Below are 107,045 nucleotides of genomic sequence, written 5' to 3' on the forward strand. Positions count from 1 at the left end.
CCCCGACAATCACCTTCACCTCTGGGTGTCTGGTCCTGGGAGCCGAAACCAACTGGACTATCTGCCCCATCTCCTAAACTGCCCTGTCTTTCCCTCCTAGGGCCTTGTCCTTAGTGCTCAGCCTGGCCCCTTCCCAGCTTGTCCCTGACCTTTAAAGGACGCTCCAAGCCCCTCCCATGCCTGCTTCCCTTGGGGTCTCTCTCCTGGCTGAGTACAGGCTGCCCTTCTATCTCTCAGCAGGCCTGGTGTGACAATGCGGTTCTGGCGGAACCCAACTGAGCGTGCCAACTCAGGACAAATTGCTCAAATAGGGCAGTTACAGCCCAAGGCTGGGGTTTTTTCCACCTCTAAGGCAAACCAAACCAGCCAGACTAAGAGGACTTCGGTCTCACCCCACTGGCTAACCGCAAGTCTCACAAGCAATCTCCTTAGACACTCCAGTTTCCCAGTATTACCACCAGTGCCACTCGTTATGGGGACAAATGGTTATGAAAACCAATACCCCAGTAAAAGAAAAAGGTTCTCCTGATCCCAAAGGACCAAGCCCCAAACCCAGGTCAATATACAAATCACATCTTACCCACAAATCACGCTGTTGCCAATCCTTCAGAATCTAAAATCTAAAGGTTTATTCATAAAAGGAAAAAGATAGAGATGAGCGTTAGAATTGGTTAAATGGAATCAATTACATACAGTAATGGCAAAGTTCTTGGTTCAGGCTTGCAGCAGCAATGGAATAAACTGCAGGTTCAAATCAAGTCTCTGGAATACATCCCCCGCTGGGATGGGTCCTCAGTCCTTTGTTCAAAGCTTCAGCTTGTAGCAAAGTTCCTCCAGAGGTATGAAGCAGGATTGAAGACAAGATGGAGATGAGGCATCAGCCTTATATAGTCTTTTCCAGGTGTAAGAACACCTCTTTGTTCTTACTGTGGAAAATTACAGCAAAATGGAGTCTGGAGTCACATGGGCAAGTTCCTGCATACTTTGCTGAGTCTCAAGGCATATTTGCCTTCTCTCAATGGGTCCATTGTATAGCTGATGGTCCTTAATGGGCCATCAAGCAGGCTCGGCAGAGCTAACACCAGTTTGTCTGGGATGTCACCCAGCAGCATAGCATAAGTTTGAAATACAGACAGTATAGAGCCAATATTCATAACTTCAACTACAAAAGTAATACACACATATAGACAGCATAATCATAACCAGTAAACCATAATCTTGTCTTAGACACCCCATTTGACCCCCTTTATACAAGATTTGCGTGCCACTACAGGACCTCGGTTGCAACAATGATCTATATGGTCCCAGATTATATCAATAACGTCACACCTGGGTCCTAGTCACAGGCTGAGTCTTGTCACGTGACCCCCACACTTATTCCCTTCACCCTAGGGACCTGCATCACCTCGGCCAGGTGCAGTTGAGCTCCAACCCCTTTCCTGGCCATCTCACCCTGGGACAGGTTGAAACTGGTAACCTGTGGGTAACAGTAACTGGTTGCTCCCAAAGGTGCTGAAGACACAATGGAAGAGGAAATCCTTTGGCCTGGATTGAAATTATTCCGACTGAAAGTGAATGAGAGAAAATAGGTCCAGAGTTCTCTTCCTAGCAGCAGAAAATGTAGCGATTGATAGAGGTTCAGGTCAGAAAGGACCATTATGTGCATCTAGTCGCCCCTCCTGTATAACTCAGGGCTAGAATGTGACCACGTGGTTCCTTCAGCCAACCATAGCATGGGACTGAGTCAGAGCACGTCTTTTGGAACGACATCCACATGCAGGAGAGCCAGCTGGCTACCAGAAAATCTCTCTTCTGCAGTGACGTGGGCTTAAGGGACACGGGGGAAAAGACATGGCGGCTGTGACTAAACTTAGAGCAGCAAGGCCAGGAAAACCAGGGTTAGGTCCCAGGCCTGGCTATCAGATCTGCTGTTTTCTATTCCTGGCTTTGGGACCATGAGCGAGTCTCTGCACCGCTGGGTGCCTCGGTTTCCCCAGCTATCAAATGGAGCTAATCAAGGTTTTGTTTCTTCTCCCCATTTTACAGGGTGGGAAACCGAGACACAGTTGGGACCTGTCTACACTACAGGTCTGTCGTGCGTTTGTAATCTGCTGACCCCCACATGTTGTTCAGAGCCTATGGACAACACAGCTCCTAAAGGTACGTTTGTTCTGTGCTTATCCCCTCTGTACCAGCAGGGCTGGACAGCATTTCTCACTGTGATGTGGGGAGCAGGTCCTGGGTACTAAGGGTCTGAAGAAGCTCTCAAGGACTTATTTTTTAAAATAATTGTTATCAATGAATTGGGAGAAAACATACAATCACTGCGGATAAGATTGAGGGGTGACAAAATACAGGCAGAGTGGTAATTCCTGATGGGGAGAGGGCAGTGATACAGAGTGATCTGGCTCATTCGGCCAGCTGGACACATTCAAAGAAAACAAGTTTGAGCAGAGCCCAATGCAAGGTCCTATACGTGGCAACAAGGCACGCCGGCCACACCTCCAGAATGGGGACGTGGATCCAGGAAAGCAGTGACTCTGAAAAGGATTTAGGGGCCAGAGTGGAGAAGCCACTCAACATGAGCTCCCAGTGTGATGCTGTGGTGAACAGGGCTAAAGCCATCATTAGACGTAGGAGCAGAGCCGTGAGTAGGATAGGGAGGTGACACAGCAGCAGTGAGACTGCTATTGGAATACTGCCTCCAGTCTTGGTGTCCTCCTTTGAAAAAGATGGTCCTAGAAATTGGAGCTGGGGCAGCAAAGAGCCATGAAATGTTCTGAGGGCTGGAGAAAAATGCCTTCTAGTGAGCTATGGAAAGAGCTCAACCTGTTTAGCTTATCAAAAGAAGATTGAAGGGGACTTCATTGAAGTGTTGAAGTGCCTTAATGGAGAGAAAATACTGGGTATTAAAGGGCTCTCTAGTCTAGCAGAGAAAGGCAGAACAAGACCCAATGGCTGGAAGGTGAAAAGAGACAAATTCCTATGACAAATAAGGCACAAATATTCAACAGCGAGGATGATTGACCACAGGAAGAAGCTACCAAGGAAAGTGGTGGATTCTCCATCTCTTGATGTCATTAATAAAGACTAGATGCCTTTCCGGAATGTGTTTGCCCCAAAAGTAGCTATTGTGGTAGACAGGAGGCCTGTGATATGCAGGGGGTCAGATTAGATGCTCTAACGGTCTCTGCTGCCCATAAAATCTACTCATTTCTGAGAAACCGAGTGTAGCATTGGGAGCAGCTTGTGATGTTTTACTGTCTAGCCGGCTTGCTTTCTAGAATGAACACTCATTGAGTGGGATGATCCACAGGGAGTAGCTCAAACCTCCAAAGTGTCAGCCCTGTGGCAGGACATTAGCACTGCAGGGGAGGGGTGGGTGTGGCAGTGACATCACAAAGGCCTTTTGCAGAACCTCAGCCTATTGGCCAAAGGTGCAGGGGAGGTGGTGACCTCACAGAGGGATGCTGACATCAGCCAGGCAGGACAGGGGTGCAGGGCCAGGGAAACCTCAAAGTCCCCTGTAGCTTTGCTTCAGCAAGTCCCCTTCTCGAGATCTCTCTTTGAGGTCTGAGAGAGTATTTGGGTTCATGTATGTGAGCACCAGGAGGAACCTCTTTTGAGTTTTCTCCTTTCTTTTTCCTGATTTCACTAGAAAACTGACGTCCCTGTTTAGACGGTAAGAGCCTCCGAGAGGTTTGGGACCTGTTGAGTCTGATGCATCTGGCGCCAGCTGAATTTTAGGCATGGAAAACACTAGCTTAAGGTGGCCAAATTTTATTCCCCACCTGGGATTTTGTCCCTTAGAATCTCTGGGGACATTAAGGTTTGTCCTTTTTGTTTTACCTTTTCCTCCATCCCTCCCTCCTTTCTCTTCATCTCTTACTTCTTTTGTCCTTTCCCCGTTCCCCTCCCACCACCAGGAGGGGTGTGTGTGTGTCGTGGGGGGTGCTCTACAACTCCCATTGTGGGAGGTCCACCGAAAAATGTGGCGTTGAAATAGTGCTCAGACAGTGATCCCCAGCGGTGACCTGGGCCATCCTTTGGGCTCTCTGGTGAGAACCCTCATCCCCCCGCCCCTCGGTCTCTACCCTGATTGGCTGAGCAGGGGGTTATTGACAGGGAGGAGACTCAGGTCCCAGTTGTTTTCTTTTAAGACCAAGTAAATAGTCATAACCAGTCATATGTTCAACAAATTTTGCTGCTTCTCTGCAGTTCATTATTTTCTCTACCATTCCAGTTCTCCTAAAATACTTGCTGAATAATTACTATGAACTCTTGCTGGTCTGGAACTCACTTGAGAACACTTTATTCAGGTCATTCAATGTCTGAAATTCAAGATCCGATGGTTAGTTTGAAAATCAGGGCTCTTGGGTCCTATTCCCAACTCTGCCACGGACTGGCTGTGTGACCTAAGACAAGTCAATTCTCCTTTCTCAGCCTTAGCTTCTCCCTCTTTCAAGTAGGGATAACAATCCGCTCCTACCTACCTCCCGACAGGTGGAGGATGGGGATCTATTGGAGAGTGTCACTAGGAGCAGTGCATAAGATGAGGTGTCCTATCACATTTACTCAGATCAGATTAGGACATAATAGAATGGCTGAAATAGTCTATTTTATTTGTATTTTATTATGTTGAAATTGTTAAGAGCAGCAACTACTTAGCTCAGACTGAAACATCTTATCTAATTTTTGAGATCTAAGTGTCTCCTCTTTGTGTGCGACGAGACAAACACGTACTCCTGTTCTTTTTGTGACGCAGAAGATGCTTTTGTTTTGCAACAAAATATTTTTGCAAAGAATTTTCATGCCACTTGATATGATTTCAAGAAACAAACTGGTTTAGTTTGAATGGGATTTTCGGACAGAAACGGTTTCAATGAAATTTCCCCACCATCTCGATTTCTGGGCTCTATCCCTGTCTTTGGGGGGTTTGCTGTCTGTTAGAACAGGAGTCTGATTTGGATAGGGATAGAGACCTCTTTAATGTTTTTAATGAAGTAAATACTAATGGGAATTGTGTGATCATGGGAGACTTTAACTTCCCAGATATAGACTGGAGGACAAGTGCTAGTAATATAATAGGGCTCAGATTTTCCTAGCTGTGATAGCTGATGGATTCCTTCACCAAGTAGTTGAAGAACCAACAGGAGGGGATTGCATTTTAGATTTGGTGTGGGTAGTGAGGATCTCTTAGAAGAAATGGTTGTAGGGGACAGCCTTGGTTTGAGCGATCATGAGCTAATTCAGTTTAAACTAAATGGAAGGGTAAACAAAAATAGATCTGTGACTAGGGTTTTTGATTTCAAAAGGGCTAACTTTAAAAAATTAAGGAAATTAGATAGGGAAGTGGATTGGACTGAAGAACTTGTGGATCTAAAGGTGGAGAAGGCCTGGAATTACTTCAAGTCAAAGTTGCAGAAACTATCAGAAGCCTGCATCCCAAGAAAGGGGGGAAAATTCATAGGCAGGAGTTGTAGACCAAGTTGGATGAGCAAGCATCTCAGAGAGATGATTAAGAAAAAGCAGAAAGCCTACAAGGTGTGGAAGATGGGAGTGATCAGCAAGGAAAGCTACCTTACTGAGGTCAGAAAATGTAGGGACAAAGTGAGAAAGGCCGAAAGCCATGTAGAGTTGGACCTTGCAAAGGGAATTCAAACCAATAGTAAAAGGTGTAAAAGGTTCTATAGCCATATAAATAAGAAGAAAACAAAGAAAGAAGTGGGACCGCTAAACACTGAGGATGGAGTGGAGGTTAAGGATAATCTAGGCATGGCCCAATATCTAAACAAATACTTTGCCTCAGTCTTTAAGAGGCTAATGAGGAGCTTAGAGATAATGGTAGGATGACAAATGGGAATGAGGATATGGAGGTAGATATTACCACATCTGAGTTAGAAGCCAAACTCGAACAGTTTAATGGGACTAAATCGGGGGTCCCAGATAATCTTCATCCAAGAATATTAAAGGAACTGGCATATGAAATTGCAAGCCCATTAGCAAAAAATGTTAATGAATCAGTAAACTCAGGGGTTGTTCCGTATGACTGGAGAATTGCTAACATAGTTCCTAGCTTTAAGAAAGGGGAAAAAAGTGATCCGGGTAACTACAGGCCTGTTAATTTGACATCTGTAGTATGCAAGGTCTCAGAAAATGTTTTGAAGGAGAAAGTAGTTAAGGACATTGAGGTCAATGGTAATTGGGACAAAATACAACATGGCTTTACAAAAGGTAGAGCGTGCCAAACCAACCTGATCTCCTTCTTTGAGAAGGTCACAGATTTTTTAGACAAAGGAAACGCAGTGGATCTAATTTCCCTCGATTTCAGTAAGGCATTTGATACGGTTCCACATGGGGAATTATTAGCTAAATTGGAAAAGATGAGGATCAATATGAAAATTGAAAGGTGGATAAGGAATTGGTTAAAGGGGAGACTACAACGGGTCGTACTGAAAGGTGAACTGTCAGGCTGGAGGGAGGTTACTAGTGGAGTTCTTATATTATGGGAACAAGTAAATAACTTTTCCTTATTCACTTTCTTCACATCACTCATGATTTCATATACCTCTATCATATCCCCCCATAGTCTCCTCTTTTCCAAGCTGAAAAGTCCTAGCCTCTTTAATCTCTCCTCATATGGGACCCCTTCCAAACCTCTAATCATTTTAATTACCCTTCTCTGAACCTTTTCTAATGCCAGTATATCTTTTTTGAGATGAGGAGACCACATCTGTACACAGTATTCAAGATGTGGGTGTACCATGGATTTATATAAGGGCAATAAGATATTCTCCGTCTTATTCTCTATCCCCTTTTTAATGATTCCTAACATCCTGTTTGCTTTTTTGACTGCCACTGCACACTGCGTGGAAGTCTTCAGAGAACTATCCACGATGACTCCAAGATCTTTTTCCTGATTCGTTGTAGCTAAATTAGCCCCCATCATATTGTATGTATAGTTGGGGTTATTTTTCCCAATGTGCATTACTTTACGTTGTCCACAATAAATTTCATTTGCCATTTTGTTGCCCAATCACTTAGTTTTGGGAGATATTTTTGAAGTTCTTCACAGTCTGCTTTGGTCTTAACTATCTTGAGCACTTTAGTATCATCTGCAAACTTTGCCACCTCACTTTTTACCCCTTTCTCCAGATCATTTATGAATAAGTTGAATAGCATTGGTCCTAGGACTGACCCTTGGGGAACACCACTAGTTACCCCTCTCCATTCTGAAAATTTACCATTTATTCCTACCCTTTGTTCCCTGTCTTTTAACCAGTTCTCAATCCATGAAAGGATCTTCCCTCTTATCCCATGACAACTTAATTTACATAAGACCCTTTGGTGAGGGACCTTGTCAAAGGCTTTCTGGAAATCTAAGTACACTATGTCCACTGGATCCCCCTTGTCCACATGTTTGTTGACCCCTTCAAAGAACTCTAATAGATTAGTAAGACATGATTTCCCTTTACCTAAACTATGTTGACTTTTGCCCAACAATTTATGTTCTTCTATGTGTCTGACAATTTTATTCTTTACAATTGTTTCAACTAATTTGCCCGTTACTGACATTAGACTTACTGGTCTGTAATTGCCGGGATCACCAATAGTGCCCTTTTAAATATTGGTGTTACATTAGCTATCTTCCAGTCATGGATACAGAAGCTGATTTAAAGGACAGGTTACAAACCATAATTAGTAGTTCCGCAATTTCACATCTGAGTTCTTTCAGAACTCTTGGGTCAATGCCATCTGGTCCCAGTGACTTATCAGTTAATTCCAAAACCTTCTCTAGTAACACCGCAATCTGTGACAATTCGTGAGATTTGTCAGCTACAAATGCTGGCTGAGGTTTGGGAATGGCTGGAAGGTGAAAAGAGACAAATTCCTATGACAAATAAGGCACAAATATTCAACAGCGAGGATGACTGACCACAGGAAGAAGCTACCAAGGAAAGTGGTGGATTCTCCGTCTCTTGATGTCATTTAATAAAGACTAGATGCCTTTCTGGAATGTGTTTACCCCAAAAGTAGCTATTGTGGTAGACAGGAGGCCTGTGATATGCAGGGGGTCAGATTAGATGCTCTAACTGTCTCTTCTGGCCATAAAGTCTACTCATTTCTGAGAAACCGAGTGTAGTATTGGGAGCAGCATCTGATGTTTTACTGTCTAGCCGGCTTGCTTCCTAGAATGAACACTCATTGAGTGAGGTGATCCACAGGGAGTAGCTCAAACCTGCAAAGTGTCTGGCCTGCGGCAGGACATTAGCACTGCAGGGGAGGGGTGTGTGTGGGAGTGACATCACAAAGGCCTTTTGCAGGACCTCAGGCTATTGGTCAAAGGTGCTGGGGAGGTGGTGACCTCACAGAGAGATGCTGACATCAGCCAGGCAGGACAGGGGCGCAGGGCCAGGGAAACCTCAGAGTCCCCTGTAGCTTCCCTTCAGCAAGTCTCCTTCTCGAGGTCTCTCTTTGAGGACTGAGAGAGTATTAGGGGTCACGTACATGAGCGCCAGGAGGAACCTCTTTTGAGTTTTCTCCTTTCTTTTTCCTGATTTTACTAGAAAACAGACGTCCCTGTTTAGAAGGTAAGAGCCTCCGAGAGGTTTGGAACCTGTTCAGTCTGATGCATCTGGCACCAGCTGAATTCTAGGCATGGAAAACACTAGCTTAAGGTGGCCGAATTTTATTCCCCACCTGGGATTTTGTCCCTTAGAATCACTGGGGACATTAGGGTTTGTCCTTTTTGTTTTACCTTTTCCTCCATCCCTCCCTCCTTTCTCTTCATCTCTTACTTCTTTTGTCCTTTCCTCTGTTCCCCTCCCACCACCAGGAGGACTCTGTGTGTGTGTCGTGGGGAGTGCTCTGCAATGGGAACAGGGACAATTCTCCAACTTTGGGCAGTCGAGAGCCTGGGTGAGATAAGGGGCGTTAAAGCCCTTTGTAAAGGAGAAAGGGGAGTTTCATGGTGTTGAGCACCAAGGAATTCTAAACTTTGCTAAAACATCTAGTCTGCAGAAACCAGAAATGGTTGGGGCCACATTGTAACCATTGTCTTTTTTAAAGCCCATTGAGGGATGTGAGTCCCACCCTTTTAGGTATCTGGGGTGCTGGGAGAAGAGAAGAGGTGCCTGTCTCCATTTTATGGCCTCAACAAACTAAGTGCTGTGCCCCAGTTCTCGTCAGAGATCCCTGAAAAAGAACGTCTTCCCATCCATTAACATACCTGGAAAGATACTGGAACCTACAGGACAATTTGGTTCTTAGGACTAGTGAGCATGGACTTGTCAAGAACAAATCATTCCAAACCAATCCTAGCTCCTTCTTTGGCAGGGTTACGGGCCTAGTGGAGGTGGGTAAACAGTAGATGTGATCCATCTTGGTGTTAATAAGGACATTCTCACAAGCAAACTAGGGAGATGTGGTCTAGATGCAATTAGTATAATATGTGTGCACAGATGGTTGAAAGCCCGTACTCCAACAGCCCAGAACCAAACACTCCTCCTCCTGGGCAGTGCGCTCTGACCTCTAATGGTCAGATGCTGCTTAGCACTGTCAGAGCAGCTTTTGCTGGGGGATTCTCCCAGCACTTTCCAATAGTGGGAAAGTATGAAATCCCCATTTGACTGCTGGGGACAGAGCCTAGAGCGGGGAGCAACTTACCCAAAGTCCCACAGGTCAATAGGAAACCAGCAATGGAACCCAGGAGTCCTGACTCCCAGTTCCCTGCTCCAGTCACTCCAGCGGAGCACACTCCCTCTCAAAGCAGGGGGACCGGACATGAAGGCCTGGTTGTAATTGCCAGCTATGGGAGGGAGTGTGCAGCAGTGGTTAGTGAAGGGGCCTGGAAATAAGGACTGCTGGGTCCCATCCCTGGCTCTGACACTTGGTGTGACCCTGAGCCAGTAGCTTCCCCACCCCAGGCCTGTTTCCCATCAGTAGGGTTGGGGTAGCAGCCCCTACAGACCAGGGGGGTTGGGAGGCTCCAGGAAGGTGTGTAAAGTGCCGGGATGTCAGGATCCCGGAGGTGCTGTCACCCCCGCATTAGGCCAGTGTTCTGCACCCCCTGCTGCTGGCCGAGTTTCTCTGTCCCTTGGCAATAAGATAGACTCTTGTTTTCACAGCCAGTCGATCGCCCAGTGCTATCCCCCTGCCTGCTGGCTGGGCAGGGTAACTCCTCAGGTCACCACCACCCTCTCCAGCCTGCCTTGGCTTTGGGGAGTGAGGAGGAGGGCGAGGGACGATACTGAACATCCTCCATCCATCGCTCCGTCAGCAGAGCAAGTGAGTGGCATTAGGGTTCCCCGTTGGCGTCCCCTGTCTGTCTGGGGAGAGGCAGAAAGAGGGGGAAAGAATCTCTCCCAAAGGAGATTGGATTTGCAAACCGCCCCCAGGAACCCCTCGCTCTCAGACCGGGGAGGGGCTTCTCCAGAGCCGTCTCCAGTGTGTTTGGAAAGGTCCCAGCAATGGGGCTCCCAACGCTTCCCTTGTGGGAGACCATTCCCCAGGCTGAGCGTCTCTGAGCTGGGCCAGACCCTGTGAGCTGCTGAGCATGGAAATCAATGGGAAAGGCGGGGGTCCTGGCCTTGCTCTGCCTCGGGACTTTGACCTGGGGAATGGTTTCCCAGGAGAAGTCCAGACTCCTGGGTTCTGTTCCTTCTCTAGCCTGGGGGGGAAGTGTGGCCTGGGACGGCAGGAGGGAGCTGCTTGTCCAAAGTGACTGAGCCCAGTGATGGAAAAGGAGGAGACTCCCCGGGCATTGCAGCCCCAGAGGTGACGAGGGGGAACGCTGGGAGCAGATCATGCAATGAACTCCTGCCAGTGCGTGTAGATTGCATTAGATGCACCCCTGTGGGGGGAGGAGGAGCTGCTCTGGCTGGGGCAGGGATGGGGAGGGACCAAACAGGCTGGTTAGTGAGAGGCTGCCTTGACCCCAGACTCACGCCCGCTCCCCACTCGGTTCCAGGGTGGCCAGGCTCCTGAGGATGTTCAGGAAGAAGGGTGGCCCCAGAGCCTGAGGGAAGCAGCTGCCATCTTCCCCGGGAGCAGAGCGGCCCCTCCGTCCCCACTGGCGGGGAAGGAGCTCCCGGCCAGGCCAGGAGGTGGAAGTGCCCAGTCTTCTGGCGGAGAAAACCCGCTCCCAGCGCAGGCGCCGAGGTGGGAGAGGCCAGGTCGAAATGGAGCTGGGCCAGGCTGCGGCTGGGCAGGCAGGACCCAGCGCAGGACGGGAGCTGGGCAGAGTGACTCTGGGACATGTTGTATGGGCAGCAGCAGCCCCAGGAGCCCAGCCCTGATTCCCAGCAGGAGGCATCGCCCGGCCCGGTCAGTGAGGACCTTCCAGCCTCCCCAGGGCAGGAGGTGGAGGATCCCTGTCCCACCACCAGCAGCTCGGCCCGCTCCCCATGGGACAGCAGCAGTGCCTGGGACTCGGGCAGCAGCGAGGCTGATGGGCGCCGCAGCTTTGTTCCAGGTGAGGAGTCAGGCTGGGCTCAGGGAGAGGTGAGGGCGGGGCTGTGAACACCCTGGGCCCAGGCCCTCGATCAGTGCTATGGGGACGGATCCCCAGCCCAGGGGTCTGGCCTGAGCCACATGAACCCCACCGACACTAGATGCTGCCACTTTGGTCCTCGGTGCTCCAGTTGGGGGGAGGCACCTCCCAGGGAGTCCAGGACAGCGTGGGGGGGGTCTCTTTGCTATGGGCTCCTGAAGGAGTTGGGGGCTGAAGGCATCACTGAGACGGGGGAGTGTGGGGCCCGATCTGCCCTGGGTCCCGGAGGTGGGAAGGGGACACATTGCCCCACCGTGCCCCTGTCCTTCCCCCGAGTGGCAAAAGGCGTCATCCTGTCCCCTTCTCTCCCTGGTGCAGGGACCGCCAGGGACTCAGGGGACGAGGAGGAGGAATGGGTGGACGTGGCCACAGAGGAGGCTGCTCTCAATAACAGCCGAGAGCAGCTCCAAGACGGAGAAAAGGTACAAACGTTCCCCAGCTGTGCTGGAACCGAGACTGTCCTGCCCCTTCCCAGCACCTGACCCCCTGCAGAGGGTCTTGTCCCTGATGATCCACCAGCCCTAATGGGGACCTTTCTCCTCCATGATCTGGGACCCCAGAGGTGGGGGTGTCTGTCACACACCAGCCGGGTCTCCTCCCCCCACAGGCACTGTCCCAGTTCCTGACCCTGCTTGTGGTGGAGTGGTGGGTGATTTGGACAATGGGTGGGTCCCCACTATCCCCCATTCAGGCCTGAGTCCTGCAGCTGCTGTGTGGGGGCAGGGAGGTCCCTGGCTAACTGGCTCTCTCTCCCCTAACCCCACTCCTGGTGGGTGCAGGAGGGGGCCCAGCAGCTCGTGGTCCTGCAGAGGAAATTAAGGGTCTGGCTCTAGCTCTTATCCTCTAGCATCTCCTGCAGAGGGGCTGAGGGGAAGGAGAGTCCTGGCCCGGGGGGGACTGGGAGCTAACAGGAAAATGCTGATGGAGTCCCCTCTCCCTCTCCCGTCCATTAGAACTCAGCGGAATTCCCCAGGATGGGTCACCACATGGCACAGCTGGCTCTGTCCGTCAGTGACCCAGCCAAGGACATCAGCCGGCAGGCCAGGGAGGGGGTTTACCGGCTCTACCAGCTGCTGCTGCACCAGAGGGGTAAGGAACCCAGCTGGGAAATGGCACCCGCTAGAAGAGTGAGACTGGGACCCCAGCCAATTTCTCCGAGACTGACCCCGGCTGGAGGATGAGTCTCTCTATCTCTTTCTGTGTTCCACACCACGCCCTGCAATTCTGTTGGGCCGGGCACGCAGCGAGGACTCTGCCCACTGTGCAGCCACCAATGGGATTGGAAGGACACAAGCCCTGCAACCAGAAGGACAAATATGTGTGTCTCTCTCCCTGTCACCTACTCCCTCCTTGGGGAAACCCAGCAGCTGATGGGGGACAAGGTGAGCAGCTGCATTAGACTCAGGAGATTGGGGCGGGGCCCAGGCCTCATTCCCATCCTGTGGCCATTCGCTGGCCTGGCACAAGGAGCCTGGTGGGGAATGAAAGGGAGAGCAGGTGCTCCTGGGAAGGGAGATGAATTCACCTCCATGAGCAGGAGCGAGCCAGCTTGTCCCTGGAGCAGCTCCACCCAGCTCTTTAGCCAGGCTAATTAATGACAAGCTTTGCCTCATCCCAGACTTACGTTCTTAGGACAGGGTGCTATCGCTCTTGGGAAGGGCAGGAGAGTCCCCCAAGTGCCCTCTGCGAGACTCTCCTGTCCCACAGGGCCGCACCCAATTCCTAGTGGTCTGGTGTCTGTGTCACCCGAGCCACCACCCAGAGTTGCTCCCATCACTGGCAGCCTGGGAGGCCAAGGACTGACGGGTGATGGCGTCTGACCAGGCAGGGCTGAGGCACATGGGCAGGGGACGCTTGTCCTGCTGCTGGCAAGGCTGGACCCATTCTGGAGAGAACAGGAGGATTCAGTCAGCAGTAGGGTTACCATGTCTAATAAATAAAAAAAGAGGACCCTCCATGGGTCCTGACCCCGCCCATTTCCCCACCCCCTAGCCCCGCCCCAACTCCGCCCCTTCCCCGCCCTAACTCAGCCCCCTCCTCCCTCCCACTCCCAGCCATGGGGAAAGGGCTGCCCCAGTGCTACCGGCTTCACGGTTTGCCGGGCAGCCCCCAGACCCTGCGCCCCCGGCTGGCGCTTCCCCAGCGCAGCTGGAGCCCGGGAAGGGAAGTGCCTGGCCCGTGGCTGGGGGTCCGGAGGCAGGGGGGGCTGCCCGAAGCCGGTAGCGCTGGCTCGGGCAGCTCGGCTCTTAAAGTCTGAGCGGGGAGGAGCGGAGCAGAGCAGCCGCGGGAGGGGAAGTGCCCGGCCGGCATTTTCCCGGACATGTTTGGCTTTTCGGCAATTCCCCCCGGACGGGCGTTTGATTGCCGAAAAGCAGGACATGTCCGGGAAAAACCGGACGTATGGTAACCGTAGTCAGCAGGGACTGCCGATCCGTCCCATTCACCAGGGCTGCCATCCTGCGGCTTCAGCATTAGTGGCTGGGGTGACTTGGGGAAAGGTCTCAACCTCCCCACATCCCACTTCACTGCTGCCAGAATCCCTCCTGACCCCCCGCTACAGTCCCCTCCCTACCCAACCTGGGTGAGGCTGGAGGAGAGGGGTCTGAGAACTTGAGCTGTGGATTGGAGGTGGAACAGCTGTCAGGGGCACTGAAGGGGAAGTGGCAGGAGCTCACCGTACAAGGAGGGGGGTTGCCACTGGAGGTCACTAGGAAGGACAACAAGACTCCATCCTGGGAGTCAGGAGGGGGAATCCATCCCTCAGAGGTGGGCAGGGGCTGGGTGGAAATGATGCTGGTTCCAGGGACCGTTAATCTCCCCTGGTTCCTCGGAGACGTCTGAGTCTCAGACAGGTTCTCGTTCCCTTGCAGCAGGAGGACGTCACGGCCAATGTGATGTGCCAGCTCCGTATCATGCGGCACTTGCGCCAGGTGCCCGAGGCGCTGCAGGGCCTGTGCCTCTGAGGCCACCAGCAACTCCCGCTCTCTGCTGCAGGTACTGCTCTGGCTCTCTGTAAATGGGGAGCTAGTGGAAGGGGAAATGGAGCCCCCTGGCACTCACAGAAACCCTCTCCCCTCTCTGTGGAGCAGGGTCCTTTCCTCTGCCCCCAAATTCCTTCATCTGGGACAGGAGCTCTTTCCCCCACACACATTCCCCTCCCCCCTTTCCTTGATCTACCCCCATCCCATTCCCCCTGCGCCCAGGCAGAGTTCTGCCTGCCCCATATGGTGCAGAAAGGCCTGTGATATGCAGGGGGTCAGATTAGATGCTCTAACGGTCTCTTCTGCCCATAAAATCTACTCATTTCTGAGAAACCGAGTGTAGCATTGGGAGCAGCCTCTGCTGTTTTACTGTCTAGCCGGCTTGCTTCCTAGAATGAACACTCATTGAGCGGGGTGATCTACAGAGAGTAGCTCAAACCTCCAAAGGGTCTGGCCTGCGGCAGGATATTAACACTGCAGGGGAGGGGTGGGTGTGACAGTGAAATCACAAAGGCCTTTTGCAGGACCTGAGCCTATTGGTCAAAGGTGCTGGGGAGGTGGTGACCTCACAGAGAGATGCTGACATCAGCCAGGCAGGACAGGGCCGCAGGGCCAGGGAAACCTCTGAGTCCCCTGTAGCTTTCCTTCAGCAAGTCTCCTTCTCGAGGTCTCTCTTTGAGGGCTGAGAGAGTATTAGGGGTCATGTACGTGAGCGCCAGGAGGAACCTCTTTTGAGTTTTCTCCTTTCTTTTTCCTGATTTTACTAGAAAACAGACGTCCCTGTTTAGAAGGTCAGAGCCTCCGAGAGGTTTGGAACCTGTTCAGTCTGACCATCTGTTCCACAAGTTCTTCAGTCCAATCCACTTCCCTATCTAATTTCCTTAATTTTTTAAAGTTAGCCCTTTTGAAAAAAAAAACCCTAGACACAGATCTATTTTTGTTTACCCTTCCATTTAGTTTAAACTGAATTAGCTCATGATCGGTCAAACCAAGGCTGTCCCCTACAACCATTTCTTCTAAGAGATCCTCACTACTCACCAAAACCAAATCTAAAATGCAATCCCCTCCTGTTGGTTCTTCAACTACTTGGTGAAGGAATCCATCAGCTATCACATCTAGGAAAATCTGAGCCCTATTATATTACTAGCACTTGTCCTCCAGTCTATATCTGGGAAGTTAAAGTCTCCCATGATCACACAATTCCCATTAGTATTTACTTCATTAAAAACATTAAAGAGGTCTCTATCCCTATCCAAATCAGACTCCTGTTCTAACAGACAGCAAACCCCCCAAAGACAGGGATAGAGCCCAGGAATCGAGATGGTGGGGAAATTTCATTGAAACCGTTTCTGACCGAAAATCCTATTCAAACTAAACCAGTTTGTTTCTTGAAATCATAACAAGTGGCAAGTAAATTCTTTGTCACAATGTGTTAACTTGTCTCGTGGCACTCAAAGAGGAGACACTTAGATCTCAAAAATTAGATAAGATGCTTCAGTCTGAGCTGAGTAGTTGCTGCTCTTAACAATTGCAAAATAATAGAATACAAATAAAATAAACTATTTCAGCCATTCTATTATGTCCTAATCTGATCTGAGTAAACATGATAGGACACCTCATCTTATGCACTGCTCCTAGTGACACTCTCCAATAGACCCAGCAGTCCTTATTTCCAGGCCCCTTCACTAACCACTGCTGCACACTCCCTCCCACAGCTGGCAATTACAACCAGGCCCTCATGTCCGGTCCCCCTGCTTTGAGAGGGAGTGTGCTCCGCTGGAGTGATTGGAGCAGGGAACTGGGAGTCAGGACTCCTGGGTTCCATTGCTGGTTTCCTATTGACCTGTGGGACTTGGGGTAAGTTGCTGCCCCCTCTAGGCTCTGTCCCCAGCAGTCAAATGGGGATTTCATACTTTCCCACTATTGGAAAGTGCTGGGAGAATCCCCCAGCAAAAGCTGCTCTGACAGTGCTAAGCAGCATCTGTTTGCTTGTGAGAATGTCCTATGGGAGTGTGTCAAAAGCCTTATTAACACCAAGATAGATCACATCTACTGTTTACCCACCTCCACTAGGCCCCTAACCCTGCCAAAGAAGGAGCTAGGATTGGTCTGGAATGATTTGTTCTTGACAAGTCCATGCTCACTAGTCCTAAGAACCAAATTGTCCTGCAGGTGCTGACAAACTGATTGTTTAATAAGCAGAGGCTGCTCCCAATGCTACACTCGGTTTCTCAGAAATAAGTAGACTTTATGGGCAGCAGAGACCGTTAGAGCATCTAATCTGACCCCCTGCATATCACAGGCCTCCTGTCTACCACAATAGCTACTTTGGAGGCAAACACATTCCGGAAAGGCATCTAGTCTTTATTAAATGACATCAAGAGATGGAGAATCCACTACTTTCCATGGTAGCTTCTTCCTGTGGTCAATCATCCTCGCTGTTGAATATTTGTGCCTTATTTGTCATAGGAATTTGTCTCTTTTCACCTTCCAGCCATTGGGTCTTGTTCTGCCTTTCTCTGCTCGATTAAAGAGCCCTTTAATACCCAATATTTTCTCTCCATTAAGGCATTTCAACACTTCCGTGAAGTCCCCTTCAATCTTCTTTTCATAAGCTAAACAGGTTGAGCTCTTTCAATAGCTCACTAGAAGGCATTTTTCTCCAGCCCTCAGAATATTTGGTGGCTCTCTGCTGCCCCAGCTCCAATTTCTAGGACCATCTTTTTCAAAGGAGGACACCAAGACTGGAGGCAGTATTCCAATAGCAGTCTCACTGCTGCTGTGTCACCTCCCTATCCTACTCACGGCTCTGCTCCTACGTCTAATGATGGCTTTAGCCCTGTTCACCACAGCATCACACTGGGAGCTCATGTTGAGTGGCTTCTCCACTCTGGCCCCTAAATCCTTTTCAGAGTCACTGCTTTCCTGGATACACGTCCCCATTCTGGAGGTGTGGCCGGCGTGCCTTGTTGCCACGTATAGGACCTTGCATTGGGCTCTGCTCAAACTTGTTTTCTTTGAATGGGTCCAGCTGGCCGAATGAGCCAGATCGCTGTATATCACTGCCCTCTCGCCATCAGGAATTACCACTCTGCCTGTATTTTGTCACCCCCCAATCTTATCCGCAGTGATTGTATGTTTTCTCCCAATTCATTGATAACAATTATTTTAAAAAATTAGTCCTTGAGAGCTTCTTCAGACCCTTAGTACCCAGGACCTGCTCCCCACAGCACCGTGAGAAAGGCCGTCCAGCCCTGCTGGTACATAGGGGATAAGCACAGAACAAAGGTACCTTTAGGAGCTGTGTTGTCCATAGGCTCTGAACAACATGTGGGGGTCAGCAGATTACAAATGCATGACAGACCTGTAGTGTAGACTGGTCCCAACTGTGTCTCGGTTTCCCACCCTGCTCTAAGTTTAGTCACAGCCGCCATGTCTTTTCCCCCCTGTCCCTTAACCCCACGTCACTGCAGAAGAGAGATTTTCTGGTAGCCAGCTGGCTCTCCTGCATGTGGATGTCGTTCCAAAAGATGTGCTCTGGCTCAGTCCCATGCTATGGTTGGCTGAAGGAATCACTTGGTGACGTTCTAGGCCCTGAGTTATACAGGAGGGGCGACTAGATGCACATAATGGTCCTTTCTGACCTGAACCTCTATCGCTACATTTTCTGCTGCTAGGAAGAGAACTCTGAACCTATTTTCTCTCATTCACTTTCAGTCGGAATAATTTCAATCCAGGCCAAAGGATTTCCTCTTCCATTGCTTCTTCAGCTCCTTTGCGAGCAACCAGTGACTGTTACCCACAGGTTACCAGTTTCAACCTGTCCCTGGGTGAGATGGCCAGGAAAGGGGTTGGAGCTCAACTGCACCTGGCCCAGGTGATGCAGCTCCCTAGGGTGAAGGGAATAAGTGTGGGGGTCACGTGACAAGACGCAGCCTGTGACTAGGACCCAGGCCTGCTGAGAGATAGAAGGGCAGCCTGTGCTCAGCCAGGAGAGAGACCCCAAGGGAAGCAGGCATGGGAGGGGCTTGGAGAGTCCTTTAAAGGTCAGGGACAAGCTGGGAAGGGGCCAGGCTGAGCACTAAGGACAAGGCCCTAGGAGGGAAAGACAGGGCAGTTTAGGAGATGGGGCAGATAGTCCAGTTGGTTTCGGCTCCCAGGATCAGGCACCCAGAGGTGAAGGTGGTTGTCGGGGCTTCTGTCCTTCTTCCCCAGTGTAGATTTGATAGTGGAGAAGACTGATGCCGTAAGGGGGAAGTGAGTTACCCCAAGATCACCCAGTGAGTTTATATCACAAATGCATACTCGGAGGGATCCAATAGAAACATGGATTTTCCAGTCTCTTCTTTCTAGGAGTCCCCAGGGCTAAGGTAAAACCCCTGCGGCCCCTCCCCATTCTGCTCACCTCCAAGATGTGCTGGAGTTTGTCTGTGCTGGGGGGTGCTGTCAGCAGGATCGAGAGCTCGTCATCCATGTTCTCTGGGCAGGCCTTGCTCAGAGCCTGCCAGCAGAGGGAGACCAGGGGTCAGGATTATGGAACCTGGGGTGACACCTGCCAGGATGACAGCAGGCTCTGTAGTCCTTGCCCAGAGCAGCTCTCTGCAGAGGGCCTGGTGCACAGCAGTGTAGGGAACAGCCAAGCTGCTAGGGATGGGAGCTGGGCTTCCTGGCAGAGTCCAGCACCCAAAGCCCAGCATCTGCAAGGAAGGGATTCCCCACAGAGGGGCAACATCATCTCCCACACACAGGGAGTCTCCCCCTGACACTTGATTCATCCTATGGCCTGTTCCCATCTCTACCCACCACACTCCCAACTCAGCAGCTCCAGCTACCGAAGGGAGCACGAACCACAGGCCTTCCTGCTCCTGGGACAGAGGAGTAGGTTGATGATCTACCTGGATGTGAGCGTTGGCCTTCCCCATGCCCAGGGTCTAGACTCCATTCAGGGCAGCGCACAGGAACTGCGATTCCTATTCTGGATCTAGTGGCAGCTTCAGTTTGCTGGCAGGAGACTGTACATGAGACCTTGCAGTTGCGGGGGTGACACAGGCACTAACATGTGCATGGGAGTTTGAGCAACAGGGCAGAGACCTGTGTGGGGCAAGGAGGGCAGGGATTTGGGAAGCAAGAACAGAGGATCAAACCCTTTCTTAATGTGGGTCGGTATGATCCCCATTTCAAAGATAGAGAAAGTGAGGCACCAGGTGGGAGAGTGACCTCGCCAGGATCACGTTACCGCTCAGTGGCAGGACTGCAAACAACCCATTCCCTGATCTCCTCACTGGACGCTGCTGCCCCTCCTGTATGACCCCTCCAGCCATCCTCTCCCACAGGCCATCCCCACCACTCTCCAATACCAGGCTGTTTCCACAATGGAAGCAGGCTTGTAACAGAGGTCACTCACCGATAGGTGCCCCTTCCTTCAAGGCCTGGGGTCACAGATTTCTTGGGCTAGCACGCCCGCCAGCAGGTTTCTGGCTGGGAACTCAGCCCTTCGGCCAGGCGACCATCTTTTAGTCCCACTCCTTCCTGGGTCACGCTGATCCCAAACGAAAAGTCAAAAAATGTCTTTAACTGAAACAAGATCCTCTGTCCCTTGGGGGCTTTTCCTCAGCCAGACTTTGGCTCGGCCTGCCCTTGCTGGCCTTGGTAGCCCTTTCTATGGCCCTGTACATCCCCTTCCTTAGAGACCGTGGGAGAACCAGTCCTACCCTGGATTCTAGGTTCTGCCCCAAGGCCCTGTACCGAACAGCTAGGCCTGCTCCTGTACCTTTGTTGCGGTTTCCCCTGGTTTCCCCTCAGCTGGAGCTCACTCTGTAATCCATTTGGCCTAGCTCCAGGCTTTATAGCCCACAGGCCAAGCCCCCCGTTATATACCCTCCTCCTTAGAACCTGGCCCACGCGGGGGCAAGTTCTATTCTTCTCCAAGCTTCATCCCTCCTCATCTCATCGCCGTCACGGGCTGCGCGCTTGTACAGCCTGTGCGCAGTGTCTGCAGCTCCACTGCCAGCTCACTCGGGGCAAACCTTCTCTTCTGCAGTATCCCGACGCTCTTCCTGCAGCCACTCAGTCTCATGAACAGCTGCTTGCAGAGCCTGTTCTGAAGCCTTTAGCGTCTTCTGTTGCCTTTTTGCTACTGCCGCTGCATATGCCAAAGCCTTTTCGGTCAGGGTCTGAGAACCCACCATGGACTGCTCCACCCTTGTGTTTGTCCCTCGTCCAGTCTGCTTCATCTCTGGGCCAATCATTTCGTCCTTCATCTCCCTGCAGCACCCGACAGGGTGTGTTGGTGGAGGGTCTGCAAGGTCCATGGCCACCCCAGCCACCTCCACCTTGCCTGCCTCATGGGGGTTTGTGTCAGAGGACACCTTCTCCTTTCTTTCTAACTTCTTAGGGCCCTGGCCCCTCGTTCAGCCACTCAGCAATTTCCTAAGCAGGCCGTGTCTTTTGATATGGCCTGCTTCTCTGCCCCCAAAACAAAGAACTCTTGCTCCCATCTTGGCATTAGGCCACGTTTGTACACTTTCTCATGCCCTTCTCCCTGGGCTAAGCTTCTCAGCACAGCCCAGGCATGCTCTCCTTCTCTGCTCTTTTTGTCCATGGGCATAGCAGACCCTGGGTTGATTTCCCTTTGCAGGATCTCTCACAGGTATTGCTGCTGCTGCGTCTGTAGCTCCACCTGCACTTCCTTCTGCGTCTGTTGGTTTTCTAGGAGCTGCTGGAGAAACCCCTAGATCTGCTTTGGCTGCTTAGCCAGTCCCTGGAACTGAAGTGGGAAATCCAGCGACCAGCTTGGTCCCTTGATACACCTGCTTGGGGGAGGGATAGCTCAGTGGTTTGAGCATTGGCCTGCTACACCCGGGGTTGTGAGCTCAATCCTTGAGGGGGCCATTTAGGGATCAGGGCAAAAAACTGTCTGGGGATTGGTCCTGCTTTGAGCAGGGGGTTGGACTAGATGACCTCCGGAGGTCCCTTCCAACCCTGATATTCTATGATTCCTTCAGCAACCAAGACTTCCCTCACGGATCACAGGGGGAACTCAATCCTGCCAACTATGCTAATCATAAATGAATCTACTCATCGTTAGGTGCCCCCCGGCGGCCAGGCATGGCATCACAGCCCTCTCGCTGGGCTAGCATCCCCCATCCATGGTCGCTCCAGCACCACGGCAGTTTCTCTGCCTGGTAACTCCGGCCAGGTCACCACCTTTAGTCCACCCTTCTGGGGCCCAGCTTGCCTCACACTAAAAGTCCAAAGAGGTCTTTCCACAGACAGAAGTCCTTCTGCCATCGCTGGGGCACTTGCTCAGCCTGTAGCCCCCTTGCTGGGCTTGGGAACCCTCTCCAGGTGCGTGTACGCCGCCTCCTCTGGGGCCGGTAGGGGAACCCAGTCCCACCCTGACATTGATAGCAGCTCAGGGCCCTGGACCCAACAGCTAGGTCTGCTCCTTTCTCTTTGCTGCACTTTTCCAACCTCTCTTCTCAAGTTTCCCTCCAGGCTTTCCTTGCTGCTTTGAACTTCCTACCTCGTTCTCAATTCTGTTGCTACCCCAGCTGGGCTGTATCACCACTGAAGTCTGGCTCTTTAGGGGGGCGGATATGGTGCCTCTCAGTTCGGGCTCATTCTGTAATCAGCTTTCTGTGAGTGCCAGGGGGCTCCATTTCCCCTTCCACTAGCTCCCCATTTACAGAGAGCCAGAGCAGTACCTGCAGCAGAGAGCGGGAGTTGCTGGTGGCCTCAGAGGCACAGGCCCTGCAGCGCCTCAGGCACCTGGCGCAAGTGCCGCATGATACGGAGCTGGCGCATCACATTGGCCGTGACGTCCTCCTGCTGCAAGGGAACGAGAACCTGTCTGAGACTCAGACGCCTCCGAGGAATCAGGGGGGATTAACGGCCCCTGGAACCAGCAGCATTTCCACCCAGCCCCTGCCCACCTCTGAGGGATGGATTCCCCCTCCTGACCCCCAGGATGGAGTCTTGTTGTCCTTCCTAGTGACCTCCAGTTGCAACCCCCCTCCTTGTACGGGGAGCTCCTGCCACTTCCCCGTCAGTGCCCCTGACAGCTGTTCCACCTCCAATCCACAGCTCAAGTTCTCAGACCCCTCTCCTACAGCCCCACCCAGGTTGGGTAGGGAGGGGACTGTAGCGGGGGGTCAGGAGGGATTCTGGCAGCAGTGAAGTGGGATGTGGGGAGGTTGAGACCTTTCCCCAAGTCACCCCAGCCACTAATGCTGAAGCCGCAGGATGGCAGCCCTGGTGAATGGGACGGATCGGCAGCCCCTGCTGACTGAATCCTCCTGTTCTCTGTGACCTACTTTCAAATGGACATGGGAGGCTCAGAGCATTGCTGCCTGCAGAGTGCTTGGAAATCCACTGGGGAGGCCTGCTTCCCCTCTCTGCGAGACCAGATTCGCTTTGCTGTAACTGTATTGATTTCAATGGGTTTACACTGGCATAAAACTCGAGTGAAATAGAGGTGACTCAGGGCATCTGCTGCCCATGGAGCTGATGTCATGTGAGCTCTGGCTGGGGAATGAGAGCAGAATCTGCAATGTAAGGAGGCCTGGAGGGCAGAAAAGACTGGAGTTAAATTTAGCCCTTGGAGTGGAATTTCCATGAGTGCGCTGGGACTTTCCAGTCCCCTCGGGTCACCTCCTTACCTGACTGCACAGGAGGCACTCAACCGCCTGGGATTCTCCTCTTGGCTGCTCTGCCACGGGTCTGGGTCCTCAGCTGTACCCGTCCTGGGCCTGGGTCCTCAGCCGAACCCACCCCGGGCCTGGGTCCTCGGCCGAACCCGCCCCGGGCCTGGGTCCTCGGCCGAACCTGCCCCGGGCCTGGGTCCTCGGCCGAACCCGCCCCGGGCCTGGGTCCTCGGCCGAACCCGCCCTGGATCTGGGCATTTGGCTGTACCTGCCTTTGGTCCTGGGCATTTGGCTGTACCTGCCCTGGGCCTGGTCCTCGGCCATACCCGCCCTGGGCCTGGGTCCTCGGCTGTACCCGCCCGGGGCCTGGATCCTCGGTTGTATCTGCCTTGGCCCTGGGTCCTCAGTTGTACCAGCCATAGCCCCGCTCCACACCTCCCCCCCCAAGCACCTCCTGCCCGCTGGCGGCTCCGCTGATCAACTCCTCATCCTCCCTCCCAGTCCTGCCCACCTACCACAGATCAGCTGTTCTATGGCATGCAGGAGGCACTGGGGGGAGGAGGAGCGGGGATGAGGCACGCTCAGGGGAGGGGTGGAACTGGGTGGGAAGAGGTGGGACAGGGGCAGAGCAGGTGTGGGAAGAGGCGGGGTGAGGGTGGGGGTTAGGGGGAAGGGGTGGAGTTGGGGGGCAGAGGCGGGGCGGGGTGGGGGCTTGGAGAAAGGGGTGGAAGGGGGCGGGGCCAGGGATTGAGCACCCCCGGGGAAAGGAGGAAGCTGGCGCCTGTGGTGGGGGGAGCTGGCTGCTGGTGGGTGCTAAGCACCCGCTAATTTTTTTCCGTGGGTACTCCAGCCCGGGACCACCCATGGAGTCAGCACCTGTGTTGGGAATAATTAAGAAAGGGATAGATAATAAGGCAGAAAATATCATATTGCCCCTATATAAATCCATGGTATACCCACATCTTGAATACTGTGTGCAGAGGAGGTCGCCCCATCACAAAAAAGATATATTGGAATTGGAAACGGTTCAGAAAAGGGCAACAAAAATGACTAGGGGTATGGAATGGCTTCTGTATGAGGAGAGATTAATAAAACTGGGACTTTTCAGCTTGGAAAAGAGACGAGTAAGGGGGGATATGATAGAGGTCTGTAAAATCACGACTGGTGTGGAGACAGTAAATAAGGAAGTGTTATTTACTCCCCATAACACAAGAACTAGGGGTCACCCAATGAAATTAAGAGGGAGTAGGTTTAAAACAAACATAAGAAAGTCTTCTTCATCCAACGCACAGTCAACCTGTGGAACTCCCTGCCAGAGGATGTTGTGAAGACCAAGACTATAACAGGGTTCAAAAAAGAACTAGCTAAGTTCATGGAGGATAGGTCCATCAATGGCTATTAGCCAGGATGGGCAGGGATGGTGTCCCTAGTCTCTGTTTGCCAGAAGCTGGGAATGAGTGACAGGGGACAGATCACTTGATGATTCCCTGTTCTGTTCATTCTGTCTGGGGCATCTGGCATTGGCCACTGTCGGAAGACTGGAGGCCGTTCTTATGTTCTTATTTTATGTGGAGGTTTACTGTGAACACAACAGAATAGTCAGCAGCTGGTCTAACCAAAATGTTTGTTATACTGGGTGGGGAGGAACGGGAGACAGAGGAATGAGTGTGTTGAGTAGTCCAGGAAGGGGGGACAGGGACAGGGGCTGTGACTGCAGAGAGGGGAGGAAATGAGGATGGGTGGTAGGCAACACAGGCACCGGCTTCCAACTTTCCCCAGGGTGCTCAACCCTAAGCACCCACTAATTTTTTTCCATGGGCTGGAGCACCCACGGAGTCAGCGCCTATGGTAGTCAAACCTTGGATTGGTTGTTTGCGAAAATGTGTATTTTACTAGTCCCTGGAGGAGAGAACGCAAGTTGCTACTTCCTGATCTGAGGGCAGATGAATGTGGTGTCTCCCAAGACGCACAGCATGGGGGTTTGGAACGGACGTGTAGATAAATCTCTGATAATTTTCATATGACTTTACATTGTACCTCTTCATATAACCTTGTGGTGGGTCTACCCACGTGTGACCTCTGTTTTCATGGGACTTTGTATCAAAGCCTCATTTAGAAACTTTGCATTGCCCTTGGTATAATATTATAGCCCCTAAGGATAGAATAAGATAGAAGAAAAATTTCTTTTTGCTAGCAGTAGAACAAGAGCTCCCCCCCGCCCCCCTTAATCAATTGCCCTGCCACACGTGTGCGGAATGCATTTTGTTATGTGCACCAATATGGAGATGATGTGTGGGGGTTCTGGCTGGGGGGGCAGGCTCCGGGTGGGGCCAGGGATGAGGGGCTTAGGGCTGGGGTAGAGGGTTGGGGTGTGGGAGGGGTTGAGGGCTCCAGCTGGGGGTGAGGGCTCTGGGGTGGGGCCGGGGAGGAGGGATTTGGAGTGCAGGCTGCCCCGGGGCTACGGCAGGGAGAGAGGACTCCCCCCAGCTCTCTCTCCCTGCAGCAGCACATGGGCTGGGGCACCGGGATAGGCGCCTCTACCCCAACCGCAGCAGGTCCGGGCCGGGGGTTGGGTTGGGGCCAGCGGGGAGAGGCACATCTTCCCTGGCCGTGGCAGGTCCAGGGCTGGGGGAGAGGCATCTCTCCCCGCCGCAGCCTGAGTGCCTGTGCGGCGCTTGATAGGCTGCTGCGTGGCTGCACAGCCGTGCAGCTTAGAAGGAATTTAGCTCCCCGCACACAGCTCTGCTGATGCCCTACAGTCCGGACTCTTAGCCCACTGCTATTCCAGTGTTGGGATCCCCAGCTCTGACAATGTCCCCAAGCCCAACCTGCAGCCCCTCTGCTAATCCAGTCCTGGGCTCCCCACACAGCTCTGCTGATGGATCTCTTAAAATGAGCAACGGCCAAAATGAGGATTATTTCTCCTGGGGAGGGGATAAACTGGCATTTAGGGTCACAAAGAGCATAACGAGAACTGACCAGCTCCTTCTTGTATTGCTGTAGCAGAACCCAGGTCATCTCATACAATTAAAGGGCAGCACATTCAGAGTTGTTCAAAGGAAATACTACTTCTTGCAGCCCGAAGCCAGGCAATGCAATTCACAGCAGCAGGCGGTCAGAGAGTCAGACACCACCGGTGGAGTTTAAATCAAAAGGGCTGGGTAATTTTCTAGCTGCTAATCTCATTTGTGGCTATGCCGGTTAAGACAATGAATCAAAGCTCTCCACACATGATATCAGTTGACCCTCACAGGGGTCAGAAGGAATTTACTGCTCCGTTTGCAGCACTGCACAAGGTATTCTGGGTACCAACCACTGGGCGCAGCAGGGCAGAATAGAAAATCTGATCCATGGGATAAATCCTCTGTACCTAATAAGGACTGAGGCTATGAACCGGTTCCTGTACCGATGACAGCTTCAATCCTTCTGCAAGGACACTTCACGGGGATTTCACAACCGAGCTGGAACTCAACCAAGAGATGCAGGGAGCAAGCAGGACACTCTATTCTTAACGGCGCAAGGTGAGCTCCTTGGAAGGGTTGGCTAGAGGGGACTGGGAGAGCTGCTCTGTGGGAAGACACAGCACAGGTGTCTATATTTGGTAGAGTCCTTCAGAGTGTCAAGGAACAGAGAGTGAGAGGGATTTCGATGTCAGGAGAGAGCTAGATTCCAGCCTCAGTTTCTGCTCTTCATGGTGCTCATGAAAAGGGTTTCTGTTCCACACTCTCTTGTTTCTATACCTCTCCCATCACTTTAGGGCCTGAGCACTTCAGATCTTCAGTATCTGGGTTTGGTGCCAATAAAACATTAGCAGTTTGGAGGCTTTGGCCAGGAATCTAGGGTCTTCGCTCCCTGTTGATGCACACCTGCAAGTGAAAACCAATGATCACAAAATTGACCTCACTCGAGTCCATTCAGGTTCTGGAGGCTGCATCTTGTGAAAACACGATGGAGAGGAAATGAGAAACATACTGGCCTCTTCTCTTCCATTTAAATTGCCTAATGATCAAGCCAGTAGAGTATCATGCCTCACCTTGGTTTCAGCTCTCCCATTCCCAGAGAAGGGCTTTGCTGTGGCAGTGTGCTAAATAACATGGCATTGGGTTACGGACTCATTAGCACCTGCAGAGTTCTTCTGAAAACCTGACTGGAACAAGCAGATTTCTACAAGGAGGAGTGAGTGGGGGGAAATCAGACATTGGAATTTGTCTTTTAAACTGCTTTTGCAGTTGCCAGGCATGGTTCTGCTCCAGGCCCACCCTCCCTACATCCAGGAAAACGGAAGGCCCTGTCAGAATGAGCTTCCAAGGCCAAGGGCCACTGATCTGTAGCAACAGGGAGGCAGAGTTGACTTCTGGGTTCTCTTCACAGGCAGACTAGCTGCCCTGGGAGACTGGGACATAAAAGGTACATGCCCCAAACGTGTTATGGAATGGTCCAATTTCCCTAGGCAGATGTGTCCTTAGAAGAGGTTGAGCCGGACCTTGCTGCAATTGAATGAGAATTTCACAGTGGAGAGAGGTAAATAGCGTGTCCCCCAATGGTCTGCACTGGGAGCAGTGCTGTTCAACACATTCATAAATAATCTGGAAAAAGGGGTAAATAGTGAGATAGCAAAGTTTGTAGATGATACAAAATTATTCAAGATAGTTAAGTCCAAAGCAGACTGCGAAGAGTGACAAAGGGATCTCACAAAACTAGGTGACCGGGTAAGAAAATGGCAGATGAAATTCAATGTTGATAAATGTAAATTAACGCACATTGGAAAACATAATCCCAACTATACATATCAAATGATGAGGTCTAAATTAGCTATTGCCACTCAAGAAAGATCTTGGAGTCATTGTGGAGAGTTCTCTGAAAACATCCACTCAATGTGCAGCAGCAGTCAAAAAAGCGAACAGAATGTTAGGAACCGTTAGGAAAGGGATAGCTAATGGAACAGAAAATATAATGCCACTATACAAATCCATGGTAGGCTCACACCTTGAATACTGTGTGCAGTTCTGGTTGCCCCATCTCAAAAAAGATATATTAGAGTTGGAAAAAGGACAGAGAAGGGCAACAAAAATTATTTGGGGTATGGAACAGCTTCCATATGAGGAAAGATTAAAAAGACTAGTACTGTTCATCTTAGAAAAGAGATGACTAAGGGGGTTATGATAGCGGTTTATAAAATCATGACTGGTGCAGAGAAAGTGAATAAGGAAGTGTTATTTATCTCTTCGCATAACACACAAACCTGGGGTCACCCAATGAAATTAATAGGCAGCAGGTTTAAAACAAACATATGGAAGTACTTCTTCACACAAGGCAGAAGTCAACCTGTGGAAGGGGATGTTGCAAAGGCCAAAAGTAGAACTGAGTTCAAATAGGGTTACCATACATCCGGATTTTCCCGGACATGTCCGGCTTTTGGGGGCTCAAATCCCCGTCCGGGGGGAAATCCCCAAAAGCCGGGCATGTCCGGGAAAATCGGGAGGGAGGGAGGGCTCGGCCGGGGCCTCTTTGGCTGGGGTCAGCGGTGCGGAGCTGGTGCAGGGCCGGGCCGGGGTCGCGGGGCCGGGGGCATGGTGCCGGGCCGGGGTCCAGGGGCGCAGTGCTGGGCCGGGCTGGGCGCGGGGCCGGGCCGGGAGCCGCTCCGGGGTCGCGGAGCCGGGAACCGGTCGCGGGGCCGGGAGCCGGTCCGGGGTCGTGGGGCCGGGAGCCGCTCCGGGGTCGCGGGGCCGGGAGCCGCTCCGGGGTCGCAGAGCCGGGAACCGGTCGCGGGGCCGGGAGCCGGTCCGGGGTCGCGGGGCCGGGAGCCGGTCGCGGGGCCGGGAGCCGGGCCGGGGTCGCGGGGCCGGGGTCGCCAGGCCGGGCCGGGGTCCGGGAGCCGGGGTCGCAGGGCCGGGAGCCGGGGGGTGCGCCGGGCCGCCGGGGGGGGCGCCGGGCCGCCGGGGGCCGGCAGTGCTGGGCGGGCCGGGGGTGGTCGGCCGGGGCCGGCACCCCAGGGCCCGAGCCGACCCAGGCTGGAGCCGCCGGGGGGCCAGCCTGGGCCGGGCCTCCTCCCCCCACACTCCCCCTTACCTGCTTCAGGCTTCCCGCGAATCAAATGTTCGCGGGAAGCAGGGGAGGGGGCGGAGACTTTGGGGCGGGGGCGGAGTTGGGGCGGGGGCGGGGCTGGGGCCGGGGCCCCGTGGAGTGTCCTCCATTTGGAGGCACAAAATATGGTAACCCTAGTTCAAAAAAGAATTAGATAAGTTCATGGATGACAGGTCCATCAATGGCTATTAGCCAGGATGGCCAGGGACACAACCCCATGTTCTGGGTGTCCTTAAATCTCTGCCAGAAGCTGGGACTAGATGACAGGATGGATCACTTGATAAATTGCCCTGTTCTGTTCATTCCCTCTGCAGCATCTTGCACTAGCCACTATTGGAAGACAGGACACTGGGCTAGGTGGATCATTGATCTGACTCAGCATGGCCATTCTTATGTTCCAACTTTCCTCACATTTCTCTCATTCCCAGTGCACCCAAATCTTGCTCTGCCTTGGTAAGTAAGAGGGGAATTCGTTGTCTGCTCATTCAGTCTTGCTGTCACACTGCTCGGACGATGGATCTTCACCAGTCAGGGTGAGTATTCCCAAATCACAGGTTGAATTCATCTTGGTGTAATGCTACTTCAGTCAAAACGGTCATACCAGGGATCAAGATGCCCCACTATGTTGTCAGACTCTGTTCACTGTCACCAGGAGGTAACTGAGGTCAACAAAGAATCAGATCAGATCAAATGGAATCTGGAAATGGATGGCTCCTGAACATGTGACCTACATGTGGATTGCCACGGGCACGCAGGGGCGAAAGAAAATGCAGGCCTGTTATTTACCAGGCTGCACGTGGCAATAGACTATATTGGTAAGGGATGCAAGGAGAGTATGGGTCACAATGCAAACTGCAGACACACACACACACACACACACACAACTAAAATTAATCAATTTAAAGTTTTACTGGGGATAATTACAAGGAGTAAGGGAGCAGCGTTTGATTAGCTAATAGAGTTAACGAAACTTAAAACACACAATGACTAAAATATCTACTAACAATATTTATAAACAAAGATGCAACATTTAGTAATAACTGATACTTACAAATACAAACCAACGCATAACGACCGGCAAACGTAGAAACTCTGTTTGAAACACGTGAGCTGAGAGAGAGGCTTCGAGGTGATCAGGCTCGGTTACGGGAGTATACAGGATACACAGGATTCGTTTTTCTTTCTCCTCTCCCTGCCTGCACATGGCAGGCCCATAAAGTACCAACTATGACATCATAGAAGTGTCATAGGGGACGGGGCCCAAAACCTGTTTGTGTTCGTTTCTGATTGGCACAAGCAAAGTTTACACCAAGTAGGGGAGCAGGTGCCTCAAAGTCTGGCTTCGCCCCCAAAAGGTGTGGAAATGCATATTGTTTTAGAATGCGTGCAACACTGAATGACAAAAGAAGAGGCCAGGGCAATACCGGTATGGGTAAGTTTTACAGGATGCAGACAGGAACTTATCTCAACACTACACATATCCCACCCAGGCAAATGTACCTAGTTACCCGAATCATTGGAAGACCCAATGACAGAAAAAAGATTATTTCCTACTTATTTTAGGCTGAGTGCCTCTGACAATCTGGGTAGTGCTATGACTTTTCTGTGTAGCTTCATGCAACATGAACAGTCCACTGTATTGGTGATGGTAGCAACTGTCTTACATATGTATGCTCTGTAGAAAAACAACTTAACAAAGAGTTTGTTGTGACCTATAGCTGGTGTGTTCTTGTGTTTACCTAAGAGTCTGTTGAAGATCCAAAGTGCACGTGGAAATAAGGTGGCATTACTGTTAGCTTTGCTACATAAATAGTCGGATATCAGCCTGACACTAGACTCTGAAATCAAGACAAGACACTTGAGTTGACCTGACTCCATCCTGGAGAATTTCCAAGTGGGATGAGGCTGTGGGCTCCCACCCATGTAAAGGGGACTCTTACATTATGCCTGGGGCACCAGAAGTCCCCTAGGCTGACCCTGCCTTTCCTTCCATGTCACAGCTTATTCCATTTCTCTAGGAAGGTTTAACCCTCCACAACAGTTTCCAGAGCAGAGATCTCTGAATCTCTCTGTGTGGGGCAGGGAGACCCAGAAAACTGACTTCTGATTTGCAATAAAGGCCACTGTGTCCAGTAATCAGGCCTGGGCTTAAGCACAGACAATGCTGGTGAGGCTCCTCCAGGTAGTCAGTTGCAGGCTGGCTGTATCTCCCCATCTAGCTGCGGGATGCAGAAAGGCAACTCACAGCCCAGTCAACACTTCTAGCTCCTGGGTGCCTACTTCTTGTGCAGGTCATCCATGCCAGGATTCAACAGTAGTTTAACTCCCCAGTGCAGAGTCCATGTGGCCCAGGCTATTTATTCTTTGCTGGTAATGGCCATCATCAGTGCCTGGAGGGAAAGACAAAATTAGATGAGGACCATTGCCTTGGGCAGGAATAAACAGAGGTAAACAAAACGTGTACCTAGGCCTCATCAAGCAGCATCAGGATAAAGATAGGGAGCAAACCTGGGATATCAGTGGCCCAGCTGTTGCCTGGAGCTGAGATTGTGAGGGGCCGAGAGGGAGGTGAAAGGACTTGGGCTGTGTGCCACCATCAGTCCCGTGCCAGCTAATCCTGAGCACTATTCAGACTGCTTCAGTCTGAACTGCTACCCGCACTGTCCCTGGCGTTAGCCCACGACAAGGCTTTTCATTTCGCTGTTGCGCTTCATTCACCAACTTCCTCTTATTTGGAAAGAAAAAAAATCCACAAAGAAGCAGAAGAGGTGGGGTGCACTCCACTCCTACTCCAGTTCCTGCCAAAGCGCCAGACCCTACAGCCAGAGCTCCTAGCTCTGCACTACGGAGAGCGACTCACAATCCTGGACAATGCTCCAAGCCTGAAGTGACCACAACAGAGAAAGCGCCCCACCCTTTGGGAGAGAGATTGGAGCAAAACATAACTCTGATGCTTCATACAATGGTGTGGGTCAGGCTCATGCCAGCTTGGAGCCCCGCTCCCTGGGCCCGCAGGATGGGAGGGAGCCCCGCCCCCCGGGCTATACTGGCTGGAAGGGAGCCCCGCGCCCCTAGGTCACGGGCTAGGACCCAGCCAGCTGGGAAAGGCCGGGGCAGATTTTTGACACATCCCCGCCCCCAGGCGCAGGCCGGCCCGTCGCTAGGCAACTCCGCTGCGCGCTCACGCGGCCAGGGGGCGGGGCTGACGTCTGGGCGCGAGGGGACCGAACGCGGCAGGGTCAGTGGCTCTACGGGGAGAAGCAGCAGTAGGACGACATCCGGCGGCTGGCTCGCGGCAGGGCACTTCCGGTGTGCCCCGGAAGGACTTGCCGGCCGGACGTGCGTGCTGCGCCGCGCTCCGTTTCAGTTTTGGCCTGATCCGCTGCACGGGGCGGGGGGAAGCGGCTCGACTCTAGCACCGGGGTCCGGGCCGGGCGGGTGAGGCGGCGCCATGGCGGATGTGACTGCGCGGAGCCTGCAGTACGAGTACAAGGCGGTGAGTGGGAGCGGCGGCCCGGGTGCGGGGCCGGGGGAGCTGGGGAGGGAGGGAGGGAGGGGAGCAGGAGGACGGGGGGCCCCGGGTGCGTGGACGGGGGGCGGGGCGCAGGAGCCGGGGGGGGTGGGAAGTGGCCCTCTTCTGGGCCTGTGTGTGAGCGAGCAGTTCTGCTCCCACCACCACACACCCTTGCACCCCCCACACTTTTCCTTGCAGGAAGGAAACACTAACTCGAACCTGGGTAAGCTTTATACAGGCCGTAGCTTTGCTGTAAAATTGCCATCAATGTCTTAACGTACACATCGGGAGATAGATCATAAAACATGATCCTGGAAACTCTGGGTTGCGTCATAACTCTGATAGCACGTAGGGTGCTCATGCTTGGCATGTGTTAGGCTCTGCTATATACATGCAGTGTGGGGAAGTATGGTGGCTGTGGGAATCATTACTTCAAATTGCCCGACGGTTGTGTGTTCACAGTGTCAGCCATGAGGTGCTAGAATTGCATTTCATTAAGTTTATAAAACGAACTTACCCGTGACCCTGCTTCCCTCTCCAGCTACTGCCCCTTATACCTTTCATCCCTAAGCTCATTGAGATTCTGTCTCTAATTGACTGGTTTCAGTGTGGTAGCCATGTTCGTCTGTATCAGCAAAACAACGAGGAGTCCTTGTGGCACCTTAGAGACTAACACATTTATTTGGGCATAAGCTTTCATGGGCTAAAACCCACTTCATCAGATGCATGGAGTGGAAAATACAGTAGGTAGAATATACATACACAGTACATGAAAGAGATTGAGGAGGGAGATTGAAGTGTTCTCTGAAAACATAAATGGACACAAATCAGACGTCAAGAACTATAACATTAAAAAACCAGTCGGAGAACACTTCAGTCTCCCTGGACACTCAATAACAGACTTAAAAGTGGCAATTCTTCAACAAAAAAACTTCAAAAACAGACTCCAACGAGAAACTGCAGAACTGGGATTAATTTGCAAACTGGACACCATCAAATTAGGTCTGAATAAAGATTGGGAGTGGATGGGTCACTACAAAAACTATTTTTTTTTTAAATAATTTCCTCATGCTAATTTTCCCCTACTGTTACTCACACCTTCTTGTCAACTGTTTGAAATGGGCCACCCTGATTACCACTATAAAAGTGATTTTTCCTCCTGTTGATAATATCCCACTTCCACTTTAATTGAATTATCTTGTTAGAACTGACCCCCCACTTTGTAAGGCAACTCCCATCTTTTCATGTACTGTGTGTATATATTCTGCCTACTGTGTTTCCCACTCCATGCATCTTATGAAGTGGGATTTAGCCCAGGAAAGCTTATGCTAAAATAAATGTGTTAGTCTCTAAGGTGCCACGAGTACTCCTCATTGTTTTTGTCTCTAATTGCTGTGTGTTATTCCTTTCCTTCAGTTGCATCCTAGATCCTGCATAATATCCCTAAAATGAAGCCTTTCTTATTTCTGTATTCACACAGATAAAACTCTTGTCCAAGCTCTCATCTTACATCTTGATTATTGCTACATCCTTCTTTCTGGCCTGGACCACTGCAGTCTTGCCCCACTCCTATCTGTTCAGAATGCTGCTGCAAAGATAATTTCTCTAGCCCTGACCAAGTCACCCCTTTCTTTGTATCCCTCACTGGTCCCCCTATATCAAAGGCGCTGATTCCGTGGGTGCTCCAGAGCTGGGGGAGCACCCATGGGGAAAAAATGGTGGGTGCTAAGCACCCACCAGTAACCCCCCATCAGAACCTCCTGCCTGCTGGCAGGCCCTGACAATCAGCACCTCCCACCCAATGCTATAAGCTGTTTCGCAGCATGCGGGAGGCTCTGGGGGGGAGGAGCGAGGACACAGTGTGCTTGGGGAAGGGGGTGGGGCCTTTGGGAAGGGGTGGAGTGTGTCCCCCTTCTCCCCACCCCCCACGCATTGGAAGGTTGGCACCTGTGCCCCTTATTGTATCAAACATAAGCTACTTGTCTTCACTTACTTTCAAGACTCTTCACGGTCAATTCCCACCCTATCTATCACCTCTCATTGGCTCTTGAGCTGTTGACTCCTGCCTCCGATTGGCTGCTGCTACCATCCACTTGTTAAATTTTCAGACAAGCATCTTCATGCTTTCCCTGTACTGCCCCTCCCCCTTGTGACACCCCCTGTAAATATTTGCAAAGGCATCTCATTATCTTCCTTCAGATCCCTTCTCAAAACTGCCCTTTGCAGTAACGCCTGCAAAAAGCCAGACAGCTGCTAGAGTGCTGAGGCCACTGATGATCGCCACTCATTGTTTCCTTATGCTCTGCTGTCTGTATCCATTTGTTGTTGTCTGGTTTTATACTTGGATTGTAAGCTTTTGGGAGCAGAGCTTGTCTTTTTTGTTCTGTTTGTACAGCGCCTAGCACCATGGGGGTCTGGGCTCATGACTAGAGCTCCTAGATGCTACAATAATGATGATAATATGTGGGAGTTTGTTTGGGATGGGCCACTGGCAATAATGAAACGTACTACTGGCCTGGCTGGGGTTGTAGAGATTGTTGCATTGGTTTCTTCACACCTCTTACCTGTTCTCTTGTGCTGTGATCCCTCCAGAACTCTAACCTTGTACTTCAAGCTGATCGCTCCTTGATCGACAGGACCCGCCGAGATGAGCCTACGGGGGAGGTGCTCTCCTTGGTTGGGAAGCTGGAGGGCACTCGGATGGGTGACAAGGCTCAAAGAACCAAACCCCAGATGCAGGAAGAGAGACGAGCGAAGTGAGTGGGTTACGCATGAATTTGTCTTTCAGAGCTTGGGCACAGAGCATTGAATGAGAGCATCCTGACTGCAGCATGGTATTCAGGAGTCTCATGCTGAAAAGCTTGTGTGGGATCTAGCCCTGGAATTTAAAATATTTCCACACTGTCTGGGTTTCAACGATAATCATTAAGGATGGAATTTAATCATGGAGGTTATGGATTCTGTGACTTTAATGAACCTCCGTGACTTCTTTGGCTTCAGCCCCAGCGGCAGGGTCTGGCGCTATCAGTCCCATCCCTCCCAGCTTTTTTCAGTAAAAGCCATGGACAGGCCATGGGCTTCCATGAATTTTTGTTTATTGCCCGTGACCTGTCCGTGGCTTTTACTGAAAATAACCATGACAAACTCTTAACCTTAATTATCATGCAGTTATCTAGGAAAACCCTTAAAGCGTGTGCTCTTAAAGTGATGCCTGTTCACAGCCCTCCTCAACATTGCTTCTTATGCAAGTTCAGCTGTGTACTCTTGATTTGTTTTACTTGCAACTTATTCTATAACCCTTAGTGCAGATGGTGTAACCCTATAGAGAACGATTCTGTTACGCCACACAGATGCAGGAAGGAGCAGTGAAGGTTGTTTTGAGGAACCTCAACTTGAAATTCCATGACTTTAAGATCTTAATTGCATCAGACTTAATGCTGAGTTAATGTTCTCGCATCCGAGTACTGCAGTGGAGAAGGAGAGTTTCATATGAACTGGCCAGGCAGCGATAATTTTTACTGAACTTGAAACAAATGAAAGTAACTTCTTGTGCCATGGATAGAAAATACATTTGAAGGGATACTGTCAGGCTTTTTTAAGAAATCACATTTTAAAAAAGTCCTTGAGCTACTGATAGCTTGAATTATTAACATACATGGTGGCAAAGAGTTTTTTTTAAGTGCTTACTTTCTAATTTTACTCTGCTTAGACCATGGTAATCGATAGGGAAACTGACCATTCGGTGTCTTTTGCACTAGCCTAGTGTTTCAGGATTGAAGTTACAAATACTGAAGCTGATGGTTAAATCCAAATGAAAAATGTTTTTTAATTTTAATAAAAATGCAAGCAAACCTAGTAAATACGTTTCGTTTTAGTTTTAAAACGTCCAACACCACCTTAACAATTGCACCTAAACTGTGATGTCTTATATGAAGGGTAAATGACCCCGGATTAGAATGATGGTCCTTCATTGGGCAGGTGAGGGGTGAGAGATTGGTGACTTTTACTGCATGTTGACCGGTTTAAAGTCAAATGTGGGGACCGAAAAAGTTTCTTCAGAGGGTTGCTTGTCCATTGTCTTTTCCCAGCCAGAAGGACTGGCACAATTTGGAGAAGCAACTTCATCTGCTGATTGGCTTGTGTGATGTTTTCCTTGCCCTGCTTTCTAGGAGGAGGAAGCGTGATGAGGACAGGCATGATATCAACAAAATGAAGGGTTATACGCTGCTCTCTGAGGGCATTGACGAGATGGTGGGAATCATCTACAAACCCAAAACCAAGGAGACCCGGGAGACCTATGAGGTGCTGCTAAGTTTCATTCAGGCAGCCCTTGGGGACCAGGTAAGGATGTGCATGGACCTGTGAGGGTATCTTTGTAGACACATCAGCCGAGTGGAGTTGTCAGAACCCCCAGTGTATGTGTGTGTGTGAGGCAAATAGCTGGCAGAGCTGTAGCTCAGACAAGTCAATAAGCTGGTCTTTGGATCCTTGACAGTTAATGCTTCTGTTGCAAGCTAGTGAGATGTATAACAGCTTGTGGGTGCTAAAGCTCTTCACCTGAGATACTGTCTCCATAGGACCCTTGAGCTGCCTGGAGTGACTGCCCTTACTGTAAGATGGGATCTGACGTCTGAGCAGGGTCGTGGCCGTTGCTGTTTCTCGTGTGCTGGCACAGTGCTGCAGTGTTTTAGAGGGGAATGCTTCCAGATCGGTTGTTTTTCCATGGAGATAATTATTGTAGACAGAGAGCTGGAAGCATTTAGTCCATAAATGTGAGCCTGTCTTCTAGTTCCACAGCTGAGCAGTGGCAGTGCTTATCCCAGTCAGGTACATGGAGCATCCCCCAAATTAGGTGTGTTGCAGCTCTTCTCATTTCTTCTGCAGCCACGTGACATTCTCTGTGGAGCAGCGGACGAGGTCTTGGCTGTATTGAAGAACGAGAAGCTGCGAGACAAAGAGAGGCGGAAGGAAATTGATTTGCTGTTAGGACAGACGGATGACACCCGCTACCATGTGCTGGTGAACTTGGGCAAGAAGATCTCAGACTATGGTGGTGACAAGGAGATCCAGAACATGGGTAGGGATCACCCTCGAGCTTGCGCCTGGACTGCTCCCGTGTGTTATCTCACAGAGCACAGTATATGGGTTGTCAGCATGTCGTATTTCAATAGCTGGGGCACAGATGAGGCACAGTGCCTGTATACAGGGAGGCTAGAAAGTGTTTTAAACTGAGATGGGGCTTAAAAATGTTTCTTTGGGTTTTGGTGGTAAATAGTTATTGCACTTGGAGACTAAGGGCTACATGCTAGCTCAGGGGTGGGCAAACTTTTTGGGCCGAGGGCCACATCTGGGTGGGAAAATTGTATGCAGGGCCGGGGCAGGAAGTGCGGGGTGTGGGAGGGGGTGCAGTGTGCAAGAAGGGGCTCAGGGCAAGGGATTGGGGCAGAGGAGAGGTGTGGGGTGTATGAGGGGGCTCAGGGAAGGGAGGAGGGGTGCGGAGTGCAGGAGGGGGCTCAGGCCAGGGGTTGGGGTGCAGGAGGGATACGGCGGGGGTTGGAGTGGGGTGCAGGGTGCAGCAGGGGACTCAGGGCAGGGGATTGGGGTGCGAGGTGCAGGCAGGGGGCTTAGGGCAGCGAGTTGGGGGACGGGGTGCAGGAGGGGTTCGGGCTCCGGCCTTGCGCCACTTACCTAAAGCGGCTCTGGGGTGGCAGCGACAGCGCTGCGGCCCCTGGGGGAGGGGAAGCGGAGGGCTCTGCGTGCGCTGTCCTTGCCGCGCGTCCAGGTACCTCCCCTGAAGCTCCCATTGGCTTCAGTTCGCCATTCCCGGCCAATGGGAGCTGTGGGGGGCCGTGCCTGGAGGCATGGGCAATGCACAGAGCCCTCTGCCCCAGCCACCCGGGGGCCCCTTCTGAGAGTGGGGCCACAGGGGGCAATCCTGCTGGCCGGATCCAAAGCTCTGAGGGGCCCGATCCGGCCCGTGGGCCGTAGTTTGCTCACCCCTGCCTAGCCTAAGCCATGCATACAACTCCCAGAGACATCCGTGGATAATGTTTAGTTTTTCGATTCAAATCCTGATTCAGTCACAAATAGAACGAGTGATATTTTCTCCACTTAGCCTCTAGTGGGAACGTATCTGTGTTCTGGCCTTTCCCTGGGTGTACTCTCCATGCTTTAGTGGGTGCTCTTGCGTTCTAGTGGTGCAAAAGGAGGATAAGTGGGTTGAGCTTGGGCCTGCACCCTTCTGACTCCGTCCACCTTTGCAGATGATAACATTGATGAGACGTACGGAGTGAATGTGCAGTTTGAGTCTGATGAAGAGGTAAGTGATCAGACGCTTCTAAGGTGGTGGTTGAGCTGTCCCTCTTCTTTGTGCTGCTGGTTGTGGACAGGGCTTGGGGACGCGGGGAGCTGGAGTTTGGCTCAATCTCAGCCATGTTGGCCAGCGAGGCCAGAAGCTTAGACCCTGCTTCCTGGCACTGGAAGGCTTGGTAAATTGCTGTACTAAGCTGTACCACCTTTCACAGAAATGTGTATGAATTCTATGGCTTGGCCCACAGGCCAGCTGCTTGGTTTTGATCAGCTGTCAGACTTCCTGGCCTCCTCAGCAGTCCCTTTCAGATTGAAACTTGCTCTCTGACTTCCTGTTTCCTGCAATGCCTTTTCTAAATGTGAGCCACTTGGGACTATTTAATATAATTGCTCTTCTGCCTCACTCACCTGAGTGAGGGTCTGAAAAGAATTGCCTTGGCTGGTTCCTTAAGGCAGAACAATGCAGGAACCTCTGAGTCATTGGTAGCACTTACTTTTGAAGGTCCTGAGGTGGGAAAGGATTGAAAGGCCTTGTACGCACCAATGAGTTCTGAGTGCACGTTAACATCACAAGACAGATGAGGGTTGCCTGCAGCGAGATCAGTGGAAACGTGCTCCATCAAAAACAGAACTAACCCGAGGGACTAGCTGCCCCAGGGGAGTACTGAGAAGAATAACAGTGAGCCTGAGCAAGGGACCTGACACGTGGCTAGGATGGGACTATAAGGAACTGTCCCTCTTTCTGCTCTAGGCCATAGACGATTGCTGCATGAAAGATCTTCTCTCACTCCCATAATTTAGGAGTGCCCAATTGGCTTGGTGCACTATTTTTTTTACGGACTTTGGCTGCATCTGGTATTTGCCACAACTGAAAGCAAGATGCCAGACTACAATGATAATGCTCACTTCTATTGAGCTTGCAGTACGAGGAGCGCCATCCCTGATATGCTCATATCTTGTAAATGGGGAGACTGAGGCATGGGATGATGGGACTTGCCCAAAGTCCTGTGATCTTCTGCCTTAACCACAGTATGATGTTTCTGCTGCTGGAGGAAGGACTAGCTCGGCCAGCTCTCGGTAGGAATGGCATTTCTAGCACTCCTATCCAAGGTGTGGGGGGGACCTAGAGATCTTCTCCATGAGGTTTCCTTGGGAGAGAGTCGTTCACAGGAGCTGTGTGTTCCAACAGGAAGGCGATGAGGACGTGTATGGTGAAGTACGGGATGAGGCGTCTGATGATGACATGGAGGGGGACGAGGCCGTTGTCCGCTGCACCCTCTCAGCCAATGTGAGTTTCCAAGCAGGAAGCGCAAGGCTACTTTCCTATCGCTGGAGGGTTGACTTGAAGTTGGTGGCTGTATTAAAGCTATGGGGACTTCATTCCTAACTGTGATAGCAGACACTAGTGTGTCAGATCTAGCTGAGGGCCCCCTGCTGGACTGCTGTACGGGAAGCCAACCGCTGAATATTTGGGTGTCTTAAGCCCCCAGAGTCAGAACGGAGTCCAGGCACTGCTGTTGTCTTAGAACCTCTGAGCACGCTCTTAGGGAGCAGAATTTCTATGTGGTATACCCCTGCTGAGAGCTGTGACCCCGTGTCCCGCCCCAGAACCGGTGCTGACCCTCACGCTTACCCTGTAGGTTAAACACCCCCTATCCCAGAACACCAGCTGGGTGGTGGTTTGGGGCCATAGTTTCCTTCATGGAGCACATGGTAGATGTAATTCATGAAACACAGGCATTTTGGACAGGATTCTAAAACACAATTGTTCTTTCTTTTAATAGAGTGAGAAATACACAGATCTATACAAAAATCTGCCATGCATTTCCCTACCTCAATTTCCTCACCATTCCAGAGTATTCTTTGTGTCCAGGGTCCCTCTGCAGAAGTGTGTGGCTTGTATTCTGAACCAGAAGCCTTCTGCCCACAGCTTGCCTTCTGTGAACTTGGCTGGCCTGCAGTTAATCAGGACCCCTATGTGATGTCACGCTGTTTAGAGGGGCACACGAGCGTGGGTGCCAACCTCAGGGCAGAGTCAGGAACCAGGGCACAAACCCCAAGCTTATGTTCTCTAAATACATTTCACCAACCAAGTAACAAGTGTGAACTCCTCATACCCTCTAACAGCCTTACCCTAGAGTCAGACAGTCCCTTTGGGCACTCTGGTCTCTCTTGCCACCCAGGCAAGCCTGCCTCTGTGATCGATTGTGATTTTTGGTATAACTTACCATCAGTCACTTACCCCAGGTCAGTTGTACCCCAGATCTCTCACCAAAGACGATGCTTGTAGCCAATCCTATATCAAACTAACTAAAGAGTTATTAACTAGGAAGAGGAAATGAGAGTTTGCAAGGTTAAAGCAGGTAATATACACAACAAATGAGTGACAGTGTGACCAGATTCCTGGCAGAGCCAGCTGAGGTCACTCAATAAGGGTGAACTGCAAAGAATGGGCAGACAACCCCAAAGCTGGTGGATATTTCAATACTTAGATTTACCAAGCTAGCACTAAACAGCTTCTGTTATACCTCACTGGTTACTCAGCAGTCCAAAACACAGTTCCCTTAAAGTAACCCAGCCTCAGGCCTCCATCTAACTACCCAAGTCAGATATAATGAAGATTAATGAAAATCTTACTTCATCATATAAAAAGGTTCTACCAATCCCAAGGGATTGGACACATTACCTCCCAGGTTAATGAGTATTCCAGATCTTATCCAAATACACGCTACAGCCAATTCTTATTAACTAAACTAAAATTTTTTAAAAAAGAAAAGAGAGTATGGTTAAAAGATCAATATACATACAAACATGAGTTCAATTCTTGAGGTTCAGATTTATAGCAGAGATGGTGAGCTTTGTAGCTGCAAAGAGTTCTTTTGGAATTTAGTCCATAGGTTATAGTCCAATGTCCAATATCATATCCAGGGTGTACCAGCTTAACTGGGATCTCATCTTGCAACTCAAACTTCCCCTGATGAAGCTTAAGCAGATTTGAGATGACCGAAGGAGGACCCCTGGATCTTTTATACAATTTCAAGCCTTTGACATGCTGGAGTCCCTTGGAACAATAGGCCCTTATTTCTTAAGCATCCTCGTTAATTATTCACAGAAGGCAATTGCCTGTTTTTCCACCATTCATAGAATCACAGAATATCAGGGTTGGAAGGGAACTCAGGAGGTCATCTAGTCCAACCCCCTGCTCAAAGCAGGACCAATCCCCATCTAAACCATCCCAGACAGGGCTTTGTCAAGCCTGACCTTAATCTCTAAGGAAGGAGATTCCACCACCTCCCTAGGTAACCCATATAGGCGAAGCTAAGGGCTAGTCTACACTAGAAACGCTGCATCAATGCAGCTGCGCTGCTGTAGTGCTTCTGATGAAGACGCTCTTGTCGACACAATAAAACCACCTCTGCGAGAGGCGGGGTAGCTATGTCCACACTGGCGCTTAGGTCGGTGTAACTTGTATTGTTCGGTGGGGGAAGGGTTATTCACACCTCTGATCGGCATAAGTTATATCGACGTAAGTGGTAGTGTGTACAAGTGCTAATGCAGGGATCGGCAACCTACGGCACGCGTGCCAAAGACGGCATGCGAGCCGATTCTGAGTGGCACGCTGCTGCCCACTGAGAGGAGGAGGGGCGGAGGGGCCGGAATGCACCACATTGTGCGAAGAAAGGGGGGAGGAGGGAAGCTTGGCTGCCGCAGGACCAAGCTTCTGCCTCCTGCCCCCGCAGGGGAGAGCGGTGGGGGGGGTCCCGGCCCCCCGCCCCACTCAGCCCCCCCGGCACCGCTCTCCCCTGCGGGGGCAGGAGGCAGAAGCTTGGTCCTGCGGCAGCCAAGCTTCCCTCCTCCCCCCTTTCTTCGCACAATGTGGTGCATTCCGGCCCCTCCTCTTCCCAGAGGAGAGCTCGCTGCTTTGTAGAGGAGAGCTCACTGCTTTGTAGAGGTAGGGACAGGCCTGGGGGCAGGGGGTGGAACAGGGCATATCCCTCCCAGCCCCCTGCCATGAGCCGCTCAGGGCAGGGGGCTGGGAGCACCCCCACAAGCCGAGCACACCAGCCTTCTGCCCTGCACCTTCCCACCCCAACACACACCCATCCATCTGCCCTGCACCCCCCCACACACACCCCAGCCCTCTGCCCTGACCTCGAGTTGCCCCCAACACCCAGCCTTCTGCCCTGCACCTCCACGCACACCCCAGCCCTCTGCCCTGACCTCCAGTCCCCCCACACCCAGCCCTCTGCCCTGAACCCCCCACCCAGCAGGCTGAGCAGGCTGGCGGCATAAGATCAGCATTTTAATTTAATTTTAAATGAAGCTTCTTAAACATTTTGAAAACCTTGTTTACTTTACATACAATAATAGTTTAGTTCTATAATATACACTTAGAGAGAGACCCTTTCTAAAAAACCGTTAACATGTATTACCGGCACGCAAAACCTTAAATTAGAGTGAATAAATGAAGACTCGGCACAGCACTTCTGAAAAGTTGCCTACCCCTGCGCTAGTGCATGCAGCACTTTGCAAGCTACGGTATAAGCACCAAACACGTTCTTACAACTCCAATATCTGTGTTAACAGTACTAACACACAGGTGAGCCGGACTTGTTTCCAGGTATGCATTTGTGTCCAGTGAGGCCTGGGGCCTTGGCATGAGCTGGCACTGGATTTGCCAGCATCATACCCCTCTCTTGCCCAAAACTTCCTGTCTGGCTCTCCCAGTCTCCCCCTGTGAGTCTCTTTAAACCCTGTTCTGTCCTCTTTGTCATGCTGCTGGTAGCTCCTCTTTCTCCATTTCTCTCCAACTTGCAAGGCGGGTAGGAGGAAGTAGTTTCTCCCAGGTCCAGCAGACTTCCTTAGCTTTGCTATCGTCCAGTCAAAGCACCGTCATTACGATTAAGTGCTCTGGTGTCCCTAGTCTGACTGCTGCTGCCAGGGCTTTGCTCACATACATGACGGCTGGGGCAATACCCAAGGGCTGTTTGTGCCTGTCGTGGGGACTCAGTTCTGTGTGGGCAAAGGACGGCTGTAAGGAGACACTGCCTGTCTTTCAGCTGGTGGCATCTGGTGAGCTGATGAGCTCCAAAAAGAGAGACTTGCATCCCCGAGACATCGATGCCTTTTGGCTTCAGCGGCAGCTGAGTCGCTTCTATGACGATGCCATCGTGTCCCAGAAGAAAGCAGATGAGGTGCTAGAGATCTTAAAGGTATGTGGCCAATTATCCTGCCTCTGTGGGTGGAGAAGGTTCCAGACTCAGGGCCTGCCTGGCTGGAAGACAGGAAGCTCCCTGGGAAAGTTCTTTACAGTTTGGACTGATTTTTCCATAGTAAAATTGTTAATACAACGAAACAACTTGCCACTGTGCCACTCTTCCCCTGAGGATACACCCACCGCGTCCCTCCTCCGTTGTGAGGATCAGATTTAACGCATGGGCAGACCTTCTCTTGGGTGACAGTTACTGCTTCTTCTGGAAGGCCAACTCTGGGGTGGTGGTTCCTATGCTAACCATGACCCTGATCCTCACTCCCTTTGACTTCAGTTGGAATTAGGGTGCCCAGCACTTCTCAGGTTCCAGCCCTTCATCTACGGTATTTATGCGGCTCAAAAGCCTGTAAACTGCACCAGCATAGATGACCCAGGTGTCCTGCCCCTAGGGGCCTCTTAAGAGGGCAGGAAGAGGTTCTGGGACAGACTGCACTTGGTTAGACTCTCGCCAGTGTTGCTTAGAGTCTTGATTGTTACATGGAGGATGTGGGTTGTCAGTCTGGCAGGTAGCTGGTATTTACTGTGCAGTTGGGTTCTATCTGTTGTGCAATGGGAGTTTGGGTCCCCTGCCCTCTCCCATGGCGAAGCCGGGCAGCAGATGCATCACCAGCATCTTTCTGTCCCTTCTTTTCCCAGACTGCCAGTGATGACAGGGAGTGTGAAAACCAGCTTGTCCTGCTCCTGGGCTTTAACACCTTTGACTTCATTAAGGTGCTGAGGCAGCACAGAATGATGAGTGAGTACTGGGCACCTCGTTAACCTGCAGTGCTGTAACCCTGGTTCTTTGCCTGTGTGCTGCTCCGGTCGTGCTGCTAGCCACACCTCGGGTTATGGCTGCACTATGGGGACTTACACCAGCATAGGGGAGGCGACGTACCCTGGAGGGTAGATGCAGCCTACGGCGATGGAAGGGGTTTTTCCATCAATGTAGCAACACCGGCTCCCTGAGCAATGGTAGCTGGGGTGACAGAAGTATTCTTCTGTCGACCTCGTTACATCTGTGTGGGGTTTTAGGTCCGCATAGCTACGCTTGGGGCATGGGTTTTTCACATCCTTGATTGACATATGTTGTCCTACGTTTTAAATGTAGTCCTGGTCTCAGTCAGCTTTCATAGCTGCAACTTTCTCACCTCTCCACACATCTGCCTTCTGTGCAGTCTATCCTCTGCGCCATGCTTTGTGAAACTTCAGGTGTTCTCCACCTTGCCCCTCTCCCTCTGACCCCGTGCATTGGGGCAGCTGCCTTCTCTCACCCTCTTTCTCCCTCCAGTCCTGTACTGTACGCTGCTGGCTAGTGCACAAAGTGAAGCCGAGAAGGAGAGGATCATGGGGAAGATGGAATCTGATCCCGAGCTGTCAAAATTTCTGTATCAGCTGCATGAGACGGAGAAGGAGGATCTGATTCGGGTAAGAAGAGCGGCGAGAACCCATAAGGTCCTTGTTGCATCTGAGCTGTCACCATTGAAATAGCACTTCGCATGCATGTCACACACACGTTTCACTGCAATCACTGAATAAACTGGATTGAAAGGAGGGGAGGGTGCTACTGGGGTCACAGCATAGAGGTTTAGAATAATAGAATATCAGGGTTGGAAGGGACCTCAAGAGGTCATCCAGTCCAACCCCCTGCTCAAAACAGGACCAATTCCCATCTAAATCATCCCAGCCAGGGCTTTGTCAAGCCTGACCTTAAAAACCTCTAAGGAAGGAGATTCCACCACCTCCCTAGGTAACCCATTCCAGTGCTTCACCATCCTCCTAGTGAAATAGTGTTTCCTAATATCCAACCTAAACTTCCCCCACTGCAACTTGAGACCATTACTCCTTCTGTCATCTGCCCCCTTTCAGGTAGTTGAAAGCAGCTATCAAATCCCCCCCTCATTCTTGATCTGATGTTGGTTGTAGACTGACCATGCATCCTCTCTTCATATTAGCCAGATCCAGCTTTGGGTGCCGAGCATTGCACCTACTTGTGCTGTTACTAATCAGCAGCTCCTGCGTCTCTGTTACGGGGTCCTCTGAGATGCAACTCCCTTTGGAGCATTTCGGATCCACTCATTAGTTGGAAGGGGTTATGGAGACTTTGCGCATGACATCCTCTGTGCTCTGAGGGAGCCGAGATATCCGGACCAGGGTCTGATCCTGAGTCATCTTCCCCATAGTGCTAAGCATGGCTTGTTAGCCCCCTGAGGAGCTGCCTGACCAGCTAGCTGAAGCTGTGCTATCGCAGTGGGGCAGGAGCAGGCACTAGTGTGCGGAGCAGGGCACAGCAGCTGCTGTTCCCCACCAAGAGGTGTCTGCACCATGTTAACCTGCCCTCTCCCTTTGCCCTCCAGGAGGAACGCTCTCGCAGGGAACGTGTGCGCCAGTCCCGGATGGACACAGACCTGGAAACCATGGATCTGGATCAGGGTGGAGAGGTGTGTCCCTTAAGGCACCTGTTCTTAGGATGCTCGAGGGGCTGAATGAGTGCAAGGGGGCTGTTGTTAAATAGGGACCGGTGGGTGCAGAAGACACCCTGATCTAGCGGCCTGCAGGTGGGGTGTGAAAGGTTAAGCCCCTGATCTGCCTGAGAAGCTTTGGGAAGCCAGACTTGCAGACTGGAGGGAGTGGTTGCAATGCTGCCCCTTTAAATCTGGGCCCCTCCCATTCTTCCTCTGACGCCCCATCTGGTTTTTCCAGGTGCTGGCCCCGCGCCAGGTGTTGGACCTGGAAGATCTGGTGTTTGCCCAGGGCAGCCATTTCATGGCCAACAAGCGTTGCCAGCTGCCCGATGGCTCATTCCGCAGGCAGCGCAAAGGCTACGAGGAGGTGCATGTGCCTGCCTTGAAGCCAAAGCCTTTCGGCTCCGAAGAGGTAGGTGACTCTATTCCCTTTCAGTCAGCGGTGGGCAGGGTTGGATTACCTAGCGTCCCTTCTTCCCGACCCCCCACAGAAACCTACTGGCTTTGTGGCACTTCTCACTCGCAGCATGTGACTCAGGTGTTGAGGGAGCATCTCCACGACGCGCCCTGGGGCCAGCAGGACTTGGGCCTCTTCTGACACATGACCCTTAAGGAGCCTGTGCGTTAAGCTCTGTTTCCCTGGGATGTGCACCTGGCATTGGTGCCTCTGGTCCCCTTGCACCTTAAAGATGGGCTGCTCTGCGGGGTCTGGGGGCACTGTTGCTGCACCTCTGCCAGTCATTTGTGCAAGCTGGTCTGCCGGACTGAGCGAATGAGCATGGGCCATAGTCAAGGTTGGGTTCCAGTTCTGGCTGTGCTACTAATTCACCATGTGACTTTGGACAAGTCACTTGGACTCTGTCAGTTTCCCAAGCTGTAAAATGGAGACAAACAAACCCATGTCGTGAAGAGTCAGTGCTGGTTGTACAGTGTTACGGATTGTTGTGGTACGTGCTGTAATCGCTGCTTTGCAGTTGGGCTGCCCTGTGAGCTCTGACGTGCAGTGGGAACTGCCTGATACACGAGAGGGCGCAGTCTGGGAGAATCGGTAGTTTTGGCCCAAAGAGTTAGAATCCTCTATGCTAGTTGACTGCATTGCTGGTCACTGCCCGGAGTGATGGGTGAGATTTGCAGATCAGCAGTTGGAGCCCCTAGGCCAAATGCTTTGGTCTAATGGGCCCCATCTGATCTCTTACTACCTGCTCTGCACAAAGCATTATGTCCCAGCCACACTGAGGGTACGTCCAGACTACCCGCCGGATTGGTGGGTAGCGATCCATCTATGGGGGATCGATATATCGTGTCTCATTTAGATGCAATATATCGATCCCCGAACGTGCTCCCGTCGACTCCGGAACTCCACCAGGGCGAGCGGCGGTAGCGGAGTCGATGGGGGAGCCGCGGCCGTCGATCCTGCGCTGTGAGGACAGAAGGGAAGTCGAAATAAGATACGTCGACTTCAGCTACGCTATTCCCCTAGCTGAAGTTGCATATCTTGCATCGACACCCTCCCCCCCCCCAGTGTAGACCAGCCCTGAGAGAGATCAAGAAGCTCCCTGCCATTCCCCAAGGTGGGGGTCTCTTCTAGACCACAGAGTGCCCTGCTTGCGGCACAATAAAGGGCCTGTTCTTTGATGTTAATGATGTTTCTCCTTTTCAGCAACTGGTTTCTGTGGACAAACTGCCCAAATACGCCCAGGCTGGGTTTGAGGGGTTCAAAACACTGAACCGGATTCAGAGCAAACTCTACCGTGCTGCGCTTGAGACTGATGAGAACCTGCTACTCTGTGCTCCCACGGTAAGGATCCGGCCAAGCTGTCTCCTGCCACAGGAGGCCACCTCATAGATACTCAGTGCCTCCAGCCCCTCCTGTTTAGCACAGACTTTGGGTTGTAGCCCAACTCTCTTAGAACATAAGAATGGCCAAACTGGGTCAGACCAAAGGTCCATCTAGCCCAGTATCCTGTCTTCTGATAGTCGCCAGTGTCAGGTGCCCCAGAGGGAATGAACGGAACAGGGAATCATCAAGTGATCCATCCCCTGTCGCTCATTCCCAGCTTCTGGCAAACAGAGGCTAGGGACACCATCCCTGCCCATCCTGGCTAATAGCCATTGATGGATCATGAATTTATCTAGTTTTTTAACCCTATTATAGTCTTGGCCTTCACAACATCCTCTGGCGAAGAGTTCCACAGATTGACTGTGCCTTGTGTGAAGAAATACTTCCTTTGTTTATTTTAAACTTGCTGTCTATTAATTTCAATTGGTGACCCCTAGTTCTTGTGTTATGAGAAGGAGTAAATAACCCTTCCTGATTTACTTTCTCCACACCGGTCATGATTTTATAGACCGCTGTCATATTCCCCCCTTAGTCATCTCTTTTCCAAGCTGAAAAATTCCAATCTTATTAATCTCTCCTCACACGGAAGCCGTTCCATACCCCTAATAATTTTTGTTGCCCTTTTCCGAACCTTTTCCAAGTCCAATATATCTTTTTTGAGATGGGACGACCACATCTGTACTCAGTATTCCAGATGTAGTTGTACCATGGATTTATATAGAGGCAACATATTTTCTATCTTATTTATCTATCCCTTTCTTAATGATTTGCAACATTCTGTTCGCTTTTTTGACTGCCGCTGCAAATTGAGTGGATGTTTTCAGAGAACTATCCATAGTGACTTTAAGATCTTTCTTGAGTGGTAACAGCTAATTTAGACCCCATCATTTGATATGTATAGCTGGAATTATGTTTTCCAATGTGCTTAACTTTGCATTTATGAACATTTGAATTTCGTCTGCCATTTTGTTGCCCAGTCACCCAGTTTTGAGAGATCCGTTTTGTAGTTCTTCACAGTCTGCTTTGGACTTGACTGTCTTGAGTAGTTTTATGTCATCTTTGGGGGGGGGGCGGGGGGGGGGCTGGCTCATACTTTGAGGGGAATCTGTCTTTGGCTGCTGTGAGAGACTGTGGATATGATGGGACTGATTCAATGTATGTACCAGGGTGTGACATACCAGGGTGCAATCCAGACCAGTGAAGGGCTGTGTTAACCCCTCCCCTGCAACCTTGGGTGCTTTACAATGCCTTGCTGCTGTAGCTCCCTCTTGGGCTGCTCATAAACAGCCTTCCAGCATGCAAGCCACAGCCTGACTCGCACCAGCCATGGTTATACCACAGGGTGACCCCAACACACCCCCAGTCCCAGATTTTCCACCAGTAATGTGTCCTGTTGCCGCCCAGCACCGAGGAATAATATGCCAGTTTCTTTTGTCAAAGTTATTCAGATACTTTAAGTTAAACACACTGGATTAGCTAAAACAGTAAAACAAGTTTATTTAATACAAAGAGGTAAATTTTAAGTGAGTACAAGTAATGAGGCATAAAAGTCAGAAATGGTTACAAGAAAAATAGAGACAAGACATTTACTAATACCTGACTTGACTTAAACTAGATTAGATTCAAGCAAAGTTTCTCACCATGTGCTCCAGCAGATTACTGACCAAACCCCCCTGGAGTCCAGCGCCTACTTCCCTTGTCTCTTCAGGCGCAGTGAATGTGATGGGGGGGAAGGGGGTGTCTGAGGCTGTTTTCCCCTCCTTTTTATCCTTTCAGTCCCTCTTGAAAAACATTTCCAGCTGAGAACCAGGATCCAAAGAGTCTATATGGAGAGATGTTCCCTGCTGTTTTTTCCCCACTGTTTGAACTTCCTTTGTCTTTCCTTTCTGCTTGATGACTGTTTCCTGCTTAAATGCAAATTAAGCAGAGTACACGCTCCTTTGTTTAGGACAGACCTGTTTGCCAAAGTCTTTTTGGGCAGGGTTGTGGGGTTTGGAACGTGTGTTAATAATGCCATACAGGGGAATCACATATCATGTTGCCCCACACATTTTACCAGGCCAATACTGATCAGCAAATTATGAGTTTTTTAACTGATACCTTACAAGGCGTGCTTTATGCAAAGATGATTACAGTGGTGTGTAGGGTGTGACTACAGAGGTGTATTCTGTGCCGCAGGGTGCGGGGAAGACCAACGTCGCTCTGATGTGTATGCTACGCGAGATCGGGAAGCACATCAACATGGATGGAACCATCAATGTGGATGACTTCAAAATCATCTACATTGCGCCCATGCGGTCTCTGGTGCAGGAGATGGTGGGAAGCTTTGGGAAGGTAATGGAACAACTTCGCTCTGGTCTTGCTACACCTGCGGGGGAGGGGGAGTGGAGCAAGGACTTGGAGCTTTGCTCCTGTGAGGTCTGTACTCGGAAGGGCCCCAGCTCAGCTCTAGCCTTAAAGGGTATCAAGGCTTGAGAGGAGAGGGTGTTGTGCCTCTTATTCCCTGTTCCCTTGGGCCTGATGCCTCTATTCCAGGCTTTGTGATTCAGCACCAAAGAGGAAGAGTCCGTGTCTTGCTTAATGCCATGGTGCAGAAAACCCTATTTGTCGTCTTGGGAGAGGTATGCAATTGTGCATACGATTTTCCTGGTCTCCTCACATGCACTGGGCTCTCATCCAGCCTAACCATACTTGGTCTTTCCTAGCGCCTGGCAACTTATGGCATCAACGTGGCCGAGCTGACTGGAGACCACCAGTTGTGTAAGGAAGAAATCAACGCTACCCAGATCATCGTCTGCACCCCCGAGAAGTGGGACATCATCACCCGCAAGGGCGGGGAGCGCACCTATACCCAGCTGGTGCGCCTCATTATCCTGGTGAGTAGCAGTAATGTCTCCTCAAGCCCACTGGGAGATGAGGACCCTGACTGTGGCTGCACTTCGTGAAGTGCCTCGTGGTACCTCAGCAGAAGGGGTTATGTCAGGGTCTTCGTGGTTTCTGAGGAGGCCATAATTGATGTGAGACTCCATCTGGTAGTGGTGGATAGGTGGGTGTTTAAACCTATGCAAGCCCGGCCATGCAGTTCCATCAGGGAGTACGAATGAACCAGACATGCAGGAAAGAAGTCAGTCGAACCTTTCCCCTTTGAAGTCAACCTCCTCCCACCCCTTTTCTCCTCTAGGATGAGATCCATCTGCTGCATGACGACCGGGGCCCTGTACTGGAGTCCTTGGTGGCTAGAGCCATCCGCAACATTGAGATGACCCAGGAGGATGTGAGGCTTGTTGGCCTGAGTGCCACTCTCCCGAACTACGAGGATGTAGCTACGTTCCTGAGAGTGGACCCCGTCAAAGGCTTATTCTACTTTGATAACAGGTGTGGGAAAGGTTGGGAAGGGCCTTTTACAATCCAGTTGGGGAAGCAGCCAAGGTCTTTGGTGAGATCTTTATAGGGAGGTGGTTTAGAATGTAATTGTCAATAAGCTGATGGTGCCAGGGTTTCATTGGGCATCCAGCCTGGTTTAATTAGCCACGGGACGAGCTTGTGGCTTTTAGGGAGATCTGTTAGAATGTGTAGGTCCAGGAACGCACCCCTGAAATGCACCCTAGGGATATTTTCCTGAGGTTGTGTAACTGTTAGTTATACTTAACCTTAAGATTTTGTTATGGTTATTTTTAGGAAAGGGACAGGTCACAGGCAACAAACAAAAATTCAGACGCTTGTGACCTGTCCCTGACTTTTAGTGAAAATAACTGACAAAATGGGTAGTCGGGGGGTCCAGCACCCACCTCCGCTGCGGCTCCAGGGTCTCTCAGGTGCCAGCAATGGCTTGTTTGGCATTCCGGGACCCGTGGTTGGGAGCTGTGGGGTCCCCCAGCCAGCTGACAGCTCCAGCCCCACCGCCCCAGGGCTGAAGTGGAAAATGTCATGGAGGTCTCTGGAAGTCACAGATTCTGTGACATAAACGTAGCCTTAGTTGTACTCATACCTGGGTTCAGAACTTAAGCTGGGAGGGGAAGAAAAGGGATTCTCCACCCCAATCTGCTGCAAAAGCTTCTTGGGGGAAGCTTCGAATGGCTCTGAGGTGGCTTGCAAAGTTTCATCCATATCTGAGGCCATGCATCCAGGGAATGGATTCAAGTGACAGTCGAATACTGCTGCCATAGAACTAAAACAAGGAGGCATGCTTGGCCAGAACGTGACTCATTGATTCTTCGTGTGTTGGGCTAGAGCAGGAGAGCATTTAGCATGGAGTCTCTGTGGAGGGGCTGGATTGAAGCTTGCGAAGGGATCTGCACAGTGATTCTTGGATAGAAACCATCTGATCTGTGGCGAAAATCCATAACATGGAGGTGCCATTCCAGCCAGTTCATGCTGCCTGCTTCCCATTGCAGCTTTCGCCCAGTGCCCCTGGAGCAGACCTATGTGGGAATCACAGAGAAGAAAGCAATCAAGCGCTTCCAGATCATGAATGAGATTGTCTACGAGAAGATTATGGAGCATGCTGGGAAGAACCAGGTAGGCCTGCCGTCCTGCTGGTATTTTAGTTGCTGGTGCATTTAAGCCTCTTGGTTATGGTGCCCTGGTGAGAGGCTTTTTCTATTTGTCCTGTGTACTCTGCTCCCAGCTCCAGAAATGCTGCAGTCTCTGTCTGTGGATAGAAGTGTAGATCTGTGCTGGCTATCAGCAGCTGAGGCAGGGATATGTACCCCAGACTGTTGTTTCTCTGCCTGTTGACTGTCACCTGCTGGCCATCCAGCACGAGCACTTCCATTCTTCCCAGGTGGCTGTGCCTCACCCCAACCCCTCTGGTCAAAGCTGGCTGGAGCTCCCTCCTGAGCCAGGTCACTGAGCCTACAGTCCCTCCCAGAGCCAAGCGTCTCTCCTCTTCCAGCATTGCGGTGCTCCCATTACCAGGCCAGCAGCTCCAGTCCAGACCTGCTGCATCAGCACCATGTCCCAGTGTGTCTTCTAGGCCACCCTTTTGCACCATAGTCACCTCGCTTTCCTGAGCATAGGGAATGGGCTGGGGCAGAACTCTGTGCTAGCTGCCATGGCCTCTCCCCCCCGATAACAGTGCTGTGTGGTACGTTCGACAGGTGCTGGTGTTCGTTCACTCCAGGAAGGAGACAGGGAAGACGGCCCGAGCCATCAGGGACATGTGTCTGGAGAAAGATACACTGGGCCTCTTCCTTCGCGAGGGCTCAGCCTCTACAGAGGTCCTGAGGACAGAAGCTGAGCAGTGCAAGGTAACCGGCAGGCAGAGAGCTGGGGTATTTGCCTGTAGTCTGGCTGGTGTGTTATGACAGACTTGGGGGGACAAAAATACTGCGGCTCACATGTCATGAGCTTGCCACGTTTCCGCAGAATCCGAGCGTTCTCTCCCTCTTGTCTCTACTCACAGCATTAAACCAAAATCTTTTCAGTGGGAACAGTGGGACCTGCGTCCTTGTTCCCCGTGGGGGTGTTGGTTTCATGGCAGCATGAGAGACCAGCGCTTGTTAATGAGTGGTGGAGCTCAGGCGCTCCCTGCCCTGGTTTGCCCTGCAGGATTTCCCCTGACCTGCAGTGTGTTCTGTGGATTCACTCTCTAAAGGGTCTGACTGTAATTAGTTGTCTTTTTGCTACAGAATCTAGAGCTGAAGGACCTGTTGCCATACGGCTTTGCTATTCACCATGCTGGGATGACCAGAGTAGATCGAACACTGGTGGAGGATCTGTTTGCTGACAAGCACATTCAGGTGAGTCCCTGCGCCAAGTGGAGCATGTGTATTCAGGTCAGGCTGGTATCGTCCCTGGGAGATGCTTGAGCAGTGCTTTAAGGTGATTGCTGCTTCAGCATGTGTTGGGATGCTCCATCTGGAGACTAGAAGTGCAAGGCTGTTGATTGTCATGTCTTAATGAAGCTAGTGCTCATTGTGACACTAGAGGCACACAGACTGGGTTCTCTCTGGTCCGAGGTCTAGGCTCCAACCCAGGTAGTGAATGGGCCATGAACAGGGCATGGCTAGGATAGAGGAAGGAAGCCTTTCCTCTAAGCAGAGATGGGTATCGATGCTCTTGGATAGCCCTTTGGCTGGCTCTCTCACCAGCAGCCTGTGGGCTTCCACCTTGGTTACCGTCATGGAGGATCATCTAGGAGTAGTTCCTGACTTTAACGAACCTCTGTGACTACTTCTGCTTCAGCCACGGCGGCGGAGGCTGGAGCTGGCAGATTTTTGTTTCTTGCCTGCGACCTGTCTGTGACTGATCTGAACCGTATTCATGCCCTGTTACTCCGTTTCTGCCTGTGGTGCAATGCAGCTGTGGGAGTTAGCCCTGCCTGCTGCCCACAAGGATGTAGCGGCTTTGTAGGGAAGATGTTCTGTTGTGGGACGAGCAGGGTTCTGTTGAGCACAGGATAACCTTGTCCCTCTACCCCAACCTTGTAAAGCACCTTGAGGGCATTGAGACTGAGGTTCTATTTTACAGCTGGAGAAACTAAGGGCTGGAAAGGGTAATTGCCCTTAGACTTGTGACTTCTTTGGGGCAGGGAGTGTATTTGCTTTGGGTTGGGGCAATGCCCAGCACAGTGAGGTCCTGGCCCATGACTAGGGCTCCTCGGTGCTACTGCAGTACAAATAGAGGGAACGTTGTGACAGACTGACAACACATGCCTTACAATATCCTGAATGAACTTCACTGAGGGCTTGTCTCCATTTGGAACACTCCAGTGGCCCAGCTGTAGCGCTTCAGTGTAGATAGTACCTCCGCCTGTGGGAGGGGTTCTCCCATCGCAGTAGTTAACCCACCTCCTCAAGGCTAGCAAGGCCAACAGAAGAATTCTTCCATCGACCTCGTGCTGTCTTCACCGGGCGTTCGCTCAGCATGGCTATGTCTGACAGGAGTGTAGATTCTTCAAGAAACCCCATTGTCTACTAATGACCTACTCTTGGAAACTGCAGCTCAAAGCCCCCTGAACGGTATAAAGTGGTGGGGGTGCTTGTTCTGAGCTGAAGCTGTGATGAACTGGTAACCCCCAGGAACCCTTCGGGTGGGGGTTGAAGGACTGCTCCTGCCAGAATCCATGTGTGGGTTGAAATGAACCCTGGTAAGTTTAGTACCATGTGTGTGGGTTCTTTGATCTTTTTGTAGTGCTTTTTACTTGAAGAGTAAAGCAGGCGTGCACAGGAAGTGCTGTGTGGTACCTTCTGATGATGGCACTGATACCTGTTAACCAGCTCTGAAGAGAAAAGCCGGTGCCCTTGGATAGTATCTCTGCTGGGACACTGAGGCAGGGAGCTGTGCAGTCTGGAAGTACCCTGGTCAGAATGAAGGGAGACGAGGGTCTCCACACAGAAAGGTGATGCTGGGGAGCCGGAAGCCTCTGGGGGCGCTCAGAACTGAGACAGGCGTGACTCACCCAAGGCCAGGCAGTCCGTGGCAGATCTGGGAATAGGCCCCAAGTCTCCCAGGCTGGGGCCCTCCACTGAGCTTTGGGTACATGGAAGGAGACTTTCAGGCACACTTGTCCTATTGGAGCAAGAGACAGTATCTCTGGTGGAGTTTCCTGTGGGAATGAGCTAACCAACCCCACTGTGTTCCTGCTCCAGGTTCTGGTCTCCACGGCGACGCTGGCCTGGGGTGTGAACCTTCCTGCTCACACAGTCATCATCAAAGGGACGCAGGTGTACAGCCCAGAGAAAGGCCGCTGGACAGAGCTGGGTGCTCTGGACATCCTGCAGGTAAAGTCCTGGCAGTAAAGCTGCTCTGACCATCCCTAGCAGGTCCCTCTCCTCTTGGAATCTGCCTCATGAATCCTCCATGTGATCAGCTTCGTGCATTTTGACACCACAGCTGCCACCGCTTCGCGTAGCGACGGCTCCGTGTTGGTCACGGATTCCGTGACTTTCCATGACTTCTGCAGTGGCCGGTGCGCCTGGCCCGGGAGCCGCCTGAGCAGCTTGGGCAGCCCCTGGGCCAGGCACCCTGGCTGCTGCTGGGGCAGTCTTGGGAACCCCCACCTCCCAGTAGCAAGAGTTTGGGTGTGGGGGGGCTCAGGGCTGGGAATTGGGGTGTGGGGTAGTGCTTACCTGGGGTGGGGGGTGGATCCTCAGAAGGGCGACAGCAGCTCCCCTCCCTCAGCTCCTAGCTCCATGTGCGGCCTGCGGGTGGAGGCATCACCCCCGCAGCTCTCATTGGCCGCGGTTCCCAGCCAATGGGAGCTGCAGAACCGGAGCTTGGGGCAGAACGGCAGCGTCGCTTCCCCAGGAGCTGGATAGGGAGCCTGCCCCACCCCGCACCCACGGCACCCCTTGGGCCATCCTCCCAAGGTGCCCCCCTTTTTTCCCCCTCTTCCCCCCCCTCCTCCCTCTCCCCCCAAAAAGAAGAAAAGTTTTAGGGATATATAGTAAAAGTCATGGACAGGTCTCAGGTTGTGAATTTTTGTTTATTGCCCATGACCTGTCCATGACTTTTTACTAAAAATACCTGTGACAAAATGTAGCCTCCCCCATAGCCTACCCCACTCTGCCTCCCCCAGCTAGACTATTTTGACTGTCCGATGAGCTGAACCACAGAATAAGTGTGCTGGTAGGAGTAAGGACAGAGGAATGACCCACAGCACCATGTACACCACCTACTCTGTAGTGGATAGCTGAGCACTGGCTGGCTTGTGGCACAGCGGTTAGGGAAGTGTTCTGCTGTTGGCTAGGCTGAAAGCTCTTCTCTGCATCTGATTAAACCCTTTGTTTGTCCTAGATGCTTGGCCGTGCTGGGAGACCCCAGTATGACACAAAGGGTGAGGGGATCCTCATCACATCGCATGGAGAACTGCAGTATTACCTCTCCCTACTCAACCAGCAGCTCCCTATCGAGAGTCAGATGGTGTCGAAACTGCCAGATATGCTGAATGCAGAGGTGGTGCTGGGGAATGTCCAGAATGCAAAGGTGAGAATGTGGGTGTGTCATCCCTCCCACCCCCCAATTGCACCTTTGTATAGAAATGTTCACAATACACCTGATTTCTGGTCTGGCGGAGAGAAAGGTGCCCTGTCTGCCATAGCCCTTCCTGGTGGCTTGCTGGACAAACTGCTCGTAAAGGCACAGAACACACTGGCCTGCCCTGGGCAATATTGTGCATCACCATGTGCCTTCTAGCGCTGCCTGTCTGTAGGGGTGGCAGAAAACCCAGCCCTGTCACTGAAAAGGACGTGATACTTGATATAGACATGTGCAGATTGTAAAAGCGATGGAGCACACATTCAATCCAGCGTAGGATTGGGGTTTGTGTAAATCAAAATCGTCTGTAAGTGAAGCATTTTGGCTGTTTCGTGATTTTTGGCTTCCAGTTGTTGCCTGAGCTGGGAAGAGAATAGTGTCCTCAGGCTGCGAGTGAAATGATTTTTGCTCCCTGGTCCAGGATAGGCGCTTAGAGAAATGTATTAGCCCTGAAGGCATTTGCATTAATCTGTGATCTGTCCGTTTCTGGATCTCCGCTTGGTCTTCACAATATTCCCCTGCTTATGGCTAGCTTTCTTGACTGGAATCTCCTTACATTGCAGCATGGTTTTGCTGGCCTGGATGTCTGAGATGAGCACTCTCTGGCACTTGAATGTGGGGTTCCCAAGCTCTGAGGATAGAGAGCATTTATTTTGCACTTTAGTGGTTCTGCAGATAATGGCCCCTAACTCTAGGACAGAAGTGCAGGAAAGCAGCTCATACTCAGAAGGGTGCAAGTTAAGGCCAGTTATGACAGTCTGCCGGGGTAGGAGCTGCCTCTTCTCTGCTTTCAGTATTTCTAGTTCTGATGTTTCATGAGGCCTCGGTCTTTAAAACTGCCCCCAGTTACTTGATCTAGCCGGGGTCACATCATGGTAAGTTTTGGGCCTTGAACCAATGGTCCCCATAACTTCCTGCTCCAGGGGCAGCGGTGTGCCCGCTCAGCTGAAAGATCACTGGCATTGCTGGTTCTTGGTGTCTGTCCGTAGGATGCAGTGAACTGGCTGGGCTATGCCTACCTGTACATCCGAATGCTGCGCTCCCCATCGCTCTATGGGCTCTCTCACGATGACCTGAAGGGAGACCCGTTGCTGGACCAGCGCCGGCTGGATTTGGTTCACACTGCAGCCCTGATGCTAGACAAGAACAATCTTGTGAAGTACGATAAGAAGACGGGGAACTTCCAGGTGAGGCAGGGGACGGGGGTGTGACTCACTGAAGCCAGAGGGCTGGGGAGAAGGGTACAAGCAGCCTCCTAGAGGTGGCTCCAGATCAGCCACAGTGGGTGTTTTGGGGAGCATAGTGGCTGTTGCCTTCCAGTCTGGAGCTCAAGGGAGTCACTGGTCTGAAGAGACAGGGGGGAGGGTTGAAGTAGCTCCAAATGTCGGTATCCTCGGGTACACTGCTGCCTCCTTGCTGAGCAAATTCCCATCGCGGCCTGGGTCTCCTTTGCTTTGGAGATGGAAGTAGAGAGGCTGGGGCCGAGGGAGGGAACTGTGTCCCTGACGCAACAAACCTTCTCCCCTGGGCCGTTCCTGGCTCCTTAGGGATTCTGCTCTGAATGTCAGGAGCCTCTGTGCTGGCCAGCTTCATTCTGCATCTTCCAGTGGGCTCCTTTCTGCCTGGCTCAGCCCCCCCAATCAGACAGAGGGGTCTGTGCAAACTGGACTTACTCCTTCCTCCCTCCCCCAGGTGACTGAGCTGGGCCGCATTGCCAGCCACTACTACATCACCAACGAGACCGTGCAAACCTACAACCAACTCCTGAAGCCCACCTTGAGTGAAATCGAGCTTTTCCGGGTCTTCTCCCTGTCCTCAGAGTTCAAGAACATCACTGTGCGGGAGGTACGGCTCTGGGACGGGTTGGGGAGGGGGCTTGGTCAGGCAGCAGAGGTGCTCCCAGGATCTTCTCTCCTGTACCCTGGAGGGCTGCCAGGCTGGTTTCCCTGGTTCAGAGGGATTGTATGCGATGCCCCCAAGCTGGCTTCACCTCCCACTCCTTGTCTCCCCACAGGAAGAGAAGCTGGAGCTCCAGAAGCTGCTGGAGCGGGTCCCAATTCCAGTGAAGGAGAGCATCGAGGAGCCCAGTGCCAAGGTGAGCCGCCCCTCTGCCCGCCCTCCTGAGAAGCCTGGCACCGCGTGAGAGGAGAGCCCGGCGGCACTGAACCCCTCCCTGCTTCTGTTCGGTGGTTTAGGGAATGCTTGATCCTGTTGCCCAGCCTCCCTTCCCTTTTGTGCAGTGTCCTGGTGTGAGGATGCGGCTCTGGCGGGACCCAACTGAGAGTGCCAATTCAGGACAAATTGCTAGAACAGGGCAGTCACAGCCCAAGGCTGGGGTTTTTCCACCTCGAAGGCAAACCAAACCAGCCAGACAAAGAGGACTTCGGTCTCACCCCACTGGCTAACCACAAGTCTCACAAGCAATTTCCTTAGACACTCCAGTTTCTCAGTATCACCGCCAGTGCCACTCGTTATGGGGACAAATGGTTATGAAAACCAATACCCCAGTAAAAGAAAAAAGGTTCCCTCGATCCCAAAGGACCAAGCCCCAGACCCAGCTCAATATACAAATCAGATCTTACCCACAATCATGCTGTTGCCAATCCTTTAGAGTCTAAAATCTAAAGGTTTATTCATAAAAGGAAAAAGATAGAGATGAGAGCTAGAATTGGTTAAATGGAATCAATTACATACGGTAATGGCAAAGTTCTTGGTTCAGGCTTGTAGCAGTGATAGAACAAACTGCAGGTTCAAATCAAGTCTCTGGAATACATCCCCAGCTGGGATGGGTCCTCAGTCCTTTGTTCAGAGCTTCAGTTGTAGCAAAGTCCCTCCAGAGGTAAGAAGCAGGATTGAAGACAAAATGGAGATGAGGCGTCAGCCTTATATAGTCTTTTCCAGGTGTAAGAACACCTCTTTGTCCTTACTGTGGAAAATTACAGCAAAATGGAGTCTGGCGTCACATGGGCCAGTCCCTGCATACTTTGCTGAGTCACAAGGTGTATTTGCCTTCTCTCAATGGGTCCATTGTATAGCTGATGGTCCTTAATGGGCCATCAAGCAGGCTAGGCAGAGCTAACACCAACTTGCCTGGGATGTTTCCCAGAAGCTTAGCATAAGTTTGAAATACAGACAATACAGAGCCAATATTCATAACTTCAACTACAAAATTGATACACATATACAGACAGCATAATTATAACCAGCAAAACATAATCTTGTCTTAGACACCTCATTTGACCCCCTTTATACAAGATTTGGTGCCACTACAGGACTTTGGTTGCAACCATGTTCTATATGGTCCCAGATTATGCTAATAACGTCACACCTGGACAGGAGCAAAGGGGTGGGAAGGAACTGCAGTATCTCCCCCCAGTACTGTTGTGCCAGCCCTGACCAGCTAGGAGCTCTTTCTCCCCTCCCACCCCTCTTTCCCAAAGATGGGAGGCTCTCAGCTGATACACCATCAATGCTTTGATCTAACTCCTATTCTTGCTGTCTGTAGATCAATGTGCTCCTGCAGGCCTTTATCTCCCAGCTGAAGCTGGAAGGGTTTGCTCTGATGGCAGACATGGTGTACGTCACCCAGGTGAGTGGGAATTCACGTGGGTAGAAAATCTGCCACTGTCTCGGAATGACCCTCTCTCTGCCCCGGTGCCCCAGTTTGCAAGGTGGGGATAATGCCTGCTCCTCAGGGGCTGGGAGGGTTAATGTTTGTTAGTTGCTTTGATGACTAATAGGGCTGTGAATTTGTAACGGGGGCTAATTCCTGTGAGGTGCTCATTAATAATTGAATACATGAAAATGACTGCAGGTGAAAGCTAATTTATTTTGGAGAGAGATGACCTCCGGGTCTTAGCTCTGCAACAGAGCTTGAATCTGAAATACTGACCGATTAAGTCACCTTAACACACACCAAGATGCTGGCTGTTATTGACCCAAGGCTTGCTGGTCACATGGCTGGAGGAGCCGTTTCCCAGGTTGGGGTAGGAACAGGGCAGTTGGTTGTGAATTGGAAATCCCCAGTGGCTGTGAAAGCCACTGATCCCCCCCATGGGCTCTGACAGCTCTCTTGTGTCCCTGCCAGTCTGCCGGGCGGCTGATGCGTGCGATCTTTGAGATTGTCCTGAACCGTGGCTGGGCGCAGCTCACTGACAAGACTCTGAACCTCTGCAAGATGATTGACAAACGCATGTAAGTGATGGCTCCGTGATGCTCGGATTTCTGATGTGCCGCTAGCTTACCGCCTATAACCAAGCCAGGTGTCCGACCTGCCCTGGGTGCACCCCTCACCTCCAGGTGCTCTGGCCAGAGAGGCTGGTGGCGACTGGGACGATAGTGAGTGCATGAACACTGAATGGCACCGTAACGAGTTCTCTACAGGCCAGCGAGTGATGTAACCTTAATTCCTGGGACAGCCTGAAGGCTGGCTGTGCTCTATGGAGTTGGCATGGACGCACCTATAGAGCTTGTGTCAGCCGGAGAAGGGGCTGCCTAGTGTGTCATATCCCAGGGCTCTTGGAGTCTGAAATCCATGTCCCACGAATGTGGAAGTGCTGTCAGAGGGCTCTGATTGTAGGGCATGGGGGAGCACAGTCTCTGGGCTCATGGGAATGACTTTTACCCAAGTAGGGGGGAAACATGAGCTGTGGTGGGTATGGTTGCTTGTAGTGGCACAGTTGAAAAGGCTGGCTTCTTTCTCATTGCGGGGACATAGGCACATGCCTACAGGTATCCTGATGGCGCTGGATATCCCCTTGCTAACTCCTGTGTCCCGCTTGTCCCCATAGGTGGCAGTCCATGTGCCCCCTGCGCCAGTTCAGGAAACTGCCCGAGGAGGTGGTGAAGAAAATCGAGAAGAAGAACTTCCCGTTTGAACGTCTCTATGACCTGAACCACAATGAAATAGGTATAGGAACGGGGGCCTCTGTACCAAGCGGGGCTACTAACGGTCCCTGCATTCGAGCTGCTCACGGCTTTCATCTCTCTGCCTTTGCTTTTCCCCCATGGAGGCCCTGCACTAACTGTAGCAAGGCAGCGGGGGGGGAGGGTAGAGGCACTGCTCTTTCGCTTGCCAGTTCCATATCCTCCCAAAGCAAAGGATGTCAGGGGATTTCGACTGAGGGCAGCTCGCGTATTTCCCAGATCAGTGGCCGGGGGTCACCAGTGTGGTCAGATGTTGGCTGCAGGTGTGTTCTCTCTGCGTGCTGCGTTGACTCTGGCCAGACAGCAGGCTCCAATCACACTGCCCAGTAAGCACCGACTCTGTTCGTAGCGAAGGAACTTGGTCAGGTTTATATCAACAGAGCACAGTATTGGTGCCTTATACTCCATTCATGTATGCCTGTGACAGTGGACCCAGCTCAGTTAGCAGCGGGACTTTCCACTATCCCCTCCCTGTGAGACCCCTCTTTATATGCCGATACAAACAAGTTCCGTATTGCCCCTCCCATCGCCTTGTACCTGTTGGTTTAATCAGAACATCTCTATCATAGACTATCAGGGTTGGAAGAGACCTCAAGAGGTCATCTAGTCCAACCCCCTGCTCAAAGCAGGACCAATGCCCAGACAGATTTTTACCCCAGTTCTCTAAATGGCCCCCTTAAGGATTGAACTCGCAACCCTGGGTTTAGCAGGCCAACGCTCAAACCACTGAGCTATCCCTCCATCATGCTGTCATCATGACCTTATCTTTAAGATAGGTCAGCATGTTCCTGTTATCTGTAGGGAATGTGCTAATATCGGGGTGTTCCGGTACCCCCCTTTTGGAATGTGTTTGCGTGTATATTCCTGTACCAGCACTAGCTGGGAATGTGTGTTTCTGCAATATCAGCCCTGCGCTTGCCAGATTCTGTGAGCAGGGCCTGCCTCTTGCTCACAACTTAACTTTGCTTTATAGCAGCAAAGCTTTGACCCCTACTTTAGTCCAGGCCTTTGAGACAAGGCCTTATGTTTCAGGCCTTCTTTCTACTACAACCTACCCCTAGGTTCTGTCTCTGTTCGGTCATTAGCCTTTCCCTGGGACCAGATGGATGCATCTGTTGCTGGTTCTTGTACATCGACTGTAAAGCACCTCAGGGCACCGAACAGCCTTTTGTTTGTATAGCGCCTAGCACAGCAGGGGCTGGATGAGGGCCCCTTGGTGCTACCACAGTACAGATAACGTCCAAGGAATGGGTTTGGCCTGAGAGCAGTGCTGTGGGAACAGATGCCCTCAGATCACAATTCTCTAGATTTGAAACAGCCGCTTCTCCTTCAGAATGCCATTGAATTGGAGAAGCACTGAGCGTGTGGTTCCATCCGCTTGCCCGTTCTCTTCCCCCAGTGCTGCCCATAACGTTTGTGTCCCACATTACAGGGGAGCTCATTCGGATGCCCAAGATGGGCAAGACGATCCACAAGTACGTTCATCTGTTCCCAAAGCTGGAGCTGTCGGTCCATCTCCAGCCCATCACCAGGTCCACCTTGAAAGTGGAGCTAACCATCACCCCTGACTTCCAGTGGGATGAGAAGGTGAGAGGCACCCCCGGAGACACGCAGTCCTGGCTGACCAGGTCACGGGGGAGGGCGGCAGCTTGATGGCAGATTGGAAAACCTGCCATATGGTGAGCTGCTTGAGTCTGTCCATCCATTTAGCTTGAGAGAAGGTTAAGGGGTGACTTAAGCCGATAAGTCCCTACCTGGGGAAGGCAGGGACTTCCGACATGCATCCGACAAAGTGGGCATTCACCCACGAAAGCTTATGCTCCAATACATTTGTTAGTCTTAAAGGTGCCACAGGACTCTCTGTTGCTTTTTCCTGGGGAAGGAAGATTTAATACACCTCTGCTCTGGGAATTGTGGGGCCGGTCTCTGGCCTGTGCTATCCAGGAGCTCAGACTGGTTGAGGACAATGGTCCCTTCTGGCCTGGGAACGTGTGAAAATCCAGCTGTGCGGTGGGACGGTGCCTGAGGAGCAGTGTTGCTCTGGAAGAGCTCTAGCTGTGGGCTTGTGGGCAGGGGCCTGTGTGGCCAAGCTTGTCTGTGGCTGGCAGCCCCAGTGCAGGGCGGGTCAGAACGGGAGAGCTCTGGGCGCTGTGCTGCAAAGCTCGCTGCTGTCTCGCCCAGGTGCACGGCTCGTCGGAAGCCTTCTGGATCCTGGTGGAGGATGTGGACAGTGAAGTGATTCTGCATCACGAGTACTTCCTGCTGAAAGCCAAGTACGCCCAGGACGAGCATCTCATCACCTTCTTCGTGCCTGTGTTCGAGCCGCTGCCTCCGCAGTACTTCATCCGGGTGGTCTCAGACCGCTGGCTCTGTGAGTCTTCACCTGCCCGCTGGGCTGGGACGTCTTTGTGCTGTATTGCAGGAGCTGTAGTGGGGGAGATGCTTTGCCAGCCAAGCAGTGGTGGCAGGTGGCCTCTGGAAGGAACTTTTTATAAGGGAATTTGTAGCCCCTACTTAGGGAGTGGGCTGAACCTTCCCCTGAGGCCCACTGAACTGCACGTGGAACGGGTGGGACACCTGGAGCTGTGAGAGCAGCAAAACCAACACTGGCTCATGCCCTTGGGACAGAGCACAGGTACCTGCCTCAGGCACTGGCTGGGGAGACCTGCTGCTGTGCATTGTGGGAGGAGAGTGTCAGGCCCAGGTTGGGCCGTGATGATAAATTGCTGGTGGGGAGCAGAGCTGGTGGGGAGTGGCAGCTGAGATCAGTCGGTAGCAAAGGATGGCTTGTCGTGGGGGACAAGGGAGGAATGGGGTGGTGATCATCCCTCCCAAAAGTGGAAGTATTTGCTTTGTGGGAGAAGTTCAGTGCTGGGAGCTGGTATTTCCCCGTGCTAGCAAGGCGTTGCAGCACCTGGGCACTTTCTGAGGATCTCTCATTGCTGCAATGATCCAGACAGTCCCTGACCCCCCCTCCCTCCCCAGGCTCCTGGGAGCTCAGACTCTCTGGTATGTCTGATACAGCTATGGCTGATTCGCTGTACAAACTGTTCTGATTCTCTTTCTTTTCCAGCCTGTGAGACGCAGCTGCCTGTGTCCTTCAGGCACCTGATTCTCCCCGAGAAATACCCCCCGCCCACAGAGCTCCTGGACCTGCAGCCGCTGCCCGTGTCCGCTCTGCGTAACAGTGCCTTTGAGAGCCTCTACCAGGACAAGTTCCCCTTCTTCAACCCCATCCAGACCCAAGGTGGGTACTAGCCCAGCTCCCACCCCAAGCTGCTCCCTGCAGCAGAGTCTGACGTGAGCCCTGGGCTGCTGAGAAGCAGGTAGCCCAGCTCCATGGGTTGGGGAGTGGGGGTGAATGATCTTCTGCATTAGATATCCTGCCCTCTCTCCCTGCCCTGCGCCTTGGGGAAAGAGCAGGCTGCTGGGATCTGAACAATTGCCAAACCTTTCTGGCAAACAGAGGAGGCCCAACTGTGGTGACCAAAGGCCAAGACTGTACTTTTCCCTAGCCACCTTTTCACTTCCCAAATGCTGCACCTCGGTAACAGGGATGTCCGGAGCTAAGTAGCTAATACTCCTGGCAGGAGTGGAAGGGATTGTTTCAGGACTTCACCAGCCTCTAACTACTGGGGGTGGGGTTAGGAACATGAGAATGGCCATACTGGTGAGACCAAAGGTCCATCTAGCCCAGTATCCTGTCTTCTGACAGTGGCCAATGCCAGGTGCCCCAGAGGGAATGAAGAGACAGGTAATCATCAAGTCATCCATCCTGTCATTCATTCCCAGTTTCTGGCAAACAGAGGCTAGGGACACCATACCTGCCTATCCTGGCTGATAGCCATTGATGGACCTATCCTCCATGAATTTATCTAGTTCTTTTTTAACCCTGTTATGGTCTTTGGCCTTCACAACATCCTCCGGCAAGGAGGTCCACAGGTTGACGGTGCGTTGTGTGAAGAAATACTTCCTTTTATTTGTTTTAAACCTGCTGTCTATTAATTTCATTTGGTGACCCCTAGTTCTTGTGTTATGAGAAGGAGTAAACAACACTTCCTTATCTACTTTCTCTACACCAGTCATGATTTTATAGATCTCAATCATATCTCCCCTTAACCATCTCCTTTCCAAGCTGAAAAGTCCCAGTCTTGTTAATATTTCCTCATACAGAAGCCGTTCCATACCCCTAATCATTTTTGTTGCCCTTTTCTGAACCTTTTCCAATTCCAATATATCTTTTTTGAGATGGGGCGACCACATCTGCACGCAGTATTCAAGGTGTGGGCATACCATGGATTTATATAGCTGCAACATGATATTTTCTGTCCTATTATCTATCCCTTTCTTAATTATTCCCAGCATTCTGTTCGCTTTTTTGACTGCTGCTGCACACTGAGTGGATGTTTTCAGAGAACTATTCACAATGACTCCAAGATCTTTCTTGAGTGGTAACAGCTAATTTAGACCCCATCGTTTTATATGTATAGTTGGGATTATGTTTTCCAATGTGTATTACTTTGCACTTATCAACGTTAAATTTCACCTGCCTTTTTGTTGCCCAGTTACCCAGTTTTGAGTGATCCTTTTATAGCTCTTTGCAGTCTGCCTGGGACTTAACTATCTTGAGTAGCTTTGTATCATCTGTAGATTTTGCCACCTCGCTGTTTTCCCCCTTTTTTCAGATCATTTATGAAAATGTTGAATATTACTGGTCCCAGAACAGACCCCTGGGGGACACCACTAGTTACCTCTCTTCATTCCATAAGACACCCATGGGGGCAGATTACCCCATATCTGCCTGGTAGCGGAGATCCTGGCACCTTCCTCTGAAGCAACTAGTGTTGGCCTGTTTAGGAGAGAGCCTGTGTTCTGATCTTAAAATGCTTCCCGGTGCCTGCCAAGTCAACCTAGAAAGAGTCTGCGTTGTAATGCTCCTCTTGTGAGGAATTCCTGTTAGGTGTTTACAGTACTGCCCTGCTGCGTGCCTTGGCCAGGAGGGGCCTCCTCTGGGGTGATGGTGCCAGTCTGTCTGAGAGGGCTTTGGCCTGCCAGCAAGGAGGCCAGGGTCATGGGAACCTTGTGCTAGCCGCTCTGGGCTGAAATCCCCAAACCTCCTCCGGGCAGTGTGGCTCAGTGGTACTGCGGCAGTTGGGCTCCCTGGGGTAACCAAGGGTTCTGTCTCTCTCCAGTGTTTAACACCGTCTATAACAGCGACGACAATGTGTTTGTGGGCGCCCCCACGGGGAGCGGCAAGACCATCTGTGCCGAGTTCGCCATCCTGAGGATGCTGCTGCAGAATTCAGAGGGGCGCTGTGTCTATATCACCCCCATGGAGGCCCTTGCTGAGCAGGTGAGTCCCCACGGCCTTGTCTCCTGGGCGTGGGTTCAATTCCTCCCCCGGCCCGTGTGCTGGGAACGCCCAGTTCCCCAGCAGAAGGTGTGGGGGCCTCTGTCTCTCTGCTCCTCTGCTTGTACTCTGCTGTCCTGCCCCCTCCTTCCTCCCAAATGTCTCTGTGACCCCGAAGGAGTACAAGGAAACTCCAGGACAATCCCAGCCAAGAGCTCTGGCCCAGGGCTAACGGCCATGCCTGCTGTGCCCTGGCAGGTCTTCCTCGACTGGTACGAGAAGTTCCAGGAGCGGCTCGGTAAGAAAGTGGTCCTGTTGACGGGGGAGACCAGCACGGATCTCAAGCTGCTGGGCAAGGGCAACATCATCATCAGCACCCCCGAGAAGTGGGACATCCTGTCCCGGCGCTGGAAGCAGCGCAAGAACGTCCAGAACGTCAACCTCTTCATCGTGGACGAAGTGCACCTCATCGGGGGCGAGAATGGGGTAGGAGGCCGAGGGGGCTGGGCTGCCGGGGCGCACCGGGGGAGCCCCGCCGGCTCCTTTCTCTGGGCTGTCCCGTACCTCAGCCCGGAGCAGTGCCCAGAGAAAGGGGTTGGGGGGAGCTAGACCACCGGGTGGCTAATCTCATCCCTGCTGCTTGATGTACCGGGGCAAAAAGCTGTTCCAGGGCTACCCCCTGGAGCGAAGTCCTGCTGGGAGCGTACCCTTGGCACTTAAAGGCCAGCAGCTACAGGGTTAAGCGGGCGGCGAGATCGGGTCTGAAAGGCCAGTGGAGGTGGGGAGGAAGGGATAAGTCCTGCAGTTGGCTCGGAGCTGGGGCTCTCCACAGAAGCCATGGGAGCCTGGGACGGCCCTTCTGCAGCACTGATTGTCATCGCTGAGTGGCTGCTTGGTGCAGGGGCTGGGAAGAGGGCACAGGCTGACGGACTTCCCCTCCCTCCCCCCCGGCTATAACCTGCCCACGTGTCCATCCGCAGCCCGTGCTGGAGGTGATCTGTTCCCGGATGCGCTACATCTCCTCCCAGATCGAGCGGCCCATCCGCATTGTGGCCCTCAGCTCCTCGCTGTCCAACGCGAAGGATGTCGCTCACTGGCTGGGCTGCAGCGCCACGTCAACCTTCAACTTCCATCCCAACGTGCGCCCCGTGCCCCTGGAGCTGCACATTCAGGTAGGGACCTGGGAGGAGCCTCCCACCCCGGAGCTTTGGTCAGGGGCTTCACCATTCACTGCCGGCTTCTCTCTTCTACTCAGGGCTTCAACATCAGCCACACGCAGACCCGCCTGCTGTCCATGGCCAAGCCGGTCTATCATGCCATCATGAAGCACTCCCCCAAAAAGCCGGTCATTGTCTTTGTCCCGTCACGCAAGCAGACGCGCCTCACGGCCATAGACATCCTCACCACCTGTGCCTCCGATGTGCAGAGGCAGAGGTACTAGGGCTGGGGGGGGAGGACTGGGCGGGCATTCGGGGTTTTCTCCCTCATCTCTTCTCTGACTCTTCCCAGTGGAGAGGCCCATGGGGGCGAGGGGAACGCGTCCTGATCACTTGTGCTCACTGAACATGCTGTGATCCACCCTGTAGGGGTGTGTAATCAGTCCCACTGGCCCGACGATTCCTCTTAGAGCCACTGTCTCCCTGGCCTCCACCTGCATGTTCAGCCACCTTCCCTCTCCGTGCCGGACTCCTGTGTGCTGCTAAAAAGCCGCTGCGTTCCATCCCAGAGGTGGCTGCCTTTCAGGCTGGGTTAAATGACCTGTGTGTGTCTCATCTAACTCCCCCAGGCGGCACGGAGCTAGGCACAGACCCTGTGAGACGGGCGCTATAGAATAAGGGTGTGTTACGTTACACCCACTGTATCGACAGGGAAATGGAGGCACAGGGGTGAAATGACGTAATGCGGGTCCGTAGTCAGTAGCTGAGCCAGCACCAGAACCCAGGTGTCCGGGCTCTTGGTCCCCTGCTCTGAAGGCTGCAGCTCCGAGAGCTGGGAATGGCCCTGCTGCCTGCTCTAGCCAGTTGATCCCACTGATGGGGAGTGAGGACGTAGTGCCTGCGTGTGAGCGCTGCTTCGGGGCAGGCGGGGCTCTTCGCTGGGCCCTGATGGCTTCTCCCCGCAGGTTCCTGCACTGCACAGAGAAGGACTTGGGGCCGTACCTGGACAAGCTGAGCGACGGCACCCTCAAGGAGACGCTGCTCAACGGCGTTGGCTACCTGCACGAGGGGCTGACCGCCATGGAACGGCGCGTGGTGGAGCAGCTGTTCGGCTCTGGTAAAAGGAGTGAACGGGGGCGCGAGCCGCCACACGTTGCTGTCGTCCCCACCCTGGAGCGGGGCAAAGGAGGCCTGGAGGTGGTGGCCTGCCAAAGCCACAGTGGCAGAGCTATGGAGAGACCCCAGGGAGTCTGGACTCCCAGCCCTGTGCTCAGCTCGCTGGATCCCCCTGCCTCCTCTTTCTGACCCATTGCCCAGGGACGGCTTTAACCCCAAACCAAGTGGGGCTGGCCAGCAGGGCTTGGGCAGAGCTCCATACACAGCATTGGTGCGGTGGGGCTCATGCTGCTTGCAGGGGACAGTGAGGGGCTGCTGCTCAGTGCACAGGTTGGCCCTGGGCCTGAGAGCAAAGGGCCCATGTCAGGTCCCCACCCCTGTTCCCAAATGGGGGTTCTGCTGGCATGCACGGCCACAGCGTCAGCTTGCTTCCCCCTGCTCAGGGTTTGCTTATGAAACATCCTGCAGCTTTCTGGCTGACTGCTCCTTGCTCGCCCTTAGGTGCTGTCCAGGTGGTGGTGGCCTCTCGGAGCCTGTGCTGGGGCATGAACGTAGCCGCTCACCTGGTGATCATCATGGACACTCAGTACTATAACGGCAAGATTCATGCGTGAGTATCCCTGAGCGCATGGGGGAGGAGACCTCTCTGTGCCTACAGTAGGCGGGTGGAGGAGGGAGTGGCTTGTGAATGAGGGGATTGTCCTGAGGTGCCCCGCCCCTCTCTGGCGGTCAGGGGTGTTTCAGGCACTGCCAGCGATGGAGTACTGCAGACAGGACACTCTCTCCTTTGTCTCAGGTATGTGGATTACCCTATCTACGACGTGCTGCAGATGGTGGGCCATGCCAATCGCCCCCTGCAGGATGATGAGGGGCGCTGCGTTATTATGTGCCAGGGATCCAAGAAGGTGAGTGAAGCGAGGGGCGTGTGTATGTTGTACCTCCTGGCTAGGACATGGATTCCCTATCCCAGCTGTGGTCAGATTGGCCCAAGCCTCCATCTTGGGAACAGACTAACTTGGCTCAAGTGCTGCAGTGGGCAAAACCCCATGCCCTGCTATAGCTCCCTGGCACTTTACAAACCAGACCTCTGCCGTCATTTCTGGGGGCGAGGGACAGTGCACAGCACTGCAGCCTGGCTTAGGACGGGTGCACTGTCTGCACTGTAGTCCCACTGGAGAGGGAAAATAATTCCCCAGAGGGCACTGACCCCTGCATTCCGAACACCTCCACCCCTTCTGACTTGTTTCCTGGGCTGGTGCATGGTCTGCAGCCCCTCCTCCGACTCCACGCGTGAGCTCTCCAGGACCTGGACGGCTGTGCTGCTCCGGTATGCCACTGAAGAGGGATGCTCTTGTGGGGTGGGGGCGAATCTGTCCAAAGTGGAAGGGGTCACTTTCTCCTGAGTTTCACCTGCTCGGTCTGGTTCCATTCTCCTTGCTGCAGGATTTCTTCAAGAAGTTCCTGTACGAGCCCCTCCCAGTGGAGTCGCACCTGGATCACTGCATGCATGACCACTTCAATGCTGAGATTGTCACCAAGACCATTGAGAACAAGCAGGATGCTGTGGACTACCTCACCTGGACCTTCCTGTACCGCAGGATGACCCAGAACCCCAACTACTACAACCTGCAAGGTGAGCCCCGCGAGATGGAGGAAGCTGAGTGTGTTGGGGTGGGGATGTGAGGAGCCTCTGGACAGCTGGCATTTTTAGCACTAACCCGTTCTCTCTGGCTGGCTTAGGGCAGCCTGGCAGTTCCCCAAGCATTGCAAAGCCCCTCTGCTGTGCTGCCTTGTCTGATCTGCCTCTTGTGTTTGCAGGGGTATCTCACAGACACCTGTCAGACCACCTGTCCGAGCTGGTGGAGCAGACCCTTAGTGATCTGGAGCAGTCCAAGTGCATCAGCATCGAGGATGAGATGGACGTGGCGCCCCTCAACCTGGGCATGATCGCAGCCTATTACTACATTAACTACACCACGATCGGTGAGGGACCCACCCGGGAGGGCAGCCAGGCAGCGCATCTTGCTGCTCCTGGCCTGGAAGGGAGAGCAGTGAGCTCTCACCTCCTCCAGTGGTGGTGGGGAGGGTGTTGGCCTGTCAGCCCTGCAGTGCGCCCATCCTGGTGGGTGGGGGTCACAGCTGGGGGAGGGGGGGCGGCGCGCTCTCGCTGATGTTGCATAGAAAGATCTGTTCCTGGGACACTTGATTCGGTGCCTCTAAGCCAGCCCAGCAGCAGATGGATCTGTTCCCAGACACTGGGGTCTCCTGCTGCTGCTGGGCTCCCCCTGACCCGTCTTTCTGCCTTGGCTTCCCTAGAGCTCTTCAGCATGTCTCTGAATGCCAAGACCAAGGTGCGAGGGCTGATTGAAATCATCTCCAACGCTGCTGAGTACGAGAACATTCCCATCAGGCACCACGAGGATAACCTCCTGCGGCAGGTGAGTGCCGGGCTCCATACCCAGCGGCCTAGATTCTAGGTCTAAGCTAGATCAGTGACTAGCTGCTCACTCGGACGCTTGAATGAACGGGTTGTCCCAGACCGTGCAGGGGCAGCTGTCGTGGCCCTGGAGTTGGAGTCTCAGAAGGCCAGGCATCCCCAGCTGCTGTATGAGAGCACCGTTCTCTGGCGGTGCTGTGGTGCTTTGGCTGTCAGCTCCTAGGTTAGATCATTCCTGGAGTAGTTGCTGAGGTATTCAGGAGAGTCTCTGGGGATCTGTTCCCGTGGGTGAGGTGCAGTGGGTTATGTAGCCTGCTCGGCGGTAGGATACAGCCCGGGGGAAGCTGGATCTAGTTGTTACAGCACTGGATGGATGATGGACATAGGCTCTGCTTGGCCGTGCCAGGCTCTCTGCTTCAAATGGCCAAAGAGACAACTTGGCTTCTCTCTCTCTCTCTTCCCAGCTGGCGCAGAAAGTCCCTCATAAACTGAATAACCCCAAGTTCAACGACCCCCACGTCAAGACCAACCTGCTGCTGCAGGCTCACCTGTCCCGCATGCAGCTGAGCGCTGAGCTGCAGTCCGACACGGAGGAGATCCTCAGCAAGGTGTGGGGGGAGGCGGTGCCCACAGTACTTGAGGTGGGGTGGGCACTCAGTGGGGCTCTTTCAGAGTTTAGAACTGAGTGGAGTGGTCGGGCCCATAACTACCTGCCTTCCTGGGGAGAGGGGGCGGAACTTCCTATCCTGGGGGCAAGGCTGGCATGTGCGGAAGGGCCGGGGGCTGAGCTAGGTGATGTCTGTGTCCCTATACTGCACTCCTCGCCATTCCCCGGCATGACAGCTCTCTCCCCGTCCAGGCAATTCGCCTGATCCAGGCCTGCGTGGATGTTCTGTCCAGCAACGGCTGGCTCAGCCCGGCCCTGGCGGCCATGGAGCTGGCCCAGATGGTTACCCAGGCCATGTGGTCGAAGGACTCATACCTGAAGCAGCTGCCTCACTTCACTTCGGAGCACATCAAGCGCTGCACGGACAAGGTGAGAGCGGGGGAGGGGGACTGGGGAGTTCTGGGTGGGGGCGCCCTAGAGCCTGGCTAGATGCAGATGCCTGCCCTTGTTTTTGTGAAGCGGGTTGAACGTTTTTTGCTGCACCAGCTGCATTTCAGTCGGTACGTGGGTAACCTCTTCCCCTGTTGCTCCAGCCTGACCTTTTAGGGTGGAGAGCGCCAGGCTCTTGGCGCTGGTGCCAAAGGCTGCAGTTGAAGCCTGGTGCTGGCGCCCTGCCCGGTGTAGGGAGCTGGCGCAGGCTGTGTTCCTGGCACTGCAGACAGCACAGGGCGTGTTCTAAAGTCCCGAGGGTTTGCTCAATACCTGCACTCTGTGTGCTTCATTGCAGGGGGTGGAGAGCGTCTTCGACATCATGGAGATGGAGGACGAGGACCGCAACGGCCTGTTGCAGCTCTCTGACGCCCAGATCGCTGATGTGGCCCGTTTCTGCAACCGATACCCTAACATCGAGCTATCCTATGAGGTGGTGGAGAAGGAGAGTATCCGCAGGTGAGCTGGGAGCTGCCTGCAGCAAGTGCCAGGGAAGGGATAGGCAGAGCCATTGGCATCCCTGGGTGCCGAATCCAGGCGCTGGGGAGGCAACAGGACCTTGCTTACCTCTTGTTTCTGTCTGCAGTGGAGGGCCGGTGGTGGTGCTGGTGCAGCTGGAGCGAGAGGAGGAGGTCACGGGACCTGTCATTGCTCCCCTCTTCCCCCAGGTATGTTGGCGTGCTTGCAGAGGGAACTGCTGCCTTCGTGGCTGTGACTGGCTGAGCCACCCGACAGCTAGGATGGAGCTGGGGCAGCCCAGGTCCCCTCAGACCCCCCCTGGAACAGAGCTGGCCGGGAAGCCCTCGCTGGCTGGGGGAGCTGCACTGGGCCCTCGAGCAGGATAACTGTCTCTGGGCTCCTCGCTGGCCAGCCTGGTTGTAACTGCAGGGCGGGGGGTGGAACATAGCTAGGGGAGCTCCTCCCTCCATTGCGGGCAGGGACTGTTAACCGCTGGTTGTTTCCTCTGCAGAAACGTGAGGAGGGCTGGTGGGTGGTGATCGGAGACTCCAAATCCAACAGCCTCATCTCCATCAAGAGGCTGACCCTGCAGCAGAAGGCCAAGGTGAGCTGTGGTGTGGAGGGAGGGGGACTTCGTGCAGCCCTGCTGCGGGGCATTGGCACTTCCGGGCTGCCTGCCAGCAAGGTCCCTGGCAGTGGGCGGGTGCTAGATCAAACCAGCCTGTGACATTCCACTGTCATTTCAGTGTCCCTGAGAAGGGCTGTCCTGCCCCCAGCTGTAGCGCACACAGCACACCAGGCCAGCCCTCCTGTGACTCGGAGGACACCTGGCTTAGTGCCTGACGCAGCCCTGCGAGTGAGGGCTGGGAATTGTGACTCGTACACGCAGGCTCGCATGCGTATCAATAGCAGTGTAGCCATGGCCGGGGAGGCATGACCTGAGAATGAGGGTGTCTTGGTTCTGCCACTACCTCAGTGTGACCTTGGGCAAGTCGTAGCCCCCCCGCCTCAGTTTCCCCATTTCACCTGGGGCTAATGCCTAGCTCACAGGGAGTGCTGATTCTGACCCAGAGGAACAGGGCACATCACCCCGTACGCTAGAGACACAAGATCTGAGCCCCTGGGAAGCCCCCTCCCCTGCCCAGCGCTAGCCCCTCTGCCCAGCTACCAGCTCACAAACGCCTTTGTTTGTTTAGGTGAAACTGGATTTTGTGGCCCCAGCCACAGGCGCCCACAACTACACCCTCTACTTCATGAGCGACGCCTACATGGGCTGTGACCAGGAGTATAAATTCAGCGTGGACGTGAAGGAGGCAGAGAGCGACAGCGACTCAGACTGAGCCGGGCCTTAGCCAAAGCTGGCCTGGGCCTCCCTGACTGGTAGCGGAGACCTGGGCGCAGCTGAGGCATCCCCAGTGGTTCCAAGGGAACAGCGGGTACAGCTTTGGCATTTGTTTTAATGTGTCCGCGTGAGAGTGTGGGCAGCACTGGGCCCTTCCCCCAGTGTAGTGGGGCCTGCGGGACTGCCTGCTTCTGTGCTGGCTGTGTGGGGCGACCTGGCCTGTTTAAATCATAACCTCCCCGGTAGCTCTGAGCTGCCCCATTCCTCGCTGCTGCTGGGGCCGGTAGCACCAGTGAGGACAGCCCGTGGCGTGTGCAGGAGACGTCTCACCTCGCTGAGCCTGTGTTTCAGATGCTGATGGTTGTAGCTAAGCAGCCAGGCTTTGTACAGTGGTTTTAGAGGGGGGCAGGTCAAGGACCTTGGCCTCAATAAAGCTCTTTAGAAACAACCTCCAGTCCCTGGCGTCCTGCGGAATAACTTGCTGGGGGTGCGTGTCTCATCCTGGTTTGTTCCTCTGTTGCCTGGAGCCTCCATGCCCAGGCACTGGCTGTTGGGAGGAATTATGACTAGCGAACAGAGGGTGTGAGCGGCATCCCAGCTCTAGAGCTCTCCCACTTCCTCGGAGGCCCATCTCACCACACTCTGGGGGGGACTTGCTCATGCCTGAACCCTCGGTGGTTCCAGCCCTATATCCCAGCTGGGGACTGGAGCCGTCCTCTCATTCAGTTCTGTGTTTCCTAGCCCTATGGCAGCATCTCCAGCCCAGCTCCCCTGCCAGTACTGGCTGCAGGGGGCAGACATGATGGGGTGGCTGTATCTCGAGTGAGACACCTGGGCTCCATTCCTAGCTGTGCCCCTGCTCTGCCCCACGTCTAAAATAGGGAGAACTTGCCTTTGCAAAGCCCCATAACCCAAAGGAACTCCACCATCCCACAGCCAGCTTGAAGTGCTGGCCCTGCTAGGAGCGGAGTTTAGCCCCTCTAAGAGTCTATTAAGACACTAGCAGCATCTTGCCTTCAAGAACCCCAAGCACTCAAGGCTGACTGCATGTCCAAGCCCTGCTCCTAGCTGGAGTGCTGGCAGAGGCTGGCACCCACTTGTCCAATCTAACAAAAGTCCAACTCAGCCTGTTCAAAACATTGTTTGAAAGTCAGCACAAGGTGAAGACAGACGCGGCTAAGCTGGATTGGCTGGGCTCACAGCTCCTGGTAGTAACAGGATGATACAACTGGGGCCATACACATTTTGTTGTTTCTGAGCCTGGGTGCATTGTACAGCCCAGGGCTCTGCATCCCCACCAGCTCCCAGGGGCCACCCTCCCTTTCCGCTGTATGCCACTTGGCTTTGGCTGAGGGGTCGGTCAGCGGGTGAAATGCTAGTGGGAGGGTGGCCGAGCAGACTATGGCCTGGCAGAAGGTGTTAACACAGCCTGCAGCTGGCTTTGCTCTCCAGCCAGCTGTGCCTGTGCCTCACACAAGTGGGGGGGGGGGGGCTCTATCTCCCTCCCATGTTTACAGGCACCAGCCCCTGAAACTTTGAGTTGAGCTGTTCCAACCAGCCAGGCCACCAGCTCTGTCACCGTGTTAAAGGTACCACAGGGAGGAAGTGTCCGCTGAGATCGCTAGCGGGGCTGTGGTCACTCAGTGGAAGCAGTTTGATGATCCTAGCTGCCCTCAGGCTGAGTCCCACCTTGACACTGTTGTCCTGGCCAGGGAAAATGAACCAGGGGAAACCTGGGACCATACTGAACTGCTCAATGTAATAGAGAGCAACAGTTTTATCAGCTTGTGCCTGGTTGGGACCAAGACCACCCCTGCTCCCAACCCATCACGAACCAGAGCGCTACGTCCCACACCCCTGCTCCCCTAGCACTGCTGCTCTGGGAGGCTCCCAAAGGCCACCTCAGCAACCTCATTTCCAGCCGGACTCCCCAAGAACGCTGCTTGGACCAGGGGCCTGCTGGAGACATCTGGCTCTAAGCCCAGTTGATACCACAGCTGAGCACATCACCAGGGGAATGAAGCAGAGCCAGGATTTGGGGGGACAGTACATGATTATTTATTAGAACGCTTCAATCACAGGCAGCCCCCTCCTTCCCTCCACACCACCCTGGTACTTCCAAAACACCACCCTGGGTCAAGAACAGCCCCTGCCAGTGAAACCCTCAGCTAGGAAATGCCAGTTTCCCATGTAATGGCCAGAACAGGGACCAGCTCCAGAACCAGTCCTGCCCCTGGCTCCTTTCAAGGAGTTGCACTACTGCAAAGAGCCATGTGCTGAAGCATCCTGCCAGCCTCGTATCAGCTCCAGGAAGGAACTGATGCTGGGCCCCCTTACCATCCACTGAGACAGAGGCAAAGCCTTTTCCTAGGGAAGCTGTTTGAGACATCCTTCCCCCCCCCCCCCCCCCAAAATCAAACAACCCTCATCTACCTTTAAGACTAGTTTAGCAGTAACTTGGGTAGGGTTCACCCTGATACCCCAGCAATCCAAGGCCTGGGGGGGGAGGGGGTAGTGGCTGCTCTTTTCCCCCTTTGCAGGTTAGGGCTGCAGGGAACATTACCCCTCCCACCAGCAGGACATGTATTCTCTTAGCAAAACATTTAACGGCTGCTGCTGCACACAACAGGCCCAGGCCCGTGGCTATGCTGGGGTCACTGCACCGCTGGGTTTCTCAGCAAACCTCTGGCCGCTGGTACTTCCAAAACGCCATTTCTCCATCATCGCTGCATGAAGCCAGCAGCCCCGGCTCCTTGGGATTCCAGGCCACACAGTTCACGTCCTGGGAGTGAGCCCTGGGCATGTGGGCGGTCAGCGCGAAGGTGGGCTGCTGGGGACTCGACAGCGGCTCTTCCTCAAATATGCGGATAGCATCATCTCCGCAGGCTGTAGCCAATGCTCCTGTCAGGCGACACCTGCAGCAAACGGAGGGCAGTGAGTGAGCAGAGATTATTCTCTCGCTGCACGTTGCTGCAGCATGACAGGGGGAGATGGTGAAGCCAAGCCAGTCCCTGCCTCAAGGAGCGCAGACAAAGCATGACCAGCCCGAGGGGCACAGCGATCCAGGTGGGTAGGGGGAGCACAAGGAGGCTGCTTGGGGCAAAGGAGCTGGGAAGCTGGTGAAGGCCTGGAGGAAGGAGAGAAGCAGTGGAATGAGCCCTGCATTAGGCACTGCACATGGTTACCACCCTCAACCGGGGCAGGCTTAGTGGAGGCAGTTTCCTTCTGAGAGCCCCAGGGGCACAGACTGATTGGAGCGAAGAGCCTCGGTGGCCCCCTGGAAAGGGGGAGAGAAGGGTGAAGGTAGTTGATGCCAGGTGGAGCCTGCACTGGGGACCAGATAACTCGTACTCCTGGGGGGATTCTGCACCAAATAATTCCAAATTCTGCATATTTTATGTCAAAATAACAGCACATAATGATGCCAGTTTCAGTTATTTTGGTGATTTATTTCAAAATACCTGTCAGCAAGTATGTCTAACAATACAGACAACAAAAGAGGTTCCCCCAGGAGTAGGGAGTTAAAGAAACCCCTACAACAACCAGTTCCTGTTTTCTGTTATGTTTTTGTTGGGTGCCTCAGTCTGGGTGTGTCACACATGCCAGCTGGGCACAGCCTGGGGGGAAACTCTGCCCCTCTGCTCTTTCTGTCAATTCTCGTTTTTTTTCACCCATATGGTCCCATAGGGTTATCATATTTCAAGTTCCCCATAGAGCACACTACCAGGGGGAGGTGGAGGGATGTGTGTGTACTGGGAGGGGGCTGTAGGCCCCCCCCAGCCCAGACACCTGTACCCCTTCACCCTCAGAGCCCAGCCGCAGGGTACCCCCCAGCCCAGACACCCATGCCCTCCCCCCACCCTCCCTCCAGAGCCCAGCGCCCAGCCACAGGGTACCCCCCAGCCCAGACACCCATGCCCTCCCCCCACCCTCCCTCCAGAGCCCAGCCGCAGGGTACCCCCCGGCCCAGACACCCATGCCCTCCCCCCACCCTCCCTCCAGAGCCCAGCCGCAGGGTACCCCCCGGCCCAGACACTCATGCCCACCTCCCTCCCTCCAGAGCCCAACTGCAGGGTACCCCCCAGCCCAGACACCCATACCCGCCCCCCTCCCTCCCTCAAGAGCCCAGCTGCAGGCTCCATGCCATGCAGGTGCGTTAATGTCCCACCGGGCAGAGACAACCTGTACCAGCTGATAGCAGGGGGGCACAGTGTAAAGGTTTGGCCCCCCCGCAGCCCTCCCCTTACCCTCAGTTTCCCCTCCCAGAAAGCAGCAGCAGCCCCTCCCTGCAGCTCCCAGCTGCCTCTTCCCAGGAGACGCAGTTTGTTGGCCTCCCGTGCAGGAAGGGGGCCCAGCCGCACCCTGTGACTGAGCGGGGCTGGCAAACCCAGGAACCACAACCCGCCCACCCCGTGCGAGCTGGGGAAACAGCGGCTCCTAGAGGCAGCCAGCCGCTCCAGTTCTGCAGGAAAAAAAATGAAATTTTGCACAGAACATTAATTCTGTGCAAATTCTGCACTGGGTGGTGGCGCAGAATTCCCCAGGAGTAAACTCAGGTCTCTCCACTGCGCTGAGACAGCGCTATTTTAAACATCTGACAGTGGGGGGCTGACCATTCCTGCCACTCTCCCACCGCTAAATGGGAGGGGTCCTGGGCTGGAAGCAGCTGGAGTCAAGTCCTCCAGCACTCAGAACAGTTCAGTGGCAATATGCTCTTGCTTGGTGACCTACAGCTACATGAGAGGCCCCAGAACTGGAGCTCCTTCTGGCCTAGCAGGTTGGTGGTGCTGTGGGAACTACCCACTGTGCTAACTTGATCATGGCCCCACTGCACGGGTGTTGGCCAGACCCCGAAATTCCCATCATGCTTCAAGGACAGGAGTGATGTGAAGCAGCTTCTGGCAGGCAGGGACTCAGCTGCATCAGTCAGTGCGTGGCCTGCAGTCCCAGCGCCCTGGGAGTGAATCTCACACAAGTATTCAGGGGTCCCTGCAGGACAAACCCCTCCCACCATGGAGTGTGGATTGGACTGAGTATTCCAAGGCCCAGGCTCACCATGCCACATCGTAAATGGTCCTGGTGTGGAAGCCAGACAGAGTGCAGATGCATTTCCAGCTGGGGTCAGCGCCGCTGCAGACCACCCCTGCAATACACCAGACAGCAATCAGAGCAGTTCTGCCTGCAGAGCGTGCAGCAGAGGCACGAGCAGCACTTGCTACCGGGTTCCAGTTCTGGACCAAGAAGGGAAGACATTGGGTCACGCTAGCAGTGCCCCAGGGCCTGATGGGTAGGGGCAGTGCAGTCTTTGTTTCAGCACATGGGGAAAGTCTGCCTGGACTCTAGGGCAATGAACACCGGACCATCGGGGCACCCGGTCTGTAGCTCTGGACCAAGCATCCCAGTGGCAATAAGTGAACGTAAATCAGTATGTGTCACTGTGACGAAGTGGGGATTTTCCCTTCTTATCTTGTATGTGAGCCTGTGAGTCTTACTGTTGAGCCTATGTGAGTTTTACTGTTTTGCATGTGCCTCAGTTTCCCAGTGTGCTCCACCAATGCCTAGGTGGTGGGAATAAGGGTGTGTGACTTTTGCTAGACCCTCGGGGGCAGGTGAGGATGCCACTAGATGACAACCAGGAGACACTTTGCCTGGGAAGCAAGACAAGACTAGAAGGAGGAGTAAAGGGGGGTGCCTGAGGACAGGTCACTGGAAGCTGGGCAGTCTGCCTGGGGGAACTGGAGGGGGAGTCCAGGGCATCTGGCCCGGGATTCCCCCAAGATGGACATGGCTGAAAGTCACTGATTTCTGTGCTAACAAGTTCTGTTCTACGCTGTGCTCCTCTCCACTAATAAACCTTCCGTTTTACACTGGTTGAGACGAGTCTCTGCTGACTGTGGAGTGGGGCTGCAGGGCCCTCTGGCTTCCCCAGGAGCCCCACACTGGCGGACTCGCTGTGGGAAGCGCACGGAGGGGCAGGGGAAGCTGAATGCTCCGGGGTCAGACCCAGGAAGATCAAAGCTGTGGAAGCTTCTTGCCCTGGCGACAGTCTGCTCAGAGAAAGGAGGCTCCCCCAGATTCCTGACTGGCTTCGTAGGGAGTCGTCCTAGAGCATCGCCCCGGCGATTCCGTGACAGTCACAGATTCGGTTGCTCCAGAATGAGGGGTGAGATGAGCAAAGCACAGGTAGGTTTCCTTGGAGGCTGGTCTGCTCCCCCTATAGGCACAGGTGCCAGTTGGGCCTGACTCAGAGATGCAGAGGGTTTGGGTTACCTTTGCCAGGGTATATGTGCACTGGCAGAGGTTTCAGGGGAAGCTGGCACAGCACTTTCCTGAGTCATTTGTCTGACTAGCCAGGGCTGTTTGTCCCTCGCTCTCAACCAGCTTCACCCAGACCAATGCTACATATAAAGGGGAGTGAGTCTAACGGTTTGAGCAGGGGACAAGGAGTCCAGAGTCCTGCTTTCCATTCTTAGCTCTGCCACCAACTCCTTGTGTGACCTTGGGCAAATCCTCTCCCAATTCCGCAGCTGTATATACTAGGGACGGTACCAACGCACCGCTCTCTCTCTAGTGCTCCAGTCTCCCAGGATGGCAGTGGGGTAGGAGTGGCTCCTGGGATAAGAGACTCTGCCCCCAGCTTGCCCTGCTCACCTTGCTCATTGCCTGGTTTGTACTGGTGCCAGATGCGCACGGTCTTGTCGTCGCTGCAGGAGGCCAGGCGCTCCCCACTCTGGTCGAAGGCAAGGCTCCACACCGTGGACTCATGTCCCTCCAGCGTGGCACAGCACACCCAGTCATCCTCCTCTTCACGGTACAGCTTCACCGTGTCGTCATAGCTGGCTGATGCCAGCAGCTGATGGGGGAAAGGCGGAACACAAATGAGCTCAGGATCAGGAGATCCAGGATGGGGGGCAGCACACGGGACCTCGATACCCACCGAAAATGTGCCCTTTAGATCCCCCCCAGGCTGGAAGGAGAGAGACAGGCTAAGGGGAACATGGCCTTGGGGAGCCAAGCCTGAAGCCCCCCTTTTTCCCAGAACGGCAGAGCTCCCTCTAGGGCAGGGTTGCCCTCCAGTGGCAGGGTTGGGGGGAATCTGTATGCCTCTTGCTCAGGGAGCTGGGTAAAAGGGAGCCAGTCAGCTGATCACCTTTGTGCCTCTGCCCAGAATCAGACCCAGTGGATGCCTCTCCCAGCTCTAGCTGCACCACCAACTCCCACCACCTTTGGCACCTGCCTCGGATCACAGCAACAACAGGCACTGCACCAGGACAGCAGATGTTTGGAGCGACTGAAGACCTGGGTGGGAGCACATGAGGGGGCTAGGGAGGCCATTGGGGAGAGCCCTCACCTCCTGGTTGGGATGCCAGACCACGTGCTTGACATCCTGCGTGTGGGCGTTCAGGACACTCACACACTCGTATTCGTCCTCTTCGTCCACTGTGAGAGAGAAGAGGTTGTGGGTGAACGCAGCCAGGGACTCTGCCCAGTACCCTTCTGCATCCCTGTGACTGCCCAACGGAGGGGCAAAGGGGAAGCCCTGGCTCTGCAGCACCCAACCTAAATAGGTCAGCACAGATAACAGGGCTGCCCCTTAGTCCTTCAGCCGCCCCTTCCCAGACCCAGCTGGTCTGCCCACTTCTCTCCCATGATCCTCCAGGGATCAGGTCCCAGCCTCCCACCCATGGTCCTGCCTCATGTTTCTTGACACGCCTGGTGTGACACAGGCTCATCGGTGCCAACGGTTCACTGTTCTTGACAAGTAACTCGTGTCTCAGACCTGACAAACTCAGGTCCCCGGTATATCATGGTAGCATGTGAGGTCTCTACTGAAAGCTTGTAACTTATCGATACTCATTGCACGATGTACATACGGGCAATAGTTAAGGAATAATAGAACTATATTGAAAATTGTGATTTATGATCTTGGAGTAAAAGTCAGCCACCAGGGAACCATGCATCTCGGTGACAGCCCATTCCAGCAGCAGGACGCTGTCACCCATGCCTGGTTGGCTGGTGATGTAATGCAAGAGTCAATTGTCTACCCTTGCCCCCTCCCAGATCAGTCAAGGGAAAAGCATCAAAGTCAACTGCAATCAAAACCACGTGGAGGGAAAAAGAAAACCTTGTAACAGACAGCACCCCAGCTGTGAACAGAGACCAAAGACTGATTCAGTAGGAAAGACACTCATCTTGAAGAGCAGGGGTGTTGTCATGAACATGTGGATCCTGGCTCCTGAGAAGCAGCCAGCTCTGCCAGAGACTGAACTTTTCAGGGGGGACGGGGGACACAACCTCCCTTATTAGCTAGAAAAGGGAACTGTTAATAAATGTAGGTCCTAGTGCATGGTTTATAGTTTTGGTTTCATTTTAACCATTTGTTTCCACCACTCGGCTTTGTGTCTGGTGGAATCTTTACTCTTACATAAACCTTCTTTCGTTTTATTAGAAGTGTTCACAAGGGCTATGTGTTGTACAGGAGTGGTGATTTAAGGTCAAACTGGAGTAACCTGCTCCTTTGGGGGCAGAAGTTACAGGATTTCTGTAAGTAGCCAGTGTCAGGGGCTGGATATCAGAGGAATACTTCAAAGGGACTTGGAGACTGGGGTGCACCTCTTGTTAACCTGCAAGGCAGATTGTTAGCCTAGCCCAGAGGAGAGAGAGCGGCTGAATGGCTGGCGGTGTCCAGGAACTAACATCCAGGCACCATGGGTAAGCCGGAGATACGGGGTAACAAGATGACTCTCAGTCCTGAGAGCCGTCAAACCTGGTTCCCCACATATCTCCCATGGTGCTCCTGCCCTCCCTCCCCACTTCAGACCTGTCTCTCACCTTCCCAGACCCAGACGCTCTTGTCTCGGCTGCAGGTGGCCAGGAGGCTGCCGGATGGGGCCCAGGATACGGACTTCACCTCGTTTTCATGTCCCTCCAGGGTGGTCACACACTATCAGAGGGAGAGAAGGAGTTTGTGCTTAAGCCAGCCCCAGGGAGGGAGGAGCCTAGCTCTGCCACATGATCCCAGTGTCCCCATTGGTCCAAGGGGGCCCAGAGGGAGCAGGAGAAGAGCCGAGTGACTCGCTGAAAGCAGAACAAGGAGAGCTCAGACAACCCACCATAAGCAATTCAGAGCCCCTGCAGCTGGGGACAGAGAGAAACCTTCCTCCCAGGAAGACCTGCAGCCAGGAATTCAAACAGACTCTATGGGAACACTCAACGCAGCTCCACATGCCAGCCCACATCCCCCCTGCTGTAACCCCATTGCACTCATCCCATATGCACCCAACTGCAACTCCATGTCTTGTAGGGAAGCTGCCCCCAGAGGTACTGGGCCAGCCATCCGCCGAGAGTGGGGAATCTAGTACTAAATTGGAAACTCTGCGTCTTTATGAATATATGTTCCCATTTCAAGCCACGCCCTAGAGATCTCCTTGCAGGCTCTTGATCACAAGAACAAGGGACACTCAATGAAACTGAAAGAGGACAAGTTCAAAAGTGATCGAAGGAGAAGTTGTTTCACACAAGCAGTGATTAGCCCATGGAACTCCCTGCTATGGGATACCACTGAGGCCATGAGTATTGCTTAGTTCTATGAGAGATTGGACATTTATATGAAGAACAAGATTATCCAGCATTAGAATAGTTAATACTCATGCATTTTGGAAGGGGTTCACGGCTTAGCCAGTTATTACAAGAGATTAGGACAGGGGTGGGCAAACTACAGCCCGGGTGCCACATCCAGCCCTCCAGACATTTTAATCCGGCCCTCGAGCTCTCGCCGGGCAGTGGGGTCGGGGGCTTGCCCCGCTCAGCTCCCAAAAGCAGCGACATGTCCCCCCTCTGGCTCCTATACGTAGGGGCAGCCAGGGGAGCTGCAAGGGCAGCGCCTGAGTAGGAGACGGAGGGGGGACATGCTGCTGCTACTGAGAGCTGCTTGAGGTAAGCACCGCCCGGAGCCTGCACCCATGACCCCCTTCCGCGCCCTAACCCCCTTCCCCAGCCCTGATCCCCCTCCCGCCCTCCGAACCCCTTCGTCCCAGCCCAGAGCACCCTCCTGCACCCCCAACTCCTCATCCAAAGCCCCACCCCAGAGCCCGCACCCCCAGAGGACAATCCAGAGTACCGTATTTCAGACAGCACCCTGCCTAGGAAACGTGCTTGATGCTAGAACTGGACAAATAACTGATTTTTCAGTTTGCTGCAGTTCTAACAAATGGGGGGGGAGGGGGGAATGGTTTGGGTCAAACTAAATCTGAAAATTTTGCAAGATTCCAGCGAATTGAAAAAGTGACCAGAAACTGTTTAAACATTTTGTTCAACCCAAAACAAACTGTTTTGATTTGCAGCACTTTTTCACATACCACCACCTAGCTCTTATATAATGCTGTTCATCAGTACTGGTCAAAGCATTTCCCAATCTTTAATGTATTTCTCATCATTCCTCAACAGCCCTGCAAAAGAAATTAAGATCTACAAAGTGGGCTGGGGTGTGTGTATGGTTGTCGGTGGTTCTGTACCACTTTTTACAAAATACTCAGTCACTGGGCCAGTGAGAAAGACACTGGTGGTCAGGGTACCCACCTGGGTGGCAGGATACACACCCTGCTCCAATGACTAGTTATACACAATGGAAGAACTTTAACAGGCGAGACAGCGAGAGATCCACAGCCCAGTGACTAGGGCACTCACACCAAACAGAGAGGGGAATTGAATCTAGGGGAGACCACCCCTGCAATGGTGGAATTGGAGGGGAGGGCCCTAGCCATTGCCTAAAGCTTACAAGGGACGCAGCACCTCCTCCAGGTGAATGGCGCCTACATCTCAGAAAGGTTTTGGGATGGAACTATTTGGTGAATGTGTGTCAAATTCACGAATCATTTTGGGTCAAGTGACACTAAATTGTCAATGAATAAATATTGTGCTCAGCTCTAACTGACATCTCACTGATGGACGATCACTAAGATGCAGACAGACAGCAATCCGGGGCCACCCACTGCATCTGCAGGGGGCACAGTAGCAGGGTGTGCGGGGGAGAATGTGTGTTCTGCTGCTCTCTGAGTTCTATTGATACTTCTGGAGGGCACTCAAATCAGCACCTGACACCAGCACTGACTCCACAAGCATCCTCTACACTCAGCCCTGTGGAGACAGCTGTACCTCAAACTCATCCTGGCTCTTCTTCCAAATACAGGTGGTGGCATCAAAGCTGGCTGAAGCCAGGTAGCTCCCACACGGGGACCAGGCTACCTTCCGGATGGTCCTCTGGTGCCCCTCGCCCAGCACCGACTTGCACACCCAGCCATCCCCTAGGGCAGAGGACAAGAGAGAGATGAGCGAAGAGCGGGAGGCTTGGCAGCCAGAGCTCCCTTCTCAGCCCCGCTCACAAATAGCTTTGCCTATGGCCAAGGCACTACGGGACGCAGCAGCCCATGGGCTCCCTGGACCCAGGAGACTCCAGGAGCAGCTGGGATTTCACCTTCCTGGGACAGAGCTGGGTCCCCACCCACCAGCTAACAGCGCAGGCCCGACTTGGCAGCGGTTCCCTACCCTCCTTGCCCCAGATGCGGATGCTGCGGTCTCCCCCGCAGGAGGCCAGCAGGGTCCCAGAGGGGTCCCAGGCCAGGAACCAGCAGCGAGAGTCAGGGTGAGCTGGGATCCGGGCGAGCAGCGACAGCGAGTCCTTCATCCTGAGGGCGGGTCTGGAACAGCCTCCCTGTGGGGTGGAGCAGAGGTTAGCCCGGAGCGCCCAGCGGGCAGCATTCACCCCGCTAGGCTCCCCGCTCCACACCCAGCCCCCGCACCCGGCCCCATCGCACCCCGGCGTCCACTCCACTGCACCCCTCCCCGTCTGCACAGGGACCCCCGGGAGCCCCCGCTCCGCACCCAGCCCCGCCTCACCCCGGGGCCCCACTGTGCCCCTCCCCCTCTGCACAGGGACACCCGCGCCCCTGCTCGAGCCAACCCGCCTGCGGCGCGCAGCGCTGCCCCACGGGAGCCGCCCGGCCAATGGGTCCCGCACACTCGACTCCCAGGGTGCCTCGCGGGCGCGTGACGTCCTACGGCGCGTGACGTACGGCGCTGCCGGCCGGGGAGGCGGAAGCGGAAGGGCGTTCGGCGGCGGCGGCGACTCGGGCTCGGTTTCTCCCTCTCGGGTCCAGGGGCCGGTCGCTACTCGAGGGACTCCGGAAGTGCGGACCGCAGTGGGAACTGTGACGAGAGACCCTCCCGGGCCTGGGCTTCCCTGACTTGAGGGGGAGGCGAGACCGACCCCGCTGCGCCCCTCCCCCTCCGCACAGGGACCCCCCGCCCGGACCCCGCTGCTCCCCTCACCCCCCGCCCAGCTCGAACTCCGCTGCGCCCCTCCCCCTCGCACAGGGACCCCCCGCCCGGCCCCCGCTGCGCCCCTCCCCCTCCGCACAGGGACCCCCCGCCCGGCCCCCGCTGCGCCCCTCCCCCTCCGCACAGGGACCCCCCGCCCGGACCCCGCTGCGCCCCTCCCCCTCCGCACAGGGACCCCCCGCCCGGACCCCGCTGCGCCCCTCCCCCATCGCACAGGGCCCCCCGCCCGGCTCGGACCCCGCTGCACCCCCCCCCCCAACAGGGACTTCCGGGGGCCAGCTTAGATCCTGCTGCTCCCCTCCCCCCCCAATAGGGACCCTGTCAGCTGCTGAGAGCTTCCCCCACCTGCAGCACCCACCAGGTATTCACTTGGGCCCCTGGGTGCCCACTCTGCTTCCAGAGGGTGCTTCCTGTGTTCCCTTCTTCCTAAGTGCCTAGAGGGGACCTGGGGTGCTGTGCCCCTCTGGCATCCCTCTTGGGTGCTGGGATTTCCTCACCAAGCTTGTCCTCCGTGTGACACGCATAGGGGTTGTCCTGGTTGGCATTCGTGCCCTGCTTGGGACCTAGAGCAGCACAGTCCACGGGAGGTTGCACCGAGCTAGTTTGTGCCCCTTGGTACTGGATCCATCGCAGGGAGAGGATTCTGGCATGTACACCCCAGGTGGCTCTGGGTTGCCTGGAGGGCGCAGGCGGAGAGGCCAGAGTGGAGGTGCCCTGCCAAAGCAGCCAGAGAGGAGCCTGGCTTCTGCGCTGCCCGGCGCCCTGTCTATCACAGCCCTGTGCACTGCGCTGGCGGAGCCTGCCTGGCTACGGATTCACGGGGGGACCTGTTCCCGTCAGGAGCTGGGTGTAGCTGATGTACTTGGCTACGTTGATCCAGAATTGCTTAGAGGTGAGAATGGGTTATTTTCTGTTCCTCCTGGGATCGGATGTGGGGGAGTATGTGGTTGGGAATGGCCCAGATCCAGTAAGCAGGAGCAAGCATTGGTGCCATATACTGTACATTTAAAGGGTTTGCCAATCCCCATACTGTCTCTATTACATATTTGTACAGTGACGGCTGACATGGCTTTCCCAAATCATCATCTTTATTATGACTGACTTCATTTCCTGTCTGCTCTGCTCAAAGAACTGAACAGCTTGAGCCTTGCTTTCAGACTTTGCTCTTGAGGCAGAATTCTGCACGTTGAGCTATATGGCGGGTGTCCCAGCTCTGATATTCTGTTCTCTGCACAACTGCCTGTGGCATCAATGGCAGTTCTATGCACGTAGAGGGAGAGGTTGTTTTAAACTCTGTGCTGGGCAGAATTTTGCTCTATGTTGGCCTATAGCCAGTTGTTGAGTGAGCAGCAAGATGTTTGCATGCACTGTAACTGGGAACTACATGTTATTATTTTGATAAGACGTGCTACTTCACCCCATGTTTTTAGTGACTCTCGTTCAATGTGTTCCATTAGAAATTAAACAGAGCTTTTCGGGGCAGAGTCAGGATTTCATTCATGGTCTCTTTGGAAGTCAATAGGAATTTTGCCATTGACTTAATGTGGTCAGGATTCTGTATTTTAGTCTATATAGATATTTAGAAAAGAGGTGACTAAGGAGGGATATGATAGAAGTCTATAAAATCATGACTGGTGTAGAGACAGTGAATAGAGAAGTGTTATTTACCCCCTTCCCATACCACAAGAACTATGGATCACCCAATACAATTAATAGGCAGCAGTTTTTAAACAAACAAAAGGAAATATTTCTTCACACAATTCCCTGTCAACCTGTGGAACTTGTTGCCATGGGAGGTTGTAAAGGTTAAAAATATAACTAAATTAAAAAAAAAAAATAAGTTAATGGCAAATAGGTCCATCAATGGCTATTAGCCAACATGGTTAGGGACACAACCCATGCTCCAGGTGTCCCTAAATCTCAAAGTGCCGGAAGCTGGAATTGGATGACAGGGGATGGGTCATTCAAAATTGCCCTGTTCTGTTCACTTCCTCAGAAGCATCTGGTACTGGCCACTGTCAGAGACAGGATACTAGGCCTTGGTCTCGACTCAGTATGGCCGTTCTCATGTTCTTCTGCCACAATCATCATCCTAGTATCTGAGCACCTTCCAGTAGTGCATTAAACAACATAACTGACATCTGTCACATACTGTTCCCAGGGGGAGAAGCATGTGCAGTCAAATTTCTTGCTTTGGTAGGGCTTTTAAATTTACACATTGCTCTGTATTCATGCTAGAGAAAGGAAGTAAGAGAAATGCATCAAGGTGCATTGGGAATTGGAAATACTTGGAGAGGAAGGTGGTGAGGTTTGCAGTGGTCTTTAGTTCCTGGGGGAGTTCATTCCACAGGATTTCACCCCAGGTCTTTGCGGATTTCTTTACAGTGTTCTGAGAGCTGTGTAAAGAACATCATTAGAAATTTGCACTAGGTTAAAGACAACACAGTATATGACTTACATTTTATAAAAAACAGTTGCTTCAGTTTCTTTATTAGCAAAAGTAGAGGTGGTGAAAAAATGGGGGAGAAAAATTGGCAAAAACTTCAAACTAAAAATAAAAAAATAGTAACTTTCATTCCATGTTTTTAAAAGGAACAATTTTTTCACATTGAATTTTTTTTCATGAACATTTGTATATTTTATTTACAACAAAATTGTTTTTTGGGTTTCTGTCTCTCCCCTCATTTCGCCCCTTTCCATGGTTACCCGAGGAGGCTGTGAATTCCTGTCATTGGAGAATTTTAAAAAACAGGTTACTCAAACACCTTCAGAGGCAGTCTAGGTGTATTTAATATAGTCCCAGCACAGGAGGTGGGGCTAGATGACCTTCTGAGGTCCCTTCCAGCCGTACATTTCTGACATTCTAAAACATTCAGCTTCATAAATGTGGATCCACATTATAAACTTTTTAACATTATTTGAACCCTCTGCTAAGGGTTCTGAATTTCTACAAAGTGTATGCCTCAGTGGGTTGGTAAAGGGTCACCAATGGGTCAGTTCAATATTGTTTACTGCCTACCTCATAGCTACTTAATCATCTGTGTGAAATTAATCAATGCTTCTCTAACTAGATCCTAGTGGACAAGTGTCTGTAGCACAAATGCCTCCCTTGTTGTCAGTCTTAACTGAGAGACCAAGGTCTGAATGGTCCATGGAGTCCCTCTAAGACAGGGGTCGGCAACCTTTCAGAAGTGGTGTGCCAAGTCTTCATTTATTCACTCTAATTTAAGGTTTCGCGTGCCAGTAATACATTTTAACCTTTTTAGAAGGTCTCTTTCTATAAGTCTATAATATATAACTAAACTATTGTTGTATGTAAAGTAAACAAGGTTTTTAAAATGTTTAAGAAACTTAATTTAAAATTAAATTAAAATGCAGAGCCCCCTGGACTGGTGGCCAGGATCCGGGCATTGTGAGTGCCACTGAAAATCAGCTCGCGTGCCGCCGGTTGCCTATCCCTGCTCTAAGACAAACACTTTGATGTTGGAAGTTTGCCTTGTCTCTCTGTGTTCTGCATCTGCTTTGGAGATAAATAGAAGTCTTCATTTTCAGGTCTGTCAGTTCAGCATCTTTCAACTAGCATAAATTCCTTTTGAATAAAAATCAGTCTGAAAAGCACCACTTCATATCCTTATCCATATCACATCCTTAGGATCAGCTTTGTTCTTGGCAATGGCTGCGGAAGCGGAAGGGGATGTTCTTGAGAAGGCAAGAAATACAGAAACTTTGGTGTAGTTGAGTTTTTCCTTTAATTTCCTGTTTTAATCAAGTTGCTGTCAGATGTGGTTGAGAAGTTATTCATATTAATGCGTGATTGTATCATGTTTAGAGCTAAATCTCTTTCCTCTATCGTATATCCGTTACGTCTTGCTGCATGTTTCTGCAGATTGTTTCAAAGAGATTAAATTCCAGACAACAGGTTAGAGCAACCCCTTTAACTCGGAATATTAAGTCACTTGGAGTCTTTGACTCCAGTATTTTGCCTGTTCCTCATTTTAAAGACTAGCATCCCATGTGTGTGTGTCAGTCAGTGGTTAATTTTGGAGTTGAGGCTGATCCAGCCAACCCCAAAATCCAGATCCTAATGTTGTTGCTGAGGGCTTGTTTACATGGTGTGTTAGTGTGCACCAGTGGGGTGTGACTTCTGGTCCACACCAGCATATCACGTACTAACTGGCTCGTGTGGACCCTGCTGGCTCACACTGACAGTTCCCTAGTGCACATTGACGTGGTACTGTTTGAAATAGAACTACATTAACACACACTAGGGAATTTTTAGTGCACGTCAGCAGGATCCACATGGGCCAGCTAGTGCATGACACACACCTGTGCAAATTAGAATTCACACCCCACTGGTGTGTGCTAACGCACTGTGTAAATAAGCCCTTAGGACTCACCACTAGTCAATTAGCTCTTAAGCGGCAGCACCAAGGTGAGAAGGGTACTCTGACGAGCTGGCCAGCAAGTGCAGGCTTCCAAATATGGATTTGTCCTTTCCTTGCAGACCCTCCTCTCAGTGTAGTGATCCAGTGTCAGCTAGGCCACAACTGCAAATGTGTTGCTAATAATGAAAAACTTGCTTTTTGAGATGCCTAAAGTGGGGGGAACCTACATGTCTGTTGTAAAACCATGTAATTAGTGCTAGGATTGACCTTCATAACAGAGAAATCAGAGCTGCCGTTGCCTGGTATGTGTCATTCTTTTGGGTAGAGGAACCATAAAGTGTGCTACGCAGATTTCTGAGCATCTAAAGGGGTGAGTTTTATTCAAGTACGGCACTGATTCCATTGCTTAACAATGACTTCCCCCTCCTTTTTGGAATCTTATTTGGTTAAATGTTGAGGTTCACCTTTAAAGCGTTCATCCATGACTTATTTAAGAGCCACCTTTTCCTTTGTATAAACTCACTCGCCGTGCTCCAATAGCAGCCGTATGGATAGCATGCCTGTAGCTGGGGGAACAGCTGACCTTCTAAGCTCTGGGTTTTGCTTCATGACCAGCTGCTAGGCAATTCAAAAGTGCAACAACTTCCTCACTCTGTCAAAGGCTGACATCACCTCTGTAAGGCTCACAATTCCAGCGGGCCCAAGTGGCAAATGCTTTGAGGTTGCTTTGACTGCTATGTGATAACACAGCACCTGCTGCCGTTTGTTTGGCCACTGTGCTAATTCAAGTGATTGGTTTTTAAAATCACGGCTTTAAAATTCCCCTGGCCTAGATGACATCACTTCATAAAGCCCTGGGCTGCTTCTTGGCAGGGAGGAGGTGTTTTAGGAGTTCTGAAAGTGCTTCACAATTACTAAGCTACAATATGAGAACCTGGCAGACCTTTTACAATATCACTCTATTGGGGGACTTAGGAGATGACTGTAAAACTGTGCACAGGTGAGATGTGGAAGCACAGAGAGAACATCAAAAAAATTTGCTCATGGTGCATTCATTCCTGAGATCACAGGCACACGAACCCCCTGGTGTCCAGCAACCGAATGCTGTGTACATTTGCTTTATGATGAGCTGAAGAGAAAAGTTAGGTTAAACATGGAAAGGAAGAGTATTGGGTTTCTGATTTTTAGCAGCTGCAGCTCTGTGTCCTGCATCCAATCCTTTGTTTTTATTAGGGCTGTCGATTAATCGCGTGAGTTAACTGCAATTAACTCAAAAAAATTAATTGTGATTAAAAAAATTAATCACAGTTAATTGCAGTTTTAATCGCACTGTTAAACAATAGTATACCAATTGAAATGTATTAAATATTTTGAATGTTTTTCTACATTTTCTCATATATTATATTCTGTGTTGTAATTGAAATCAAAGTGTATATTATTTTTGATTACAAATATTTGCACTGTAAAAATGAAAAACAAAAGAAATGGTATTTTTCAATTCACCTCATACAAGTACTGTAGTACAATCTCTTTGTATTGAAGGTGCAACTTACAAATGTAGATTTTCGTTGTTGTTACATAACTGCACTCAAAAACAAAACAATGTAAAACTTCAGAGCCTAAAAGTCCACTCAGTCCTACTTCTTGTTCAGCCAATCGCTCAGACAAACAAGTTTGTTTACCTTTGCAGGAGATATTGCTTCTTGTTTACAATGTCACTTGAAAGTGAGAACAGGCATTCTCATGGCATTGTTGTAGCTGGCGTCGCAAGATATTTACCTGCCAGAGGTGCTAAAGAGTCATATGTCCCTTCATGCTTCAACCAGCATTCCAGGTGACGTGCCCATGCTGATGACGCACGTTTAAAAAAATAATGCGTTAATTAAATTTGTGACTGAACTCCTTGGAGGGAGAATTGCATCCCCTCTGCTCTGTTTTACCCGCATTCTGCCATATATTTCATGTTACAGCAGTTTCAGATGATGACCCAGCACATGTTCATTTTAGAACACTTTCACTGGAGATTTCACAAAATGCAAAGAAGGTACCAGTGTGAGATTTCTAAAGATAGCTACAGCACTCGACCCATGGTTTAAGAATCTGAAGTGCCTTCCAAAATCTGAGAGGGACCAGAAGTATGCAATCAGGCAGCAGCAGAGATTAATAAAAAAAAAAAAAAAAAAAAAAAAAGCAAATACCATACAATACAGTACTGTGTAAAACATAAACTACTAAAAAAAGATCTTTTAAAAAAGATTTGATATGATAAGGAAACTGTTGTTTCATTTAAATTAAGATGGTTAAAAGTAGCATTTTTCTTCAGCATAGTGAAGTTTCAGAGCTGTATTAAGTCAATGTTCATTTGTAAACTTTTGAAAGAACAACCATAATGTTTTGTTCAGTTACCAACAACCTCCATTTCCGAGGTGTTTGTAACACTGAGGTTCTACTGTATATGTTTGTGTTGTTTGTAACAAACTCTGCCCTTCTGGGGTAATTTCCATCCTAGGATCTCAGTGATTTTGGGATGATTGGCATGATTCCCATTGTGCAGATGTGGAAACTAAAGCACAGTGAGACCAAGTGACACAGTAGTACTAGGAATAGAACCCAGGGACTCACAATTCAGGTAAATGTATAGGCCCAAGTTTTATAATAGGCCGTTGGAGAATTTACCCTGGTGTAGGTGATGTGACTGCTTGACGTCTGCGGATGGAATAATACTGTGCTCAATTTGGGGACTTCACTTGTTGAATATGTTTTTATGCAGATTTATGTTGCCGTGGTGAAAGTAATATAAAACAGAAGTGACTTGCCTGTCGAGTGTCTAGTCAGCTGTGAAATTCTTGACGATATTTTCAACGTGAAAGAGACTAGACTGAAATAACTCATGTGCAAAGCCTTACATAGGGGCTCTGTGCTGTAAACAGCACCACTAACCTAGGAGGGGGGTTCCCCTGCTAAGAGAAATGAACAGCTGAGGGGAAGTCAAGCAGCCCGCCAAAAGGCATCAGAAGCAGCTTGTGACTCTCAGTTACCAAGGCCATGATTAGAGCCAGGGGCCTGGAGGTCCTGGGTTCTAACACAGGCTGTGCCAGTGACTCACCGTGTGACCGTAGGCAGTCACATCCCTTGTGCCTCCCTCAGCCATCAATAACTATAATACTGGGTAACACACACGACTGTTGAAAAGCAGCTGCTGTATGTGCACTGATCTTTCTAAGGAAAATAAATACAAACCGTGCCTGAAGAAAGAGAACCTTGGTTCTAACTGACCTGTACTTAGTGGAGGATAAAATAATCTGCATAAAGTCTTCACAGTACAGCTAGATTAGTTTGTACAATGTAGGCTGATGTTACCCAATATCTGAATTTGACCCTACCACTGTAGCAAGGAGGTGAGAAATCCCACAATGGTCATTCCATATTAAATCGCCTCCCTTCGAATTCATACAATGCCACAGTTAGATCCACATGAATGACCCCTTAGATCCACAAAGAGCATCATTTGGTCTCAGCTTCTGGACCGCTGCTGTAACCATGCCCTTGTTAGCTGTGAGTCACAGGCTTTTCTGATGCCCTCTGACAGGATGTTTAACTTCATCTCAAGCATTCACTTCCCCTCTGCAGGTGACTCTCCTAGTTTGATGGAGGTGGTGGTGTTTACAGGGGGTGCGAGTGGGAATCCAGTTCCGTGATCTGGGCCTTATTCTATGTAGTCTTTCACACAAGCCACATTAACACACCCCTGCCATGCTTGCCAACCTAACGTGGCAGTCCAATAACATCAGAGGGGGAGAGGAACTGTGAGATGGGCAAAGGTGAAGAGTGAAAACTTGCAGTTGACATTTGGAAGTGAGATAGAGAACATGGTGCATGGGAGAACTCCAGGAGGGCAGATCCAGATTGCTGCTGCACGAGTCTGCAGCTCATGTAAAGTGGGAAGATCATGGTCCGGGATGGAGAGGAAGCTGGTGCTTGATGAAAGAAGAAAGGACGCAGAAAGAAAGAAAGAAAGAAAGAAAGAAAGAAAGAAAGAAAGAAAGAAAGAAAGAAAGAAAGAAAGAAAGAAAGAAAGAGAATATTCATAAGTTACTTTGAAACAGGTCTCTGGATGATTTAAAAATGTATGGGTTGTGTAACTGGGTCAGGTTTTTGTGCGCAGTGCATAGAAACCCACCCCACCCCAGGCATTTCATTGTCTGCATCATTAAAACCTTCTACAACAAGTTGCACTGTTTCAGCCGGCTGTCTTTTCCACATACCCAATTGCCTATTAGATTTAAAAATCTTATTAAATCTAATGTTAAAATTATATAATACACAGGTTGAGAAAAGAGTGTCTGTACATCTGGGTAGAGTGCTTAGACTATCCACAAATACAAAGTTTGTTTAAAAACTCATAAGATACATAATCAGCATTAATCTAAATTTAGGTGAATAAATTTAACAGTGCAGTTTAGATATTAGCATCCAAGTATTTGGGTGCATCACTCATGAAAAGTTATACAGAGAGTTGGTTGTGGAAAGCACATATATCAATGAGTGAAGATTGTCCCTCAGTAATTGAGAATTTAGGGTAGGTTATCCATTTAGAGGTGTCACGCAGCTCTGTTATGCTGAACACAATTGCTGCAGGCAGTATATAAAAATTAATGTCAATTTTCAGACTGCTAACATGTGGTTAACAGGTGATGCTTATGCAGTGTTAAATGACTGAAACCTTTTCACTTTGCTGGGGATGCTAGAAGAAGAGGGTTTGTTGTCATCAACAAACAGGAGTAATTGCATCCAGCCTCTTATGTAAGAGTGTATTCTGTGTATTGTGCTTATCAGCATCTCTTAGCCGAAATACAAAATAAGCCACAGTGATCATTCTCTGCTACAACTAATGCTGCTGCTGCTGGACTAAAGGAGCTAACCCCCTCATCCCATCAAATCTTAATTGGCCTTCTCCTTGTCAGCCTCAGAGGCTGAGAATTGGCACCACCCTGGAGATGGAACTGCCTTACGCCATCACCACTCCATGTTGAGTATGGTGGTGGGTGGGCTTGGGGGAACTTGCCCAGTGCTTTCCTGGCTGTACCTAGTCTGTGGACAAAAAATGAATTTCGTTCTTGTGGGCTGCCAAACCAGCACATTTCAGCGTCGTAAAACTCTCACGAAGGCAAGCTCACCAACACAAGTGACCATAGATCACTATTGGAAAAGTTAAGAGCAAACCAGAGTTTACCCTTGAAGGAATGGCCACCTCTGGGCTGCAAGGTGACCTCCGTTTCTACAGCACTACTCATGCGTCTGGACACAATGTTAGCTGTGTTACCAGGAGGCTTTATTACTAAATCAGTTTAATTTGCAGCCTCTTTTGTTATTTCCTGTTGGCTCAGCTGACTTAGATTCTTGTCTGTGTTTCCTGAGTCGGTTTCATCAGCATAATAACTGCTAGTGAAATATTTGACTGATCTGGCTGACAGTTGCAGTGTATGCACTTTGGAATACTGAGGTAAATGTAACTGGCAATGTCCTGGTTTGCGCCTGTATCTCTTCTGTTTTGTCCGTGATTTTCACTAGCTTTGGAAAAACATTGTGCACAATTACAAACTCTGGGGTGATAAGCACCTCTTGAGAGGCATTGAGCACCCACACCTCCGACTGAAGTCAATAGGAGTTTGATGTTATCTTGTTTGATAAGTGATCAGTCATGCCTGCTTTGGCTGAGGGACAGAAGTATGGTGTCTGGATAAAGAGTGTGAATATTTCCCCAAGTGAAGATGCCCCAAATAAAGGCCTGATAGCTGAAGGCTGATGCCTGTGCAGTCCCCTGCATGGATTCTGATGCATGTGGAAGGTTAAATGACTTGGTTCTGAAAAGCCCATCCCAGTGTCTGAATGAGCAGAGCAGCTCAAAATTCATCCTGAAACAGTGAGATTTTGAGGTTTGACACTTTGTATTCTCTCTCTCTCAGACTACTGCATGAATCCACAGACAGTCTTGTTGCTCCGGGTCATCGCTGCTTTCTGTTTCCTTGGAATAATCTGCAGCCTTTCAGCTTTCCTGCTGGATGTTTTCGGACCCAAGCATCCTGCACTGAAGATCACTCGGCGCTATGCCTTTGCTCACATTCTCACAGGTAACTGCCAGGGCTTTGCACCTCAGTGAGGCTGGTTATGTGAGGTGGCGTACGAGCACCATCAACTGCAGCGTGGGAAAGCTGAGTTGATATCTTACCTTGGGCCCTTGTACACCCTCAGTCAAATACACCTCAGAGCGTAGCAAACAGGAAATAGTATTGCTTTCCAAAGGGGTTTTCCTTGTGTCCCTGATCCCTGCCCTGTCAACATTCTCAGCTGCAGAGTTCATGTGCCTTTATCTTCCCCTCTGCTGTCAGCACAGAGCATGGTCAAAGTCCTAGAGGTGTCAGTCTGTGCCCTTGGCTGCAGGACTCTTGCTCCAAATTGTGCAGCTGCAGCTTGAAAAGCAGGGGTTAAATCTGTCAGAAATAGAGGCCTAGGATGAAGTTTATATTTAGTCTATTAATGGGGATGAGCTGGTATGTTTCATTTCCAGAGTGATCCCTTAGCACAGACAGAGTGAACCAAGATAACCATGGCTCCCCTTCCCCCCAAGTCAGGGGAAGAACTGCCATTGATCTTAGTAGCAGCAGGGTTGTACTCTTCACCTACTGTGTGTCGCACAGGTGCCAGCTGTGCTGTCTGCACTGTGACCAGGGTTGTTATAAATCAGCCCTGGACATGTGCCAAAGGTGTGTAACTTGCATGAACCTTCAACTTCCCTTCCCATCTGCTGGCCCTTGTCTGTGAAAGATGAGTTTAGAGATTGAACACTCTGGCCCTGATTCCCAGGCATGTTCAGCTCATCCTTAAAGCCCACATTGCCCATGATTTCGCCCAACCTATTTTGGCTTTTATCACGTCCATTTTCCCTCTTCAAGTTGACGAATCCTCCCACCATGCTATGCGGGTTATAGAAGTCAGGTTGAGGTTCCTCTGTGCATTACTGTGCAGAGACGTAGGGCTGGCCCTGAAAATCTGGCATTTCTGTTTACTTTGTGGTGGTCTCCCAGGGGGGTTCCTGTGCAGTCTCATTGATTTTTTTGTTTTGGTTTGGGTTGTTTATTTGTTAGGCCAAAAAAAAAAAAAAAAAGTAATTCACTTCCTGCTTGGTCACTTACTTCTCTCTCTCTCTCTCTTGCATATCCTCCACTGCTGCTGGTCTCAGTTTTGCAATGTGCCACTGTGATTGGATTCTGTTACTGGGCCTCGGAGCTGATTCTTGCGCAGCAGCAGCAGCACAAAAAATACCATGGATCTCAAGTCTACGTCACCTTTGCTGTCAGCTTTTACCTAGTGGCGGGAGCTGGCGGAGCCTCCATCCTCGCTACTGCTGCCAACCTGCTGCGCCACTACCCAACTGAGGAGGAGGAGCAGGCACTGGAGCTCCTGTCTGAGATGGAGGAGAATGAACCTTACCCAGCGGAGTACGAAGTGATCAACCAATTCCAGCCGCCTCCTGCTTATACGCCATAATGCTGCTTTCTCCCAGCCCCCAAAACTAACTGCCCACCTCTTTTTGGGAATGCACTCCCTTGCCCATGGAGGCCACTCAACAGTGCCTCACTTCCCAGGCACCTTGCTCACTCTTATGCTCTTCTACCCACAAGGGAGAGGACTTGCTTTAGAGAGTCAAATGACCAGCGGTTTCTTCTTACAGAGCCCCCCAAAACCTCCTTGTTTTATGGACTTTGTTTTGTGATTTTTATCTCCCACTCCCATGCACTGTATGTACCTGGCAGTGCTGAAATACTCCCTGACCAAGGTGATTTCAGCAGCTCTCAACTTCCTGTGTAATCTCAGAGACTCGTACTGTGCTGCCCCAATACTCCCACTCACCCACGTACTCACCAGCATGGTGCAGGAAATCACACCTGTCTCTGACATGCATGTGCATACCTGGAGGAGGGGTGTGTGTGGTTGGGGGCAGGGGGGTTCCATAATCTTGCATTGTGATATTCAAGATATCATTCACACTGGCCCGTATACCTACATGGAGGTGAAAGTCACACAGGTACACACACCTGCATTAGAGGTGAATTCTACAGTCTTCTGCTGTTGTCCATGCAAGCTCAGTCAAGCCTCTGTAGAGGTGTAACTTAGTGATAAGCACACCCTGGAGAGGTGTGTTCCATAGGAGCACCGTGACACCTATATATAGGTGAAACTCCCGCCACTATGAACTAGTGTGTAGAGGAGAAATTCCTTTATATCGGTAGCATACTAGGTGAAAGGTCTAGCAAATCTGCCACCGCTGCTTTTTCCACTTCCACACTCTGATTCATGCTATTGACACAAGCATTTTGCACTTTATTCTCCGAGCTCATGGCCTTCCCCCTCCCCCTCCCTCTCCTCTTCCCCCCCCCCCCCCCAGATTTCTGGGGAACTGTGGAACTTGCTAGGACTAGCTGCTGTGTACCGCAACCATTAAGCGGCCCTCAGATAAGTTTGCAAATATTAGGCCAGAGGTCGGTGAAAGATGGAGCCTCCCTTTTTAAAAAAAAAAAGCTGTGCTAATTTCAACTGTGGTACAGAGGGAGCTGTCAATCCCTGATCAGGTCCAGCTCCCGTGGCTACGGCAGCACAGTACCAGCAGGTGGATCTATGACAGCTTTTAGTCTGTTTGGTGTTTAAAAAAAAAAACAATCTGCTGTACAGTGACAACTACTGAAAACCTGTTCCGTGGTCTCCACCAAGATACACAGTTGGCTAGAGATTGTATGCAAATTCTGTCTTCACCCAGACTTGCTCTGGTTTTATAGCATTTTGTCCCCTTTTCTTTTAATCTAGATATTTTTCTCTCCTTTTTGCCCTTTACAAAGACCATTCTCCCAGCTGAAGAGGGCAGGCTGTGACCAATCAGCATCTTCGTCGAACAGCTCCAGGAAGCACTGTAGAGCTGCTCATGGTGCTTTATTTCCGTAAGGAGCATGGACTGGGCTCCCTTCTCCCTACACATGTAGTAGTGCAGTGTGCTAGCGCCAGGCCTGCTGAGAAGGAGCCAGTAACACGCATCCACATACTTGCACTGTGCCAGCCATCATCACAATTGTAGGGACAGCATATAACACTGAAAGGGGAAACAGTTAACCACTCACTTCTCCATGGAGGGGATTGTTTTTAAAGAGGTTTTAGAAAGTGGCCTGCATGTCACTGAAATGCTGAGTTCTGTGTGGGATTTGGTCATGTCCTTCAAATGGAATAATGAGGCTTGGGAAGGAAGGTTATGTCTCCCTAGTGCTGGCTTGGAACTGATGATGCAGTGGCTTGTCTGAGTCACTTTAGTACAGGCCTACTGCAGCTTGTAATTCATATGCAGTTCCTAATGGATCCCCCTCTCTTTCTCTTTGAATGTATATCTGATATCGCAGTGTTACCAGCAATTTTGTTGAGCTCATTCCTTTCTCTCCCATATTTGCGACACTGTTGGCAACACAAAAGAGTAATCCAACATCCAGACCTCAGTTGCAAACCTGGAGTCTTCTCCTAGGAGAATGTAAGACATTCCACCCCTGGAGCCCCCTGCTTAGGGGAAAGCAGCCATAGCTTGTAAATTGATTCTGGAAAGTTATCAAGGAATCTTCTCCACTAAAAGGCTTGGAGCAGAAAGAGGAACAAATAGATAAGGCCTTTTAGAGTTTAGAAGGAACTTGGGTGGCAAAGAGGCTGCCAGTGGTAATGGTAATGGGGTCTTCTCCAGCAGGCAACCAAATGTCTCAGCTTCGCTCTTCCCTTCCGCTTCAATGGAATAGTCAGCTTAATGCCAACTGTTATACATGCAGGCAAAGAGTGTATTAGTGAGGCCCTTAGACTGTCTCCTGATGGCTGATATGGTCTTACCATTACTTGGCATCGCTGTTCCTGCTCTGATATTGAACTACATCCCATTTATGTACTGGACTCCACAGTGACCTCTGTGTCTGGTTTGGGTGGGAAATGTTCTGTGTTTCCCCCTACTGCTGTGAGAGAGGGAGTGTGTGTGTTGGACTGAAAATACTCTATGCATAAAAAAATTGTATTTCTGTAAAAATACTTTAATTATCCCCAACTAATAATTGATCCTTGGAGCTCGAGGAAATCTACATGAAATCTGGGGAAAACCTCATTCCTAGCCACTCCATGCAGATTTCTTTTCCTCCTCAAGACCTGGGAAGGGAAAGCAGAACAGGCAACACATCCATGTGCCAAAGGGACTTTGAGCCACTTTAGGAACGGTGACCACCTCTGCTTATCTGGTTTCTGCGGCTGGGACTCCACAACCAGTTTACAGATGATCCATGTATTCAGTCTTCGTGAGATCCCTTTCACACTATTAATGTCATCCACAAGACACTGGTGGCTTATGTAAATTCAGCTCTATGTTCTGATTTTTTTCTAGAGAAAATAAAAAGGATGTAACTAGTCTCCCCTGTGAGTCCTCACTCTTTATTTCACACAAGATTAATTGTCACCGTGCTGAGGAACAAGAGAAAGAAGGGATCACTCTGATAGTAGTTGGCACTTGTCATTTGTAAGATCAGTTTAACAAGCCTCCTGACTCCTCTGTGACACAAGAAACCTTTCCATTTCAGAGAAGGGAAACGATGAAAGAGAAATTGGGTGACTTGCGCAAAATAACAGATGCAGAGCTGGAGGTAGAACTTGGCCATTCCTTGCTGCTAGTCCTGGGCTATAATCTGCAAGCGGTTGTTACTTTACATTCCATTGCTGGGACCAATCATGCTAAAATAAGGGTGATTGAATCTCATGCTTCAGGCTGTCAGCCTGCCAGGGCTCAGAAAGGGCTTCTCACTCCATGTCCATTATTGTATTACTGGCTGAGAGCCTTACCCTGGGGGGTTTTGGTAGAATGAAGCATCAAGGAGAGCCAACTGCTGGAGCCTTGATTCGACAACATGGATCAGTCACAGATTTTGCTATGGCATTTTGTGGATGAACATGGCTCTAGAACAGGGGTTCTCAAAACTTCATTGCACCGTGACCTCCTTCTGATAATAAAAATTACTACATGACCCCGGGAGGGGGGACCGAAACCTGAGCCCCATTGACCTGGAGGGGGGCCTGTAACCTGAGTCCCAACATCCAGGACTGAAATCCTCAGGCTTCGGCCTCAGGTGAAGGGGCTCGGGCTTCAGCCCTGGGCCCCAGCAAGTCTAAGCCAGCCTTGGTGACCCCATTAAAATGGGGTTGTGACCCACTTTGGGGTACTGACCCACAGTTTGAGCACCGCTGCTCTTGAAGAGAAGGAAGCTGTTTGTTCATCCTGGCTATCTGTACATTGAATACTAGTGCTGTTTGAGTTTGATCCTGCTCTCCGGGTGCAACTTTAGTGTGAGGGGACTATCAGGTGCTAAAGACGTGCAGGGCCTTATGTTTGCTGGGAGCTGTTGTACATAATGGATTGAATCTATCCCTAGGGCTGAGTAGAAAATAGTCATAGCTGTGGATACTATTAGATTTTAAATTTTATTAAAGCTAATGTTAAAATTATATAATACACAGGTTGAGAAAAGAGTGTCTGTACATCGGGGTATAGTGCTTAGATTATCCACAAATACAAAGTTTGTTTTTAAAAGTCATATGATACACATAGTGCATAATCAGCAATAACCCACATTTAGGTGAATAAATTTAAGAATAGTTTAGATATTAGCATCATGAAAAGTTGTACAGAGATTTGGTTGTGGAAAGCAAAATATATCAATGAGTGAAGATTGTTCCTCGGTAATTGAGAATTAGGATAGGTTTGTCCATTTTGAAAATATAATCCATGAGGAAAGTATTTGAGTTACTTTCCCCACTGCACTTCTCATCGGCACTCCAGCTCATCCCCACTGGTACTGCCAATGTCTGGTGCTGTGTTCTACGTAGATGTCTCTCCACCATCTGATGGCATCCAACACCATGAGTTGCTGCATCAGCTGAATGTAGCATTGACCAATTCCGCATTCTCTCAACACTCGCTAGTTACTGGGGTCCAATGTGCCCAAGGCTCTGATGATCAGTGCGTGTCCGAACCTGGTAACCCCTAGCTCTCAAGGTTTCGGGCAGAGAGGCGTATTTCTCCACCTTTTGAGCTTGGGCATCGTGGAAGGCCAGAGTCCTGTTCTCAAAGGGCACTGTGATGTCCACCATGATGATCTTCTTCCGGTCCTCGTTGGTGATGACTTTGTCCGGTCGCAGTTGGCTGTTGGTTCCGGGAATGGTGGAGTTCACAGCAACCTTCCGTACGAGTGGCGGGATGGCTCTGACCAGGCGATCTTGGATGGTGTGTCGCAGCTGCCAGGCTCTGGAATGGGGCTTGCAGCTACACAGGACGTGGGGTAATGTCATTAGCATAGCTGCACTTCCTACATCACTTGTCCCGATTCCCGTGATGGACAGCTCCGTTCAGTGGGATGCAGTTGAGCCAGGCCCTGTGGATGAGCCTCCAGTTGGCAAATCAGGTGAAGCTGCCCCCGGGGAGGAAGTGGTTGCTGGCGTCCCACTTGCACATCATCTCTAATGCCTTGCCCTGGTCCGGCTTCCGTTTTAGGTTTTCCACATACTGGCAGCGGATGGCATCCTTCAGGGTCCTCTCCACTAAACTGCTACCTAAATGCTTGGCCTTAGCTGAAGGGTAGTAAACTACGTAAGAACGGCCATACTGGGTTAGAACAAAGGTCCATCTAGTCCAGTATCCTGTCTACCGACAGTGGCCAATGCCAGGTGCGCCAGAGGGAATGAACAGAACAGGTAATCAGCAAGTGATCTTGGATGGTGTGTTACTCATTCCCAGCTTCTGGCAAACAGAGGCTAGGGACACCATCCCTGCCCATCCTGGCTAATAGCCATTGATGGACCTATCCTCCATGAATTTATCTAGTTCTTTTTTGAACCCTGTTATAGTCTTGGCCTTCTTCTGGCAAGGAGTTCCACAGATTGACTGTGCCTTGTGTGAAAAAATACTTCCTGTTGTTTTAAACCTGCTGCCTATTAATTTCATTGGTGACCCCTAGTCCTTGTGTTATGAGTAATTAACACTTCCTTATTTACTTTCTCCACACCAGTCATGATTTTATAGACCTCTATCATATTCCCCCTTAGTGGTCTCTTTTCCAAGCTGAAAAGTTCCAGTCTTCTTATGCTCCTCATACGGAAGCCGTTCCTTACCCCTAATCATTTTCGTTGCACTTTTCTGAACCTTTTTTGAGATGGAGCGAGCACATCTCTGCTTCAGCTAGTACCAGTGATATCCAGTGTGTGTAACTGGATCAGAATGAACAGTATTAGTCATTTCCTCTTACTATCTGCACCAGTGTATCTGGATTTGGAGATGAATAGACCATTGGATTGGGGGGAAGGGAATTTACTCTCCTTGTCTGTTCAGGCCTAGGATTTCCACAGTGGAGGCTGTCGCTGCTCCAGACCCTAAGAAGGGGAGCTAGTCTTCAGCAGTGGGTTTCCTCCTCTATTCCACTTGAAGGTTTCCCCTGTTTTAAAGGGAGTGCTTTACCTTTTCATAAGAGGATTTCAGTCTTAGGTTGGTTAATGGATAGCCGCCATCCACACATGGTCCTCTGAGTGGCAAAAAGAAGGGCAATCAGTCATCTGGTTCAGTGCTGTCACAGAAGTGTACTTTAACCTTCCCAGAGGACTGTCCTGTCTTGGGGGAAGGAGTTCACCCTCCATTTACTTTTACTCAGAGATGATAAAACTCTGAGATGGTTTGAGGGGTGGGATTTTGGACTCCCAATTAGTTGTCCCATTTCATAATGGCTTAATTTTCATACTGTTCCTTTCAGTGCTGACATACACACTGTGAATCACTCCACTGCCATTGCTATGCAGCCACTTCTGGGATGGCATAAGACAGCTATCTAATAGTGTGCACCAAAACCATAGGCACATGGCTGCAGTGACTAAGACAACTAGCAGGCAAAAGGAATTGGTCTGTTGAGTTTGCCTACAGAGAAAGGCAGACGTGTGATTTTTCTAGCACTTTGACAGGTACCACAGCAGGAAAAATCTACAATGAGAGGAAAAGGGTGTATTGCCATCTCTGCCACTAACTAGGGTGACCAGATGTCCCATTTGGGGGGACTTTTTCTTATATAGGCACCTATACTCCCCACCCAGTCCCGTTTTTTCACAGTTGCTATCTGGTAACCCTACCACTAGCTCTTCTTCTACCTGCCTCTGTGTGTGTCAGGCCCAGGCAGGGATCCTGATCCTGGAGGCCTCCTCCCTGATCCTGGTCTTGACTTGCTAGGAAAGCAGTCTGGATGTGCCCGCTGAAGAAAGCCAGGCAGGAGGAACCATCTAGCCGGACCGATGTCTGCTGGTGGAGTCTCTCAGGAGACAGACTAGAGACTTGTAGGAGAAGATGGCTCAGCTGCAAAGCATCCAGGACCACGAGGACTTCAGTGACAGGATGCATACGGAGACATCTGGGCTTGAGGAAGCGAGCCAGTGAGAGAGGACTGCAGCAGCACGAAGGGAGGGAGAAGAACCCCCAGCTGCTCAGGAGGGGACTGGCTGCTGGCCACCTGGGGCAGTGGTGTTTGGAGATGCTCTTCTGTGGGGATGGAAGCATGCCGGCCTGGCCTGGAGATGTGCTGCCTGCCTAGAACCCAAATTGGACATAGCTCAGTGGTTTGAGCATTGGCCAGCTAAACCCAGGGTTATGAGTTCAATCCTTGAGGGGGCCATTTAGGGATGTGGGCCAAAAATAATGAATGATTTAGTTGGGGATTGGTCCTGCTTTGAGC

General features: G+C 51.7%; 3 protein-coding genes and 2 long non-coding RNA genes across 9 annotated transcripts in view; 3 read left to right on the forward strand and 2 right to left on the reverse strand.

Annotated features, from left to right (window-relative positions):
- Positions 1–6,971, forward strand: part of LOC135981536 (uncharacterized) — a 7,701-nt gene extending 730 nt beyond the window's left edge. Inside the window, exon 3 of the long non-coding RNA XR_010598590.1 lies at positions 2,047–6,971. This is a non-coding gene — a long non-coding RNA (uncharacterized LOC135981536). The remainder of the gene's footprint in view (positions 1–2,046) is intronic.
- Positions 6,972–30,146: 23,175 nt separating this feature from the next.
- On the reverse strand, positions 30,147–32,563 carry LOC135981533 (uncharacterized). The gene is made up of 2 exons (XR_010598588.1): positions 31,770–32,563; positions 30,147–31,651 (listed from the first exon to the last, which is right to left on the reverse strand). It is a non-coding gene; the product is annotated as an uncharacterized LOC135981533 (long non-coding RNA).
- On the forward strand, positions 32,559–75,950 carry SNRNP200 (small nuclear ribonucleoprotein U5 subunit 200). The gene is made up of 45 exons (XM_005279228.5): positions 32,559–32,757; positions 35,368–35,531; positions 36,945–37,116; positions 37,660–37,852; positions 39,039–39,094; positions 40,274–40,372; positions 44,145–44,297; positions 44,993–45,092; positions 45,627–45,763; positions 46,693–46,776; positions 47,039–47,212; positions 48,461–48,598; positions 50,819–50,974; positions 51,346–51,516; positions 51,822–52,015; positions 53,035–53,158; positions 53,740–53,889; positions 54,271–54,381; positions 56,233–56,364; positions 57,380–57,568; positions 58,609–58,806; positions 59,312–59,464; positions 59,634–59,714; positions 61,125–61,208; positions 61,707–61,813; positions 62,410–62,528; positions 63,978–64,132; positions 64,727–64,916; positions 65,619–65,792; positions 67,738–67,898; positions 68,154–68,381; positions 68,876–69,067; positions 69,151–69,329; positions 70,018–70,169; positions 70,670–70,778; positions 70,965–71,073; positions 71,612–71,801; positions 71,987–72,151; positions 72,485–72,606; positions 73,070–73,213; positions 73,465–73,641; positions 74,000–74,160; positions 74,288–74,369; positions 74,672–74,764; positions 75,357–75,950. Exons 1-45 carry the CDS (start codon positions 32,713–32,715, stop codon positions 75,498–75,500), a joined length of 6,411 nt encoding a protein of 2,136 aa, XP_005279285.1. The 5' UTR covers positions 32,559–32,712; the 3' UTR covers positions 75,501–75,950.
- Positions 75,951–77,536: 1,586 nt separating this feature from the next.
- CIAO1 (cytosolic iron-sulfur assembly component 1) lies at positions 77,537–87,661 on the reverse strand. Of its 5 annotated transcripts, none has more exons than XM_065584333.1 (8): positions 87,574–87,661; positions 87,047–87,212; positions 86,657–86,805; positions 84,335–84,446; positions 82,854–82,942; positions 82,154–82,355; positions 80,558–80,645; positions 77,537–78,417 (listed from the first exon to the last, which is right to left on the reverse strand). In XM_065584333.1, the coding sequence occupies exons 2-8, from the start codon at positions 87,183–87,185 to the stop codon at positions 78,177–78,179; spliced, it is 1,020 nt and encodes a 339-aa protein (XP_065440405.1). In that variant the 5' UTR covers positions 87,186–87,212; positions 87,574–87,661; the 3' UTR covers positions 77,537–78,176. The 5 variants fall into 5 exon arrangements, with proteins under 5 accessions (XP_065440405.1, XP_005279286.1, XP_023966243.1 ...); XM_005279229.5 differs by having other exon boundaries at positions 87,466–87,601; XM_024110475.3 differs by having other exon boundaries at positions 87,462–87,578.
- A 578-nt stretch (positions 87,662–88,239) lies between these two features.
- On the forward strand, positions 88,240–102,701 carry TMEM127 (transmembrane protein 127). The gene is made up of 3 exons (XM_005279227.4): positions 88,240–88,730; positions 98,190–98,354; positions 99,464–102,701. The coding sequence occupies exons 1-3, from the start codon at positions 88,487–88,489 to the stop codon at positions 99,769–99,771; spliced, it is 717 nt and encodes a 238-aa protein (XP_005279284.1). The 5' UTR covers positions 88,240–88,486; the 3' UTR covers positions 99,772–102,701.
- Positions 102,702–107,045: the final 4,344 nt, after the last annotated feature.

Source organism: Chrysemys picta, chromosome 2 (assembly GCF_011386835.1).
Source record: "Chrysemys picta bellii isolate R12L10 chromosome 2, ASM1138683v2, whole genome shotgun sequence".
Lineage (NCBI taxonomy): Eukaryota > Metazoa > Chordata > Testudines > Emydidae > Chrysemys > Chrysemys picta.

Bases quoted from the DNA above. Each gene is read 5' to 3' on its own strand.
- SNRNP200 (XM_005279228.5), top strand. From the start codon at position 32,713: ATGGCGGATGTGACTGCGCGGAGCCTGCAGTACGAGTACAAGGCG. The intron at 39,095-40,273 runs GTAAGTGATCAG...GTGTTCCAACAG, and splicing joins AGTTTGAGTCTGATGAAGAG to GAAGGCGATGAGGACGTGTA. The intron at 74,161-74,287 runs GTGAGCTGGGAG...TTCTGTCTGCAG, and splicing joins GAGAAGGAGAGTATCCGCAG to TGGAGGGCCGGTGGTGGTGC.
- TMEM127 (XM_005279227.4), top strand. From the start codon at position 88,487: ATGTACACCCCAGGTGGCTCTGGGTTGCCTGGAGGGCGCAGGCGGAGA. The intron at 88,731-98,189 runs GTGAGAATGGGT...TCTCTCTCTCAG, and splicing joins TGATCCAGAATTGCTTAGAG to ACTACTGCATGAATCCACAG. The intron at 98,355-99,463 runs GTAACTGCCAGG...TGCTGGTCTCAG, and splicing joins CTTTGCTCACATTCTCACAG to TTTTGCAATGTGCCACTGTG.
- CIAO1 (XM_065584333.1), bottom strand. From the start codon at position 87,185: ATGAAGGACTCGCTGTCGCTGCTCGCCCGGATCCCAGCTCACCCTGAC. The intron at 84,447-86,656 runs GTACAGCTGTCT...TCCCTCTGATAG, and splicing joins AGAGCCAGGATGAGTTTGAG to TGTGTGACCACCCTGGAGGG. The intron at 80,646-82,153 runs GTGAGCAGGGCA...GGTGTATTGCAG, and splicing joins CAAACCAGGCAATGAGCAAG to GGGTGGTCTGCAGCGGCGCT.